The sequence below is a fragment of the Schistocerca americana genome, chromosome 1, assembly GCF_021461395.2.
Source record: "Schistocerca americana isolate TAMUIC-IGC-003095 chromosome 1, iqSchAmer2.1, whole genome shotgun sequence".
NCBI lineage: Eukaryota > Metazoa > Arthropoda > Insecta > Orthoptera > Acrididae > Schistocerca > Schistocerca americana.
The window spans coordinates 85,977,263-86,121,441 of record NC_060119.1 but is presented as its reverse complement, the minus strand read 5'-3'; the positions used below and the strand labels follow the sequence as shown (position 1 = coordinate 86,121,441).

Here is a 144,179-nt window from a genome sequence, read left to right as displayed (position 1 = left end):
GTCCCACAATCTAAACTTTTGAGAATGGTGTTTCTTTTAATAAGTCGTCATATTGCAACACCAAGTAGTATAAAACAGTTGTACATTTTTGTCTTTACTCCACTAACTAGAGACTTTTTTGATGAAAGAATGTAATGTCTGGTGAAACGAGAAATGCTTTGGGTTTTGGAACAAGATAACTGAAGACATTATACATTTATTTTTTACTGAGGATGTGCTTTTTCATAAGCTATTGACCTTACTTTTCCTCAGTTCACCACTTAATAAACTTAATAAATCACTGTTTCAGAATTCTCTCGCAATTGTGTCTGTACAACATGTCGGTGTGGTAACATTGTGTAAACTCTACTGTGTTCTGGAAAAAGAAGTAAGTTTTAGCATTGCAACAAGAAAAATATAGGTTTTACTCAAAATTTACCACTCATGACGTTTGTCTGAAAGTTACAAATGGTTAGCAAGCCAGACGAAAATAAATCGATGGTTTTGTTGCATTTTTAGTGGAATTCCTTTTAGATACTAACCTAAGCAAAGGTGGCAGTAGTTCTTTTTGAAGATCATCATGCAAGTGTGGACACGGAGGGGCTCCACTTGATATTTACAAAAAAGGCTTCAGTTTAGAACAGCACTTCCCGGCGGCATTTCTCCTACAGTGACTGCCTCCGACTTTCACCATTATTGTTCTCCCCATGCGTGCCCTACCGACTGCGCATCTACCGTCCACGTTGTTCTGCGTGCACTCTACACAAAGTGTAAAATTTGTAATCAAAAGTAAGAATAAAAAGGAGGGTTCTCTAATTCTATACTATGTATGTTAATTTTCTTTAGCAAATTCAATATAACACTTGGGCAACTGTGAAAGTGTGGCGCATCTGTGTGCAGTTCACATGTGTTGCACTCCAGAAAGTCGTACATGGGTGGCTCCTGCCATCAGCGACATTGGGGGCTACCTTGTAGGTGACACACACCCGTCATCTTCTCTGATATGCTCACTCCTGTCCTCATTCAATACGAGGCCACCAATAGTTTTGTTGTGGATTGGAGATCTTACATCTTACACGTTGGGTTCATGACAATGATATGACCGTAAGTTTGAACGGTCCGACATGTTGTTCCATTCCTCTTTTGAGTGAACGTTCTCTTGTGCTTAGCCAGTCAGCCATAATGGGGGTGGGGTGAGACTAAATTTAAGGTGGTTAGTGCCTATGAGATACTGGAGTATGGCAAAACTGGACTTCTTTTTCATCTTTCTGTGCAGTACTCTCCATAAATACCTCTGGGGTTTTAGAAGACTACTGCTCGAAAACTACAAGACATGCAGAAAAATGACACATATCAATGGTGAGAGCATCTCTCCAAGTTTCGATTCGTAATATGCACTGTGGTGTAGTTGCGGAACGCACCACAAAAGGGCAGTCGTGTCAGAACACGGTGTGTAATGGGGCGACGCGTGAGTTTTGTGTCCTTTATTTCGTTATATGTGAGTCAGTCGTGACTATGCAGCGATGACTTCATACCAATTATCAGATAAAAACACAAACTGACAAAAACAATGCATGCGTGGTACAACACAGTCCGTGAGACTGTGGTGGGAACGTATGCCACATTAGCATGGAAGGATTCACAAAGATGAAGAGAGATGCTAGAAAGAATTTTAATTGCTAAATCGTTGTTGGATTGATAATCTAACATCAGATCTCTCTCGCACGCGTGTGAGGGGACGCTCGACCCCGAGGTGGTCGGTTTCCATTACGTTGATGAATAACACTTTCTCCGCCAGTGTTTGGCCATATAGAGGAGAAGAAGTGGTGGCGTAAAATTTCCAATCACCACACTTCTCGCCAGTGACCTGCTTTACATTCCAAACCTCTCTCACAGAGTCTAATAGAGTGAGGGCATGTTGATGGTGATCCATCCTTCGGGTGGGTACATTTCCCTTGGTGCTGTTTGAGAACAGAAGGCTACGTGCCAGCACCAGGTTTCATCTTCCACTTCTCTCATCATTACACAACACAAATACAATGCTACGTTATATACCCATCCGCCACCTACACTGAACAGATACACTTAAGACAAGACTCTCACATACTGCGTAGGAAATAACCATTGTGCACGGGGGAAGACAAACCTTTCCAAGTAGGTGGCTGAAGCTATGCCCCCCCCCCTCCCCCCCCGGTGCCTTATACTCAACAATGCAATACAACTGGTGACTAGTGGCTGTTGCAATCTCAGATGAAATACGTTCGGACGGATAGAGGAATAATAAATGATACAGAACCTAAAACATTTGAAATACAGGGGTTTCCAGAAAGATGTACCAAATTTAATCTATTTGTGTTTCATGAATTATAAATTGTAAATATACAGTCTACATATCAATAAAAGGAGCCGCAAAATAGAATGGCACATAAGCTTTTGTCCATGATAAGGCACAGAATACGTTTACGTTTGCCGAGTGTATCTCATGCGGCAAAGTTTTATGGGGATTTTGCAGACCTCGTATATGAACTTGTGTTTATTCACTTTTCCACTAAGATGTAACGTAGCTTCATCGCTAGAAATTAAGCTCAGTAAAAACACGTCATCCTCCATCATTTATAGCATATCATCACAAAATTCAGTGCGCTGTTCTTTGTAGTTGTCAAGAAGAGCCTGCACTACTTGTAACCAGTAGGGATTGTAGAGCAAATTCCGTCTCAAAACTCGCCATACGGTTGGTTGAAGTATTCCTAGTTCCATACTAGTTCTACTGGGTGCTTTACGTAAACTGCAACCAAAACTGTCTTGTATTCGTCTGATATTATGCAGATAGTATATCATGGCAGTCGGCCACAACAGTAAACAATTGAGAACACGATGGAGAGGAGCGGTGCGAGGAAATAAGCCCCGCCTCTCTCTCGAAGGGCTGCCATCGTACTTCCGCGTTGTGTGTTTCCACGGAAGCAGAACTGACATGGTCATAGGGATCGCTTATTCCTTTTCTTGTGTGGAAAGCCTCATTGGAATCCCTTTATGCTCCAGCATTAGTCTCTTCTGTCATTTCAAAATTAGAAAAAAGGAAAACAAGCAATCCACAACGCAAAGCATTAGATAGTGGCTACAGCGCAACTGTTTGTTGCGGTTGGCTGTGGTTGTTCAGGCCAAACCTCTCCCGGTATCTTACGCAACCATAATTCAAAACACTCGGCATAGTATCGTCCTCCGACACACTCGCGGTCCGGGATTTTTCCTTCTCAGAAACGTCCAGTTTGTTGAAATTCCTAAAATCAGTGGCTTATGCTTTTTCTACTTGATGATTCAATGCAGAATCGGAGACGAAATTCCTGATGCAGCGTAACTGCCGACTAACTTCTTGCAAATTCAAGAATGCAGAAAATCTGCTTCATCTTAGACGTCTTACTCACAACTACCTATTGAATTGACTACCGTAGCGACAGTTTACGCAAATATCCCCTTCCTAACGACCGTTTACGCAACTGTTCTTGTTGTGGTCTTCAGTCCAGAGACTGGTTTGATGAAGCTCTCCATGCTACTCTATCCTGTGCAAGCTTCTTTATATCCCAGTACCTACTGCAACGTACATCTTTCTGAATCTGCTTAGTCTCCCTCTACGATTTTTACCCTCCACGCTGCCCTCCAGTACTAAATTGGTGATCCCTTGATGCCTCGGAACATGTCCTACCAACCGATCCACTCTAGTCAAGTTGTGCCACAAATTTCTCTTCTCCCAATTCTATTCGACACCTCCTCATGTGATCTACTGATCTAATCTTTAGCATTCTTCTGTAGCACCACATTTCGAAAGCTTCTATTCTCTTCTTGTCCAAACTATTTATCATCTGTATTTCACTTCCATACATGGCTACATTGCATACATTTACTTTCAAAAACGACTTCCTGACACTTCTATACTCGATGTTTATCAATTTCTCTTCTTCAGAAACGGTTTCCTTGCCATTGCCAGTCTACATTTTATATCCTCTCTACTTCGACCATTATTAGTTATTTTGCTCCCCAAATAACAAAACTCATTTACAACTTTAAGTGTGTCATTTCCTAATCTAATTCCCTCAGCATCACCCGACTTACTCCGACTACATTCCATTATCCTCGTGTTGCTTTTGTTGATATTCATCTTATATTCTTCTTTCAAGAAACCGTCCATTCCGTTCAACTGCTCTTCCAGGTCCTTTGCTGTCTCTGACAGAATTACAATGTCATCGGCGAACCTCAAAGTTTTTATTTCTTCTCCCTGGATTTTAATTCCCACTCCTCATTTTTCTTTTGTTTCCTTTACTGCTTGCTCAATATACAGATTGAATAACATCGGGGAGAGGCTACAACCCTATCACACTCCCTTCCCAACCACTGCTTCCCTTTCATGCCCTTCGGCTGTTATAACTGCCATCTGGTTTCTGTACAAATCGTAAATAGCCTTTCCCTCCCTGTATTTTACCCCTGCCACCTTTAGAATTTGAAAGAGAGGATTCCAGTCAACATTGTCAAAAGCTTTCTCTAAGCCTACAAATGCTAGAAACGTAGGTTTGCCTTTCCTTAATCTATCTTCTAAGGTGAATCGTAAGGTCAGTATTGCCTCACGTGTTCCAACATTTCTACGGAATCCAAACTGATCTTCCCCGAGGTCGGCTTCTACCAGTTTTTCCATTCGTTTGTAAACAATTCGTGTTAGTATTTTGCAGCCGTGACTGGTAGTTCGGTAATTTTCATATCTGTCAACACCTGCTTTCTTTGGGATTGGAATTATTATATTCTTCTTGAATTCTGAGGGTATTTCGCCTGTTTCATACACCTTCACGCAGTATCGTATCTCTCATTTCATCTTCATTTACACCCTCTTCCATTTGCATAATATTGTCCTCAGGTGCATCGCCCTTGTATAGACCCTCTATATACTCCTTCCACCTTTCTTTCTCTTCTTTGCTTAGAACTGGGTTTCCATCTGAGCTCTTGATATTCTTACAAATGATTCTCCTTTCTCCAAAGGTCTCTTTAATTTTCCTGTAGGCAATGTCTATCTTACCCCTAGTGAGATATGGCTCTACTCCTCATATTTGTATTCCTTTTTTGCCTGCTTCATTTACTGCATTTTTATATTTTCTCCTTTCATCGATTAAATTCAATATGTCTTCTGTTACCCAAGGATTTCTACTATATCTCGTCTTTTTACCTTGTTGATCCTCTGCTGCCTTCACTATTTCATACCTCAAAGCTACCCATTGTTCTTCTACCTCTTCTTGTCAATCGTTCCCTAATGCTCTCCCTGAAACTCTCTATTACATCTGGTTCTGTCAGTTTATCCAGATCCCATCTCCTTAAATTTCTACCTTTCTGCAGTTCCTTCAGTTCTGTAGTTCATAACCATTAGATTGTGGTCCACATCTGCCCCTGGAAATGTCTTACAATTTAAAACCTGGTTCCTAAATCTCTGTCTTACCATTATAAAATATATCTGAAACCTTCCAGTATCTCCAGGCCTCTTCCATGTATACAACCTTCTTTCATGATTCTTGAACTAACTGTTAGCTATGATTATGTTATGCTCTGTGCAAAATTCTACCAGGCGGCTTCCTCTTTCATTTCTTATTCGCATTCGATATTCACCTATTACGTTTCCTTCTCTTCCTTTTCCTACTATGGAATTCCAGTCTCCCGTAACCATTAAATTTTCGTCTCCCTTCACTATCTGAATAATTTCTTTTATCTCATCATACATTTCATGAATGTGTTCGTCATCCGCGTAGCTAGTTGGCCTACTCCTGCGTTTCCCCTATTTGATTTTGTATTTATAACTCTGTATTCACCTGACCAGAAGTCTTATTCCTCCTGCCACCGAACTTCACTAATTCCCACTATATCTACCTTTAACCTATCCATTTCCCTTTTTAAATTTTGTAACCTACCTGCCCCATTAAGGGATCTGACATTCTACGCTCCGATCCGTAGAACGCCAGTTTTCTTTCTCCTGATAACAACGTCCACCTGAGTAGTTCCCAGCCGGTGATCCGAATGGGGCACTATTTTACCTCCGGAGTATTTTACCCAAGAGGACGCCATCATCATTTAACCATACAGTAAAGCAAGTTGAAATAAGTAGTTCTCGTAACATGCAAAGATCAGCACATTCCTCAAACTGGGGAACTATCAAGAATGGGGTTCCACAAGGGTCAGTCTTGGGTCCTTTGTTGTTCTTATTATATATTAATGACTTGCCATTCTATATTCATGAAGAGGCAAAGTTAGTTCTCTTTGCTGATGATACAAGTATAGTAATCACACCTGAGAAACAAGAATTAACTGATGAAATTGTCAATACTGTCTTTCAGAAAATTACTAAGTGGTTCCTTGTAAACGGACTCTCACTGAATTTTGATAAGACACAGTACATACAGTTCCGTACAGTGAATGGTATGACGCCATTAATAAATATAGACCTCAATCAGAAGCATATAGCTAAGGTAGAATATTCCAAATTTTTAGGTATGTCCATTGATGAGAGATTAAATTGGAAGAAACACATTGATGATCTGCTGAAACGTTTGAGTTCAGCTACTTATGCAATAAGGGTCATTGCAAATTTTGGTGATAAACATCTTAGTAAATTAGCTTACTACGCGTATTTTCACTCATTGCTTTCATATGGCATCATATTTTGGGGTAATTCATCACTGAGGAATAAAGTATTTATTGCACAGAAGCGTGTAATCAGAATAATAGCTGGAGTCCACCCAAGATCATCCTGCAGACATTTATTTAAGGATCTAGGGATATTCACAGTAGCTTCTCAGTATATATACTCTCTTATGAAATTTGTTATTAACAACCAAACCCAATTCAAAAGTAATAGCAGTGTGCATAACTACAATACTAGGAGAAAGGACGATCTTCACTATTCAAGATTAAATCTAACTTTGGCACAGAAAGGGGTGAATTATACTGGCACTAAAGTCTTTGGTCACTTACCAAATAGTATCAAAAGTCTGACAGATAACCAACAAGTATTTAAGAAGAAATTAAAAGAATTTCTGAATGACAACTCCTTCTACTCCATAGAGGAATTTTTAGATATAAATTAAGAAAAAAAATATTAAAAAAATAAAAAAAAATAAAAAAATAAAAATAAAAAAAAACACAAAAAAAGTAGTTATATTAACTGAAGTATGTTGTTAAATTAACCTAATTATGTCATGTATTGGAAAACTCGACACGTTCCACATCATTACGAAATATCGTATTCATGATCCATGGAACTAGTATTAATCTAATCTAATCTAATCTAAATCTAATCGGGAAAAATTATGGCTGTAGTTTCCCCTTCCTTTCAGCCGTTCGCAGTAACAGCACAGCAAGGCCGTTTTGATTAGTATTACAACGCCAGATCAGTCGATCATCCAGACTGTTACCCCTACAACTACTGAAAGGGCTACTGCCCCTCTTCAGGAACCACACGTTTGTCTGGCCTCTCAACAGATACCCCTCCGTTGTGGTTGCACCTACGGTACGGCTATCTGTATCTTTGAGGCATGCAAGCCTCCCCACAAACAGCAAGGCCCGTGGTTCATGGGGGGTTACGCAACTAGTCGTTAAGAAATGGAGATGAACAGTCTACAGACAAAAGGAAAGAGGAAGGTCTGGAGTTTTGTTTTGTTTCGTATATAGTCGTTAACAAAACAAAACTCCAGACCTTCCTCTGTCCTCGTGTCTGTAGACTGTTCATGTGCATTTATATGTCGTGAAATGCAAATAAATTAATTAAATTGGGCCCGTCTTTTTGAATAACCGTGGAGTGAAGCTCACGTTAAATACAGATTTCACACCAGACGAAGTCGTTGCCTTACAATGGAAAAAAAATATCTCTTGCTGAGACATAATTCTGTTATACATGAATACATTTAATTTAACGTAACCCAGTGGAAAAAGGAAATTGTACTTGTTTATTTAACACTGTATTTCCACTTATCTTTTACGCTAGGGTGTGCAGCAATACCGGACGTCGGCTTTGAGGCGGGATGTAACGATCTTGTGGAGTGTGATGTCATAGTACAAAAACAGTTGTAGTACAGAACACGGACAATGTTTATTTTCGCTCCTGTATAAAGTTTTGGAGTACGGGTTAAGGTGACGCATTGATCTGCAGCGCAGAGTAAGGTCTAGGTTAAGTTGAAGGAAGGAAGATCAGAATTAAACGCCCTACCGACAGCGCGGCTATTAGAGACAGAGTACAGACCCGGATTAAGAAAGAATGGGGCAGGAGATCAGCGGCGCCCTTTCAGAGGAACCATCCTGGCATTTGCATGGAGAGATTTAGGAAAATCAGGAAAAACTTCTGTCTAGATGGCTGGACGTGGATTTGAACCGTCAACCGTCCGAATCCGAGTCCAGTGTGCTAGTCACTGTGCCACTTCGCTCGGTAAGTAAGACTGAATGATGATGGATTGGATATGGGGTGGCGTAGTTAATGAATGTGACGTCACGAGAAGAATTATAAATCTTGGTATGGCGCCCGTTTTATTCACGCTGGATGTTCATTAATGGTTTATAATCTCTAACTTGATGACGTCATTGGCCAAAGTTGAAGGATGGCATCGGCAGGTTCAATATTTCCCTTCGCATGGAAGGTTTTGCATTAAAAGATGTTAGACAAAGTTCGAATCTGTCTTTAGTAGTATGATCTATCCTTCAAAGAATTAATTTCTGTCTGTGCCGCGCGGTTAGAGGCACTATGTCACGAATTGCGCGGGCACTCCCGCCGGAGGTCCGAGTCATCCCTCGGGCATGGGTGTGTGTATTGTTCTTAGCATTGTTCAAATGGTTCAAATGGCTCTGAGCACTATGGGACTTAACATCTGTGGTCATCAGTCCCCTAGAACTTAGAACTACTTAAACCTAACTAACCTAAGGACATCACACACATCCATGCCCGAGGCAGGATTCGAACCTGCGGGCGTAGCAGTCCCGCGGTTTCGGGCTGAGCGGTTCTTAGCATGTTTAAGTAGTGTGTCAGCCTAGGGACTGATGACCTCAGCAATTTGGTAGCTTAGGAATTCACACATTATATTGCATTGCGATTAATGTGTAATAAAATGATTGAACTTTAATCTTCCCAAAACTAACTGTTTGGAGGTGGGACACATTACAATGACCACAGAAAGAAAACATTAAAAACATGGTCAATCAGAATTCTAACGTGGACTTGTATTAAGACTCCAATAGTGCCAAAAACAGCTCCATTACGTGCTGTATTCTAATTAATTAGAGTCAGGTATAGCGTCGTCATTGGGGAGTGGAAAAGCTTGGTGCCGGTGGACTGTGATAATGTGAATTGGTGGTGGTGAGGTCCCATACACCGAGGAGCGTAGGGAAATGCATATCCTCCTATTTCCATCTATTGTACTAGAATTTTTTTTCCTTCTTTTGTTACCTCAAGATATGACATTTCTGTCTCTTTATACACTCCTGGAAATTGAAATAAGAACACCGTGAATTCATTGTCCCAGGAAGGGGAAACTTTATTGACATATTCCTGGGGTCAGATACATCACATGATCACACTGACAGAACCACAGGCACATAGACACAGGCAACAGAGCATGCACAATGTCGGCACTAGTACAGTGTATATCCACCTTTCGCAGCAATGCAGGCTGCTATTCTCCCATGGAGACGATCGTAGAGATGCTGGATGTAGTCCTGTGGAACGGCTTGCCATGCCATTTCCACCTGGCGCCTCAGTTGGACCAGCGTTCGTGCTGGACGTGCAGACCGCGTGAGACGACGCTTCATCCAGTCCCAAACATGCTCAATGGGGGACAGATCCGGAGATCTTGCTGGCCAGGGTAGTTGACTCACACCTTCTAGAGCACGTTGGGTGGCACGGGATACATGCGGACGTGCATTGTCCTGTTGGAACAGCAAGTTCCCTTGCCGGTCTAGGAATGGTAGAACGATGGGTTCGATGACGGTTTGGATGTACCGTGCACTATTCAGTGTCCCCGAGACGATCACCAGTGGTGTACGGCCAGTGTAGGAGATCGCTCCCCACACCATGATGCCGGGTGTTGGCCCTGTGTGCCTCGGTCGTATGCAGTCCTGATTGTGGCGCTCACCTGCACGGCGCCAAACACGCATACGACCATCATTGGCACCAAGGCAGAAGCGACTCTCATCGCTGAAGACGACACGTCTCCATTCGTCCCTCCATTCACGCCTGTCGCGACACCACTGGAGGCGGGCTGCACGATGTTGGGGCGTGAGCGGAAGACGGCCTAACGGTGTGCGGGACCGTAGCCCAGCTTCATGGAGACGGTTGCGAATGGTCCTCGCCGATACCCCAGGAGCAACAGTGTCCCTAATTTGCTGGGAAGTGGCGGTGCGGTCCCCTACGGCACTGTGTAGGATCCTACGGTCTTGGCGTGCATCCGTGCGTCGCTGCGGTCCGGTCCCAGGTCGACGGGCACGTGCACCTTCCGCCGACCACTGGCGACAACATCGATGTACTGTGGAGACCTCACGCCCCACGTGTTGAGTAATTCGGCGGTACGTCCACCCGGCCTCCCGCATGCCCACTATACGCCCTCGCTCAAAGTCCGTCAACTGCACATACGGTTCACGTCCACGCTGTCGCGGCATGCTACCAGTGTTAAAGACTGCGATGGAGCTCCGTATGCCACGGCAAACTGGCTGACACTGACGGCGGCGGTGCACAAATGCTGCGCAGCTAGCGCCATTCGACGGCCAACACCGCGGTTCCTGGTGTGTCCGCTGTGCCGTGCGTGTGATCATTGCTTGTACAGCCCTCTCGCAGTGTCCGGAGCAAGTATGGTGGGTCTGACACACCGGTGTCAACGTGTTCTTTTTTCCATTTCCAGGAGTGTATATATATATATATTTATGCATTTATGTTGGTTTGTTTTGTGAATATTATTTGTATTTATACGCTGGGTCTGGCCTAGGGAAAAAACTGCTATCGAACGATTACATCGATAGGTCGTGTGAAGAATCAAAGTGTGTAGGATCTTTGGTACTGTTAACTCTGTCGCGTGGAGCGCGGGCAGAGCAGAGGGGGTCTGGCTGGGGTGGTGCAGTGGAGCAGGTGTGTTGTGTGAAGCTCCCGCGAGTTGCCGCGCTTTCGGGGTTTGGCAGCATGTAACTGCGCTCGACTTGCGATGATAGTTTCTGACATGGTGTCGCGGACGGGAAGCATTAGCTGGCGCACATCAAGAGCCCGTTTCGCCTGGTGACCGCGTCGAGAAGAAGGCGCGCCAACATCCAGCTTCTGCAACAGCGACGGCCGACAATGAGTGACTGTCGCCACCTCCTCGATCGACGGCTTCAAACCTTCAATCAGCCAACAAGGAAGACTGGAAGCACGTAAAGTTTTAGAACTGTATGCCAGACCTCAGCTTTTCAAACTTTTAAAATTGTTGCATCACAAAATTACAGCAACTTAGCATGAACGTTTGTTGCTCATTGTCCCAGTTGCATTACCAAGCAGGGTCCCTTCCTTTTCCGGAATGAACCCGAGTGTCCTTGAGATTCAAACGCCAGTTTCATTCGATTTCACTGCTTTAATTTCAAAGTTCAGTTAAGGTATTCATAGCTGGCTACAATATTCAGATTACACAAGCACAAATTAAGAGTGCGAGTTTTGTTACTGTATTTTAGCTTACCTGTGACTGCAGCTCAGCTTGGTACGTACTAAATTTTACTACTGTTAATTGTTCAGAATCATTTAATTCAAGTTCAAAGTTAAATCCCTTATTTCTAAATTGCGTAGATTCAAGTAGCTTTTGAAATGATTGTTGAGGTAGTCCAAGACTAACCGTATTTTACTGAATTTCGATGTGCTTCAGAAAGAAAGCTCACTATTAACTTCAGTCACTAAATTAACTTTCGATTTTCCTGTTTTATTAATTCTTTTGCTAAATTAAGTCAAAGTGTAGCAAAATTTATTACTTCTGACAAACTTTCAGTTTTCACACTGCACGTGTCAACCTTCAGTTGCCGCGCTTCTAGTGCTAATTATATGTGTAATAACCTTTCTTTTTCAGTTACTATAGTAATTGTCCTTAGGACTGGCGACCGTAATTTCCCCCAAATCTCAAATATCTAATTACCGCTAGTTAATTGTTAACGTAATGGCCGCACATTTACTTTCTTTATTAACTTCACCCCTTTTCAAAATTAATTTCCACCTGTTTCATTAGCATTTTTCCTTTCATTTAGATGTAACTCTTTGCTCCCTCTTTACCAACAGATTAACTTCGGTGACGATTGCTTTTCTCAAATTTTCATTAGGTACACGCGGTTTAATTTTTCAGTGTCATTAAGGTCGATTAGTGAGGGGGAGGTTACACGTGGTGACCGTGACAGGACAATGTTCAAATTTGAGGTTGTTCTGGACACGAATTTTGCATTGTGCTAATCTCGTAACAAAGTACTGGTTACGAAATGGTCGATACGTCAGCGAGAATATTAGTGTGAGGAATCCTAATTAGATTTGAGATTTGGCATTTATATTGAAAATTATTAAAATGAGTGAAGGCAACAATTACCAAAATTTCGTAGACTTGGATAAGGAACAATCGGTCGAACAGTGGGAAACGCGCACCGCGACGAATACGGGGGGACAATTAAAGAGGAAGTCGCTACGGAAGTAAAACCGGTAGTTTCCGGGAATTCAACTGATTTATTGAATGTTTTGATTAATGAAATCAAGAGTCAATCGGCAGAAATTAAAGCTCAGGCTGCCAAGCAAGAAGCTCAAGCTGAAAAAATTGAACGGAAGCGAGACAATCAGAACAAAGCTATTAATGTTGTTAACAACAATGTTGGAGTTGTTAACACAAAAGTTGATAAAATGAAAGAAGATATTGTTGTAATTAATACCGAAATCGGTAATCTTAAACAGGAAATGGTAAGCGTTCAGGCGGAAATTGCGAGCATAAATACTCGTTTTAATTCCGAAATTAGCAGAATCGAGAAAAGTGTAGGAGAAGCAGTTGCTCCGATCATCGAGAATAAGGTGACGGAACAAATTCAATTAGTGAAAAAAGAGGATCAACAGAAGGTGGAAACTTTAAAGGCTTTAGTGTCCGAGGTTGATGCTAAAGTGACGAAGCAGGCTAATACCTGCGAAGAGAAAAAAAGTGAAGTAGAAATGCTTGCGACAACCACTTGCCAAGTAATTACGAGAGTTTCGGAATTAGAAAAGAAACTTGACGAAAAACAGAGCTATGTGCCAATCTGTGCACATAGTTCGGAATTGTTGACGAAAGAGGAGCGGTTCGACCCCTTGAAAAAAGGCGGTATACACCCGACGGATTTCATTAAAAATTGTGAAAGAGTTTTACCCAGATCATGGACTAATGAGAGAAAAATTAATGCGGTTATTGATGTGTTGGCTGGTGATGCTAAGCGTTGGGGCTTAAACCTCAACATTGCGAACCTGACTTTTGACGAGTTTAAGAATTTGTTTCTGGCTGAATATTGGTCAGAGCAAAAACAGCAAAGTGTGTGGCGCGAATTTGTCGTATCGAGGTCTTTCGACGCGAATTCGCGCGGCTCGATGAAGGAGTTTTGTGAGGGCTGGATCCGCAAGTTGGAATATTTGCATGATCGCCGCACGGAATCCGAAATAGTCTGGGAACTCTACAAGAAGCTTCCAGATGATACAAAACGCTACGTAGGAAGCAATTACAGGACAATCAATGATTTCCTGGAAAGAGTTGAGGACGAGGATAATTGGCGCAATAATCGCGACAGTGGTAGAGGCCGTGGTAACAACAACGGGTACCACAGCAACCACAACAATGATAACTATGGGAATAATGCATACCGCAACCATGGCAGTAATAACAACAGTGGTTCGGGCCGTAATGACAATCGGTACAATGCAAATAATAACAGGAATGACGGAAACCGGTATCATACTAGCGTGATACGGGCTTCGCAGAATAGTAATAACGCCAGAGGGTGTGATTAGCCGCCTTAGCAGCATCCGGGGAGCGTATCTGCTGGGACGAGACAGGGAAACCATTAGCCGCGCCGGTGAGGGGCCGACCGGGCGTGGAGAAATTTTGGAGGCCCAATAACAAGAGAAAACCCAGGTGTCGTCGTTATGAAAATTCCGTATGGAATAATCAACGGCGGGAGAGTGTGCCAGTGTTAAGAGAAAGGAGTGCGCCCACAAGTAGTAGATCAGCTGTATACACGGCAGTAGAAAATACATTCACTGTCAGTGAGAACAATTTAAGTAGTGTTCCGGAAATCGATTATAAAATGGCAGCTGTAACACCCACAGTGGAAATGAAGATTGAGTTTAAGAATGATTCGCAATTGTTGAGAGAAGGTCAGATGTCGGATAACACGTCCGTCATTGACCGAGGGGATGCAGAGAGGGATGAGGTCTGGTTAAGGCAGTTCGGTCGCTTATACGACGAATTAAGAGATTACAGTGGCCTGTACGGGAGAAGTGTTTATGGGGAGCGCGGGCAGGATTTGCCGCGTCTCGTCCCACAGGAAGATGGTATTTGTGAAGTGATAGAAAGTTCTGGCCCTAACCGGCAGACTTTACTAGAAATAGTTGATGTTAATGGGGAGCACGAGCAAGATTCGTTGTGTATCGTCCCGCAAGAGTTGGATGTTGAAGTAGTAACGGAAAGTTCTGGCCCTGACCGGCAGACTTTACCGAAAGTTATAGTGGTAGAAGTAGCCGACCCATCCGACGCAAAACTCCAGTTAAAACATTGCGAAAGTATTAAGGAGAAAGAGTACGAGAATTTTAGTGATAGCCGGACACGATTGGTAGAAAAGCACGCAGATTACAGCGTGTATGAGGTTAGAGCTGACGTTATACGGTCAGACGGTAGCAGTGTGGGTTGCGCAGATCCAGAGGAAGTAATTGCAGATACTACTGGGCACATTCCTCCAGGTAGATTGGCAGATGAGATCAGTCTGACCAAAGTGGAATCAACGAAGGTGACAATTAGTAATGATAGCAAAGCAACACTCAATAGTTGACGAGTTACAGGAAAAGGTTTCGGTATTGGAGGCGAAGCTACAGACTAAGCCTCAGGACAAACGTGTTGAAATTAAAACTGTATGTGAACAGAGGCTGAAAAAGCCGCTAGATAAGCCGAATTTAGGATCAAAGCCGGATGGTTTTTTCTGGAATGACCTGGATATAGACGAGGATTTACTGTGGGAAAATAAAGAAACAGTCGAAGACAAGTGTAGACAGTTAGTAGTGTCTGTTAATATGCACGGCCTACAGCTAAACGTGTTGATTCACACCGGCGCAGAATTGAGTGCTGTATCTGGAAAAATATTTCAGTTACTGAAAGACAGACCTGGCATCGTAGTTATGCCAGTAACAGGAGTGAAAATTATCGGTGCTACTGGGCAGGCCAGTAAACCGGTCACAAAACAGATTTTTGTCCACTTCGAGATATGTGGGGCACGATTTGAACAAGAGTTTGTCGTCGTGCCAGACTTAACTACGGAAATAATTATCGGGTTGGATTGGCTATTAAAGTACCGTGCAGTGATTAACTGCGAAAGCAAAATTTTGACATGTATGTCACTAGATAAAACAATGGTAGTTGGTTTTGACGAGGCAGGAGACGGTGTGCATAGGCAATACCAGCCTATACACATTGTTAACTGGCCGGATGACATTGACGTAGGAATGAATTTGAACTACCGTAACGTGAGGAATTTCGGCATTGACAAAAGTGTAGAAAGTGAATTGGAAGAGATAATCAAATTCCCTCCACGAATTGACATTAGTATTGGTGTGAAAAAAGATCGTTTGCAAGAAGTAATGAAGCTAAAAGCCGATGCTCGCATACGTCGTCATGACGCTAAAGCGCGTTTTGCTAAGTTTGCAATTGGAGACTTAGTACTTGTAAAAGCTCATGAGAAATCGAGCGAGATAGACAATGAAATCTCTAAATTTAAGTTTGTTTATAATGGACCATATAAAGTCATTGGTATACCTCACACAAATACTTATTGCTTAGAGTATCCAAGCTCTGGAAAACTATTAGGTATACGGAACATTGTAGACTTGAAGTTGTACCAACCTAGGATTTATTAATACCACAGAATGGGTAATTTGTACAGTATGTAAATATAGAGTGTAAGATTTAAACGATTTGCTAGATTCCCATGCCTTTGCCTGACCAAGAGGACATTAAAGAAGTTGTAATTAATAAGTAATTAATTTTTACTAAATGATTTAAGAGAGAGTCATTATAAATCAATTGAAAAATCCAAGCTGCTAGTTTAAGTTTTCAGCTGAGTCACAGTAGATTAAGGAATGTAAATATGATTTTGTAACTAGCTGTAAGATTTAATGAATGTGTAATTTACTAGTCATTGCCGATGTACTTAGACGCTGTTTTGAGTTTCAGGATAGTACATGCCCGTGATGATGGACAGTGTCGAGTTATCCACTGTGATAGTGTTAATGGACTTCTTGAGATTACTCGGGAGTGAGTTTTTCCGAAAGAATTCAGTGAAACGGACGTTCTGGAAATGCCGTTAAAAGGGCGAGTGAGATCAAGCATGCCGCACAGGCGGGCGCAACAATACTGGCAAGGCGTAGCCGCTGTCGGCTCTTGTGTCGCTGTCGGCTCTTGTGCCGCTGTCGGCATTCCTTGTACTTGCGAGCACGGAAGGCGGAGTTGTTTTTCTTCCCGGACAGCTGATGTGAAAGAATTCTGTTGTCAATATTTATGGTTTTTTCGATCTACTGAATATTATTTTCTTGTTTAGCGTTAATTGGACTCTCATGACGAGAATATTAATTATGAAACGGTTACATAAAAATGTGTATACTATGTAATTAATTATTAATTTGCGTATTTTGATCTACCGGTTTTTATGACTATGCACTCTGATTAATTTTGTAAATAGTATTCTATTTCTTGATAGTGTTACGAATTTTGTCGATTTTGGAATAGCTAAACCATTTTCTATGTTTTCTATGAATTTTAATATGTTGTCACCCTGTTTTCTTTTGTGTAAGATGACAGAGTGGAATAAGATTAGGAGTGTCTCCACTCAATTATTATGCTCTAAAAATTGGTTTATGGTTAATCAGCCTAATGCTAAAATTTCTTGATGTTTTGAGCATATGCATTTCCGCTGTTTCTTTTTTGGGACATTTTGTGAGTCTGTTTACGTTACACGAACATCCTCAGACAATGTGGGGCACGTGTAACGCCGGAAATGCATATCCTCCTATTTCCGTCTATTGTACTATAATTTTTTTTCCTTCTTTTGTTACCTCAAGATATGACATTTCTGTCTCTTTATATATTGTAATTGTTTTACTGTTTGTATATATATTTATGCATTTATGTTGGTTTGTTTTGTGAATATTATTTGTATTTATACGCTGGGTCTGGCCTAGGGAAAAAACTGCTATCGAACGATTACATCGATAGGTCGTGTGAAGAATCAAAGTGTGTAGGATCTTTGGTACTGTTAACTCTGTCGCGTGGAGCGCGGGCAGAGCAGATGGGGTCTGGCTGGGGTGGTGCAGTGGAGCAGGTGTGTTGTGTGAAGCTCCCGCGAGTTGCCGCGCTTTCGGGGTTTGGCAGCATGTAACTGCGCTCGACTTGCGATGATAGTTTCTGACATGGTGTCGCGGACGGGAAGCATTAGCTGGCGCACATCAAGAGCCCGTTTCGCCTGGTGACCGTGTCGAGAAGAAGGCGCGCCAACATCCAGCTTCTGCAACAGCGACGGCCGACAATGAGTGACTGTCGCCACCTCCTCGATCGACGGCTTCAAACCTTCAATCAGCCAACAAGGAAGACTGGAAGCACGTAAAGTTTTAGAACTGTATGGCAGACCTCAGCTTTTCAGACTTTTAAAATTGTTGCATCACAAAATTACAGCAACTTAGCATGAACGTTTGTTGCTCATTGTCCCAGTTGCATTACCAAGCAGGGTCCCTTCCTTTTCCGGAATGAACCCGAGTGTCCTTGAGATTCAAACGCCAGTTTCATTCGATTTCACTGCTTTAATTTCAAAGTTCAGTTAAGGTATTCATAGCTGGCTACAATATTCAGATTACACAAGCACAAATTAAGAGTGCGAGTTTTGTTACCGTATTTTAGCTTACCTGTGACTGCAGCTCAGCTTGGTACGTACTAAATTTTACTACTGTTAATTGTTCAGAATCATTTAATTCAAGTTCAAAGTTAAATCCCTTATTTCTAAATTGCGTAGATTCAAGTAGCTTTTGAAATGATTGTTGAGGTAGTCCAAGACTAGCCGTATTTTACTGAATTTCGATGTGCTTCAGAAAGAAAGCTCACTACTAACTTCAGTCACTAAATTAACTTTCGATTTTCCTGTTTTATTAATTCTTTTGCTAAATTAAGTCAGAGTGTAGCGAAATTTATTACTTCTGACAAACTTTCAGTTTTCACACTGCACATGTCAACCTTCAGTTGCCACGCTTCTAGTGCTAATTATATGTGTAATAACCTTTCTTTTTCAGTTACTATAGTAATTGTCCTTAGGACTGGCGACCGTAATTTCCCCCATATCTCAAATATCTAATTACCGCTAGTTAATTGTTAACGTAACGGCCGCACATTTACTCTCTTTATTAACTTTACCCATTTTCAAAATTAATTTCCACCTGTTTCATTAGCATTTTTCCTTTCATTTAGATGTAACCCTTTCCTCCCTCTTTACCGACAGATTAACTTCGGTGACGATTGCTTTTCCCAAATTTCCATTAGGTACACGCGGTTTAATTTTTCAGTGTCATTAAGGTCGATTAGTGAGGGGGAGGCTACAAGGAGACCCCCACCACAGTACTAGGCAAGGTCTTAGCGGACGTGGTTTGCCATTGCCTTCCTCCGTCCGTAATGGGGATGAATGATGATGACGAAGACGACACAAGAACACCCAGTCATCTTGAGGCAGGAAAAATCCCGGGCCCCGTCGGGAATCGAACCCGGGACCCCGTGCGCGGGAAGCGAGAACGATACCACAAGACCACGAGCTGCGGACAATGTTTAGTATACTGCAACAAATTGTGGGATCCTTCCCAATCTTCTAATAGAGGGTGCCTAGGAAGCTGTTTTCTCGGATAACTAGACAAGTAAATCTTATTAATGCAGTTTATTACAGTAAACTGAATTGACAATACTTAACCTTGCCTTTTCACAAACAGGTGTCGCAAGCAATTGGCGATATGAAAATAATAAAAATCCTTCGGTGTATACAATTTCCGTGCAAGCAGATCACACAGGCTCATAAGTCACTGCTTTAGAGCTTATACCACAGCCCGTCTCCTAGTGCGACTTCTAGTGTGGCCGAGGCTACCTGGAGCGGCGCTTATATGCTCTTCGTGTAGAGGCCGCTCCTGTCGTGGTGTCGTCCTAGTCATCGTTATATTGGCTGACGTCATCTCACAGCCTTCTCTGCTCTTTCGTTCAGGCCGACGTGCCGGCGCTTGATGTTACGCTCGAATATACCTCACCACCCCAAAACGACGGACCGTCGTCGTGTAGGGAGTGCGACAACGGCAGGAGGGCAAGAGGGTGAACGCTGCGCTGGACCGGAACCTGTGGCTGCAGGGGACGTCAAGCTTCCGATCGTACCCTGCTATCCGGCTTACGCTCTGGCGGAAACGTGCTCTGGAAAACGACAAGAAGGGTACGCTTCCACCTCCGGAGGCCAATAACCAGATGTCGAAGGCGTCGACTGCTGCGGCGTGGTCGGGTCCAGCTCCATGGATAGGACGAGCCGAGTCGGAGGAGGGGAAGGCTCTGTCTCCATGGGGTGATCCCGCGGTGTCATAATGACACCCTCTGGCTGCTGCTGTGGTCGCGCTGTCCTAGGGAACCGTTAATCTGGGGGATGAGACACTGAAAGATCATCGTGCACATGACAGTGGCGAAGTTAATTTTGATGTCGGCGCTGCATGCCGTCTGATCCTGTAATGAGATAAATGCAAGCGCCAAGACGAGGTAAGCAACTCGCTACTGTCGGGTGAGGAGCGTCGCGCCGCTGCTGCAGCTGCTGTTATTAATTCCATTCTTGTCGCCAGTGTGGTCTGCAGACTAGTACACGTTTGGGATGTGGTGGTCAGTAGACAGGAATTTTCTTATTTCTCACTGCGTCAGTCTTTCCGGGATATTTCGAAAACACATCTTAGAATGTGGCTACGAAGGCTTTCCCGGCGTAATAATTGATAATATTCTTCTCGGGTATGCAGCCGGATCATAACGTCTTCATGACACAATATTTCCGCGGTCCATCTGGCCGCCATCTTCAGGTGAGAGTGCTGGTGCACGAACTCGCCGGAACTGACTTCCTAGCGCAAGCTGCGGCCCCTATATAGGCCAGCAGAAGACCCACAACGCGTGCGCGAGAAGGTGCCGTAACTGCCCTCTAGCGCAGTAAACATACCGCGCCACCAGTGGTGGAAATAGGCGAAATCGAGATATCGCTGTCAAAAATTAAAAAACTTTTTATTCCGACGATCGAAACACAGACCGTTGTTTTTTGATGTCAGATAACACCGGGTCCCAAGTCTTACTTAAAAGATAGCCCTTGTCACTATTAAGAAGATTGTCAGATAAACGAATCTCTATAGATTCTTTTAAAAGACAGTCCCAATAGCGAGAAGCAGGGGCAACCATTTGTGTCTTGTCATAGAACATTCTGTGTCCTTCGGTGAGACAGTGCTCCGCCACTGCAGACTTCTCAGGTTGAAGCAGCCGTGTGTGCCGCTGATGCTCAACACATCGGTCCTGAATGGTCCGGATTGTCTGCCCAATATAAGCCATCTCACAGTGGCAAGGGATCTTGTACACACCGGGCTTCCTCAAACCCAAGTCATCTTTTACAGAGCCAAGGAGCGCTCTAATCTTGGCTGGCGGACGAAAAATACTTTTGATGTGGTATCTTTTCAGAATTCTTCCTATCTTCGAGGAAATGCTCCCAGCAAAAGGCAAAAAGGCCACCGATTTGCAGGTATCTTCTGGTGGTTCAGGTCAAGGTCCATACCGGAAAGCACGACGGATCTGTTTATCTGTATAGCCATTCTGCTTGAACACAACCTTAAGATGGTCCAATTCTTGTGTCAAGCTTTCTCCATCTGAAATGGCATAAGCTCTTCCCGCCAACGTCCGCAGGACCCCCGTACGCTGGAACGATGGATGACAGCTAGAAGCATGCAGGTAACGGTCCGTGTGCGTAGGCTTACGATAAACACTGTGTCCCAGTGTCCCATCATCCTTTCTGTACACCAGAACGTCCAGAAACGGAAGCTTCCCATCACTTTCCACCTCCATGGTAAACTTGATGCTAGGATGCAGGGAATTAAAATGATCTAGGAGGCGGTCAAGAGCTTCTCTCCCATGAGGCCATACCATAAACGTATCGTCAACGTACCTCCAAAAACAAGTTGGTTTTAAGGACGCCGTCTTCAGCGCCATGTCCTCAAAATCTTCCATAAAAAGATTGGCGACTATTGGGGACAATGGGCTCCCCATAGCCACTCCGTCTGTCTGTTCAAAATATTTGTCATTAAATAAAAAGTACGTCGACGTCAGCACGTGGCGACAAAGCCTGGTTGTTTCCTCATCCAGTTTCTCACCAATTAATTGCAAGGATTCTTCCAGAGGAACCCGGGTAAAAAGCGACACGACATCAAAGCTCACAAGTAAATCCGAGGGACTAAGAGACAAGGACTTCAATCTCTGAATAAACACCATAGAATTGGAAATGTGATGTTCGCATTTACCGACGTGAGGGCCAAGAACAGATGCTAAATACTTGGCTAGATTGTAGCTAGGAGCACCCAAATTACTCACGATCGGACGAAGCGGGACCCCTTGCTTATGAATCTTGGGTAGACCGTATAATCTCGGTGGCACGGCAGCACCAGGACGAAGTTTTTTAAGAACGTCGTCAGGTAAAGAACTCTTCTTCAGCAGTGAAAGCGTCTTCCGTTTAATCCGTTCAGTTGGGTCGTCCTGCAATGTTCTGTATGCTGAGTCTTCAAGTAAGAGATCCATCTTTCCCAGATAGTCATCACGTGTTACAGTGTGGGGGTGTTTTTCATGGTTAGGGTGTGGCCGCATTATTCTGCTTAACAGAAAAAGGATGTGAACACATTTTACAGCATTGTCTATTGCGTATAGTAGAGGAACGATTTGGAGAGGATAATTGTTTGTATCAGCATGAGAATGCGCCCTGTCACAAAACAGCATCTGTCAGGCAATGGTTTGTGGACACTAACATTCTTAAAGGGACTGGCTTGCCTAGCGTCCCAACCTGAATCCAATGGAAGACCTTTGGGATGAATTAGAAAGTCGACTTCACTATAGACCCCAGCGTCCAAGATCAATACGTTCTCTGGTGTCGGTTTTTGAGGACCAACGGACTACCATTTCTCGACAGATATTCAGACAGCCTACTGAAAGTGTCCGCAGTAGAGCTCGTCGCGAAGACGAAGGGTGCTCACACCTCATATTAATATCCACTAATAGGTGTCCTGTTACTTTTGATTAGAAAGTGTATCTTCTGCTATTATAAAATGATGGGCTGTATTTGCTGCTTTCAACTTTTTGCGAGCACGAAATGCACGTTAATCATCACCAATAGCTATTTGATATCTGCTGCTGGATAAACCTCCCCTCTAGATGTTCCTGCAATTAAGGTCTTTAGTTCTACGCATGCGTGTTTCTCCTTGAATCCCATCTACCCGCCTTTCATTAGGTGGTAGTTACGGTCTGCTCTCATCACTTTGAATGCAGCACTGAATTTTATTGAACGGCGCATCATCTTTTCGCCTGACTATGTGTCTGCCCATATTCGTTTCATTTTCGTTACTAAGTTTGATCGTCATCCCCCTTCTGTTTGCCCATACATTTGTTTGACTTCCTGTCTATACTAGCAATTCGCAACATATGCCTCTACACTTCTGAACAACTCCCAGTTTCTAAACTGTTTTCTCATTAAAAGCCCATATCTCATTGCTGTAAGTAAAAAGTGGTGACATACATTTATTCAGACACATGGCAGCTCCATGACCCGTTCCTAAACGAAAAGAATTTAACAACACTCTGCCTCCAGCTCTTCACTGGTCATATAATTTGTTTGGTAGTTGCTTATCACTTTTGTCATTGTTATTTTCATGCTTAGTTGCTGCCTGATGTCTTAATGTTAGTCTAATAAGTGATCTAAAAAACCACATATCAATTGCTTGAACTCTTCGTTCCTCTCCTTTTCTTAAAATCCACTTTTGACTACCATAAATAAGGGCAGGTTTAGCCACCATGTTGTGTAGTCTTAATGTTATCTCTCTCCTCGTAGTTCTGCCTGTGTATCTCCTTATACAACCATATATAGTGTCATTTTATAAATTATAGAGCGCAGCAGTCAGTCGTCCTTTTTTGCAGGTGTTATTTGGAAATCCAGATTTCGGCTAGTGCTTAGCAATTATTAATACTAAAAAATACAAGAAGTACATGGTCAGCGGTACAATAAAAAGTTACAACTCGCTGCATAACCTATATTGACTTATACATTAGATTACATGCCACTATTTTCTAGTCTCAATGCATGTCAGTTCCCTGTTGTTCGGGCGTCAGTCACAGTTCTTTAACACAGGGAGGTACATGCTATATGTAACTATTCGAATTGATCTGATTTAAATGTTTTTATCTTTGTATTATTTTTCTCTTTATTTAAACATCATGACAGGTACGTTGCTCCTCTTATTTACTGAATAGTTCGTAGACCGCGCCAAATGTCAGCAAGATGGATGGTTCGTGTGACTTGGCATTCCGTTACAGATTCAGAGAGTACTGTTCAGGAAATAAGAGGAACAACATACCTTTCATGACATTTAAATAAAGAGAAAAAATAATATAGAGATAAAAACATTTAAATCACATTATTTCTATTAGTGACTCCTCGTGTCTTGTGAATATTTGAAGTGCTTTTACTTTCCTTTAAATGTTATATATTACGTAGTTCATATAGAGGGCGCCGTACAACCAATCGATGTGTTCTCCACACAGGCTACGTTCTTTATACAGTACTATTCAAAGAACTGTGACTGGTGCCCGAACAACAGGGAACTGACGTGCATCGAGACTACAAAATAGTAGTATATAATCTAATGTATAAGCCATATAAGTTATGCCATGAGTTGTAACTTTTTATTGTATCACCTGACCATGTACTTGTATTTTTTAGCATTGATAATGGCTAGGCACTAGCCGAAATCTGGATTAGCCAAATAAAATCTGAAAAAGGTCGGCTACTTTCTTAATGGAAGTTAACCTGATGAGTGTCATTTTTCTGTATATTTTGAACCACATCTGAATTATTTTTGTATATTGATATCTCTGTAAGGAGGTACGAGGGTGGTCCCATAAGTACCCGACCTGACCGAGAGATGGCAGTCGTTGTCGGAAAAAATCTCTGGATTAGAAAGAATACGATCTATGGATCATGTGTGTCAAGTTTGAAGACGTCACATTGTTTAGTATTTGTTCGGCAGCCATCAACAGTGAACGTTGTGGGTGAACTTGTGAAATTGAAGAAAATTGGTCATCGTTGTGTGATACAATATTTTTTTTGAGAGGACTCAGCGCAACCGATATTAAAGCTGAGCTGGATTCTGCATTGGGAGAGTCTGCTCCTTCGCTGACAACAGTAAAATATTGGGTAGATGAGTTTAAACGAGGCCGCACGAGCTGCCAAGACGAGCATCGCAGTGGTGACGGCCCCAGGAATTGTGAAGAAAATCCAAAAAGCGGTACTGGATGATCGCCGACTGAAAGTACAGACATAGTGGGCTTTTCAAACAGTGCGGCACATCGCATGTTATCTGAAAATTTGGATATAAGAAAACTGTGTGCAAGGTTTGTGCCACGTTTGCTCACACTCGAGCAAAAACAGTGTCGTGTAGATGTTTCAGTTGAGTGTTTAGCGATGTTTCGCAGCGACAAAGCTGAGTTTTTGCGCCATTTCAAAACCATGGATGAAACATGGGTCCACCACTACACTCCCGAAACAAAAGAACAACCAGATCTGTGGCCACATATTGGAGAACCGACTCCAAAGAAGGCGAAGACCGTTTAATCTGCAGGCAAGTTAATGGCTTCGGTTTTTTTAGGTGACTACCTTGAAAAAGGAAAAAACTATCAGCGACGAGTATAATGCGAACTTAGAGCAATGTTTGGGCGAAGAAATCGAGCAAAAACAGCCGCCTTCGGCCAAGAAGAAAGTGTTGTTTCTTCAGGACAATGCACCAGCTCACAAGTTCGTTGTTGCAATGGTCAAAATTAATGGATTAAAGTTCGAATTGCTACCTCATGTACCCTATTCGCCAGATTTAGCCCCCTCGGATTATTTTCTGCTCCCAAACTTGAAAAATTGGCTCGGTGGTCGAAAATTTGCAACAAATGAAGACCTGATGTCGGCAGTTGATAGCTATTTTGAGGACAGTTCTCATTATAAAAAGGGCGTCGAACTTATTGAAGATCGCTGGGAAAAGTATATGGAGCTCTAAGGAGATTATGTTGAAAAATAAATACACTTTTTTTCCAAAGCCGGCAGGGGTGGCCGAGCGGTTCTAGGTGCTACAGTCTGGAACCGCGCGACTGCTACGGTCACAAGTTCGAATCCTGCCTCGGGCATGGATGTGTGTGATGTCCTTAGGTTAGTTAGGTTTAAGTAGTTCTAAGTCTAGGGGACTGATGACCTCAGATGTTAAGTCCCATAGTGCTCAGAGCCATTTGAACAATTTTTTCCAAAATTTTGTGTTTTCTTTGTTGGGTCGGGTATTTATGGGACCACCCTCGTATGCAAACATGTTTACTTATTCTGTTATATTATTGTTTATCACTATTTTTGCTGTTCTTAGACGCTTTTCTTCCATTGCTAATTACATTTATTTTATTTACAGATATAACTATTTGATAACTTCATGAAACGATATTACATTTAAACACGTTTTCTTGTAAAACGCTTTCAGTGCCTGCTAGGAGAACTTGGTCGTCTGCAACCAAAGAAGTTAAAATAAATTTGTTCCTTTCCAGGTGTATATTCTTTGAGCTTTTAGAATTTCATTCTTCTATAACTTTGTTGGTATACCTTATATATCAAAAGGATTGGTAAGAGATCATACCCTTGTTTTAGCATCTGGATCACAATCAAAACCTCTTCTTGTTTTTTGTCAAAAACTGACATTTCGAGCCCGTGGCCGTGTACAAAATATAGGTTGATTCTTACCTAGAAGATTACAGCAACCAGCCACTTTTGCAATGCTATTTATTTATTTAAACAGTGCCATATACCATAATATTTGCGTAATAACACTGCAGCAGTACTTTACAACTGACTGCTTTATTTGTTTAGCTTAATTTTAATCAGTTCTCGTTCAGTGTAAATAGTAAGTAATGTAACACTAGCAATTTGTAAATTTCTACAGTCACATACAAATACATAATGAAATATCTCTGGGAGTGGAAGTCTTTGGCATTGTTATGGTTGCAATGTCGCCACCTTTGTATACGTACGTCCATGTGATGAAACTTCTTAGTGTGTGATTGGTGCTTTACATTATGTGCATACATGTACATATAAAAAAGTGCATTATACAGTTTTCGCTGCTCTAAGATCATAAGCAGTCTGCACTGGAACATAATGGAGCGGATTCTTCATCGTAAGTAACCAAAACATCTTCCCTATTAAATTTGCTTACATCACTTAAAATTGTTGTAGCATTTACAGTTAAAATACATTATATTGTTTGGATTGTAGGGCACCACCATCCCAAGGAAATTTCGTCAGTTGGGCAAACAAAAGGCGAAAGCTAATTTAAAACGTGAATTAGCCGTCTGAAGACGAACCTGTCGGTTCGAAACCGGTAACGGTGCTGTTTAAATAAATAAATAGCATTGCAAAAGGTGGCTGGCTGCTGTAATCTTCTATGTCAAAAACTCCTCGTTTTTGTTAATTTTACTGTTATCATATAGCAGTTTAGCGGCATTTACCAGATTTAGAGGTACATTGCAGTCAGTGAGTATTTCCCATAATTCCATTCTTCCTCCATTATCTCAGGTCTTCTCACAGCCTAGGCAGTGCATAAATAGTAGCTCGTTGACATTCTTATCTTTTCTACCGGTTATTTTAAAACAGATGTTGCATCTGCACAGCACCTCTTGTAAAACTGTGTCTGTTACAGGCTGAAGTTTCCTTTCATTGATAGACGCATAGAATTTATAGGCAGAATTTAAAATGAATACACCCCTGTATTAGAGTATTCTTTTTTATCTCCATCTATCTTACCGCTGCTATCTTGAGAATTTCAAAGAGAACATTCCAGTCAACAGGCCCAAACGTTTTCTGTAGGTCTACAGATGCTATAAACGTAGGTTTGCCTTTCCTTAACCTACCTTCTAAAAGAAGTCGTGGTGCCAGTATTACCTCAGGTGTTCCTACATTTCTCCAGAATCCAAACTGATATTTTCCGACGTTGGCTTCTACCAGTTTTTCCAGTCTCCTGTAAAGAATTCGTGTTAGTATTTTGCAACCATGAGTTATTAAACAGAAGGTTCGGTAATATTCACACCTATGAGCACCTGCTTTCTTTGGAATTGGAGTTATTATATTCTTCAAGTCTGAGGGTATTACGCCTGTCTCATGCATCTTGCACGCCAGATAGAAGAGTTTTGTCATGGCTGGCTCTCCCATGGCTATCAGTACTTCTGACGGAATGTCGACTACTCCCGGGGCCTTGTTTCGACGTAGGTCTTTCAGTGCTCTATCAAATTCTTCTCGCAGTGTCGTATCACCCGCCTCATCTTCCTCTACGTCCCCTTCCACTTCTATAACATTGCCCTCAAGTACATCGCCCTTGTATAGGCCCTCTATATACTCCTTCTACCCTTCAGCTTTCCAGGACTGGTTTTCCATCTAAGCTCTTGATACTCATACAACTGCGTCTCCTTTCTCCAAAGGTCTTCTTAATTTTCCTGTAAGAGGAATCTATCTTTCCCCTTGTGATATATGTTCCTAAACCTTTAGATTTGTCCTCTATTCATTTTGCACTTCCTGTTACTCTCATTTTTTGACGTTTGTATTCCCTTTCGCCTGCTTTACTTACTACATTTTTTTCTTTCATCAAATAACTTGAATATATTCTGTGTTATCAGAAGATTTATGCTAGGCTTTGTCTTTTAATCTATTAATCTATTTGAGCCTCTGCTGCCTTAACTATTTCAACTCTTATACCTACCCATTCGTCTTCTACTGTGTTCTTTCCCCTGTTCTATTCAGCCGTTGCCAAATGCTCCCTCTGAAACCCTCAGCAATCTCTGGTTCTTTTATCTTATCCAGGTCCCGTCTCCCTAACTTCCTGCATATTTGGAATTTCTTCAGTTTTAATCCATAGTTCACAACCAATAAATTGTGGTCAGAGTCTACTTCTGACTCTGGAAATGTCCTACAATTTAAAATCTGTTTCAGAAACCTCTGTCTTACCATTACATGTGCACGATCTTCTTCCATGATTCTTAAACTAAATTTGAGCGATGATTAAATTATGCTCTGTGGAAGATTCTACCAGGAGGCTTTCTCTCTCATTCCTTTCATCCAATCCATATCCACCTATTATTTTTCCTTCTCTTCCTTTTCCTACTATCGTATTCCAGTCCCCTACCACTGTTAAATTTTCGTCCCCCTTAACTATCCGAATCATTTGTTTTATCTCGTCATACATTTCTTCAATCTCTTCATCATCTGCTGATCTAGTTGGCACATAAACTTGTACTGCTGTGGTGGGTGTGGGCTTCTTGTCTATCTTGGCTACAACAATGTGTTCACTAAGCTGTTCATATTTTCTTATTCATTATTAAACCTGCTCCTGCATTACCCCTATTTGATTTTGTATGTATAACCCTGACAAGAAGTCCTGTTCTTCCTGCCACCGACCTTCACTAATTCCCACTGTATCTAACGGTAACATATCCTTTTTAAATTTTCTGATTTACCTGCCCGATTAAGGGATCCAAAATCCACGCTCCGATCCGTAGAACGCCAGAATGTTAACATACTTCTGAGTAGTCCCCGGCCAGAAACCCAAATGGTGGCTATTCTGCCTGTGGCATAGTTTATCCAAGAGGGTGCTAATTTAACCGTACAGTAGAATCTCGGGAAAAATTACGACAATTTCCCTTTGCTTTCTACTGTTCACTGTAACAGCACAGTAAGACAGTTTTTAGTTATGTTACAAGGCCAGATCAATTAATCATCCAGAGTGTTGTCCCTGGAACTGCTGAAAAGGCTGCTGCCCCCGTTCAGAAACCACACGTTTGCCTGACATCTTAACAGACACCGTTTGAAGTAGGTTTCGCTAATTTTAAAATTGTCTTCTTCAGAGGGTGTAATAGACCCTAAAAATTACATTAGTGGTTACAAAAATGTTTTAATGAGAACAAGGTTACAGCTGAAGCCAAATGATTCTATGATAAGGGTACTCACTTGTTCCATCTCATGCTGATTAAGTACAATGAATAAAACAGACGGGTCTTGTCATACAAGAACAGAAATAATCACAAGCCATAACTTACGACTGTAGAGCGGTATAGTATCACGTGTGTGCTCATCAAACGCCAAGTGTCGACATAATAGTTGACGCTCTTGTCGACATAATAGTTGACTTGTATACAACAGAACGCAATGATGGCATCTAGATTGCAGCGGTATTCATATGACAAATAACAGAAGACAGGCTCCAGCGCTAAGGAAAGCAAGCAGCAGAGGGTGCTAAATGTGTGTGAGTAATAAATGCGCCTCGACTGCACTAAGCAGATTATGTAATTACAATAAAGAAAAAAAATTGTGTCTTGTATAATGCCATGTTAATCAGAAATGATACAAAATCGAACAAACATTGAGACGCCCACTAAACCCACTGGGCAGAACAGGTGATTAGGTTTGTGGGAAGGGCCAAATAAGTCCGGGGTCAGTTTCACCTTACAATTGTAATTTATTGTAGTTTAATAACACATTTCCAACCAAAGTGGCACGTATCCGAACTTTTACAACTACAACTACTACTCCAAATCTTTCACAACTGAGGGCCTCCAAATAATAAATCTTAAAAATCAACAAGGTAAATTTTCAAGTGACTGAAAACACGCAGTTACAATTACAAATAAAATAATTAAAATATATGTCACAGCTAGGCCGAAAGCCTCAAAGCAATGGTGGATAGACAAACATGAACAAGATGCAATACAAACGGCTGACGGCCCACAGTAAAATTTTCAAGATTTTAAAATAAATTACCATAACCTTTCAAAGGCAGGAGGCAGCAATGTTTAAGCTTGAAGGGTAATTTTAAGAATAAGGTTCCAAGCCGCAATGTTTAAGCTTGAAAGGCAATTTTAAGAATAAGGTTCCAAGGCTGAAGGCCCACAATTAATTTTCCAAAATTTTAAAAAGCAGCTGAAACCAGACTAAATAAAAGGCAACACAACGGCAATAACCTTTCAGGAAATATCCACTTGCCGAAATTCAAGCTCACTTACACAAAAACAATAAAACCAAGAAACTTTTTATCACTGACTACGATAGATTATAAACAGACAATTAAACACCTGTGAGAAGACAGTAAAGACAACAGCACTCAGAAGCCTGCAGGGGGTCGGTCTGCCCTTGTTCACTTAGGCGAGACAGGTGGTGAGCCCAACTACACTTGATCCGTCGGAACCCAACCAAGGGACAGCCACGGACCGACCAACAAACAAGTTGCTTGCCACCAATCGGCACATGAGAATTCAAACACAAAATGTTGCGGGCATGATTATCCACAATCAAATATGTACCGTGGGGGCGAACACGTTAAACTTATGAAACGTAGTTGCTAAAATGGAGAAACTTCCGTTTAACATTAAAGAAATTTATAAAGAGTAGTTAATGACGGAGCAACATTGCAACGACATTTCACTGTGTATGTAGTAAATAGTGCTATTTAAAGCAATAATTTCTGTAAAGAAAAGGGGGAAAGGGGTATCATGAAATAAAATTCCTTATAAACTAATTGCTAAAATTAGGAAACTTTTGTTTAGCATTAGAAAAGTTTACAAACAGAGGTTATAACAGAGCAACATTGCAATCATATTTTATCGTGTACATAGTAAGTGCTATTATAAATAATAAATACTATAAGGAAGGAACTCAATTTTTTTGAAAGCTAATTGCAAAAATGGAGCAACTTCTGCCCAGAATTAGAGAAGTTAACAAATGTCAGATGAATTAGGTCAGCCAAACGGCTCTTGTCATTTGAGACATCCATCTTTAGAACACATATAATTATAAGCCATGACTTACGATTACAGTGATTAGAAGCTTCACAAACAGTAGCTTATAACGCAGCATCACAGCAACGACACTTCGCCGTGCACCTAGTAACCAATGCTATTAAAAGTAATACATATTGTAAAGAAGGGGGTACAACAAACTAGAATTTATGTCAAATGCTAATTGCTGAAATGGAGCAACTTTTGATTGGGATTAGAGAAGTTTACAAACGGCAGATGAAGCGGAACAACCAAGTTCCAAATTCAGATTAGGCTCAAAATACCGCAATAATGCATCGAAATGGCTCCAAGTAACGCTACGTGCATGTAAAAATTGTCATACATATGAAAATTTTATTACGTTACTGTAAAGTATTTTGACGAATATGACGCGTTCGTCGAAGGCAACGGAGACGGGTAAACACACACTACGTTATCGTGAGCAGCGCACTGAAGACGTCGATGAAGTTCTTACGTTCCTGCTGCAGCTGGTCATTCGAGATGTTACAGACTCTTTTAGCTAAATGCTTGAGTACTTCAAGTTCTTTTAATAAATCTAATTTCCAGCCTTTTCCCCCTTTGCGCGGCATTAGTGTTTCTTCCAGTTTTCTTGGGGAATGGCCAGAAATTAGCAAATGCTCCGCAAAAGAAGAATTATATGTATCGCAATCTTTCTTTCCCAGCAGGTGCTCTTTATACCTAACTTCAATAGCCCTTCCAGGACAACTATTACATATCATTTTGCCGGTCGGAGTGGCCGAGCGGTTCTAGGCGCCTCAGTCCGGAACTGCGCGACCGTTACGGTCGCAGGTTCGAATCCTGCCTCGGGCATGGGTGTGTGTGATGTCCTTAGATTAGTTAGGTTTAAGTAGTTCTAAGTTCTAGGGGACTGATGACCTCAGACGTTAAGTCCCATAGTGCTCAGAGCCATTTTGAACCATATCATTTTGTAGACGCTGTAGTTCGTAAAAGGATCCTATTCAGTTTTTAGCGCGTGTATAAAATTTTTCTTGAAACTGTTGTTGGTAGAGATAGTAACCTAACAGCCGTTTCTTTTATTCAACAGACAAATAATCCTGGAAGATATAGTACCTACAATTAGTACAGAAATGGACTTGACATTTTCCTTTTTTTGCGCTTCTGTTCGTTACTATCCAAAGTTGAAAATTTTTTCTTGCTTTTTTACTCAGAATCTGGCTTGGATACAGTTGTTACTTTGTGCTGTTTAAAACCACAGATGTATTTCTTAGGGCCCGTTACAACTTCCCAAGAAGACAGATTTGAAATTGTAGAAATCTAGGTCAAGGGTTCCAATAAATCTTTATTTGAAAGTGGTTGACTAATATTTATCAACCTCTCCAAGTTATGGAATAGTATTCCTTGGCGTTTGCAAAGGGTCGACGTACGGCTGTGTCCACAATTGTGACACCGTGTTCCAGGAACAGAATGAGCAGCGGGATGACGGACGGCATCGTTCTGTTGCAGGATGCCTGCCCACATGTTGCCAGATTGTTTCGATTACGCTGCAGAAGTGTCTCTGGGAAACCCTTCCACATCCTCCACACAGTGGCGCTCTCTACCCATCTACTCCAAAAATATGTTTTTGGAGCCCTGAAGAAAGACATTCACGGCCGTCGATTTGTCTCGTACGAAGATGTCCTCGCCTGGGTGTATTCAGGATTCCACTGGCAGCAGCAAACATTTTTTCATGAAGGCACTGACTGTCTTGTCTCAGAATGGGTTAAAGGTATTAAATGTTGTGGCGATTACTTTTGGAATAATAAACAGTTTACTTATTTTTTCCACCTGTTTGGTTTTTTTTTACTGCCCTTGTACAAAATAAGACAAACGAGTATTGCGCTCATCTTTCTGTATGCTCCAGTTCAAACAAAGAGAAACCGATTCCGTATGTTTCTACAAGCGAATGCAACAAATTTAGATATATGTGATACGAGTATATAATATTTTTGAAAGATACAATCCTAAGAAGACATACTTAAAACGAAAGATAACAAACGTTTAGAAACTGTAGAACGAAAAATCAGTCCAAGTTGCATATTTTTGCTTTTCATTCACTCGATGACTAGTTTCGGGCCGAGACCCATTTTCAAATCATCATAACAGAGTCGAAAATGGCATTTCCGAAGATGTCAAAAAAAGTGCAATAAACATTTACAGTGCGTACAGAGGTGACATTTTCGATTTTGTTATCATGATTCAAAAGTGGGTTTCGGGTCGAAACTAGTCATAGAATGAATAAAAAGTAAAAATTTGCAACTTGGACTGGTTTTTCGTTCTACTGATGAACAGAAGTTGCTGACACAAGCTACTGCAGCATGCTGTGAGTTAGTAAAGTTTAGAAACTATATCTAAAAAGACAACTTTGACCTTAAAAAGACTTACACAAATTTCCGTTAGAAGCGTGACAATACATATGAAAGAACAAACCAGGAACTAGTAAGAGACACCAGTACATAAGTGATAGGATGAAGCTTTTCCAGTCGTACAAGAAAAAGATATGTTTGCAAAAAGTAGCAAGTCAAAACAAACGGAAAAGCACAAGACGGCAGATTTCGTTCCTAGAAGAATAATCAACATTCGAAGTGGGGTAGAACCGGCTGAGATGGTAACGATCTATGAAATGACAAGAATCCAGCAGAGAAGCTGTAGGCAGAAGTGACAAAAATGAGGTGAATAATTAATGGTTTAGTCTTTAGAAACGGAAAAGTTTGTTAAAAAATGAGAGGGTTTTTGGAAAGAAACAATTGTGTCACTTTAATAGCAACTGCAATTTTTTTATTCCGGAAAATCCATTTTCTCCTGTTACTTTGCCTTTGGTAATTTTCCCTTCACGATGTCCTGACTGACCAATGTGTGGCAGTCTCCGCCTCGATAAACTGAAATGATCGGATATGTCTGTCGGAACTGCGGTGCACATTTTCCACGTAGATTCTTTATTACTTTAAACATAGCTGCGCTACAGCAACGGTTCCACGTAAATCAGACTAAGAGCAGCCGACCAGTTGCAAAGGATAAAGTAATCTTTACCTAGGTTTCAATAGATATAAATCTATCTTCTTCAGAAGACGGCCTGGGGACAATGAACATCGTAATATATATTAAGGTATGAAACATGAGTCAAGATTTTTTTTTTTTTTTTCCTTTATTGTAATTTTCAGCACCTCATACAAGGCGGGCTGGCAGCAGCTTAATACGCCGCTCTTCAGCCGTATTGGGTACAATAATATGAGATAGGTGACACAGAAAATACAAAAAATGGCGGGCAAAGAAAGTAGTTACAAAAAAACAAAAAAAACAAGAAGCCGTTCACGTTGGACGAAAAAACACTAACACTTGTTGACACGGCGCACAAAACACGGAGAGCTGCGACGGCACTTGTGAACAGTGGAGTTGTAACTGCACGAAACACAAAACGAAGCACACACACTAGACACTGACGGCGATGATCTCCGGCGCGCGAATGTTCACCATGCGTGTGCGAGTCCGGGGACCTGCCAAGAGAGGAGGAGGAGGAAGGGGAGTGGGAGAGGGAGAGGAGAGAGCGGAGATGCCACGGGCAGGGGAGAAAGGGGGGAGGGAGGAAGGGGGAGGGGAAGCCCGGGGGGGAAGAGTGGTGGAGGGAGGGGACGGGGGAAAAGGAAAGAGAAGGGAAGGGAAGAGAAGGGAGGGAGGGAGGGTGCCTAAAGGAAAGGACACCGGAAGTGGGTGGTGGGGCAGGGTCAAAGTTGATAGGAGGGGTAGATGGAGGGGAGGAGAACATCATCAGGGAGGGGGAGCTGGCGGAAGCCACCTTGGGAGAGAGTAAGGAGGGTGGAGAGATGGAGACCAGGCGGGACATGGGAATACAGGCGCGGCAGCGGGCGGGGATGGGAGAGGATTGGGGAGACGAGCGGGTGAGGAGGATCGAGTTTACGGGAGGTGTACAGGATCCGCATCCTTTCAAGGAAAAGGAGGAGGTGGGGGAAGGGGATGAGATCATACAGGATCCGCGTGGGGGAGGGGAGACGGATGCGATAGGCGAGGCGGAGAGCATGGCGTTCAAGGATTTGGAGGGATTTATAAAAGGTAGGGGGAGCGGAGATCCATGCTGGATGGCCATAACAAAGGATGGGGCGGATGAGGGATTTATAGGTGTGGAGGATGGTGGAGGGGTCCAGACCCCACGTACGGCCGGAAAGGAGCTTGAGGAGACGGAGGCGGGAACGTGCCTTGGCTTGGATTGTCTGGAGATGGGGAGTCCAGGAGAGGCGACGGTCGAGGGTGACGCCAAGGTACTTAAGGGTGGGAGTGAGGGCGATGGGACGGCCATAGACGGTGAGATAGAAATCAAGGAGGCGGAAGGAAGGGGTGGTTTTGCCTACAATGATCGCCTGGGTTTTGGAAGGATTGACCTTGAGCAACCACTGGTTGCACCAAGCGGTGAACCGGTCAAGATGGGATTGGAGAAGGCGTTGGGAGCGCTGTAGGGTGGGGGCAAGTGCAAGGAAGGCGGTGTCATCGGCAAACTGGAGAAGGTGGACGGGGGGTGACGGCGGCGGCATGTCCGCCGTGTACAACAGGTACAGAAGGGGGCAGAGGACGGAGCCTTGGGGCACACCGGCGGAGGGGAAAAAGGTGTAGGAATCGGTGTTATGGATGGTGACATAGGAAGGACGGCAGGAGAGAAAGGATCCGATCAGACGGACGTAGTTGATGGGAAGGGCGAAGGTTTGGAGCTTGAAGAGGAGACCGGAATGCCATACGCGGTCATATGCACGTTCGAGGTCCAGGGAGAGGAAGATTGCGGAGCGACGGGAATTAAGCTGTTCGGAAAGGAGATGAGTGAGGTGAAGGAGAAGGTCGTCGGAAGAGAAGGACGGCCGAAAGCCACACTGGGTGACGGGAAGGAGGCGGTGCTGGCGGAGATGCTGGTGGATGCGACGTGTGAGGATAGATTCCAGGACCTTGCTGAAGACCGAGGTAAGGCTGATGGGACGGTAGGAAGAGATGGCGGACGGCGGTTTGCCAGGTTTAAGGAACATGAGGATACGGGAGGTTTTCCACAGGTCGGGGTAGTAACCGGTTGACAGGACTACATTGTAGAGCCGGGCCAGGGTGGAGAGGAAAGAGACAGGAGCTTCACGAAGGTGACGGTAGGTGACACGATCGTGACCAGGAGCGGTGTTGCGTTTGGTGCGGAGTGTAACAATTAGATCCTGTGTAGTGATAGGGGCATTGAGTTCCGTGTGTGTAATGTTGTCCAAGTACTGGAAACCAGGAGCGAGGGGAGGGACAGAGGGGTCAGTTCGATCGCGGATATCCGGGAAGAGGGAGTAATCGAACTGTGGATCGTCGGGGATGGAGAAGACATCGGAGAGGTAGGAGGCAAAGTGATTGGCCTTACTAAGGGTGTCAGGGAAGGGGTGATCATCGTGGAGAAGAGGATAGTAGGGGGTGGGTTTAGTTCCGGTAAGGCGACGGAAGGCCGTCCAGAACTTGGACGAGTTGATTGGTAGGGTTGCATTTAAGCGGGTGCATGTCTGTCGCCAGTCCCGGCGTTTCTTAGCCGCGAGCAAATTACGAACGTGTCGCTGGTGTTGCCGGTGGCGTCGCAGTGTGTCCGGGTCACGCGTGCGGAGGAAGGCACGGTAGAGACGACGGGATTCACGGAGGAGGAGAACGGCCTGTGGGGGTAAGGTAGGACGGTGGGGGTGGATGGCGACAGTAGGAACGTGGGCCTCCACGGCCTCAGACAAGGTCCGCTGGAGAAAGGAGGCGGCATGGGTGACATCGTCAGGGTGGTGGTAGGTGAGAGGGTGGCTATCGACCTGGGTGGAAAGGGCATCCCGGTAGGCATTCCAGTCGGCTCGGGAATAGTCGTGGACATACTTAGGGGGAGGGTCAGTACGAGGGTCAGGGCGAGGGCGACGACCGTCTGAAACGGTGAGGAGGACAGGGAGATGGTCGCTACCAATAGGCTCCAGGACATCCACCGTTATGCGGCCAAGGAGGTTGGGGGAGGAGAGGATAACATCAGGAGTGGAGTTGGATTCAGGACGGGTATGCCGGGGGATGGGGACGAGGTCACCTTGAAGGGTGGAGAGGAACCGATGCCATCGCCGTAACTGGGCAGCGGAACGACTATGGATGTTGAGGTCGGCGGCGATCACGTAGGAGGAAAAGGTACGATCGACGTGGGAGAGGAAGTCGAAGGGAATAGGAGCGTTGGGGCGGACATAGATGGTGGCGCAGGTAACGGTAAGGCCGGGAAAGAAGAGACTAAGGATCAGGTGTCCGGTGGGGTCGGGAAGGTGAGGTTGGAGCCGAACGGGGATCTGGCGGTGGTGACCAATGGCAACTCCGCCACGCGCAATCGGGAGGGGATTATCGGAGCGGTGGAGGAGGTAGGGCAAAGTGTGAATGGTGTGGTGGGGTTGGAGGAAGGTTTCATTAAGGAGGAAGGCGTCCACGCGGTGGGTGGCAAGGGTGTGCAGGAACAGGTTTTTGTTGGCGGGAAGGGAGTGGATGTTGTTGAAAAGGATACGTTGCTGTCGCGCCATGACTGGGATTTAAACGAGGGTGTCAAGACGGGAGAAGGTGAAATGGGCCTGGTTGTTGGAGTAGGTGGCGTACATCTTGAGTTGGAAGATGGAACGGGCAGCAAGGGAGATCTGCTGGAGGGTGTGAGGGCGCTGAAAGGGATGAACATTCTGGAGGACGATGGTGAGGAACCTGATGATGTCCTCAGCGGTGGGTGGGGGACGAAGGGAATTGCCAGGAGGGGTGGGGGCGTCCAGAGGACGGACAGGTACGGTGAGTTCAGGAGTGGTTGGAGGGGGTCGGGCTTTACACTTTTGGGAGTAGGTGGGATGAGGGAGATTGCAGGTATTACAGGAGGGAGGGGATTGGAGGTTAGGGCACTGCCGGAGGAAGTGCGCCTGCCGACAATGCGGGCAGGTGGGGGCCTCGCGGCACTCAGCTGTGGGGTGCGCATTATAGCGCAGACACCTCTGGCAGTGCAGGGATTGAGGAGGGGAATGGGAAGGGTCGACCTTGTACTGCTGGTGGAAGAGGAGGGCACCCTCCTTCAGGAGACGGTCAATGGAGGGGGCGTGCTCAGAAAAAACCCGCATAAGGCGGGTGGGGCCGGCAGCGTTATGTATGCGGCGAACCGCACGCACCTCCAAATGGGGATGCGCCTGGAGCTCCGCCAACACCTCCTCCTCCGCGATCACTGGACTAAGCCGAGTGATCACGGCGGTGAGAGTTGGCGGGCGACGCGGAGGTTGGGGTTGGCGGGAGGGAGGTGGTGAAGGAGCAGGGGTGAGAGAGGCATGAGGGCCAAAGCGGGTGACAGGGATGCGGGAAAGGAGGTAGGTGTGGAGGGTTGGGCTGGGGGAGGAGATGAGGACCGAATCTTGGCGAGGAGTGAGGAGGGAGATGGGGGCACCAGGACAATGCTGGCGAAGGAAGAGGGTGAGGTTCCGGGCTTCAAGGAGAGAGGGATCAGGACGGGAGAGGAGGTAGCGGTAGGAGGAAGGGGGAGAGGAGGAGGATGAGGGGGCAGGGACGGGTGGGGAGACTTCCATGGCATCATGGGTGGGGGAAGGAGGACGAGGCGCAGCCTTTTTGGAAGCAGAGGAAGCAGGAGTGCCACCGGGGCGCTTGACGGCGGTGGAGGAGGTGTGGGGGATGGGAACAACGGGAATGTGGCGGGGAGGGGCAGGTCCCGGGGCCGGAGTCGGCGCCGGAGATGGTGACGGTGACGGTGATGGCGAAGGCGACGGCGACGATGACGATGACGGTGGCAGTGGCGGCGGTGATGGCGAAGGTGACGGGGAGAGCTGGGCGTGGGCAGTGGCCCGACGGGCCACCACCCGAGCCGGAGCTGCAAAGACAGGCTGGGGGAGTGGGGGGAAGGGATCAGAACGAGAGGAGCGGGAGGAAGAAGCGGGAGAGGGGGCGACAAAGATAGAGGGTGAAGGGAGAGTGAGGAGAGGTGGAATGGAAGGAGGGGGGTGGGACTGGGCACACCAAGTTATAGTGGTGGAGGCGGCGGAAGGGGAGGTATAGACAATGGCGGTGGTGGTAGTAGTGACAGTGGTGGTGGGGGCGGACATGACGGGAGAGAGAAACAAGAACGAACAGAACGAAGAGGAGAGGACAGAAACTTGGGACAGACAAAGACGAAGACGGATGAAGACGGCCGTAGACCAGGGTCAGGACGGCGGCGATGGCGGCGACCAGGTGGCACCGGATGGCGGCGGCGGAGGCGGCGGCGGCGGCGGCGGCGGGCACCGGCGGCGGCGGCGGCGAGCCCCGGCAGGCGGCGACGGCGGCGGCGGCGATCAGCAGGCGGCGGCGGCGTCGGCGGCGGCGGCGAGCACCGGCAGGCGGCGACCAGGCGGGGGCGGCGAGCCCCGGCAGGCGGCGGCGACGGCGGCGGCGGCGTCGGCGGCGGCGGCGAGGACCGGAAGGCGGCGACCAAGCGGCGGCGGCGGCGGCGGCGGCGGCGGCGGCAAGCAGACGACACGGCAGGGATCTTCCACGTCGAAGGCGCACCCTGAGAGTAGCCCAGGCAGTGAAACTCTTCGATGAAGAAGAGAGGGAATCCAACCCTCGAATGGATGAGTCAAGAATGAAGTTTAACATATATTAGGAAAATATTGTATTACAAGATGTGAGAAAGATTCTTGGTACTAACAGTATTATAACAACATGAAGTGATATGTCCTTATCGTTTAGGCAAACATCTGCATAGTTACATTAATTATATAAAATATAGCCCTGAAAACAGGGTTTGTCAGACAAATAAAATAGGTACATAGAAGTTGCAGAGCGCCTAAGCGACTGAGTAAAATCGGCCAGCGTAGTAGCACAGCGGCCAGGGCAGGTGGCGCTCATGTCGCGAACTATGTGCCGATAGGCGTACTGGAGTAACATTTGAAACATCAATATTAAATGCGTTCTTAAATAGAGTGATAATAAATAAAATGGCAAGCATTTAACTCCCGTTATGACATTGTGGGAGGTATAGGAACATTAACGTAGATACATACATCAAAAAGACAGGTGGCGCTTCCGCCGTGAGTTACATGCAGTGGTCTATATAGCCAAAATATAAAAGTTATATTACCATATTAGTGAAGCCCATAGAACGTATATAAGTCAAAACATCCAGAACAATCAGTAATGGCTTTTAAGAAAATTACGAGACCTGGTCTACAATCCAGTTACTACGTAATATAGAATAAGAGAAAATTACATGAGGGCCGCTGTAGTGGCAGCCATACATCGTGAGAAGAACACATTATATAAACGGTAGTAAACTGAAAGATTTGGAAGTGCATTATAGCTTCCTGAGGAAAATGCTAGTAACCTCAGTAGTCCTCATCAAGTCCCCATCCCCATCATTTCACACAGACCTCCTGCGAAAACTCCCACGAGTTATGTTTGGCCCCCACGCCTCTCTGACACCCTTCCTTTCCGCTTCCACTCCTCGTCAGCCCCAGCCTCCCCGTCGCCCCCCCACCTACACCGCTGTGATCACCAAGCTCAGCCCGGTGATCACAGAGGATGAAGTGTTGGTAGAATTGAACTCCCACCCGGACTTGGAAATCCGCTCTGCTCGCCGTATCCACAATGCCTCTGGTCCCACCTACCTCATGCGGGTATTCTCAGAGTCCGCCCCGTCCATAGACCATCTCCTCACCCAGGGTGCCCTGATATACCACCGTCGCCACCCTGTTGAATCCTCCAAATCCCCTCCCCAATCCTACCGTTGCCAACGGTGCCTGATGTACAATGACCACCTGACTCCCAACTGCAAAAACCCCCCCACCTGTCCCCATTGCAAGGCCTCCCACTTTCTCAAGAACTGCCCCAACCTCGCTGCTCCTCCTTCCTGTAATACCTGCAATGGCCCCCATCCCACATACTCCTACAAGTGTAAAGCTAAACCCCCTCCAGCCACCCCTGAACTTACAGTCCCAGTTCGTCCCGTCGATCCTCCTGTCCATCCTAACAATTCCCTCCGTCCACCCCCCACGGCCGAGGACATCATCCGGTTCATTACCGTTGTACTCCAAAACATTCACCCTTTTCAGCGCCCGCACACCTTCCAACAAATATCCCTTGCTGCTCGCTCTGTGTTCCACCTGAACACCTTCGCCACTTACTCCCACAACCAAGCCCACTTCACCTTCACCCGCCTCGACACCCTAGTTTAAGTCTCTTCCCTTCCCTCTCTTCCCCCCCTCCTTCCCGTCATGGCGCGGCACGAGTCTCGCATCCTCTTCCAGAACATTCGCTCCTTCCGCTCCAACAAATACCTCCTCATGCACACCCTCTCCCACCACCAGGTCGACACCTTCCTCCTGAATGAAACCTTTCTCCAGCCCCACCATTCTGTCCGCTCCTCCCCCTATATCCTCCACCGCACTGATGCTCCTGGTCCTCGTGCGCAGGGTGGAGTCGCGATTGGCCACCTTAAGCATATCCCCGTCCGGCCACAACCTCTCCTCAATGACCCCACTGAACACCTTATCCTTAGCGTCTTCTTCCCCTCCCTCACCATTACCTGTGCCACCATCTATGTCCGCTCCACTGCTCCTCTTCCTTATGACTTCATCTCACACATTGATCACACCTCCTCCACCTATGTGATTGCCGCCGACCTCAACGTCCATAGCCGCACTCCTGCTGCCCTTCGGCGGTGGCATCAGTTCCTCTCCACAATCCAGGGTGACCTTGTTCCCATTCCCCAGCACACCCGACCCGAAAGTAACACCACCCCCGATGTTGTCATTGCCTCCGCCAACCTCCTTGGGCGTATCACTGTCGCCGTCCTTGACCCCACAGGTAGCGATCACCTCCCTGTCCTTCTCACCATAACGTCTGCAAACCGCCCCCCTCCAGCTCCGCAACCTGCACCCCCTCCCAAGGTCGTCCATGACTATCGCCGTGCCAACTGGGCTGCCTACCGGGACTCCATCTCCACCCAGGTCGAAAGCCACCCTCTTACCTATCGCCATCCTGACGACATCATCCGCGCCTCGTCCTTCCTTCAGACGGTAATTACTGACGCCGTGGAGGCCCATGTTCCTACTAAAACCATCCACCCACACCGTCCCACTCTCCCTCCGCGGGCTGTCCTCCTCCTCCGTGAATCCCGCCGCCTCTATCGCTCCTTCCTCCGCACTCGTGACAGGGATACACTCCAACGCCACCGGCAAATACAGCGACACGTACGGAACCTTATTACAGCAACGAAACGCCGGGACTGGCGCCAGACCTGCACTCGACTCAATGCCACCCTCCCTATCAACTCCTCCAAGTACTGGTCTGCCTTCCATCGTCTTACTGGTTCCCTTTCCGCTCCCCACTACCCCCTTCTCCATAACGATCGCCCCCTTCCAGACAACCTCAGTAAGGCCAACCACTTCGCTTCCCACCTTTCCGAGGTCTTCTCCATCCCCGATGATCCCCACTTTGATTATTCTCTTTTCCCCACCGTCATGGAACGTGCTGATACCTCAGTCGCTCCACTTGCTCCTAGTCTCCAGTACTTGGGGCAGTTTCCCCCCTCGGACGTCAACACTCCCATCACAGCACAAGACATTAAACTTCTCCTCCAGTCCAAACGCAACACGGCCCCTGGTCACGACTGTGTCACCTACCGTCACCTTCGAGAAAGCCCCTATTCCTTCCTAACTGTCCTCGCCCATCTCTATAATGTCATCCTCTCTACTGGCTTCTACCCTGACCTGTGGAAGACCTCCCGCGTCCTCCTCTTCCTCAAACCCAACAAACCCCCTTCTGCCGCCTCTTCCTATCGTCCCATCTGCCTCACCTCCGTCTTCAGTAAGGTCCTTGAATCCATCCTCTCCCACCGTATCCATCGGCACCTTGCTCAACACCACCTCCTCCCCCTTACCCAGTGTGGCTTCCGACCCTCCTTCTCTGCTGATGACCAACTCCTCAACCTTGTTCACCTTCTGTCCCTCCAGCTCAACTCCCGTCGCTCCGCCATTTTTGTTTCCCTTGACCTCCAAAATGCCTATGACCGTGTATGGCATCCCGGTCTCCTCTTTAAACTCCAAACCTACGCCCTGCCTATCAATTTTGTCCGTCTCGTCGCTTCCTTCCTCTCGCACCGTCCTTCCTATGTCGCCCTCCACAACACCAACTCCCGTATCTTTTATCCCACGGCTGGCGTCCCCCAGGGTTCTGTCCTCTCCCCTCTCCTTTATCTCTTGTATACAGCTGATATGCCCAAGCCACCCCCACCAGTTCACCTTCTCCAATATGCTGATGACACCGCCTTCCTGGCTCTCTATCCTACCCTTCAAAGGTCTCAACGTACCCTCCAAACCCACCTTAACCAGTTCACCACTTGGTGTAACCAGTGGCTCCTCCGTCTCAACCCCTCCAAAACTCAGGCAATCATCATAGGCCGTACCACTCGCTCCTTTCGCCTCCAAGATTTCCACCTCACCCTTTATGGTCGTCCTATCCAACTCACCCCCACCCTGAAATACCTTGGCCTCACCCTTGACCGACACCTCACCTGGACCCCTCATCTCCTGACCATCCAGCAGAAAGCCCATTCCCGCCTCCGCCTGCTGAAACTCCTGTCCGGCCGGACATGGGGATTGCATCCTTCTACCATCCTCCACACCTACAAATCCCTCATCCGTCCTATCCTCTGTTATGCCAGCGTCGCCTGGATCTCCGCCCCCACCCGCTTTTACAAGGCTCTCCAAATCCTTGAACGCCATGCGCTCCGCCTTGCCTTCCGTATCCGCCTTCCTTCCCCCACACGGCTCCTGTATGAACTGATCCCCTTCCCCCACCTCCTCTTGTTCCTCCAACATCTCCGCATCCTTTACATTGTTCGCAGAGTTGATCCCCCCCACCCTCTGGTTTCCTCCTTCCTCTCCACCCCCCGCCCGTTGCCGCGCCTCTATCGCTGTATCCCTCCCTCTCTCCACCTCCACACCCTCCATCTCCTTCATCAGGGCAATTTCCAACGCCTCCCCCTCCCGGATGAAGAACTTCGCCGTGACATATACCCTTCCTTCCAACTATAACCCGGCCTTGTTCCCCCCCCCCCTCCCCAGGGCCCCCTTCTCCTCTTTCCTCCTTCTCCCAGAGCGGATTTTCCTCCATCCCCCCCTCCCCTGAGACCCTGCACCCCATACTTGCCTCTCTCCTTCCCACATCCCTCCCTACCTGGCCCTCTTCCGAGCGCCCCCCATTTCCCCTCCCCCATCTCTTCCCCTCCCTCCCTTCTTCAGGTCTCCCTCATCTCCTTGAACCTGGCAGATCCTCTGTTTTGATCAACATCAGTGTGCCACGTCAGTGTTGTGTTTCGTGCTTTTCTCGTGTGCGTCAAGAGGTGTGATTTTAATTGTGTGCTGCCTTGAGGTTCGCCGTCAGTGCTACGCTGTGTGCTATGCCAGCCGTCAACACCTTTATGCTCCAGTCATACTGTGCCTTGTGTTTCTTTTAATCGTCGCAGTGTGTGGCTTTTTGTGTGTGCTACTTTTAAACAGTTTTTTATCTCCATTTTACAGTCACCCCGTTTTTTGTATATTGCCTTCCATGATGTTCTCCCTTTTTATATCTATGTTCGCCTTCTTCTCTCCTTTGCTGTTTTTAAATGTCTTCTATTGTTTTGTTCTATGTCTTTCGGCTGAAGAGCAGCGCATATGCTGCTGCCAGCCCGCCCCGAAAGGGGAATTGAAATACAATAAAGAAAAAAAAAAAAAAAAAAAACTTGACTCATCCATTCGAGGGTTGGATTCCCTCTCTTCTTCATCGAAGAGTTTCACTGCCTGGGCTACTCTCAGGGTGCGCCTTCGACGTGGAAGATCCCTGCCGTGTCGTCTGCTTGCCGTCACCGTCACCGTCACCGCCGCCGCCGCTTGGTCGCCGCCTTCCGGACCTTGCAGCCGCCGCAGCCGTCGCCGCCTGCCGGGGCTCGCCGCCCCCGCCTGGTCGCCGCCTGCCGCCGCCGCCGCCGCCGCCGCCGCCGGTGCCCGCCGCCGCCGCCGCCGCCGCCGCCGCCGCCGCCGTCCGGTGCCCACCGCCGCCGCCGCCGCCGTCCGGTGCCCACCGCCGCCGTCCGGTGCCGCCGTCCTGACCCTGGTCTACGGCCGTCTTCGTCTTCATCCGTCTTCGTCTTTGTCTGTCCCCAGTTTCTGTCCTCTCCTCTTCGTTCTGTTCGTTCTTGTTTCTTTCTCCCGTCATGTCCACCCCCACCACCACTGTCACTACTACCACCACCGCCATTGTCTATACCTCCCCTTCTGCCGCCTCCACCACTATAACTTGGTGTGCCCAGTCCCACCCCCCTCCTCCCATTCCACCTCTCCTCACTCTCCCTTCACCCTCTATCTTTGTCGCCCCCTCTCCCGCTTCTTCCTCCCGCTCCTCCCGTTCTGATCCCTTCCCCCCACTCCCCCAGCCTGTCACTGCAGCTCCAGCTCGGGTGATGGCCCGTCGGGCCACTGCCCACGCCCAGCTCTCCCCGTCACCTTCGCCATCACCGCCGCCACTCCCACCGTCATCGTCATCGTCGTCGTCGCCGTCGCCTTCACCGTCACCATCTCCGGCGCCGACTCCGGCCCCGGGACCTGCCCCTCCCCGCCACATTCCCGTTGTTCCCATCCCCCACACCTCCTCCACCGCCGTCAAGCGCCCCGGTGGCACCCCTGCTTCCTCTGCTTCCAAAAAGGCTGCGCCTCGTCCTCCTTCCCCCACCCATGATGCCATGGAAGTCTCCCCGCCTGTCCCTGCCCCCTCCTCCTCCTCCTCTCCCCCTTCCTCCTACCGCTACCTCCTCTCCCGTCCTGATCCCTCTCTCCTTGAAGCCCGGAACCTCACCCTCTTCCTTCGCCAGCATTGTCCTGTTGCCCCCATCTCCCTCCTCACTCCTCGCCGAGATTCTGTTCTCATCTCCTCCCCCAGCCCAACCCTCCATACTGACATCCTCTCCCGTCTCCCCATCACCCGTTTTGGTCCCAACGCCTCCCTTACCCCTGCTCCTTCTCCATCTCCTACCCGCCAACCCCAACCCCCGTGTCGCCCGCCAACCCTCACCGCCGTGATCACGCGGCTCAGTCCGTCGATCACGGAGGAGGAGGTGTTGGCGGAGCTCCAGGCCCATCCCACGTTGGAGGTGCGTGCGGTCCGCCGCATTTTCAACTCGGCCGGCCCCACCCGCCTTATGCGGGTTTTCTCTGAGGACGCCCCCTCCATTGACCGTCTCCTGAAGGAGGGTGCCCTCCTCTTCCACCAGCGGTACAAGGTCGACCCTTCCCGTTCCCCTCCTCAATCCCTGCGCTGCCAGAGGTGTCTGCGCTATAATGCGCACCCCACAGCTGAGTGCCGCGAGGCCCCCACCTGCCCGCATTGTCGGCAGGCGCACTTCCTCCGGCAGTGCCCTAACCTCCAATCCCCTCCCTCCTGTAATACCTGCAATCTCCCTCATCCCACCTACTCCCAAAAGTGTAAAGCCCGACCCCCTCCAACCACTCCTGAACTCACCGTCCCTGTCCGTCCTCTGGACGCCCCCACCCCTCCTGGCAATTCCTTTCGTCCCCCACCCACCGCTGAGGACATCATCAGGTTCCTCACCATCGTCCTCCAGAATGTTCATCCCTTTCAGCGCCCTCACACCCTCCAGCAGATCTCCCTTGCTGCCCGTTCCATCTTCCAACTCAAGATGTACGCCACCTACTCCAACAACCAGGCCCATTTCACCTTCTCCCGTCTTGACACCCTCGTTTAAATCCCAGTCATGGCGCGACAGCAACGTATCCTTTTCAACAACATCCGCTCCCTTCCCGCCAACAAAAACCTGTTCCTGCACACCCTTGCCACCCACCGCGTGGATGCCTTCCTCCTCAATGAAACCTTCCTGCAACCCCACCACACCGTCCACACTTCGCCCTACCTCCTCCACCGCTCCGATAATCCCCTCCCGATTGCACGTGGCGGAGTTGCCATTGGTCACCACCGCCAGATCCCCGTTCGGCTCCAACCTCTCCTTCCCGACCCCACCGAACACCTGATCCTTAGTCTCTTCTTCCCCGGCCTTACCGTTACCTGCGCCACCATCTATGTCCGCCCCAACGCTCCTATTCCCTTCGACTTCCTCTCCCACGTCGATCGTACCTTTTCCTCCTACGTGATCGCCGCCGACCTCAACATCCATAGTCGTTCCGCTGCCCAGTTACGGCGATGGCATCGGTTCCTCTCCACCCTTCAAGGTGACCTCGTCCCCATCCCCCGGCATACCCGTCCTGAATCCAACTCCACTCCTGATGTTATCCTCTCCTCCCCTAACCTCCTTGGCCGCATAACGGTGGATGTCCTGGAGCCTATTGGTAGCGACCATCTCCCTGTCCTCCTCACCGTTTCAGACGGTCGCCGCCCTCGCCCCGACCCTCGTACTGACCCTCCCCCTAAGTATGTCCACGACTATTCCCGAGCCGACTGGAATGCCTACCGGGATACCCTTTCCACCCAGGTCGATAGCCACCCTCTCACCTACCACCACCCTGACGATGTCACCCATGCCGCCTCCTTTCTCCAGCGGACCTTGTCTGAGGCCGTGGAGGCCCACGTTCCTACTGTCGCCATCAACCCCCACCGTCCTACCTTACCCCCACAGGCCGTTCTCCTCCTCCGTGAATCCCGTCGTCTCTACCGTGCCTTCCTCCGCACGCGTGACCCGGACACACTACGACGCCACCGGCAACTCCAGCGACACGTTCGTAATTTGCTCGCGGCTAAGAAACGCCGGGACTGGCGACAGACATGCACCCGTTTAAATGCAACCCTACCAATCAACTCGTCCAAGTTCTGGTCGGCCTTCCGTCGCCTTACCGGAACTAAACCCTCCCCCTATTATCCTCTTCTCCATGATGATCACCCTTTCCCTGACTCCCTTAGTAAGGCCAATCACTTTGCCTCCTACCTCTCCGATGTATTTTCCGTCCCAGATGATCCCCAGTTCGATTACTCCCTCTTCCCAGATATCCGCGATCGAACTGACACCTCTTCCCCTCCCCACGCTCCTGGCTTCCAGTACTTGGACAACATTACACACACGGAACTCAATGCCCCTATCACTACACAGGATCTCATTGCTACACTCCGCACAAAACGCAACACCGCTCCTGGTCACGATCGTGCCACCTACCGTCACCTTCGTGAAGCTCCTGTCTCTTTCCTCTCCACCCTGGCCAGGCTCTACAATGTAGTCCTGTCCACCGGTTACTACCCCGACCTGTGGAAAACCTCCCGTATCCTCATGTTCCTTAAACGTGGCAAACCGCCGTCCGCCGTCTCCTCCTACCGTCCCATCAGCCTTACCTCGGTCTTCAGCAAGGTCCTGGAATCTATCCTCACCCGCCGCATCCACCAACATCTCCGCCAGCACCGCCTCCTTCCCGTCACCCAGTGTGGCTTTCGGCCATCCTTCTCTTCCGACGATCTTCTCCTTCACCTCACTCATCTCCTTTCCGAACAGCTTAATTCCCGTCGCTCCGCCATCTTCCTCTCCCTTGACCTCGAACGCGCTTATGACCGCGTCTGGCATTCCGGTCTCCTCTTCAAGCTCCAAACCTTTGCCCTTCCCATTAACTACGTCCGTCTGATCGGTTCCTTTCTCTCCCGCCGTCCTTCCTATGTCACCATCCATAACACCGATTCCTACACCTTTTTCCCCTCCGCCGGTGTGCCCCAAGGCTCCGTCCTCTCCCCCCTTCTGTACCTTTTGTACACGGCGGACATGCCGCCGCCGTCGCCCCCCGTCCACCTCCTCCAGTTTGCCGATGACACCGCCTTCCTCGCCCTTGCCCCCACCCTGCAACGCTCCCAACGCCTTCTCCAATCCCATCTTGACCGGTTCACCGCTTGGTGCAACCAGTGGTTGCTCAAGGTCAATCCCTCCAAAACCCAGGCGATCATTGTAGGCAAAACCACCCCTTCCTTCCGCCTCCTTGATTTCTATCTCACCGTCTATGGCCATCCTATCGCCCTCACTCCCACCCTTAAGTACCTTGGCGTCACCCTCGACCGTCGCCTCTCCTGGACTCCCCATCTCCAGACAATCCAAGCCAAGGCACGTTCCCGACTCCGTCTCCTCAAGCTCCTTTCCGGCCGCACGTGGGGTCTGGACCCCTCCACAATCCTCCACACCTATAAATCCCTGATCCGCCCTATCCTTTGTTACGCCCATCCAGCCTGGATCTCCGCCCCCCCTACCTTCTATAAATCCCTCCAAATCCTTGAACGCCATGCTCTCCGCCTTGCCTATCGCATCCGTCTCCCCTCCCCCACGCGGATCCTGTATGATCTCATCCCCTTCCCCCACCTCCTCCTTTTCCTTGAAAGGCTACGTATCCTGTACACCTCACGTAAACTTGATCCTCCTCACCCGCTCATTTCCCCAATCCTCTCCCACCCCCGCCCGCTGCCGCGCCTGTATTCTCACGTCCCACCCGGTCTCCATCTCTCCACCCTCCATACCCTCTCCCAAGGTGGCTTCCGCCAGCTCCCTCTCCCTGATGATGTCCTCGTCCCCTCCATCTACCCCTCCTATCAACTTTGACCCTGCCCCGCCCCCCACTTCCCGTGTCCTTTCCTTTCGGCACCCTCCCTCCCTTCTCTTCTCTTCCCTTCTTTTTCCGTCTCCCTGTCCCCTCCCTTCCCCCTCTTCCCCCGGGCTTCCTCTCCCCCTTCCTCCCTCCCCCCTATCTCCCCTGCCCGTGGCATCTCTGCTCTCCCCTCTCACTCTCCCACTCCCCTTCCTCCTCCTCCTCTCTTGGCAGGTCCCCGGACTCGCACACGTATAGTGAACATTCGCGCGCCGGAGATCGTCGCCTTTTGTGTCTCGTGTGTGTGACGTCGTATAGTGTTTTTGGTGTCCGCCGTCCCACTCCTACGTTCACTTGTGCCGTCGGACTCATCAGTGTTTTGTGCGCCGTGCCGACGTGTTTTCAGTGTTGTTATCATCACATGTGAACGACTCCGTGTTTTTTATGTCTCTGTGACCTCTCTCTTTTGCCCGTCACTTTGTTCATTGTCATTCACCATGTTTTATACTCTTGTAAAACGCTATGGCTGAAGAGCGGCGTAGTGTGCCGCTGCCAGCCTACCTGAGTTGTACAGGTTTTAAAATAACAATAAAGTAAAAAAAAAAAAAAATCTTGACTCATCCGAGACACATTCGAGGGTTGGACTCCCTCTCTTCTTCATCGAAGAGTTTCACTGCCTGGGCTACTCTCAGGGTGCACCTTCGACGTGGAAGATCCCTGCCGTGTCGTCTGCTTGCCGTCCGTACTGCCTGCCGGTGCTCGCCGCCGCCGCCGCCGCCGCCGCCGCCGCTTGGTCGCCGCCGCCGCCGCTTGGTCGCCGCCTTCCGGTCCTCGCAGCCGCCGCCGCCGTCGCCGCCTGCCGGTGCTCGCCGCCGCCGCCGCCGCCGCCTGCTGATCGCCGCCGACGCCGCCGCCGCCGTCGCCGCCTGCCAGGGCTCGCCGCCGCCGCCGCCGCCGCCGCCGCCGCCGCCGCCGCCATCCGGTGCCCGCCGCCGCCATCCGGTCGCCACCATCGCCGCCGTCCTGACCCTGGTCTACGGCCGTCTTCGTCTTCATCCGTCTTCGTCTTCATCCGTCTTCGTCTTTGTCTGTCCCCGGTTTCTGTCCTCTCCTCTTCGTTCTGTTCGTTCTTGTTTCTCTCTCCCGTCATGTCCGCCCCCACCACCACTGTCACTACTACCACCACCGCCATTGTCTATACCTCCCCTTCCGCCGCCTCCACCACTATAACTTGGTGTGCCCAGTCCCACCTCCCTCCTTCCATTCCACCTCTCCTCACTCTCCCTTCACCCTCTATCTTTGTCGCTCCCTCTCCCGCTTCTTCCTCCCGCTCCTCTCGTTCTGATCCCTTCCCCCCACTCCCCCAGCCTGTCACTGCAGCTCCAGCTCGGGTGGTGGCCCGTCGGGCCACTGCCCACGCCCAGCTCTCCCCGTCACCTTCGCCGTCACCGCCGCCACTGCCACCGTCATCGTCATCGTCGCCTTCACCGTCACCGTCACCATCTCCGGCGTCGACTCCGGCCCCGGGACCTGCCCCTCCCCGCCACATTCCCGTTGTTCCCATCCCCCACACCTCCTCCACCGCCGTCAAGCGCCCCGGTGGCACCCCTGCTTCCTCTGCTTCCAAAAAGGCTGCGCCTCGTCCTCCTTCCCCCACCCATGATGCCATGGAAGTCTCCCCGCCTGTCCCTGCCCCCTCATCCTCCTCCTCTCCCCCTTCCTCCTACCGCTACCTCCTCTCCCGTCCTGATCCCTCTCTCCTTGAAGCCCGGAACCTCACCCTCTTCCTTCGCCAGCATTGTCCTGTTGCCCCCATCTCCCTCCTCACTCCTCGCCGAGATTCTGTTCTCATCTCCTCCCCCAGCCCAACCCTCCATACTGACATCCTCTCCCGTCTCCCCATCACCCGTTTTGGTCCCAACGCCTCCCTTACCCCTGCTCCTTCTCCATCTCCTACCCGCCAACCCCAACCCCCGCGTCGCCCGCCGACCCTCACCGCTGTGATCACGCGGCTCAGTCCGTCGATCACGGAGGAGGAGGTGTTGGCGGAGCTCCAGGCCCATCCCACGCTGGAGGTGCGGGCGGTCCGCCGCATTTTCAACTCGGCCGGCCCCACCCGCCTTATGCGGGTTTTCAATGAGGACACCCCCTCCATTGACCGTCTCCTGAAGGAGGGTGCCCTCCTCTTCCACCAGCGGTACAAGGTCGACTCTTCCCGTTCCCCTCCTCAATCCCTGCGCTGCCAGAGGTGTCTGCGCTATAATGCGCACCCCACAGCTGAGTGCCGCGAGGCCCCCACCTGCCCGCATTGTCGGCAGGCGCAGTTCCTCCGGCAGTGCCCTAACCTCCAATCCCCTCCCTCCTGTAATACCTGCAATCTCCCTCATCCCACCTACTCCCAAAAGTGTAAAGCCCGACCCCCTCCAACCACTCCTGAACTCACCGTACCTGTCCGTCCTCTGGACGCCCCCACCCCTCCTGGCAATTCCCTTCGTCCCCCACCCACCGCTGAGGACATCATCAGGTTCCTCACCATCGTCCTCCAGAATGTTCATCCCTTTCAGCGCCCTCACACCCTCCAGCAGATCTCCCTTGCTGCCCGTTCCATCTTCCAACTCAAGATGTACGCCACCTACTCCAACAACCAGGCCCATATCACCTTCTCCCGTCTTGACACCCTCGTTTAAATCCCAGTCATGGCACGACAGCAACGTATCCTTTTCAACAACATACGCTCCCTTCCCGCCAACAAAAACCTGTTCCTGCACACCCTTGCCACCCACCGCGTGGATGCCTTCCTCCTCAATGAAACCTTCCTGCAACCCCAACACACAGTCCACACTTCGCCCTACCTCCTCCACCGCTCCGATAATCCCCTCCCGATTGCGCGTGGCGGAGTTGCCATTGGTCACCACCGCCAGATCCCCGTTCGGCTCCAACCTCTCCTTCCCGACCCCACCGAACACCTGATCCTTAGTCTCTTCTTCCCCGGCCTTACCGTTACCTGCGCCACCATCTATGTCCGCCCCAACGCTCCTATTCCCTTCGACTTCCTCTCCCACGTCGATCGTACCTTTTCCTCCTACGTGATCGCCGCCGACCTCAACATCCATAGTCGTTCCGCTGCCCAGTTACGGCGATGGCATCGGTTCCTCTCCACCCTTCAAGGTGACCTCGTCCCCATCCCCCGGCATACCCGTCCTGAATCCAACTCCACTCCTGATGTTATCCTCTCCTCCCCCAACCTCCTTGGCCGCGTCACGGTGGATGTCCTGGAGCCTATTGGTAGCGACCATCTTCCTGTCCTCCTCACCGTTTCAGACGGTCGTCGCCCTCGCCCCGACCCTCGTACTGACCCTCCCCCTAAGTATGTCCACGACTATTCCCGAGCCGACTGGAATGCCTACCGGGATACCCTTTCCACCCAGGTCGATAGCCACCCTCTCACCTACCACCACCCTGACGATGTCACCCATGCCGCCTCCTTTCTCCAGCGGACCTTGTCTGAGGCCGTGGAGGCCCACGTTCCTACTGTCGCCATCCACCCCCACCGTCCTACCTTACCCCCACAGGCCGTTCTCCTCCTCCGTGAATCCCGTCGTCTCTACCGTGCCTTCCTCTGCACGCGTGACCCGGACACACTACGACGCCACCGGCAACTCCAGCGACACGTTCGTAATTTGCTCGCGGCTAAGAAACGCCGGGACTGGCGACAGACATGCACCCGTTTAAATGCAACCCTACCAATCAACTCGTCCAAGTTCTGGTCGGCCTTCCGTCGCCTTACCGGAACTAAACCCTCCCCCTATTATCCTCTTCTCCATGATGATCACCCTTTCCCTGACTCCCTTAGTAGGGCCAATCACTTTGCCTCCTACCTCTCGGATGTATTTTCCGTCCCCGATGATCCCCAGTTCGATTACTCCCTCTTCCCAGATATCCGCGATCGAACTGACACCTCTTCCCCTCCCCTCGCTCCTGGCTTCCAGTACTTGGACAACATTACACACACGGAACTCAATGCCCCTGTCACTACACAGGATCTCATTGATACACTCCGCACAAAACGCAACACCGCTCCTGGTCACGATCGTGCCACCTACCGTCACCTTCGTGAAGCTCCTGTCTCTTTCCTCTCCACCCTGGCCAGGCTCTACAATGTAGTCCTGTCCACCGGTTACTACCCCGACCTGTGGAAAACCTCCCGTATCCTCGTGTTCCTTAAACCTGGCAAACCGCCGTCCGCCGTCTCCTCCTACCATCCCATCAGCCTTACCTCGGTCTTCAGCAAGGTCCTAGAATCTATCCTCACCCGCCGCATCCACCAGCATCTCCGCCAGCACCACCTCCTTCCCGTCACCCAGTGTGGCTTTCGGCCATCCTTCTCTTCCGACGATCTTCTCCTTCACCTCACTCATCTCCTTTCCGAACAGCTTAATTCCCGTCGCTCCGCCATCTTCCTCTCACTTGACCTCGAACGCGCTTATGACCGCGTCTGGCATTCCGGTCTCCTCTTCAAGCTCCAAACCTTTGCCCTTCCCATTAACTACGTCCGTCTGATCGGTTCCTTTCTCTCCCGCCGTCCTTCCTATGTCACCATCCATAACACCAATTCCTACACCTTTTTCCCCTCCGCCGGTGTGCCCCAAGGCTCCGTCCTCTCCCCCCTTCTGTACCTTTTGTACACGGCGGACATGCCGCCGCCGTCGCCCCCCGTCCACCTCCTCCAGTTTGCCGATGACACCGCCTTCCTCGCCCTTGCCCCCACCCTGCAACGCTCCCAACGCCTTCTCCAATCCCATCTTGACCGGTTCACTGCTTGGTGCAACCAGTGGTTGCTCAAGGTCAATCCCTCCAAAACCCAGGCGATCATTGTAGGCAAAACCACCCCTTCCTTCCGCCTCCTTGATTTCTATCTCACCGTCTATGGCCGTCCTATCGCCCTCACTCCCACCCTTAAGTACCTTGGCGTCACCCTCGACCGTCGCCTCTCCTGGACTCCCCATCTCCAGACAATCCAAGCCAAGGCACGTTCCCGACTCCGTCTCCTCAAGCTCCTTTCCGGCCGCACGTGGGGTCTGGACCCCTCCACAATCCTCCACACCTATAAATCCCTCATCCGCCCTATCCTTTGTTACGCCCATCCAGCCTGGCTCTCCGCCCCCCCTACCTTCTGTAAATCCCTCCAAATCCTTGAACGCCACGCTCTCCGCCTCGCCTATCACATCCGTCTCCCCTCCCCCACGCGGATCCTGTATGATCTCATCCCCTTCCCCCACCTCCTCCTTTTCCTTGAAAGGCTACGTATCCTGTACACCTCACGTAAACTTGATCCTCCTCACCCGCTCATTTCCCCAATCCTCTCCCACCCCCGCCCGCTGCCGCGCCTGTATTCCCACGTCCCACCCGGTCTCCATCTCTCCACCCTCCATACCCTCTCCCAAGGTGGCTTCCGCCAGCTCCCTCTCCCTGATGATGTCCTCGTCCCCTCCATCTACCCCTCCTATCAACTTTGACCCTGCCCCGCCCCCCACTTCCCGTGTCCTTTCCTTTCGGCACCCTCCCTCCCTTCTGTTATCTTCCCTTCTTTTTCCGTCTCCCTGTCCCCTCCCTTCCCCCTCTTCCCCCGGGCTTCCTCTCCCCCTTCCTCCCTCCCCCCTATCTCCCCTGCCCGTGGCATCTCTGCTCTCCCCTCTCGCTCTCCCACTCCCCTTCCTCCTCCTCCTCTCTTGGCAGGTCCCCGGACTCGCACACGTATAGTGAACATTCGCGCGCCGGAGATCATCGCCTTTTGTGTCTCGTGTGTGTGACGTCGTATAGTGTTTTTGGTGTCCGCCGTCCCACTCCTACGTTCACTTGTGCCGTCGGACTCATCAGTGTTTTGTGCGCCGTGCCGACGTGTTTTCCGTGTTGTTATCGTCACATGTGAACGACTCCGTGTTTTTTATGTCTCTGTGACCTCTCTCTTTTGCCCGTCACTTTGTTCTTTGTCATTCACCATGTTTTATACTCTTGTAAAACGCTATGGCTGAAGAGCGGCGTAGTGTGCCGCTGCCAGCCTACCTGAGTTGTACAGGTTTTAAAATAACAAGAAAGTAAAAAAAAAAAAAAAAAAAAAACTTGACTCATCAGTGGTTGCTCAAGGTCAATCCTTCGAAAACCCAGGCGATCATTGTAGGCAAAACCACCCCTTCCATCCGCCTCCTTGATTTCTATCTCACCGTCTATGGCCGTCCTATCGCCCTCACTCCCACCCTTAAGTACCTTGGCGTCACCCTCGACCGTCGCCTCTCCTGGACTCCCCATCTCCAGACAATCCAAGCCAAGGCACGTTCCCGACTCCGTCTCCTCAAGCTCCTTTCCGGCCGCACGTGGGGTCTGGACCCCTCCACAATCCTCCACACCTATAAATCCCTGATCCGCCCTATCCTTTGTTACGCCCATCCAGCCTGGCTCTCCGCCCCCCCTACCTTCTATAAATCCCTCCAAATCCTTGAACGCCATGCTCTCCGCCTTGCCTATCGCATCCGTCTCCCCTCCGCCACGCGGATCCTGTATGATCTCATCCCCTTCTCCCACCTCCTCCTTTTCCTTGAAAGGATACGTATCCTGTACACCTCACGTAAACTTGATCCTCCTCACCCGCTCATTTCCCCGATCCTCTGCCACCCCCGCCCGCTGCTGCGCCTGTATTCCCACGTCCCACCCGGTCTCCATCTCTCCACCCTCCATACCCTCTCCCAAGGTGGCTTCCGCCAGATCCCTCTCCCTGATGATGTCCTCGTCCCCTCCATCTACCCCTCCTATCAACTTTGACCCTGCCCCGCCCCCCACTTCCCGTGTCCTTTCCTTTCGGCACCCTCCCTCCCTTCTGTTCTCTTCCCTTCTTTTTCCATCTCCCTGTCCCCTCCCTTCCCCCTCTTCCCCCGGGCTTCCTCTCCCTCTTCCTCCCTCCCCCCTATCTCCCCTGCCCGTGGCATCTCTGCTCTCCCCTCTCGCTCTCCCACTCCCCTTCCTCCTCCTCCTCTCTTGGCAGGTCCCCGGACTCGCACACGTATAGTGAACATTCGCGCGCCGGAGATCGTCGCCTTTTGTGTCTTGTGTGTGTGACGTCGTATAGTGTTTTTGGTGTCCGCCGTCCCACTCCTACGTTCACTTGTGCCGTCGGACTCATCAGTGTTTTGTGCGCCGTGCCAACGTGTTTTCAGTGTTGTTATCGTCACATGTGAACGACTCCGTGTTTTTTATGTCTCTGTGACCTCTCTCTTTTGCCCGTCACTTTGTTCATTGTCATTCACCATGTTTTATACTCTTGTAAAACGCTATGGCTGAAGAACGGCGTAGTGTGCCGCTGCCAGCCTACCTGAGTTGTACAGGTTTTAAAATAACAATAAAGTAAAAAAAAAAAAAAAAATTGTCCCCAGGCCGTCTTCTGAAGAAGATAGATTTATATCTATTGAAACCTAGGTAAAGATTACTTTATCCTTTGCAACTGGTCGGCTGCTCTTAGTCTGATTTAGATTCTTTATAGTTCGCCAATGGGGACACTGCTAGACCCAGATACATAAATATCTGAAGGCTTCTAAACCTCGTGTTTGCGACTGATAACTGCGAGACCATAACAGAAACGATGCGGTCTTACCGCAAAGACCAGTGGATCTCGACTGGAAGAGTTTCGCGACCGTGTCTTGTTGCAGACCGTAGCACCTAAAGATTAGTTAGTTAGTTAGTTTCGTGTTCCATGGATCCTCTGAACGGTAGATCGTAATTTTTGGAACGAGTCATTTTGCATTCACATCGCAAATTAATTTGTTAATATGGCTGCATGCTACGTATTTATGTTTTTCAATATACATACGTGAGTTAGCAATTCCTACCCTCCACCTTTTATACGTTACAATAATGTTAATTCTCCCACAGAACAGAAGGAGTTACCAGTGAGAAACTTTTTCAATTTGTTTTCAGCTTTTACTTTGCTGTCTGTCAGATATTTTATATCATTGGGTAATTTAAAAAAAATTTAGTTGCAGCAATGTGCATCCCCTCTTTGTGATAAGGACAAACTTAATGCAAAGTAATGAATGTCATTTTTGCTTCTGGTACTGTAACCGATAGTATTCCTTTTGAACTACAGTGGATTGTTTACATCAATCTTCATAAGGAAATAAGTATACTGTGAAGCAGTAGTTTGAATGCCCTGCTCCTTGAACAGATGTCCGCGAGATGACTGTGGGTGAGCGCCACATATTACTCTTACATTACATTTCTGAACAATGAGGACTTTGGTTCCTAAAGTTGAGTTGCTCCACATACTATATTATTGACTGAAAATATGAAAATTACGTAAACTTATTTGTTTCTCCTCAAGGTTTCCAATGAGTCTAAGAGCAAAAGTGGCTGACTAAGTAGCCTTGGGCGTTCCAAAAATGTACTTTTTCCTATTTAAATTCTCCTTAGAATGAACACCTAAGAATTTTAAAGTTACCACCGCATTTATTATTTCCTCACCATGTGGTACACTTACCATGGGTGTAGTACTTCTAGAGATCTAGATTTGCAGAACTGAATATGTTGCGTCGTTTTAAAATCGAACGTGAAACCTTTCGCAAAAAACCAGCCAATGTTTCTTTTAAGAACATTGTTTACCATTTCTTCTATTTCTGCTTCAATGCTTGGACTGATTACAATACCAATGTCATCCGCAAAAAAATACTAATTCTTCCTGTATATATGAGGAACAGTAGTGGACCTACGATTGAGCCCTGGGGAACCCCTTTGATGACTTCTCCCCAGTCAAAATAATGTGATTGGACTACTTTGGTTGAATTACTAAGTACAACTTTCTGCATTATTTTGGCTAAATATGACGTTGCTCATTGGTTGGCTATAAAATCAATCTCATAAAACTTCAGTTTATCTAGGAGAATACTGTGATTCACACAGTCAGATGTGTTAGATTGGCCACAGAAAATACCAGCGGGCGCTATTTTATTATTTAATGCATGTAAGACTTGAATGAGATTTTCACTCTGCAGCGGAGTGTGCGCTGATATGAAACATCCTGGCAGATTAAAACTGTGTGCCGGACCGAGCCTTGAACTCGGGACCTTTGCCTTTCGCAGGCAAGTGATCTGCCAACTGAGCTACCCAAGAACGACTCACGCCCACTCCTCACAGCTTTACTTCTGCCAGTGCTGGAATGAGGCTTACTTTGTAGGGAGGACGCAGCATTTATCTTGGACGGAGAGTCATCGACAAATATAGAAGTAAATTCAGGCGTTCCCCAGGGTAGCGTGTTGGAACACTTTTTGTTCATATTGTATATTAATGGCCTAGTTAATAATATTAGCAGTAGCGTCAAACATTTTGCAGATGGTGTAGGTATCTGCACTAAAGTGTTATAATACATAAATATCCATTCAGACTTCGATAAAAATTCAAATTTATCTAAAGATTAGCAACTTCTTTTAAATGTTCAGAAATGTAGAACTGAGCACTGCACGAAAAGCAGTCTATGTCTACAACAATGATGATTCATAACATATTGGGAAAATGCCTCAGTCTTCAAAGGAGACTGCTTTGACATCACTTGTGCGTCGCTTCTTACAACATTACTCAAGTGTGATGGACTAACAGGTGATTCTGAACATGTACAGAAAACAATTGACATAAGAATTTCGACTCATATGAGTGCGTCTCGGAAATACTGAAAAACCTGACTTAGGGAGCGTTGGAAGGTAAACCCAATCATTTCGCAAAAGTTTGCTTAAAAGGAACTAGTATTAAATGAAGGATCTAAACATCAGTCTCATACGTGCAAATCCAGTAAGGGCAGTGAAGACAGCAGTTACCGCATGCACGGAGCCAAATTAGCTGCTATTCCTCGCGCTCTCCAATCACGATTTGAATGGGAAAATGGCTTAACAAGTGACACTATTCCAGATGTCCTGTGCTGTGTGTTTCATAAGGGTTTGTAGTGCACGTGCAGATAGGTACACTCCTATACATAAAACCTGGCCGCTGGCCTGCCGCCGCAGAGAATTAGCCCTAGTCGTTCACTAAGGACGCCAATAAAACTGACCGCCCTCAGAATCCTTGTGTCCCGTCATCTGCAGGATGTGGCAACATTGTAAGAAGCGGAGGTTTTGGAGGAAGTGTTATCACCTGATCGAGCTGTTATACTGCTTTACAAAACGCCAGTTTGAGCTCACTTCTTCCTTTACATTTTCAATCACATTTCAGCTGTCTGCTAATGGTGTCAGTCTGATGGAACCTCAAATATGATACACTTCATTTTATAACGCACCAACAGCATGAAAAACTTCCAGAAACAATTCTTCAAAAAAGCTCATGGCTGCGTCAAGGACAGAACAATTTCCTCGCGCAGCACTGACCACCAGCTAGTAAATCAAGTGAAAAAATTTTTAATTTGTGCTAAGGACTATGGGACCGAACTGCTGAGGTCATCGATTCCTAGGCTTACGCACTACTTAATCTAACTTAAACTAACTTATGCTAAGGACAACACACACACCCATGCCCGAGGGAGGACTCGAACCTGCGACGGCGGGAGCCGCACGGACCGTAACAAGACGCCCTAGACCGCACGGCTACCCCGCTCGGCAAACCTAGTGAGTACGGTGCAGTAACAGAACACGCATGGGTTGCTGTAAGTGTATTCATCAACTGTGATTTTCTTGTTTGAAGTTGTAGTGTTTGTCTTGCTGATATGTATTGCACTTTGCACACTTGAAACAAATGAACGTTGTTTAAACATTATAACGTAGAGTTGCAAGTGGAGAAAGGTCTGATATTTGCGACATATTGTATCCTTCGAGTTTAATAGAGAAGGAAAGGAGAAATTTGTACCGTGTGAAAGAGTATTGCATGTTCTAGTTTAAAGCAACAATATAAAGGGGGTGAATATGACGGTATTTTGCTTGAATGGCATCAGTTTGCCTGTTGAGCATTCCTATGCAGTGATGTTGCTGGTGACGATTTATGATGCCTTTATGTTAGATTCTTAAGAAGATATGAATGTTTGAGCCCTAGCACAACACATGTTCTCGAGCGAAGGACAGTGCGAACACAATATTTAGCATCTGATAGCTCAAAATGGATGCTGTGCATCACGAACTGCTTCATTTTTGCCAACAACTGAGACATCTTTCGGTCGCACCGTAAGAAAAACGACTGACAAATTGCATCTACTGTTGCTAGTACACTATACTACACTCCGCTGATTTCACAAACAGTAGGACATGTTTTTTATGAAACAGACCAGGAGACGGTCATCTCTGATCCAAACCGGTAGTCTGAGGACCAACAACTTTGTGGTCATAGATGCGAAATAAAAGAAATTTATTCTACATTTTTGGATCACTGTTCCATTCGCGACCGTGTTGCAGCTTCTCAAAGTACCGTAAGACTGGTTCAGGTAGTGTGAGGTAATACAAGGTGGTTCCGTGACGTTATTATAAACCACCAGGACTGATGGAGAGCCTACATGTATCAACATTTGGTGAGGGACCGAATCGAAAGTTATAAGCGAAAATCGTTCTGATACCTCGGACTGTAGAGCTGTTCTACTGCAAACTCCTTGCTTTCCGACGTGTGTTCCTTTGCACGCTATATGGGTCTTTAATGGCTGTAGCAGCAAGGAACAGACGCTGTTCATGAACAGAAAATTCACATATTAATTTATTCCTCATGTAATATCAAATAGTAAAAACAATACATAACTTTCTTCTGGTAAAGCTTCCGGGATGTAAGGTCGTGGTCCATGAAACTCTTCAGCTCCTAACGTTTCGTCCAGAGCTGCGCTGGACATCTTCAGAGGGGTGTTTTCCTCCGGTGAGTCTTGCCGACTCACCGGAGGAAAACACCCCTCTGAAGATGTCCAGCGCAGCTCTGGACGAAACGTTAGGAGCTGAAGAGTTTCATGGACCACGACCTTACATCCCGGAAGGTTTACCAGAAGATATGTCATCCGGTCGTGAAAGCCTTCATACTATGAATACATAACTTTGTTGCCGTGGTTGCAGCGTGAGTTGCTAACAGTAGATTTGGATGTAGAACTATATACAGATGTAAAAGACTTTCAACTCAGTCTTTACTGCAAGAAATACTCAATAGATCACGAGCCCTGGTGGCTATGAAAGTCCGTAAGTGTTATTCAACTGGCAAACACACAAAGTGGGGGTCACTACGTGAACGTTCGAACTTTACAGCCGCTGTTGGAGCTACGGAGAGGGGATGCTCGCATCTCATTGGCGTTCGTGGCAGCACCTTCGTGCCGCGGTGGCGGCTGTGAGAAACGTGGCAGCCCAACTGGCGGCTCGCACGTTTGAAAGTGCGGCCGACCTGATAACGGCTGATACCGCACTTTCCACATTGTGGGAGGTGGCAGTATGAAAAAAAAACAAGAAAAAATGGGCTACAAAGTGCATACCTTAGGAGTTATGAGCACTTGCTCAGTGGAAGCGATGTGTTTTACAGCAGCAAAGATGAACAAGTGTTCATAGCTCTTAAGGTACGCACTTTAGAGACCATATTTATTGGACATTTTTTCTTGTTTTGGTCCATACTACCTCCTTCCAATATATGGAAAGCAAAGAGCTTGCAGTACAAGATGTCCACTCTCAGAAGACTTGGTTGTTTCCAGACGAGCGTCCCTTACCTCACATTAATACTATAATTTCATTACCATGGGATCTGAAGCTGCGATGAATCTTTTAAATGATTTAGGGATGCCTTCAGCTGACATTCTGTGCACCTCATGTACACTTTCGGCTATAGGCCATTTTCAAGTATCATAAGTGATACTGATACATCTGATGTATAATGCTTCCGTTTTACTCGCTTGAGAATGGCCTAAGGTCGAAATTGTACAATCGTACATGAAATAAAGCGAATTTGAGTTGGAAGCATCACGAAATTATTTTAAAAATATCAAGCCGATACATTTACCAGTCTCCATCATCCCTGGAATTTCGTAACGTCATCACGGAATCACCCTGTATATTGTTGATGACTAATTTCTCTCTCATGTTTACCGTTGTGTTCAAGAAACTACTGAAAGAACGCTATAAAATATGCACTGTAATAATGCAAACCAATTCCAACGTACGACTATAGCCTTGCGATGAATGTCCGTTTTTATGAAACATTAAGTATCTGTAAGATGAGAGAATTTCGCAAAGTGTTGTGGCAGGTGACAGTGTGTGCCGCACGCAGACATGTGCAAAGATCTTCACTGTTGAAGGAGTGAAAAAAAAACTCAGTAGCTATGCATTCCCTCTTCAGAAAATTGTATGTTGTGTGTTAATTTCTGAGAAACTGCAGAAAAAGCTTTCGTTACACATTTACAATTTAGTAAATCTTGTAAATAAAAATAAATTAGTCCTGTGGTGCAGCTGCAAAACGGATTAACATTGCAGTTTAGTCAAGTGCATACTATCAGATCGCAGCTGCAGTTATTCACGAAATGAGAAATTTTTATAAATACTACTACTAAACAGAGCTTGCTTCACACATTATCTCGCCTGTTTTAGTATCGCTTTTGTACATGGGAAATGAGTCTTTATGTACCTTGATTTCTAAGTAATATTGTGAAATTTCAACCAGGTCGAAAAAAACGTCAGGAGACTGAAAATTTGTTTCATTTGCTACACAATTTTTTTTTTCATTACTTCATTTCATTTTTCTTCAAAATTATTATTTTTTCAGAAACATACGTGAAGTTGTTGGTCATCATGGAACATATTCATAAAAAAGTTGAGACAAAAAACATTTAAAACTGAAGGAGAAGTAGCATTTTTTATTGTAGCCATTTTGATTTATTCAAAGAAGTTGAAGTATAGCTAGTTTTCCATCACTAGACAGATATGTAGAGTGGAGAAATTTAATAGAAGCATTAATTTTATATGAATATTTCTGTATATGTGCATAAACTGAATGTATAGATGTAAATGTGTATGTATATGTACATCCAAAACAACGTGAATAAATTACTGTAGGTGTACTTTTCATTTTATTATTATTATTATTATTTTTTCAATTTCCAGAGTATGTTTGTGGCGGAAGTTGCGAACTGGAAAGCAAATATTTAGAAAGCTTTCTGGTCCAGAATGGTTGACAGCAGGGTGTGAGGTTCTTAGATCGTGTAGGTGATCAACATTCGAACACAGTTCAGTTAAGAAACTTCCTGGCAGATTAAAACTGTGTGCCCGACCGAGACTCGAACTCGGGACCTTTGCCTTTCGCGGGCAAGTGCTCTACCATCTGAGCTACCGAAGCACGACTCACGCCCGGTACTCACAGCTTTACTTCTGCCAGCGAAAGGCAAAGGTCCCGACTTCGAGTCTCGGTCGGGCACACAGTTTTAATCTGCCAGGAAGTTTCATATCAGCGCACACTCCGCTGCAGAGTGAAAATCTCATTCTGGAGACAGTTCAGTTAGTTTACATAACATTATTCGTACCACAATACATACATACACTCTCACAGTCAACATCTCTGTAAGTTTACCAACTCTAACGTGACACGGAAGCATGGCGATTGCCAACAGCATGACGCCTTGAGGCCAGAAAAGACCGACGTTTATTTTACGTGTGCTGTGGCCGCCCACTTCATACATGGTAGCGCCTACTGCATTGGCATCCCACTTCACGTCCAACCAATACGGGATGCTTGCATCACAAGGCGTATATTCACCAGGAAAACGTACGTCGTCTGTGTAGTCAACACAAATATTTACCGGTGGCCACAACACAACACCAGATCTCCACCAATGGATGTCAGGGATCGCTTCAAGTTCGCGGGGCCTGCAGAACAGCTTCGCGAGAGGTCGCAGCTAGCCGAGAATCTATTTTGATACGCCAGGCACGTGATAGCAAATAGTTCCGGCACATACATCCGCCAAACGGGCTTTATAGGGCGGCGCACTGCTGGCGAAAGGCAGTTCGACATATCGCTTGGAAGTATACAGAACTGCCACCCCGGCAGCCACTGCCACACGCCTCCTCTAGCTGGCCGATCTCTTGCAGATGGACTTCGTATATTCGACGAACATCTTGACATTGTAGAATTGTTTATTGTGATCGCTCCCCGTGAAGAGTCGGGTCTTTTCTATTAATATTTGTTGTTTTATATTTGTGTCTATCCGCAGTTGGGATCGAGTCTGTTGACCTTTTGGAGATTGTATTACTGTTTTGTTTTGGTGAGTCCAATAAATTGTTTTCTGACATGTGTTTTTCCGCATTTCTATTCTGCTAGCGCAGGTACTTAAACGTGGCCAGCTATGTGCGCGGCCCACGGCCCGACCGTGCGGACGCAGAGGAGACGGGAATGTGTGACGTAGTGAGTAAATAGAAAATAATGAATACAATTTTCAAACGTATGAACTCGTCTTACAGCTGTTTGTCCTTCATACTCGATCAGTCATTGAATAATGTCGTAGTGATTCTATTTTACGCTAAATTCTTGTCACATATTGTAAATATAGAATTTTTAAAGCTGATTTACACTTTTCGTATGTATATAGTTTTAAAAATGTAACTACACTTTAATTTATTTGAAGAAAAATCAATGCCCGAAAGGAAAAAAATATTACTCCTCTTTCAATTTTAAAAATTTTTGGCTCAATACATTTTTGTGAATACATTCCATTATAACCACCAACTCACCGAATGGATTTGAATAAGTACTGATTTTTACAACAATCTAAAATTAAAAAGTGATGGAAAAATTTTGTTTAGCAGATTGAATTTAGCCACTAAATTCAGTACGCCAAGACATATTAGGAAATAAATTTTCAGATCCCTGTGATTTTTTGGCGACCAAGTTGAAACTTCACTGGTACCTCGCATTATACATTTCTTATATTGCAGTTAAATAAAGGAGCGCTGTTTTGTAAAATAAACTTCAGAATCAATTTGAAAACGACATCTCTTGTGTTACTTTAAATAATATAACATAACGAGTATAGTCCTCAATTTGTGGGCTGCTTATGTTACAAAAATGACTACAGAGTTCATTTTCTGGTAATTGCATTACTTCATTACTTCTGCAGGTAATTGCATAACAAATATACTGATGAGCCAAAGAAACTAGTACGCCTGCCTAATATCGTGAAGGGCCCCCGCTGCCACACAGAAGTGCCGCAACACGACGTGGCATGGACTCAACTAATGTCTGAAGTATTGCTGGAGAGAACTGACTCCATGAATCCTGCAGGGCTGTCCACAAATACGTACAATGGGGTGGAGAGCTTTTCTGAACAGCACGTTGCAAGGCATCCCAGTTATGCTCAATAATGTTCATGTCTGGTGAGTTTGGTGGCCAGCGGAAGTGTTTTAAACTCAGAAGAGTGTTCCTGAAGCCATTCTGGACATGTGGGATGACGCATTGTCCTGCTGGAATTGCTCAAGTCGGTCGGAATGCACAATAGACATGCATAGATGCGGGTGATCAGACAGGATGCTTACGCACGTATCGCCTGTGACAATAGTATCTAGACATGTCAGAGGTCTCATATCACTCCAACTGCACATGCCCCATACCATTACAGAGCCGCCACCAGCTTGAACAGTCCCCTACCGACATACAGGGTCCATGAATTCATGAGACTGTCTCCATATCCGGACACGTCCATCAGCTCGATACAATTTGAAACGGGACTCGTTTCCAGCCATCAACAGTCCAATGTCAGTGTTGACGGGCGTAGGCGAGGCTTAAAGCTTTGTGTCGTGCCTTCGGCTCCGAAAGCCCGTATTGTGGACCGTAATATATTACACAAACTTCGACTTGGTATATCTAGCCGTTCCTGAGAAAAAAGGTTTTTAACAGTCGGATGGACAGACAGACGAATAGACGGACGAATAAGTGACCCTAGAAGTGTTCTTTTTTTTACCAACTGAGGTGCGGAACTCTAAAAACAAAAATAATTGTGACAGTTATTAATGTTTTATATGCATTCAGTGCATCTGAGTATTGTTAGTAACTACGCACTAGATCCTAAAGCTAATTACAGAAATGGGAATAAAATCCTTCGTCATACACTTCCGGTATTCCGGTCCACGGCGGCCGCGTCTTTAAGATCGAAGCTGTGCTCACTTCTTCAAGAACACATTGGCTTGCATACACGTCCTCCTGCTGGTAGTACAACTGAACTTGGTGGCAGCACAGAGTATATTTGGCAACTGTGTGATCGTCGAGTTACTTCTAGGATATCACAGGATTATCCTGAAAAAATCATTTGTTATTTTATCGTCATTTCCATTGAATAATCTGAATGATTTCAACATAAGATGCGACATGAGGTTATAAGTTCACGATTTTGAGTTCAGGAAGGTCATTCCATATGAAAACTGCAACCGATCTCGTTTTGTACGTTGCGATTGATTGGTCCTAGGGGCAATAAGGGAGAGATGAATGCCACAGCTTTTCGCTAGCTCTGAGGTAAAGGAGTCATCTGTAAAGCGATGGCTGCTTTGGTTCAGGGTTCCAGTCCTGCTGGGGGACAGAGTTTTTCCTGCTCTACACAGATGTATGAATGAGCATGCAGATAAAAAATCAATAAGGCAGGCTAATCTTAATATTTCTCCATCGAAAGTCATCTCTTTACCTCTAGTGTAAGGGTGATACGATACTGCACACTTGATAATGCCTCTTTCTGCTTCTGCTGAAGTAATTTTTGATTTTTGTGAAAACACAGTTTTATTTATGAAATGCCACATTTACTTGCGTATGACACAGGACAGCAAGTAAACACAGACCATTTCGAAGCCCAAAGTGAGTAGAACCTTACTAATTCATGCTGATGTGCTCAAGTTACAGACGCTTTATATTTAATTAAACTATACTTTCGTCAGAAGGTTTTAATTAATCTGTATTAATACAGTCCATATTTTTATAGTGTTTTCGCAGTAGTTTATTGAACACAATGTTTAACACAAGTGAGAAATTAATCATTAGCAATATTTCCTTTCACATTATCTAAAACAGTCCGACAACGTTCAGGTAGTTTACTAATCCCATACCTGCAGAGATCTACTCGTTCTGAGTTAAAGATGTCATCAAGCCAGGCCTGAAGTGTATTTGAGTCCAGAAAGGATTTCTCTTAACGGTTGTTAGATAAGGAGCAGGAAAGATAACATTTCAGGGCATATGAGCAGAAGAAAAGTGCCTGATAGATGACTTTCCTAACAAACTCCTGGATAGTTTTGTTTATGAACTCAGCAGAGTGCGTTATCCTATAATAGCAACACTTGATTTAGTTTTATCGGTCTTTTTCCTACACTAAAAACGGGAAACGTCTCAGTTGTTGGCAACAAGTATTAGCTGCGATGAACACACCTCTGGGGCGGTGTTCTTAGTACACAACATCCTTTTTGAGCCATCAAATAGTAAATATTATGTTCAATTGCCCTTTGCTCTAGTGCATCGCTTTCGCTAGGACTGAACCATTAATTTCTTCTTAAGAAGTTAACATAAAGGCATCATAAGTCATCACCATAACAATATTACTCAGGAATTCCCAACGAACGAACTGATGACGTTCAAGCAGTACTGCCGTAATAGTCACTTCTTTGGTTCTTGTACCATTGAATTAGAACATTCAGGACTCCTACGCTCAAGTTGTGAACCTTGCCTACTGTATGCAAATGTCAGACAAAGGTCAAATGGTTGCAGGTCCTCACATGTGTAAATTATCGAGACCTCCCGTATGTGGAACTCAAGTTACATCAGAACGATCTTTCTTGAAACAAGAAAGTCCGTTTATGATGTGAGTTTTCCAAAAGTACTCACCTCACACACCGTACAAAATTTTTAGGATTGCTACACTAGCTTCGCCTCTCTATTGAACTCAAAGCCAACAAGATGTCGCAAATGTTAGACCTATTTCCACTTGCGACTATGTTATAACGCTTAAACAGCGTTCACAGGTTTCAGATAAGCAAAATCCAATACAAAACTGCACGACAAACACTAGAACTTCAAATAAAGAAATGACACTTGATAAATACACTTCTTAGAACCTATGCGTGTTGTGTTACTGCACGGTGTTTACTGTGTTTATCGATGATTTTTCTCGCGGAAAATCAAGCTATAATGATAAACAATGTTATGCTTATCAATGCCACGGCGGAAAACTACTGAAGATGCGCCGTACCTTGTTCGCCTGGTCGGACGGCGCGTAACGTCGCGTGGTCGGTGACGTCTGGCCAGTAGCCGGTAGCTGGTGATCGCTGGAGGGCAAGGCAACACTCAAGCGTAAATTGTTCTGACGTTGAGGCATGCACGAATTGCTTTACGGAATTATTTATAGAGGTTTCTGCTTTTAAAGAGGTGTCAGAAAGTGAGGAGAATTCTCTTTGAGATTCCGTCAGACTAATACCGTTAGCAGACAGGCTCCAAGTCGTGCCTTTTTGTTTACATTGCGCGACATTTGCTACTTTTATTTATTTTCCCCTATTTCGTCATGTATTGTTTTGTTAAAAAAGTAACGATTTCGTCTTGTAAGAGAAGAAATGTTTTTCAGTCCTTTTCGTGCTAATCAAAGAAAATTTACCTTCTCCTTAGTAGTTGAAAACTTAACGATTCTAAAATGAACTAAACTAGAAGTCATTCATCTACTAGTAAAAAGTAAGCAAAACCTTACTTATACGTACAATTTGAAATTTCGTTAACGTCCTTCTATTGGCTGTTTTTAAAAAAGAAAAACTGGAAGTCTAGCATATATACGTTGCAACTTTTTCTGTTGCCTCTTCTTCTTAGAAAAAAACGAGTAAGAGAATAACAGCGGAAAAAATACTGTATCATAGTTCTTCACGAGGAGTTCGTTTCTGTCTAAAATCTGTAAAATCCTTGTTAATCTTCTTCTATCACAAGTTCTGAAACGTGTCACATTATGATTCTATGCAAGAAACATGCATAATTTTTTGTAGCCTTTTTTAGTTTTTCGTGTAAGTTAATTATGACGCTGAATCGTGAGACACACTCAGTAATCCTCTATTACTTATTTTCTTCCTTTAAGAATAATACATTGTGTGACCCTTTAACAAGTTGACAGCATTTCGTTTCGTTATTGGATAGGGTACTGCGTACGGATTCAGAAAATCTGTGGGTATGGGGACATAGGGCGAATTTTTGTTGATAATCGCTAAGTTCTGTTTGACCAGACGCCAAATGCCGTTTACGCCTCCAGACACAAACAAATCTTTGCTCTTCAGTATTAGTAAGGTTGCATGATGTGTACATAGGTGAATTTCCCAAATGCACAGCATGCACTTTTGAGAGTAGTCGGTTTTTTCCTGATAACTGCGTAATACCAAGTTTCTGTTACGTTGGAGGGTAAGTTCCTGTCGTGGATGTTTTACCAAACTGGCGGCCAGCCACGGTCGCGATATTTTTATTCGACGATATTTCTTTCGTGGGTTTTCCATCAGTGCCTTGTAGACGTCCTTCACAATCGTCATCTTCTGGTATTCACGAGGATGTGCAACTTTATTCAACTAAAGAGTTTCTGCAATGAAAAGGAGCATTAGACATATGTTCTACATCTATTGGTGGTTATGGGCTGACAGGGCCATTTGTTCAGCACGTGGGCCGTTAAGCTGCTTCGCAACTGTTTCCACAGCTTTATATTTTCACGTATAAAGCTCGCAACTTACAGTTTATATCAGTCAATTTCAACCCTCCTTTTCGTATAGGGAGTGACAGTGTGTCAAACTACATTTTCAAAATGTTATCTTGGCTCGCAAAGTGCCGTATCGCCGACATGATTCTTTTGACTATTCCGAAGGATATAGGCAAGGCTTGTGCAACATAGTTAAGTTTAGAGGTTATACAGCGTAGAGCGTGTGGGATGTATAAGCGCAGATAGTGTGATCATTCATGCCATAATATGCACCCACTTCAATGTGTTAGTAATTGCAATCTTCCCGCAATCACATCACATAATTTACTACCTGATGTTTTCCGCCCGGTCATATCTGTACCAGTTTGTTGGTTGATTTGGGGGGAGGGGCTGGGAGGGAGGGGGGGGGGAAACCAAACAGCAAGGTCATCGGTCCCATCGGATTAGGGAAGGATGGGGAAGGAAGTCGTCCGTGCCCTTTCAAAGGAACCATCCAGGCATTTGCCTGACGCGATTCAGGGAAATCACGGAAAACTTAAATCAGGATGGTCGAACGCGGGTTTGAACCGTCGCCCTCCCGAATATGAGTCCAGTGTGCTAACCACTGCACCACCTTGCTCGGTAACTGTATCAGTAGTATATGTGGACTATGCCTGTCAATGTAGATCAAATGTTTTGCGCCCATGCGTCCACACTTCAACGCCTGACCTGCTGCCCAGAGGAATGTAAGCATTAATGGCTTGCTCTTGCAACATGCACTTGGAGGTACTAACCAACCTAAATACAAACTACTCCTAATAGGTATAATTTTTAGTCTGCAAATGAAGTAAATACTGATATAATGTTGTTCAATACACTGTCCTCAGTCACCAATAAAAATATCTGCTCTTATCCCCTTAACACCCCCTGCATACACTAACAAGGATGGATTTCTGAAGCTCATCGAGACGCCTCAGATTGGTTGCCTCTACAGCTGCTCGTATACCAGTAAGCAGATTTTTATAGTTGAGAGCTATGGTCTATCAGATGTTGCTCCTAAATTCAATTTCCATACGTTTCGGTTCGCACTTTTACGTCAGTTGTTCCTGATGTCACGTCCATATTCATCCGCCTGCGTTCATGGTGCCGAATTTCCTTTCATTTAACTGAGCACCAGATGCAAGTTCTTATCTGTCGACAATCTGCAGAGCTTGTGCCATTTCGTTTCCATGCGTCACCAGGAAGCCAACGTCATCTGCATATGCGTTGCACACTATTTTCTTGCCATTTAAAAAATGGTTCAAATGGCTTTGAGCACTATGGGACTTAACTTGTGAGGTCATCAGTCCCCTAGAACTACTTAAACCTAACTAACCTAAGGACATCACACACATCCGTGCCCGAGGCAGGATTCGAGCCTGCGACCGTTGCTCTTGCCATTTATCTGCACTCTTTATAGTCATTGCGTGAATGTGGAGAGCAGAAGCTCTGTAGCAACTGCGAACAGGTCCACTGACATGGGATATTCTTTTCTTATGGATGTGTCTACAGCTATCTCTTTACTTTAGCTGCACATTTTTCACTAGCCGTGCTTTGTTGTTCCTTAATGTTGGTTGAGTTATCTACAGGAATCCCATTCCTTCCACGGTACTGAGAAGGTACTGATGGTGTTCTCTATCAAACGCCTTCACAAAGTCTAATGACACTATTGCACATTTTGCTCGACAACTTCTGCAATCGAATTTATATCCCCTCTATTCGTATATATTCTGAAGGTTATTTCTATCTTGGACTACAAGCCTGATCTAGGACGGGGGGGGGGGGGGGGAGGTGGACAAACCGGGGTGTCTGCCCCGCGAGACAATTTCAGGGGGGCACCAAATTCATTCTTGATGAAAAAAACATTGTTTCACAAAGCGCCTAGCATTCAGCGCACGTTGGTTATCAATTGTTCATATTATTTTGAAACACATCCCTTTTGCTTTTTGAATATTTTTGAACATACTCTGATATCTGAACGAATCATAAGTTGATTTTTGAATGCGTGCATAGTGTAGATGATGTCTCTGTCGGGGGAATCCCCGTCGCATCTAGAAATAAAAGACTACCGCAGACAAAAGTGGACGGGGCTATACAAGCTAAGCCGAATAAACCCGAACGGGCGGATGCCAATCGCTGATGTTTTATGTGGTTGATTGGGTGTGAGAATGATCATCGTTGTTATAATTATTAGCGAAACCCATGGATTCAGACTACCCGAGTGGAAATAAACGACTAACAGGAATAACAAATAAGAAAGATTACGTATTATCTTCTCGGCGTATTCAAGAAAATGAAATTTTGACGGAAAATTTTTATCAGATCGCTAGACTATCAGTTGTACAATCCCCGGTTAGCAGCAGCTTTAAATTCTGTTCTCGAGATAACTTGGAAAACACCGCGTTGCAGGAACACGTAGTAACGCCTAACCAGAGAATAAACGCGGGATAACTGAACCTGTGATTCTGGCAGAGTTAGCGAAGTTAACCGTAGAAAAAGTTTTCACAGTGGCAGGCACGGTTAGAGAATTAGTGATGACAAGATCGTTTGTTAGAACGAGGAAGGCGAAGAAATGGGGACATCCGACAAATTACATGGAAGACTATGACGATTCCAAATTTATATAAAAATTTCGTACTATTAATTTTCGATCTCATGATTGATGAACTGTAGCGTATGAATGAAATGTGAAACTATTTCCCAAGATAAAACTTATGCTTGTAGTAGGCCTAATAGGTTTGTGATATTAGTACTTCGTGAATTATATTGTGTCGTCTTCACAAAAAATACGGGCTGATAGGTCGCGATCGATGTACACAACTCTCCCCTGACGTTCCGTCTCTGACTGCGGGAGACATCCTCCGAGGTAAAGCGGCGAACTCCAAAGAGAACTCGAGGAAGCGCTGATTATATAGGCAGTACAGAGGGCACCACTGTCCATCACGTGGCGTCAGCTATGAGACTATCTCTGGTAATGCCAACATTCTCGATTGAAAGGAATCGATCGTCACGCTTCCGGTGCAACGCTGACATCCAAATTTTATCCAGTTTAACACCTTCGTCTTTCCTGTTAAAATTATTACGGTGTTTATCAATCTCAATAGTCTCTCTATACATGCGCGCATAACAATGCGAGGTTTTAGATATGACGCTTGTGGTGTCACCGCCAGACACCACACTTGCTAGGTGGTAGCCTTTAAATCGGCCGCGGTCCATTAGTATACGCCGGACCCGCGTGTCGCCACTGTCAGTAATTGCAGACCGAGCGCCACCACACGGCAGGTCTAGAGAGACGTACTAGCACTCGCCCCAGTTGTACAGCCGACGTTCATAGCAATGGTACACTGACAAATACGCTCTCATTTGCCGAGACGATAGTTAGCATAGCCTTCAGCTACGTTTGCTACGACCTAGCAAGGCGCCATAGCAGTTGATAATTAATATTATGAAGCATGTACCGTAACGAGAGATGTTCTACAATTGTGGATTAAAGTTAAGTATTCCAGCAGCTACGTACTTTTCTTTATAGCATTCATTACGTATCCTGTTTCAGACCTCACGCCAGTCAGCGTGTAATTAAACGCGTGCATTTCGGCCTCCTCTAGAAAAACAGTGTTGGCTCTTCTGCCAACACTACAACGCTCGTCTCGCTGAATTTTATTTCATGATTACCTTCCTGGTAAACATGTTCTGCTACGGCCGATTTATCCGTGTGACCCAGGCGGAAATTTCTCTAATGCTCAACAAGACCGGTGTTCACGCATCTCTTTGTGGTACCGATACACACATGTCCACAATTACAACGAATTTTATATACCCCCGGCGTAGCCAAAGGGTGTCGTGCATCTTTTGCAGATCTTAAATAGTCTTTTACTTTCCTGGTTGGTCTGAAAATAGTTTCCACCCCATCCTTGCTTAACACATTCCCAATGCGATCTGTGACCTTACTAAGAAACAGAAGAAAAACCTTGCCGTTGGGCGCCTGTTGTTCGTCGTTGCTCCTGATTCTCTGCCTAGAGCGAAGTGCTCGAACTATATCCTTGCTATAATAGCCATTCTTCACGAAAGCTGACCGTAGATGTTCAATCTCATCTTTTAAATAAACAGGTTCACAAATTTTGTGCGCCCTATCTACCAAAGTTTTTATTACATCCCTTTTTTGCACAGGATGAGGGTTTGAATCTTTATGCAGATAACTATCAGTATGTGTGGCCTTTCTATACACCTTATGGCCCAACGTTCCGTCCCGTCGTTTAATCACAGACACATCCAGGAAATTCAATTGCCCATTACGCTCTGTCTGCATAGTAAATTGGATTTTCGGATTAATGCTGTTTAGATGAGTCAGGGAGGCGTCCAACTCCTCTGCTCCGTGTGTCCACACTAAGAAAGTGTCATCGACATAGGGATACTTAGTCTTACTGGCACTCTACAACGCCCGTTGTTCAAAAGTCTCCATAAACAAGTTAGCCATAGCATGAAAGTCACTATTGTATTGGAAGTAAGTTGTAGTGAGGCAGTGTCGGAATAATGCCACAATATCGGTAGGAAAAATATCCGCTATGCATAATATAGCTTCGTTTGCCGGAATCATGGTAAATAACGACGCAATATCAGAACTGACGAGGATATCATCCGGGCCCACGCTGATTTCCTTTAACTTGTCAATGAAATGAGCTGAATTTTTAATATGACTGTCCGTCCTACCAACATAAGGTTGCAGCAATGAGACAAGGTGTCTAGCTAACTCACGGGTGTGTCCGCCTATAGCGCTGGCAATGGTCTCAACGAAACCTCAGGTTTATGCACTTTGGGTAATCCATAAAGTCTAGGTGGGTACGCTTCTGTTTTACAAAGTAGCTTCTTATCGTCGGAGGAGAATGAAAACGCTTTCACCAGTCGACTGGTCATTTTCAAAATCTTCACAGTCGGATCCTTCTGAAGATTTTTGTAATTGGTGGGAACCAAAATATCATTGAACTTTTTGCAATAGTCCACACTGTTCTATATGACGGTGGCATTGCCATTATCTGCATTAAGAACAATAATGTTTCTATCTGCATTTATATCCCTCAGCGCCTTCCTTTGTGCTTGTGACAAATTACGGTTAGGTGGCTTACATGTGGGCAAACTCCTAGCTGTTTCCATCCTAATTACATCAGCGGACTGCTGTGGAAGCCTAAGGATATCTGCCTCAATATTTGCTACAATATCCTCTGTGGGTACGTTTCGGGGCGTCACATATGTTTTGTCGTGTATTTATGTAAAGAAGGAACATAAGAATGATCATTTGTGTCAAAACAGTCTCGCTTATTAGGCGTATGTTACAATTGCTGCAATATTATAAAGGCCTATTTCGTTTTATTTAGCACGCAGTGACAAAATAGGCGTAATCGAATCGAGAAACCTCACCATTATTGTGCACTATTCGTATTAACAGCTTTTTTCAGTATTAGACAACGACATTTTGATTATTCAAGTGGCAAAACGTTTGGCGAACTTTGATGAGGTAATAGATTCTTTCCCAGAAAGGAAAGCACGCAGTGTAAAGCTGCAGCAAGATCAGAGAGAAAAAAATTCTGGGATCTAAGGATTGAAGAAATGTGTACTGTCTTGCTTGTCTCTTGGCTTGACTGGTTTTATGTTTCCCGCACTTAATTTTATGTCCCACAAAAGAGAAAGTTATTACCTAATAGGCAATAGATAATGCAAATCTTCAGAAGAGTTCTTATCCTCCCGGTCACAAAATTTCACCCAGTATCAATTGTGAGCATTTTTTTGAGGGGGATAGGTCATCAAAACGGCCTACTGGGAGCAGGAGAGGCCCCACAGGATATTTTAATTGCTACTGTTCTCAATATGGGTTTACTGGCTTCCATTACAAAATATAGACGTTTGAATTCCACAGAGTGAAATACAGTGACGTGCAATAGAAGAATGCTGTGTGAGGAGGCGTGGCATTGCACTTTGGCACACTTAAGACCGAATAAGGTACATACTGTACGTTTACATCAAACTCTTCAGAAAGATGTGCGGTACAAAATCAACATATGTTGAAAAATCAATTTTTTTTAAATTTTTGATGTCTTATCTCAAACGCTCGTAGGGGGGGGGGGGGGGCAGAAACATGTAATCACTCTTGAGTAGCGTGATTGGTCGAAAGTTTTTATTTCCTTTGCTTACTGAATTTTTAGACCTATTATCCCTTCTGGGAATTCTTTAGGAACGTCACCATTTCCGTTCATGACTTCGTTGTACATGCATAGTAACTTGCTTTTGTTTTGTGGCAGGAACACTTGGTAGGATTCTACAGAGGTGCCATCAGGTCCTGGCGATTTATTTTCAGGACTTCATGTTATTGCATCTTTCAGTTCGTTCTCCTCTATCTCCCCTGTGAGATCTTCTGTTTGCCCTGTGCTCAGTCTGCCTTGTACGTTCCTTGTGAACTCTTGCCGAGCGCTGTCTTCGGTATGTTGGCTGGAGAAGTATATGTGAACTGTTTCCTGCTTTCTTTCTGTTTCGTAAGAGTTGTTCCACTAGCTAGTTTAATTTTTGTCAATATTTTCCTGTTACCTCTCTTATTCTTACGCACGAAATGATACTTTTAAAGCCTTCTGTTGTTTCAGACCCAAAATTTTCCATTTGAATTTCTGAATCCTTGTGTAATTCTCTGTTACTCGCGCCCCCAAAGTATAGAAATCTCCAAGCCCATGAAAATAAAACTCGGTCGACTTTTTATTTCGCCATAAGCATTCAAGCCTCATTTTTCTTATCTTGGACTTTGCACACTATAGCCACAAAACTACAGTAGAAATGCGTAACGAGAGTCTGCTTACACATTCTTTCCATATGTTAGAACATGCCACCTAACTTTCCTCATCCTATAGATGTGTGGTATTCAGTTTCCAGATGTCCCCAACTTGGTAAGGTTCTTGGTTCTTCACATTAACTGAAGCAACGTACGAGCATAATTAAAGAAGCTAGTGGGCCTCATTTCAAACTGGAGGACTTGTTTAAAACGGCTGATGCGTAAATCCTGTCTAGCTTACCTGTTGAGTGACAGGTACAGCATGTAAAGTTGGGCGCTGCACTGTGGGTATGTTACCACGTGTCGGCCAATTGCACTTGGTGGATAACACCCTCCTGTTCTGTAGATTTATTGACATTCGGTAGCTAGTTTTCTGAGCTCAGGATAGAATTAAAGTCGCCAGCTATGATTATGTGATCTTGATGATTACTCCAAAGAGGAACGACCTCACTTTTAAAAAATTCAGCTCTAGCGTGCCTGTCATTATTGCCAGAGCGCGTAAACGTTGAGGAAGTGGGCGTTAGTAACAGCTGCTGTAGTTCCTCTACTATTTGGCAGTTCTTGTATTTCTGTGACATGAATTCGTTCTTTTCTGAGAGTGGCGGTTCCCAGCTCTGTACCATTACCAGGGTTGGTTATGACGTTGTGTTACATGTCTTCTCTAATCTAATACCTGTTACTTCTCGTAACAGCAGTATACCAACATTACCTACGTGTGGGATATCTTGCATAGTTTTTATATGCTTGTGTTCCATTCATATTGTCTTATTCGTTATCGCTTTTGATATTCCTCATAAAAGTGCTGTCTGAAATATATCCTTTTCCACATTTCTATCCTAGCAAAGTTTTCTTCATCGTTTTCCATTTTTACCTTCTTGTTGACCAGTGTTCTACTCCGTTCCTTCAATTTCAACCATTTCTTCACCTTAACTTGTTTCTTCCAATTCATCTGGATCGTTCCTCGTGTTGTTTGTTGCTGGTTTACTTTTCATTTTCTCGGAAAGTCAGTGCTACTAATTATTCAGAGTCCTTGTGAGCCAGTCCTATCTTTTTTATGCTTTCTTTTGAGTGTGTCTTGCTCCGGTTTCAGCTTTGTCTGTTGTTACATTTGTTTCTTGCGCACGGTCCTATCTTTTGGCAAGTGGAGCCTCTGGATCCTTATTGGCACCTGGGTTGTGCTGTCACTATCGAGTTGCTAATGTCCATTATTAATTAACTGTCACAAGCAGTCTCTTTCTGGTTAACTTCGGGGACAAGAGACATAGGGCTTTGTCCGGTGGGTGCTGTTGCAGAGATTAAAGGCAGCGCTGACATGGTCGGGGTTGCCACAGCTTCGCTGGCCGGCAGCTGCGCCACTCGACATTGTATGCACTGTGAACGAACATGGCCTGTAGCTTAGCACGAGCGCAGGTCTCGGTTGCCCATCATATGGGTACAGCACGATATCTGCAAACACTGATCTATGATGGTGCGTGCTTTTGAAAACCTACTCGCACTTGCCAAACTCCATTTAGCGGAGGGAACTTGAGATTGTGTGCGGGAGAACACACGTTGAGAGTCTATTGCCACTCGCTGCACCTAGAGTCGATACTCATAAAACGTTTCTGCATTTCGGTGCAGTTTTCTAGCGTCGCGATTTCTCTGTATGCAACAGCATCCTCCGCTAAAAGCCTCATGGGAATTCCGACGTTACATGCTAAGTCATTTATATGTATTGTGAAGAGTAATGGACCCATAACACTCCATTGGGGCACGCCCGAAGTTTCTTTTACGTCTAAAGACCTCTCACGATTCAGAATGACATGCTGTGTTCTGTTTCGTAGAAAATCTTGCGGAAAAGGTAAGGGAAGACCGGAAACCATTTCGAAGAGCCGGCTGGGGTGGGCGAGCGGTTCTAGGCGCTACAGCTTGGAACCACGCGACCGCCACGGTCGCAGGTACGAATCCTGCCTTGGGCATGGATGTGTGTGATGTCCTTAGGTTAGTTAGGTTTAAGTAGTTCTAAGTTATAGGGGACTGATGACCTCAGAAGTTAAGTCCCGTAGTGCTCAGAGCCATTTAAACCATTTGAACCATTTCGAAGAAATACAAAAATCCTGTGTCTGTTCTATATAAAGTGAAATTAGCTGTCGTTAAAATGGATATTCTAATGGAAAAGCTGCCTGAAATATTGCTGCAGCTTCTTGTAGACGACTATTACCTTTTGGATTTGGACATGAGGCAATATTTTGCCGGAATTTTTGACAAAATGGAGATGTCGCATCTGCCTAACGTCAAATCACGGCTTCTGCATGGAAGGAGACTGCTAGGGAAACAGCACTGTCATTGTAGACAAGAATGAGACAGATGGGATTCATTGTTTAACGTAGACGAGCTCCAATGGCAGAGTAAAGATATACGGGGTGTTCAAAAAGTTTCTCCGCAGTGTCGTATGATAGCCGCGCGTGACGTACGACGCAGTGAATATAGCGAAATAAAACTCAGTGAAATACAAGTTATTAATTTATTGAATATTCATTTTTACTCACAAATTTTCACATTAAATGTTGAAAGTATCCCCCCTGTTGTTGAATATACAATTCAATTCGTCTAATCATGTTTCCAAACACAATACGTAACATTTCTTCTGTAACAGAAGCAGTGAAAGTGGATATTGCAGTTTTCAATTCATCGATGGATTTTGGACGGTTTTTATAGACAGTTGCTTTCGCTGCACCCCAGAAGAAAACGTAAGGTGGTATTAGGTCAGGTGATCGTGGAGGCCAAAGTCCCTGTGAAATTATATGATCACCAAAAACATCAGCAAGCAGTGACATTGAAACGCGAGCTGTATGCGCGGTTGCACCGTCTTGTTGAGAATAACCGTTCAGTATTTCACTTAACACAAGTTGTGCTATGAATGGGTACAGAATATCACTGCAGTATCGTTGTGCGTTTCTTGTTTCGTTGAAAAATATGGGACCCACTATCCGACGTCTAGAAATTGCAATCCAAACTCCTATTTTCACAGAATGAAGTGGTTCCTCATGAATACACAGTGGATTTGCGGTACTCCACATTAGAGAATTTTGCGAGTTCATGTACTGGAATGAATGAAACCACGCCTCATCAGTGAAAAACGTTTCATTAAGAATATCCTTTCCATTTTGTTGAACAAAATTTTTGAACCATTGACATCTTGCCATGATCAGTATTTTTCAGTTCTTGCGCGGCTGTCACTTTGTATGGGAAAAGTTCTGTTTTCTTACTGAGTTGTTCGGACTCATGGACATTTTACCGGAAAAATCGAGTAGTTTATCCTGAGACAAAACGCTAGGGCGACCACTTCTCAGTGCATCTGTCACTGAACCCGTACTTCGAAATTTGTTAGTGAAATCTCGCACAGTACCGCGATGTGGGCGTGTTGTCTCCGGGAAAACGTAATTAAATGTTTGACGAACTGAAACTGTGTATTTACAGCCAGCTTTGAACACTTGTTCGACTAAAAACACCTGTTCTTCAATGGTTAGCATTTTAACAGTGACAAAAATGAAAAAAAGGAACAAAGGAACTAAAATTAAACGTTCACGTCAACACATAACTACAAACACCAACAATACTACTGACGCTGGCTGAGATAAACGAAACTGTGGAATGTTGCGAGAGTCCACTTGAAGGGAAGTAACCTAGGCAGGCGAAAAATCATAGGGCACGCGCGGCTAGCAATCATACGGCACTGCAGGGAGACTTTATGAAAACCCCGTATAACGAATTTATTTGGCAAAAAATAAGTCCAGGAGTGAACAAATTGTTGGCAAATATCTTATAGATTTTATAAAGTATCTAAACATGCGATCTTCTTTGTCTAAAGAACATGGTATCACCAGGATATAGAATGGATAGTGTGTTTGACAATGTGCAAGACTGTTTAATTTAAACACCAATAAACAGTACTTACGATGTGCTCCACTGTACATGATGCCAGTCATTTCCATGTGGTGTCAATTAACAAAAAAGTTATAGAACAGCTGTTGTGTGATGTTTGACAACGTTCTGCAATTAGCCGACTGGGATAATAAGAATACCAAAAAATTGAGTGTGGTACAAGTAAGTCTTCCAGTCACTCAAGACCGACAAAAGCTAATAAGCTATGTTCTGTCTGCATACAGTTTTAAATAACTACCTCTAAACCACCTGGAAATTCTTAACAATGACTCCAACGAAGACGATATAAGTATTATATTAAAGTTTGAGAAACATACTGTACTGTACAATACCGTCATATATAAATATTGCTGAATTAGACCTGGATCGTCGAAACAGTGCTATTCTACAAGTCTCAAGAAAGAGAACCAATGTGTCAAGTAGATTGAAACCATTCGCCATTGCCGGCCGGAGTGGCCGTGCGGTTCTAGGCGCTACAGTCTGGAACTGCGAGACCGCTACGGTCGCAGGTTCGAATCCTGCCTCGGGCATGGATGTATGTGATGTCCTTAAGTTAGTTAGGCTTAAGTAGTTCTAAGTTCTAGGGGACTGATGACCTCAGAAGCTGAGTCCCATAGTGCTCAGAGCCATTTGAACCATTCGCCATTAAGGAAATTACCCCCACAAGTACAGTTAATATGTCATTGGGAAATTGAGGTCATCGAAATCAAGCAACGTAAACTGAGGTATTCGATGAGGACAATTGGCATAAACTCCAATTGGAAAAGAAGCTATTGTAGATGTGCGATCAAGGTTTACTGACTGTCTTAAACACAGAGTATGGAGAAATCTGGCTACGGCAGGGGAATATAAAATATCTGTAATTATAGTAAACAGCAATGGAAATATTCGGCCTCCACATTGCTCAAGTGGAAATGGAAATGATCTTATGACGTCACTGGCCGGCAGTTCCCAGGCTCAGGTGAACGGCATATATCGAATACGATATATAAATAATAATAAAAAAAATTTTGTGACCAAGACAAGAATAAATTATTGAGCCAAGCAATGCCACAGACCCAATGAAGGGCTTTATAACCAAAGCAATGCAGTGGTGGGAATTAACAAAGTTCGGTGGCAGCAAAACGAAGGAAGGCAGTTTAGAGTTAACGTCCCGTCGACATCTATGTCATTAGGGATGGACCAAAAGCTCTGAGTGCTGCAGTGATATGGTAGGAAATCTGCCGGGTCCTTTGAAAACAACCACCCCGGCACTTACCTGGAGAGATTTAGGGAAATCACGGAAAACTATAGGTAGAGGGTCGGAGGCGGATTTGAATCGTCGTCCTCCGGAATGCGAGTCGAGTTTGCTAACCACTGCGTCACGCCGCTCGGACGATGGGAAGAAGAACATGACTTCTCATCAGGTGAGGACGGGTTTATAAAAACAAGTAGGGATATTGCAGGAGCGGGCCTAATGATGAGTAAGAAAATAGAAATTGGGTAAGCTACTATGAACAGCGTAGCAGTCGCTTCATCGGAGCGAAGTTGGACATGAAATCAACATCCATCACTGCAGAGTTAGTAGGCGCACAACCTTATATGTCAAAGAGCTCCACGGATGATACAACTGAAAGAATGTGTGATGACACAACACATATTATTAACTAAAAGTTATTTTTGTGGGCGGATGTGGGCTCTGACTGTTAATTATTAGTTGTGAACTGCAGATTAAAACTGAAGAAACTGCAAACAGATAGGAAAGTGAGAAGTTGCGATTGGGATAAACTGAAGGAAGGGCTGTTGAGAGATTCGGAAAAGCATTGGACAACGATTGACTGAAAGAAATACAACAGAAGACGAATGGGTAGCTCTGAAAGATGATATAGTGAAGTTAACGGAGCGCCAAATAGGTAAAAAGGTTAGCCCAGTGGAAATCCTGGGATAACACAGGAGATGCTGAATTTAATTGAGAAAACTAGAAAATATAAAAATACAGCAAATGAAGCAGGCAAAAGGGAATTCAGGCGCGTAAAATACGAGACTGACAAGAAGTACAAAATAGCTAAGCAGGTATGGCTAGAGGACGAATAAAAGGCTGTAGGAGCATGCATGGCTAGGGGAAAGGTAGATATTGCCCATATGAAAGTGAAAAAGTCCTTTGGAGAAAGATAAGCTGCTGCGTGAATGTGAAGAACTCAGATGGCAAGCCAGTACTATGCAAAGAAGGGAAAGCTGAAACGTTGAAGGAATACATCGAGGGTCTTTTTTAACGGAAACAAACTCGAGGAAAAAGTTATGAAAAGAGCAGAGGAAGAAGGTCAAGATGAGACGGGAGGCATGAAAATGCGAGAAAGACTTGACAGATCGCAGAAAAGCTTAAGTGGAAACCAGGCCACTGGAGCAGACGACATTCCCTCAAAATTAGTGAGATCCTTGGATGAGCATCCACGATGATGAACAGAAAACGGTGGGAGTGTGGTTGGAAGGCCGTAAAGGCGTAAATCTTTAACAAGTCTCAATTACATTTATGAACCAATTCAACAAATCCTAGCGCATGCATAAAGTGGAACATAAGTAAATTATCCAGCAGTCAAATTATACCTAGTACAATATGTAGGGTGACTTTTATTGAACCATATGAAATAAAATCCCCATAACTTCTGACCGGTTTGCGTTAGGACTTTCAAACTGCACGGTTGGCCGCGGGGCGTGATCGGAATTAGTATGAGCATGCATCGTTTTGTTTAGTGACCAAGCCCACTTTCATTTGGATAGGTTCGTCAATAAGCAAAACTGGCGTATGTTGGGGACTGAGAATCCGCATTTCGCGATCGGGAAGTCTGTTCACCCTCAACGGGTGACTCTGTGGCGCGCAGTGTCCAGTCACAGCGTAATCGTTGCGATATTGCTTGATGGTACGTTGCCTACCGAACTGTATGTGAAGGTTTTGGAAGATGATTTCATTCCCATTTTCCAGAGTGACCCCGATTTCGACAAGATGTGGTTCATGCAAGACGCAGCTCGACCCCATCGAAGCAGGAGAGTGTTTGATGTCCTAGAGGAGCACTTTGGGGACCGCACTCTGGCTCTGGGGTACCCAGAATCGACTGGCAGGGCCCTCGATTGGCCGTCACATTTTCGTGGGGCTATATTAAATACAAGGCATACAGCAATAGCCCCAAAACCATTGTTGAGCTGAAAACAGCTATTCAGGAGGTCATCGACAGCATCAATGTTCCGACAGTTCAGCAGGTCATACAGAATTTCGCTATTTGTCTGCGCCACATCATCGCCAATGATGGCAGGCATATCGAACGTGTCATAACCTAAATCCGAATATCTGTAGCGACGTTTATATATTGAACAGAGTGTGTACACGACGTAGTTTGTAACTAATTTACGTTTTTTTTCATTTACTTCAAGAATTGTCACCCTGTGCATACAATAAGGTAGGACACAGCATAAAAAGTTACGTAAGGTGTAACAGCATGATAAGAAAGACCCAGATTAATTCATAATAGACCTGGACGTAACATCAAAAAATGCCGCAGCAGAAGCCGACACCACAAAATAATACTACCTTAGAAGGTTGGAAGATAGGAGGTGAGGTGCTGGCGAAAGTAAGTCTGTGAGAGTGCGTTCAGAGTCGTATTTGGATAGCTCAGTCAGTGGACCACTTGCTGGTGTAAGGCAAAGGTTCATATTCGTGCCTCCGTCCGACGCACAGTTTTAATCAAAATGGTGCAAATGGCTCTGAGCACTATGGGACTTAACGTCTATGGTCATCAGTCCCCTAGAACTTAGAACTACTTAAACCTAACTAACCTAAGGACAGCACACAACACCCAGCCATCACGAGGCAGAGAAAATCCCTGACCCCGCCGGGAATCGAACCCGGGAACCCGGGCGTGGGAAGCGAGAACGCTACCGCACGACCACGAGATGCGGGCGGTTTTAATCTCGCAGGATGTTTTAAACCAGCCTGAAATAAACAAGAAGACAGTACAAGGGTGGTAAAACACACTGACCATGGTTACTTACTGCTACGCACAAGCTACAATAAGTGCCATGGTTACTTACTGCTACGCACAAGCTACAATAAGTGCTATTGCGCTTAAACACGCATATGCCAGGCTTATATAACAAAACGCACTGACCATGGTTACTTACTGCTACGCACAAGCTACAATAAGGACTATTGCGTTTAAACACGCATATGCCAGGCTTCTTCGTATTAGTGACACCCTATATATATATATGGTTACTCACTGCTACGCACAAGCTACAATAAGTGTTATTGCGTTTAAACACGCATATGCCAGGCTTCTTCGTATTAGTGACAACCTGTATATATATTTCTGCTTCAACATTCCTTGCATGCAGACACGTACACAAGTGAGAAGTCAGACATGCTGCTTTTATACGGCTATCGTGGCACGAGACGTATTGCTGAGGAATATTGGATCAGCCAGATGAATGTCATTCACATCTTGCGTCGACATAAATTTCACATCTGGCACTCGAAGGGTGTGGTTTTGACTCGTATAGGATTTTCGTGGTTTGCTATTCATCGCTTGGGAGACGACACCCCTTTTTACAACGTGTGCTCTTTACCGACGGAGTAACATTTACGAACAGCGGTAATGTAAATTTACACAACATGCATTTCTGGCAGCTGAAAACCAGCGTTGGCTTCGTCAGGTACAACAAAAACGAGTGTGAAGTGTAAACCTATGGTGCGGCACCATAGGAAATTCCATTGGGGGACCTTATTTCATCCCAATGACGTGAAATGGAAACACGCGTGTGCACGCTTACTTACGAACATTCAGTCTGTTCTTCCTGAGGATATACCGCTGGATAACGGAGAGTGCATGTGGTTCCAACTCAATATCTTCGTGTTGCAAAGCAAATACTGAATAAAAATTTCCAGGCCAAGTCTCTTGATCTGACTCCTCTTGATTTCTTTCTGTGGGGAGCACTAAAAGATGCCAAACTACGCCAAACGAAATGCGCAGTTCAATTCCGAGAGAATACAGCGACAAATTATCGAATGTACTTTCATCGGTTCCTCTAGCCCTCCAACGTCGATTGCAAATGGGCCTTGCAGTCAATGGTAAACAATTCGACACATACTTATGTAAAGTGTAAAACTGCGTTTCGTTAAGAAAAGTATTTATTTTGTGGGTGACATGTAGTCAGTCATTCTGAATTAGCTGTTTAGTTTACTTAAAGTGAATTCCGCCCAACTACAGTTTCGAGTAGTATTTAGAGACATATTTATCATATAGCAAGAAGTTTAGTTTAAGAAGCATCCAGGCGACACCAGCAAAGATAGGTAAGGTTGCTTTTTTTTCAAATATAGAAAGTTAATATCGTAGTTTTCTTTTTCGAATGAGAGCTGTTTATCATTATGAAGTATGAATCACCGACGTTTCTGTTTTGGCTTTGACAAGGAAACAGCAAAGGGCAAGCTTTAAAAGGAAAAGTGCTTGACGAAATTGTAGTTTACACAAAAAGCTGAACCGTACAAACATTTCAAATAATTTTCGTAAGCACCATCTGATGCGTCAGTAGCTAGCATACAGGTTCGTCGTAGTTCCACATACAAAACTCATAGCTGATAATGTACCTATGTCGTATAGGAAATGAGATTTTCTCTTCATACTGTAGGCCTGTCTTACTGCGTATGACAGAGCCTGGCAATAGCCAACTCTGGCCCCATTGCTTTCCAATTTTAGCATTTCTTGGATTATTCTGCAAATAATTTCTATCTCAACATTAACAAGCATTATACCACTTTACTCGTCTTTTCATGAGGTTTCGGATGCCGCTAAAAATTATATAGTCCTACTTAAAAAATCGTACTTGTTTCACTACACCGATCGATACAAGGGTTGAGACACTTTATCGATACCAACCTACATTCCCCTTAGCGCACTATCATTTACCGAAAACCTCGTTTCGATATCTGGAACCGTTCACGTGAAAAAAAGGTGTTACGTCTTACGTGACTCATCACGTGTATACAGGGAGTACATTAATAAAAGCGTCAAACCGCAGGGACGGATTTCTGACTGGAAATGGAGGAAAAAAGGCCCTATGAACATGTATCCAGGTAATGTATCGTTACCATGGTGAATGATGCTGAGGAATTAAGTTTCCTTTCACTACTTGCCGCGTGTTCCCTGTGTGTTGCAGGCTGTGTGACTGACGCAGAATGGTCAGGTATTCGTGTCGGGAACAAGCCGAGATGGTGTTTGTGTACTGCGAGCAGGTGCAAACGGTCGAGAGGCAGCACGGCTTCACCAAAACAAGTACCCTCACAGACACCAATCGCATCGCACATCATTTCAAGCCCTTTTTTGGGGGTTTATGTGATCATGGGTCCTTTCAGACAGACGAAAGCGCAGAGAGACGACGGACTGTGCGTACACCAGATTTGGAGGACCGGGTTCTAAAGGATATTGGGACGAACCCTAGTACAAGCATGTGGCCGCCAATGTGATGTAAGCCAAAGTAAGATCATCGTGTGTGCCAACTGCTACTATTCCCTCTCATCTGCAACGAGTGCAAGGATTATCAGTAGCGAATTTCCCTCTACGGGGAGGATTTTGTTCATGGTTTTTGCACCAGACCATCACAATTATGGGATTCTGTCGTCAGTTCTGTTTTCCGACGAAGAAACCTTTACGAGAACTGACATCATCATAATCGTCATGTATGAGCCACACGGCACGTTGTCAGAGAACTTTTATTCGTTAGCGCCATCTACTGTGTCAACGATGCATTTCCGGACACATGTTTTACGAACTTTTTTCTTCCATTTCAAGTCAGTAAACCCTCCCTGCAGTTCTACGTCTACATCTACATGGATACTCTGCAAATCACATTTCAGTGCCTGCCAGAGGATTCATCGAGCCACCTTCACAATTCTCTATTATTCCAATCTCATACAGCGCGAGGAAAGAGCAGACATCTATGTCTTTCCGTACGAGCTCTGATTTCCCTTATTTTATCGTGGTCATCGTTTCTCCGTATATAGGTCGGTGTCAATAAAATATTTTCGTATTCGGAGGAGAAAGTTGGTGATTGGAATGTCGTGAGAAGATTCCGTCGCAACGAAAAACTTCTTTCTTTTAATGAAGTCCAGCCCAAATCTTATATCATTTCGGTGACACTCTCTCCCATATTTCGCGATAATACAGACCGTGCTGCCCTTCTTTGAACATTTTCGATGCACTCCGTCAGTCCTATCTGGTCGGTTTTATTAATGTCCAGCCTCTATAGAGAACAAGAGCGGTTCTATCACATTTCCCTGAGGCACTCCTAACGTTACCTTTGTCTTTGCTGGACACTCGCCGTCCAAGAACTAGTATGATAAAAGAAAAAAAAAGTTAAATATATTTCAATTTTTTCAATTTTAATCTGGTAATTATGTATCTATTGTGTTTCATACTAGAATCTCGTGTTCCCACTTTGGCACAGCTTTGCCACAGGAAACACGAAAGCGGTCAAAGACGTCCGTCTTCTGGTCGGCTCCAGATCGTTGTCAGAAGGAGGCTAGTTTTCTGATTACGCGAAGGCTTCTATTATTTGGAAAAGAACAACCCGGATTCCTTTACATAATCAGTATGAATTTTATAATTGCCTAAGGGACCTTTAACAATGAACAAAAAAAATTGCATTTGCAAATGAAATTATTGTGGATTGGCAGGAGAGCCAACCCAGGAATCTAGAGGAAGCCGAAAGGCACGCGTTTTAGCTCACGCAGGCTGGCGTGAGGTCTGGAACAGGAAAGGGAAATTAGAATGTAGAAAAACGGACGTAGCTGGAGGAATACTTAACTTTAATCCATTAATGGTGAACATCGATCTTGCCGTTACATGATTCACAATATTAATAGCAACTGATAATGGCGCCTTGCTAGGTCGTAGCAAATGACGTAGCTGAAGGCTACGCTAACTATCGTCTCGGCAAATGAGAGCGTATTTTGTCAGTGAACCATCGCTAGCAAAGTCGGCTGTACAACTGGGGCGAGTGCTAGGAAGTGTCTCTAGACCTGCCGTGTGGCGGCGCTCGGTCTGCAATCACTGATAGTGGCGACACGCGGGTCCGACGTATACTAACGGACCGCGGCCGATTTAAAGGCTACCACCTAGCAAGTGTGGTGTCTGGCGGTGACACCACAGAAATCATCAATAAATGGGGCAGCTATGAGTTGTATTGAAGACAAGGAGCGGCCTTCTGTTTACGACCAGGATACCGCAGTATTCTCTGCTGTAGTAAAGGCTGTTTGACATTTATAAAAATAATATGACATGGAAGTAAAAAATAATAAAGGAAAAGAATAGAATAAGGAATCTGGTAAATACTAAATATATTCAAATAATTCTCACAAGCAATTAGGCCTTATTTATAAACAGTATAACTTAAAATAGTGAGTTTCTGATTGTATGGTGCGATCAGCTTGTCTTGTGCTAACTTCTTGGTTCACATTTTTGTCACAAAATACAGTCATTACTTTTCTCCCTCCTTCGAGACAATTCTTGCACCACTCAACACCTTCATAACAATAACTCGCCGACTTACAGTATCGAACATAAATTACTTGAATTTTATTAATCAATGACAGTTGTCCGCACGCTGGCAAGACCGTTCACTTTTATGACTTAAAGACGACTTTCTTTAGGCTTTCACATTACAAGCAGAAGTACGATAAAATCTGAAGATGTATATCGGTTTTTACCGTTACATTTTTTATTTAGATCGAAGCAGAACGCTCAGTTCAGCTTCTGTTAAAATGTTTCTTTGACTGCGCAATCGATGTAGTAGCGTTCGCGCTACATGCGTATCTTTACAGTTAGGTAAATTATGTAAAACAAATGTCTTTCAAAGAATAGGTCTCATCTCATAAGTTGATCATTTAATACGCAGCTAGGTGAATGCCTTCCCAAGGGTACCCACAGCTTTCATACGACGGAAACCCCAATAATATTACAAAGACGACGTTGTAGGTTCTGTTGCGTAAAAAGCCTATGATCCACTAATATATATTTGAGAACCTATTCCGTATGCTCGGACCACCATTAGCCTTCTGTCGTGGAGCCTTGTTTCAAACTAAAACTAAACTCCGCGACAGGGCAGTGAAAAACACGTGATGTTGATCGGCCGCCATGCCATCCTCTCCCTCGTGACATTATGCTGGTGCAGTATAGCAGACCACTCTCCCGGCCGTTGTCGACCTTCAGTTGTTAGGGCCCCTACTTCCTATCCAAGTAACGCCTCAGTTGGAATGTTGAGGCTGAGTAAAACCCGTTCCAGCCATCCCACCAACAAAAACTCCCTGGCAGCATCTAGAAGTGAACCTGGGTCCTCCACATGAGAGTCCGCCGCACTGACCAGATTTTTTCTTTTCGTATCTGTTTTTTTCATAGTTGTCCTTCTGCAGCTCTGTGCGGTTGTCACGTGATATCTCTCGAATTCCAACGATAACAGCGCAACTCATTATTATTGTTATTACAGAGTGTGGCTATACCTGGCGGCGACCACTCGGCTGCGTAGGTGGACCGCTGTTAAAAACGCTTTCCGGTAGTCTAGGAATACTGAATGTGCTTGTTGCTCTTTATCCATGCTCCGCAGTATATCTTGTGAGAAAAGGCAAACTAAGTTTCGCACGAGCATCACATTGAAAATCCGGGTTGATTTTTGGACAAAAGCTTTTCCCTCTCGAGGAAATTTATTATATTCGGTCCTAGAATATACTCACGAATTTTGCTGCAAACAGAAGTTAAAGATATTGGCTTGTAATTTTGCAGGTCCATTCTTTTATCCTTTTTACACTCCTGGAAATGGAAAAAAGAACACATTGACACCGGTGTGTCAGACCCACCATACTTGCTCCGGACACTGCGAGAGGGCTGTACAAGCAATGATCACACGCACGGCACAGCGGACACACCAGGAACCGCGGTGTTGGCCGTCGAATGGCGCTAGCTGCGCAGCATTTGTGCACCGCCGCCGTCAGTGTCAGGCAGTTTGCCGTGGCATACGGAGCTCCATCGCAGTCTTTAACACTGGTAGCATGCCGCGACAGCGTGGACGTGAACCGTATTTGCAGTTGACGGACTTTGAGCGAGGGCGTATAGTGGGCATGCGGGAGGCCGGGTGGACGTACCGCCGAATTGCTCAACACGTGGGGCGTGAGGTCTCCACAGTACATCGATGTTGTCGCCAGTGGTCGGTGGAAGGTGCACGTGCCCGTCGACCTGGGACCGGACCGCAGCGACGCACGGATGCACGCCAAGACCGTAGGATCCTACGCAGTGCCGTAGGGGACCGCACCGCCACTTCCCAGCAAATTAGGGACACTGTTGCTCCTGGGGTATCGGCGAGGACCATTCGCAACCGTCTCCATGAAGCTGGGCTACGGTCCCGCACACCGTTAGGCCGTCTTCCGCTCACGCCCCAACATCGTGCAGCCCGCCTCCAGTGGTGTCGCGACAGGCGTGAATGGAGGGACGAATGGAGACGTGTCGTCTTCAGCGATGAGAGTCGCTTCTGCCTTGGTGCCAATGATGGTCGTATGCGTGTTTGGCGCCGTGCAGGTGAGCGCCACAATCAGGACTGCATACGACCGAGGCACACAGGGCCAACACCCGGCATCATGGTGTGGGGAGCGATCTCCTACACTGGCCGTACACCACTGGTGATCGTCGAGGGGACACTGAATAGTGCACGGTACATCCAAACCGTCATCGAACCCATCGTTCTACCATTCCTAGACCGGCAAGGGAACTTGCTGTTCCAACAGGACAATGCACGTCCGCATGTATGCCGTGCCACGCAACGTGCTCTAGAAGGTGTAAGTCAACTACCCTGGCCAGCAAGATCTCCGGATCTGTCCCCCATTGAGCATGTTTGGGACTGGATGAAGCGTCGTCTCACGCGGTCTGCACGTCCAGCACGAACGCTGGTCCAACTGAGGCGCCAGGTGGAAATGGCATGGCAAGCCGTTCCACAGGACTACATCCAGCATCTCTACGATCGTCTCCATGGGAGAATAGCAGCCTGCATTGCTGCGAAAGGTGGATATACACTGTACTAGTGCCGACATTGTGCATGCTCTGTTGCCTGTGTCTATGTGCCTGTGGTTCTGTCAGTGTGATCATGTGATGTATCTGACCCCAGGAATGTGTCAATAAAGTTTCCCCTTCCTGGGACAATGAATTCACGGTGTTCTTATTTCAATTTCCAGGAGTGTATATACAAGTGTCGTCTGTTCCAGTCGTTGGGACTGTCCGCTGGGCGAGAGATTTGGGATAATAATGGGGCAAATTCGAAGAATACTCTCCATAAAATCAAACTGGGAATCCTACAAGACCAGGCAACATTTTTAAATACGACCGTTAATGTTTTGGCATTCTGTCTGCTGTCTTGACTTTGAGAACCAGAGTCACCGACGAAAGATTGTATGGAAGTTTTTAATGCGTCGGATAGGGAGGTACAGCTCTGTGGCCGTCCAAGGAGCTGTTCGAGAGGAATAGCCTCTGAACCGGGTTTCACGCTCTCCATTTTCTATCTCTCTCACTGTCATTAATAACACAAACGTGGTACAAAATCTCCACACACAGGCAGCGCGGTCATCTACATGTAAATTATACCGTATACCAATCAGGTTCCTATCAGAGTATGCAGACACATTAGCGCAATCATATAAAACCACTCACTTGACAAAAGGTCTGTTCCTAAAGACTGGAAAGTAGCACAGGTCACACCAATATTCAAGAAAGGAAATAGGAGTAATCCATTGAATTACAGACCCATATTTCTGACCTCAATTTGCAGCAGTATTTTGGAGCATATACTGTACTCGAACATTATGAATCACCTTGAATAAAGTTACTTATTGATACATAACCAACACGGATTTAGAAAATATCGTTCTTGTGCAACACAGCTAGCTCTTTATTCCCATGAAGTAATGAGTGCCGTCGACAAGGGATGTCAGATCGATTCCATATTGCTAGTTTCCAGAAAGCTTTTGATACTGTTCCTCACAATCGACTATTAATCAAATTGCGTGCATATGGAGTATCGTCTCAGTTGTTTGACTGGGTTCGTGATTTCCTTTCAGAGAGGTCACAGTTCGTAGCGATAGATGCTCAATTATCGAGTAAAACAGAAGTGATATCTGGTGTTCCGCAAGATAGTGTCATAGGTCCTCTGCTGTCCCTGATTTACATAAATGATCTAGGTGATAATCTGAGCAGCCCTCTTAGATTGTTTGCAGATGACGCTGTAATTTACTGTCTAGTAAAATCATCATACGATCAATTCCAATTACCAAATGATCTAGAGAGACTTTCTGTATGGTGCGAAACGGGGCAATTGGCACTAAACAAAGAAAAGTGCGAGATCATCCACATGGGTACTAAAAGAAATCCGATAAATTTTGGGTATACGATAAATCGCACAAATCTAAGGGCTGTCAATTCGACTAAATACCTAAGAATTACAATTACTAGCAACTTAAATTGTAAAGACCACATAGATAATATTGTGGGGAAGGCGAAACAAAGACTGCGCTTTGTTCTCACAACACTTAGAAGATGCGACAAACCCACTAAAGAGACAGCCTACATTACACTTGTCCATCCTTTGCTGGAATATTGCTGCGCGGTATGGGATCCTTACCGGGTAGGATTGATGGAGGACATCGATAAAGTGCAAAGAAGGGCAGCTCGTTTCGTGTTATCGCGCAATACGCGAGTTGGTGTGGCAATCACTGAAACAAAGGCGGTTTTCTTTGTGGCGAGATCTATTCACGAAATTTTCTGTTCCGAATGCGAAAAAATTTTGTTGACACCCACCTACTTAGGGAGAAATGATCATCATAATAAAATAAAAGAAATCAGAGCTCGAACGGAAAGATTTAGGAGTTCCTTTTTCCCACGCGCCATTCGAGAGTGGAATGGTAGAGAAGTAGTATGAAAATGGTTCGATGAACACTCTGCCAGGCACTTAAGTGTGAATCGCAGAGTAACCATGTAGATGTAGAAGACGCAACTGTGACATAGAAATATTAAAAAGAATAAGGCCCCGGGGTACCGACCGTCCGCCTTGTCATCCTCTCACTTAAGCGTGACCGGTTGCGGATACGGAGGGGCATGTGATCAGCACACCGCTCTCCCGGCCGTTGTCAGTATTCGTGACCGATGTCGCTACTTCTCAGTTAAATAGCTTGTCAATTGGCTCCCATCCAAGTTTTATCCAAGCCCGACAGCGCTTAACTTCAGTGATCTGAGGGGAACCTGTCTTATTACTGTGGCAAGGCCGCTGGCCAACTCTCACATTGAGATTTTCACTCTGCAGCGGAGTGTGCGCTGATATGAAACTTCCTGACAGATTAAAACTGTGTGCCGGACAGAGACTCGAAATCGGGACCTTTGCCTTTCTCGGGCAAGTGCGCTACCAACTGAGCTACCCAAGCACGATTCACGACCCGCCCTCACAGCTTTAATTCCGCCAGTACCTCGTCTCCTACCTTCCAAACTTCACAGAAGCTCCCTGCATAGGCAAAGGTCCCGAGTTCGAGTCTCGGTCTGGCACATAGTTTTAATCTGCCAGGAAGTTTCAACTGTCGCATTGCACGAAGGAAAAGTCCAACTGTATGCGAGGATCGAAAAACTTGTACAAACAGCTGGCTGACCCTACCCTTCCAAATCTCCAAGATACGGTGTCACGTGACTTTATTGAGCCGTGACGTTTTACTGGCGCGCCAGCGTATTTGCAAGTATCTCACCTTCGCGCTCTTATCCTTGCTTGTGACGCGTACTGAGTCTTGCCTGCCTTATCTTTGCCTGAGGAGTTAACTGGAGGCTCTCGCGAAGAAAGTGACTGTGGGCGTTCGATCTTACCTGGGGCCGGAGTGCGCTGGTAGTGGAGCGGGAACCGACCACGTGTATGGAGCAGCTTGTTGGGGAGCCTTTCCTGTCGCCTGTTAGGAGGCTTGTTACTGCCTTGGGTTGTGTGCTGCTGGTTCCGGACATGGCTGTCTAAGGTCGTCAGCTGCCTTATTGCCTGCTGTACCCAACGCAAGCCATATCGGACGTCCAGCGAAAAGTTAAGTGAATTTGTCCGTGATATGTGAGTGCAGATTTGTCAGCATTGCTGTAGTGCTTTAAATATATCGAACATTTTTATTTGGCTTATGCCATAATAAACTTCCTGTGGTGTGACTGCATTCTGTGAATCCACTATTGGGTGTATTGCTGAAACCTTGGGTGTATAAGATCTGAAGATGTTCAGAGTGCTATGCTATGTAACAAGCCTTGTATGTAGGTATCATTTATTTAGTGAGTTGTGTAATTCTTCTTTTACCATCAAATGTGTATGCTTCATTGTATTGCCACAATTAATCCAAGATTCAGTATTTTTTATTGAAAATAGATGCACATATTTGTTAAAACTGATTTTGCGCCATCATCTGTCAGCTAAGTGATAAGACCTGTTGTACAGTGTAATTATATTTGTAAGTTGATTAGCTGTGTCTGCATGGTCGTCAATCCGGAGGAGAAATGTTTATAAATTTAAATCGAAACATATGGTACTTGATCTTAAAGAACGCAGTGTGCCGTTTTATTAGTGAATAATTTAACCTGTTATTTAATATCTTTTGGTGGTTGTCCCTGCGCGCCTGTTCTGTGCGCTTGTTAAATGTTACAGCTGGCTGGCTGGTGTTTTAGAGTAAGCGCTACCTTACCACCTACGAGTACTGGGGCTGTGAAACCTCGGTAGCGGGAGGTGACTCCGGGTTGAAGATCGAGAAGTGGATCCTGTACGAACTGCCGGCTTCCGCCTTTTGCCGTGGCTTCTCCAAGTTAAGTTTTTGCTCCGCCTTCGAGCGACCTGGCGTCACTCCTCGCTAATTAATTCTGGTGCTAATTATGTTTACTCGGGTATTTAGTATATTTATTAAACTTTGTCTGAAGAGCAACACACAATTGTGAATTAATTTTAATAGAAGACATTGGTAGCAGATTAAGATATTGTTGTTTCAAAGAAATTTGTTTATATGATAGTTAAATAAAACGAGTGATAACAAAAGGGGTCCAGTCCTTCCTATTTGTTTCCCTGTTCCATAGGAGATCAACGTACCATTTATTTTTCCTTGTTATTATTGTTTTCAGTCGGTATCAAGGTCGTTGGATACTTGGGCAAGTAATCAGCCTTGTATTGTGGTGTGTGGTTTGTGGGTTAGTGGGGCTCAACGATGGAGTTATCAGCACCCACACGAAAATTAGCATACACTAATGTTAAAGAGAAAGATAAGCAATCTGACATAAAACTGCCCTCAAACACTCCCAATCTCATCCAGCATCATCACTAGCAATCATCATGTGAGACCTTTAAAACTGGGCAGATGTTCTAAAATTTTCAAGTAAAACACAAATAAGTCAAGAGAAAAACTGAAACAAATTTATAGGCGTATGTGTCTGACTGATCACTTACAAAAACACAGATGAGTCAGCCACGCTGATAACGCATTAAAAACACCGGCCAAAAATCTTAGTGAACAAGCCAGACATCGCACAAAATCTTAAAAGACGTACCACATTCGTGGCATTGTCATTTAAAGTAGAGGGCACATCTGACGACTAGTGAGCTGCTACCCTCTTGCCTACTAAAATGTGGCGCACCGTATTCAGCAAGCCACAAGCATCACATACAGGAGGGACATCTAGCCGCAGCAAGACTCAATGTGCCGTGTGTGAAGACGGGTGTGAAGGTCCTCAACCCATCTGCGTGGCTGGAAGGAAGTACCGGTATGTCATGGCCGAGTTGTTGCCTCTACGAGACCCAGTTTACTGTCTGAAACTTTCTGGCACTCTACTTCCCATCGACGCGTGACTCTGTATCTCAGCTATCAGGCGACAGCGTACACCGGGATGGCACACTGACCAAACTGTTGGTCGCGATAAGCCTCGTTGGCTAATTGTCCAGCGTTTCGTTCCCACTGTGTTGTTGACGTGCCTTACGCCAAACCGAAACGTGATCTATACAGCTTTTGCTGTCATTATGCCATTGACGTATGTAACCTCCCCAGAGAAATTTGAATGACAATATTTAAATGTTAACGGGAATAGAACCTAGTGTAACCTCCCAGCAAAAAAAACAAAATTTAATGATAATGAATGAGAACTAGCAATCTGAGCCATGTGTAAGCTGCCCACAAAATGTAAGACAATTCAACGATAAATAAAATCTCAGTGACAATGAAAACGCAAATAGACCGAAATGTCGATCTTAGGCCCTGTTCTTACCTCAGTAAAATTGCATCTGCTCTTATTTTTCACCATAGCTTGGAGGAAATGCATCGCAAAAATTCTTTAAATTTAAGTAATTTTTTTTAAGGGAATGCATGGGAAATTTTCTTTCAATAAAATGTTTGTTTTGTTAAAGTGCTTGGTTTGAAAACAAAATTATTATTGGGGCGATTCTTGAACAAATTAATTACACTTAAGATGCATTACATTATCAGATGAGCGCAATGCTGCTTCATTACCTTATTTAAAAAATATACCTCGTCCTGAATCTTGACCAGAAGCCATGTCGACGCCCGCCGACTCCTCACACACAACTCCGACTGTCTCTCGCGCGCTACTACATGCTCTCGTGACTCGCTACGTACAACAGAACTCTCTCGCAACTCGACCGCAACTGCTCCTGCCGACTCCCTACATGCAACTGAACTCTCTCACAACTGGACTGCAACTGCCCTGAACTCTCGCGCGGTCAAGTGCAGACTAGCAACGATAAATAACTCTCTGGTCAGAGATTCTGCCATGCCTCGCCATCGCTGTACTAAATACATACGCGTTTCATAACCCTCCACTGGGGGGGGCAAAAATTTGGCAGCGATGGTGAGTCATTTGGACTTGCCATGAGCAACAAATTTTTTCTTAATTAATTAACTTTTACAATTTACAGAATATTCAGATGTAGTACATGAATTAAATGTGGTGCACATGCACCGAGTACAAAACAGTTCAGACAATGACAATGAGTACAGAACATATGACATAAGTGCACAGTTACTGACGTTCAGCACAAAACATATTAACACACGACATAAGTGTACATGCACTGAAGAATTCTTCAACGTTTTCACAATGTAATAGCAAAAAATCATCAAATCACAAAACGTATATACAATGTAAATGACAAGAGTGCACATATACTGTACTTCAAAACAAATCAAAAGAAATGTACATAGAATAGGTAGAAATCATGTTACAAAAATGACAAAAGTGCACACGCACTGAAAAACTCTCTAGCATTTTCATAACAAATAAACGCAATGGTAAAAAATCATTTTGACAAGTGACATAAGTGCACATGCACTGCAGTTGAGAATATATCAGCAAATCACAAAATGTATTAATAAATGGCAAAAGTGCACGCACACTGTAGTACAGAGCATATCAGAAAACCACAAAATATAACGTAATGAGTACAAATGGCATAAAGTGCACACGCACTGAAAAACTCTCTAATATTTTTACGACAAATAAACCTAATGAGTACAAATCATATTGACAAATGACAAAAGTGCACACGCACTGTAGTATTCTCTAGTATTTTTCTACAACAAACAAACAAATCATGGAGTGTAATAAAGTGCACATGCACTATAGAAGTTTTTAGTAATTTCAGGATAACTGATCTTATTAACAAATGAAAGGAAGTGCACACGCACAGTATATGACTTTTTCATTTTACAAGAATTAGGAAAGGAATAGGAAGGATTGCGTCATGGTTGTAGCACTTAGGTTGCACGCAGCTGCACTGAAAGTCCATATCTTTCCACAGAAATACAACACCAAGTGAGACAATTTGCAGTTCTTTTCCCAGAAGTATTTATCAGCGTATCCAAGACACTGAAATGTCGTAGTAATATTCCCTGTTATCATTTTGGCAGTACATCAGGTACACCAAACAGTGGGACCATAATAACGTCTTCATCGCTCATGGTGGTGGACAGCATGTCGTGTCAACACCACGCTCTTACAAGGCACACCAACGTAGAATTAGTGCAAAAACCAAATATAGTGCTCCATGATCATGAGGATGGACAGGACAAATGGATATTGCAGTAATTCAGGGTAGTTAGCTCAGAAGGTGAAGGACATTAAGTCACATAGTAGTCTTCATTGAGAATAACAGTAGTAGTTTGCGGCATTCATAGCCCAGTTATTGAACATTTCTGTACCATGTATTTAGTATTACAGAATAATGTTCATAAAATTAACTGATTATAGCAATTATTGGCATCATGGGTAATCGTATTACAATAAACAGTGGCAATCCTTGGCCAGTTACAAAGCATATTTAGTATGACAGAATAATGTTCATAAAATTAACTGATTATATTGAACATTGGCACTTATTGGCCAATTATAAACCATCAGAAGTCATCATTGAAAAGGAGAGTCAATTATTGGCATAGCATTAACATAATTCATTGAGTTATACTAATTATTGGCACTCATTGGCCAGCAAGTATTGAATAGTACAACATTTTTAATTATTGGCAGTCATTGGCCTGTTACAAAACATCAAAAGTCATCATTGAAAACAGGAGCTAATGAATGGCATAGTATTAACATAATTCATTTACTTAAACTAATTTTTGGCACTCAGTGGCCAGTTACAAAACATCAAAAGTCATCATTGAAAACAGGAGCTAATGAATGGCATAGTATTAACATAATTCATTTAGTTAAACTAATTATTGGCACTCATTGGCCAGCTACAAAACATCAAAAGTCATCATTGAAAACAGGAGCTAATGAATGGTATAGTATTAACATAATTCATTTAGTTACACTAATTATTGGCACTCTTTGGCCAGTTACAAAACATCAAAAGTCATCATTGAAAACAGGAGCTAATGAATGGCATAGTATTAACATAATTCATTTAGTTATACTAATTATTGGCACTCAGTGGCCAGCAAGTATTGAATAGTACAAAACATTGTTCATCATTCAGTATTATTCAGAACTCTCTTAAATGGGTAGCATTGTTTGGAACTGGTGATACATTTTTTTTGTTAGCAATGCATTGCTTTGGGTAATTATAAGGGAAAGCAAGAAGAGAAAAAGAAAAAAAATTTGCTTCTGGGTTGTTCCTGTAAATGAAAAATGTGTAACGTCATTCGTCATGAGTCAGCTGTAGCAAGGTTGTGTCACAACTGGGTAAAAAAAATGCAAGTACTAGTATAGGTTTAATAAGTAACAAATTTAGTAAGTATCATGAAAGGCTTCTCCTGGAAAAAATACAAAATGGATTATTGAGCTGAAAGAAGAAACGCATACTATGCTGAAAAGCAGTGAACTTCGAATTAACAGGTAGTGAAATGTGTATAAAAAATGTGTTCCATAGCTGTCCTTTCCAAAACCTTCATTCATCATACCATACGATATAAAACATACTGTCAAAACAAACTGCAACAAATACTTAAATAACTACATAGCGTAAATACATAAACTTCAACATCATCCTCATCTGTAAAGAAAAAACTTCATTATCCATCACTTCATTATCCATATTATCATAACTTCATTATTATCATCACCTGTAAAGAAAAACTTCATTGTTCATAGTAGCATATTCTTCATCATTACTCTTCATCAGCATTCATTATCATCTGCAAAAAAAATCACTTCATTACTCATTACACAACTATTCCTTATCTCTAGCATATTTCATTACTAAAACTAAGATGTGCAGTTCTGTCTGACAGCCTGCATCAATCGCCTTGTATTCTGAAAGAAAAAATTAGTTAAGACTGCTATTCTACGATGTGTATAGTATATTCTTGTTAATGCTTGTTAATTCTGATCCATTTACTCTTCCTCATAAGGTTTTTGTATCTCCTTTCGTCTATTCCGTAGTTGAAATTCCCATTTCTGTTTAATTTATTTCCTTTACGCATCATTTCTTTCTGAAATTGATGAACAAAGATTAATGTCTTGCATTTACATCATATACCCACTAAATAATGACTGGTTTATGGTGACATAATTAAGCATACAGCATAACATGACAGAAAACGTAATATGTCAAAAGCATAGACAGTGTTCAAAGGCAAAAATGTACAGAGAATATCACAATGCAGCAGCAAAAAAAGAAAATGTAAAACAGTCACGATGTTGAGATATCATAGGGCAAAAAATTTCAAAGTCAACTGGTGTGTGTTATATCTTAACTATTTCACAGTGCATACAAACAAAACATGAAAACAATCGTACATACATAAAAAATGGAAAATGTGCACGGTCTGGTGTGTAACGACAAGAAAAGCGACCTGCTAACCTTACCTTGCCGGGCACTTGCCAAAAAAAATACGATAATCATCAGTAATTAGTCATGTGAATATAATTGCATAAGTGGTCATAAAATGTGTAAATGGCCTCATAGCATGTTACATCATAAAGTGGTTTCATTCAATAAAGGGTTTAATGTTTGACACATGATGGTTCCCCTTACTTTTCCTGGTTCTCAAAGTTTCGACGTGTACAACATTGGGGTGAGGAATGCTGCGAATCCGATACGGACCTGCGTATAGAAGTTCAAATTTACTGCACTTACCTTTTATTCTGCTGGATAAATGGTGTGTACGTACTAAAATCTTCTGTCCAATGTGAAAGTCACGGCGTGTGCAAACCTGTTTTTGCTGTCTTCTCCGGCGCTCTGTGGCACGTTTGATGTTGTTCAGCGCAATGTCAATTATCTCGTGGTGTTGTAATCGACGAGATGTAGGAAAATTTACTAATTCTGCAATTTTGTTTGGTGGTTCAACGTTTTTCAGTATAACAGACGGAGATAGCATAGTGGATTCATTTGGAATGGAATTAATTACATCTTGGAATGAGAATATGTGAGTGTCCCAATCAATATGTCTTTTGTGGCAGTATATTCTACACAGTTTACCAATTTCTTTCATTAATCGTTCACAAGGGTTCGAAGAAGCATGGTACCTAGATATATAGATCGGAGAAATGTTTCTAGCTCGTAACATTCGTGTCCATATAGCAGAACAAAATTGTGATCCATTGTCAGAAATTACTTTCATCACATGCCCTACATGAAATAGAAAATGTTTTACAAATGCTTTCGAAACAGTTTTAGCAGTAGCTTTGCGTAACAGAGTGAAAGTAACAAATTTTGAAGTGAGTTCAACAGCGACAAAGATGTAGCAAAAACCTCTGTTAGTTCTCGGAATTGCACCAAAAATGTCTACTGCGGCCATATGTCTTCATTTAACAGGTACAATGGGATATAATGGAGGAATATGTGAAGTGGTGTCTGACTTCGTTTTCTGGCAAATTTTACATGACGCTAAAACTCGTCGTATACGTTTCTCCATATTGGCAAAATAACAGTTCTGTCTCAGTATAAGAAAACATTTTCTGGCTCCGTAATGTGCATAACTTAAATGAGTATACCATATTAATTTGTTAACCAGTTCGTCAGGAATGCATAATAACCAATTGTTGCTGTCAGGATGAGAGCGGCGAAATAGAATGTCATTGCGTACAGTGTAGTGGTTTCTAATCGTAACATTATTCTTGTCTTGCCAAAGGTGTTTAATTTCTTTCCACACATTGTCTTTACTTTGCTCTTTTGCTATGTCCTGTAATGACGACGAAATAAAATTTTCAAATGCAACTTGCTGAATGTACATGACGCTGAAATTTGCTTTGCAGAAGTTGGTTGCGATGTCTTGCTGATTGTTGCTGAGAGAACGAGAAAGTGCGTCTGCTATAACATTTTGTGTGCCTGGAATGTGAACTATTGTAAAATTAAATTCCTGCAAGTAAAGTTTCCATCTGCTTAATCTGTCATGAGTAAACTTAGCCGAAAGTAAAAATTGTATCGCTCTGTGATCTGTGTAAACAGTGGTATGTCTTCCATAAAGAAAATGTCTAAATCTCGTGAAAGCCCAAACAACACTTAATGTTTCCAATTCTGTAACGGAATAATTTCGTTCAGCAGGTGACAGAATGCGACTTGCAAATGCGATGTTTTTAATTACTGTTGAGCCATCTTCTTCAATTTCCTGGAAAATATGTACGCCTAAAGCGGTGTTGGAACTGTCGGTGGCAATGGAAAAATTTCTGGTAAGATCTGGAGGCGATAAAAGTGGTGCATTCAACAAAGCATGTTTCAGGTTCATAAATTCAGAATGTGCTTGCTTATCCCATGACCAAATAGTGTTTTTACCTGTTAATTGGCATAATCTAGGTGTGTCTAAAGCAGAGTGATGAATAAATTTACGAAAAAAGTTAATTAAGCCCAAAAAACTGCGTAATTGCTTCTTCGTTGTAGGAACAGTAATGTCACGTAGAGCTTGAAGTTTTTCCGGATCAGGCGCAATGCCTTCTGCTGAAATTACGTGTCCAAGAAATTTTATAGAAGTTTTGCCAAAGTGCGATTTATTGAGGTTAACTGTGAGTCCTTGTGCATGAAAAGTTTGTAACAGTCGTTCTAGAATCAGATTGTGTTCAGTCCAGTTAGATCCTGCAATAAGAATGTCGTCTACGTGCGTCGTGATTCTGTCTTTCATGCAAATGTGTGCCGGATGGCGTCAAAATTAATAACATTTTCGTGAACAAGATTCTGATTGTCAAAATTATGGCTTACGTTACTGGAATGTGCAATCTGTGCTGTATTTTGTCAAATTCTATCTGACGTGTTACTATTTTCAGGACGATTTTGGGGCATTTCGACTATTTGAACAGTTCTATTATTTCTTCTAGACGTATTACGCTCTGGATGATACCTACTGTCTGGTTCATTCATCAGAATATGTTGTTGATGATCATTTTGCTGCTCGTAGGACCGACTGTTATTAAACGTATGCTGAAAATTGTCCTCATTATTTTTACATCTGTCGTAATAGTCATTCCTACACGGTGCATTGCGATAGGAATTGAAATGCTGTGTTTTCTGTACGTAGTTGTTTCTTTGCTGCCGTGCGTTACTATTTGTTGTACCAGGGACTATACTTCCACGCGGCGAAACATTAAAGCTTGGTTGACCTTGTAGACTGCATTGTTGGTTACGTATGCTAAGCGGCTGACTTTCATGTTGTTGTGGTGAAAAACGTCTATTGTTACTAAAATGCGTTCGCTGTTGCTGAAAATTTTGTACATACTGATAATTAAAATTTTATCTGATATTAAAATTACGGCGGTAGTTCTGCAGTGCCTAATGAAAATTGTCACTTTCGGTAAAAAATTGTCATATCCGGTTTTCATTACATTTTTCTTAATTCTAGGTAGAGCAATAGTTAAAGAGCTGTTTTGATAGATATAAAGGATAGTAGAAGAGAAGGCAGCAGTGCGAAAACTAAAGATGAAACAGCACTACTACAGCTCGGGGCCCTTTGCACGCTACGGCACATATTCATTAAAGCGTAATGAATCCCCTGAGGTCTATTACGTGCTGCAAATAATTTTTAGCTTTTGCGTTGCAGGCAATGGCGGTAAAAATCCAAACACAAATTGCTGTATTCCTGCTAATTCTAATTTCTGCATTATAGGCAATGCTGATGAAAATACAATAGCAAATTGTCGTATCAGGTTCAAAGCTAGTTCCTGCATTATAGGTAATAGCGGTGAAAGTACAAAAATAAATTGTCTTATACAGTGCAAATCGTGTATCTGTGCTCTGTCATTATTAAATTCCTTAGATTTTCTTACGGATAAAAATTGCTCGTAGTCAACATTCTCGTCACTGAATTTGAGAACACGTTCACGTTTGTGTGAGAATCTGTTTGTCTGTGTCATTTCGGATTTCAAATTGCGTAGCTTTTCAGATTTTAAGTCGCGTGGCTTTTCGGATTTTAAGTCGCATAGTCTCTGTAAATTTCTCACATTATACGCGCTGCGTGAGTCTGACAAATGTTCGCAAAGTGGCGTCTGTTGTAATGTGTTATTAACTGAAATATTTTTCATCTCTGTTACCTCTTGCTGTAAACTTGACAATTATCTACGTAACGTGTTATTAGATGAATCGATCTCATTAATTGTCTGCTGTAAATTTTGGAATTCAGGTGTTTGGTTAAACGAAATCGGTGCAGTATCGTCTGATTTATTGTCATTAGTACTTTCGATAACATCAATACGACTGGCCAGTTCATCATATTTTTCAGTCAGTATTTTTACCTGATCATCGTTTTTACTGTCAGAAGTATTAATCTGTTTTTGTAATTTACGCGTGGCTTCGTTCAATTTTTTAACATCAGCTTTGATGACATCGCAATCCTGTGTTAGTTCTAATTGTTCAAATCTGTCTGTCACTGTCTGAATATCTGCTGTGTGTGTATCTGTTTTTGATTTAAGATCGGAAATTTCATCACGTAATTCTGTGCTCAACTGTTTGATGGTATTAATTTCGTCGGACACTGTAGCAATATTGTTGTCTACGTATGTCTTTGCTTTCGCGAACAATTTACGTTTGTCTTCCTGTCTCTGTGCAGTGATTGTTTCCATGACTTGACGTTTTACTTTATTTTGATCCTGAATAAATTTGCGGAAACGCGTATCACTGTTTTGTATGTGGTGATTAAAACGTTCGTCAATCTGAGTGTTCTGTTGGTCGAATTTCGCGTCTATCTTTGCATCCATTGTCCGCGAAAGTTCTGCTGTCGTTGCTTTAAACTCGTCGCGTAATTGTATAGCTTTTTCAGAGCATTGTTTAGCGACTCCGCTAATTTCGTCTCTAAGTGTTTCTGTTGCAGCTGTTTGCATTTCCCTTAATTCCTGAGCAACTGACCTAATTTCTTCGCTACTTTTTCTAGAACAAGCCTCAATTTCCTCGCGCAACTGTTCCTTAGTATCATGACGTTGTGCGGCAACGGCTCTAATCTGTTCACTAAGCTGTTTGGAATTGTTGTCTAATTTTTCATTTAAGTGTTGTTTGAGATTTTCGTTATCTTGTTTGTTCTGTTCTCTAAGTTGTCTGAAATCTTCACTCTGTTGTTTGACCTGTTCATTAAGTTGTTTGAAATCTTCACTAAATTGTTGTTTGAGATCTTCTTTAAATTGTTTGTTTTCTTCACTATTTTGTTTGTTTGATTCAAGAATTTGTAGCAATAATGCCGTCGTTTGATCCAAGCCAAAATTAGCATTTCTATTCTCAGTGCTGTTTAATGGTGGATCTGGAATTGTCACGCTTTCTGTAACCATTTGGTTATTCTGTGATTTACAAAAAGGTTTGCCAGTCGAATGTACACTGTCAGTCACTATTTCGGAATTAAATAAATCCGTCGTACTTTCCGTACACTGTCCATTTTCATTAGAAAAATTTGTCTGTGCGTTACTTGAATTTTCCAAACCGGGTGTATTAAGCTGGGCAGCGTTCATTCCAACAGAACGCCCCGCGTGATCAATTGTCGTCAAATTAACAGAGGAGACAATTGAGTTCGTTTGTTCATCAGTAAGATAATAATCATCATTAGAGGTTGGAACGCACTGATTGTCGGTGAACGCAGGATTGTCATCATTACACTGCGTGTCACAATTACTATCGGTCACGTTGTTTAAGTCGGTAATTTCATTCATAATACCTCGCGATACACTATTCACAGTCTTTCGCGGCATTTTTACAATAGTCAAAATTATTCACAAAACAAATAAGCACAATGCAAAAACAACGCACAAATACAACAGAGCAACGAATTGCCGATGATCTAAGGAAAGAAAGTCATAAAATTAGTAAAAGCGTTGCGCCAAATGCTAATTATATTTAAGCAAATAAGAGCAGATATCTGACTGTTTCTTAGAAGATTCCCAAAGAAATACGATCCTGGCCGGATGTTGCCAAGTGTAACCTCCCCAGAGAAATTTGAATGACAATATTTAAATGTTAACGGGAATAGAACCTAGTGTAACCTCCCAGCAAAAAAAAAAAAAAAAAAAAAAAAAAAAAAAAAAAAAAAAAAAAAAAAAAAAAAAATAATTGATGACAATGAATGAGAACTAGCAATCTGAGCCATGTGTAAGCTGCCCACAAAGTGTAAGACAATTCAATGATAAATAAAATCTCAGTGACAATGAAAACGTAAATAAACCGAAATGTCGATCTTAGGCCCTGTTCTTACCTCAGTAAAATTGCATTTGCTCTTATTTTTCACCATAGCTTGGAGGAAATGCATCGCAAAAATTCTTTGAATTTAAGTAATTCTTTTTTTTTTTTTTTTTTTTCAAGGGAATGCATGGGAAATTTTCTTTCAATAAAATGTTTTGTTAAAGTGCTTGGTTTGAAAACAAAATTATTATTGGGGCGATTCTTGAACAAATTAATTACACTTCAGATGCATTACATTATCAGATGGGCGCAATGCTGCTTCATTACCTTATTTAAAAAATAAATTTGACCAGAAGCCATGTCGACGCCCGCCGACTCCTCACACACAACTCCGACTGTCTCTCGCGCGCTACTACATGCTCTCGTGACTCGCTACGTACAACAGAACTCTCTCGCAACTCGACCGCAACTGCTCCTGCCGACTCCCTACATACAACTGAACTCTCTCACAACTGGACTGCAACTGCCCTGAACTCTCGCGCGGTCAAGCGCAGACTAGCAACGATAAATAACTCTCTGGTCAGAGATTCTGTCATGCCTCGCCATCGCTGTACTAAATACATACGCGTTTCACGTATGCGCAACAATGTTAATGTGTTCGAAATTTTTTACGTGAAAGCACTTAAACCTAATGAAATAATATAGACGTTAATATGATACTACATCTTTATTCTTCGTGACTACGTATTTGTAGCCCTCTGTCGCAAGAGGCCTCCAATCGTAGCCTATAACATGGCGGTGTGTAAGGCCGGTATTACACTATCAAATTTCTTTGTCAAAGATTTGATCAAAGATGTGATCCAATATTCCGTCCAATATATTTGACAAAGATCTTTGACGTAGCGCTACAAGGGGTATTACACTGTCATCAAATTTTTCGTCAAAGTTCAAGATGGCTGACAACAACTTGTTATTAACCGCAGCAGTTCTACGTACTCCAATTGCATTGTGTGCACATGCGGAAAAGAAGTGGGGGAAAAATGGAACCATACATACGAGGTTGACAGTCTTAAAAGTCCTGGGATTACAACCTGATAATAAATTCAGTTGGGAGGAGCACACCACAGAACTGCAGAAACGCCTTAACAAATCTGTATTTGCAATTCGAGTGTTAGCAGACATAGGCAACATAAAAATGAAAAAGCTTGCCTACTTTCATTCCATAATGTCATATGGGATAATATTTTGGGGTAAATCTTGAAGTCAAACAAAAGGTTTCAAGGTCCAAAAGCGTGTAATACGTATTATTTGTGGAGTAAATTCACGGACCTCCTGCAGAAACCTCTTCAAAGAACTGGGTACTTCAGATTCTTGCATTGGTACTGGGGGAAAATAAGAACGAAAATGAAACTGTTGGCGGGCCAGAAGTACAGTGAGACTGTCGTTTGGACGTACGAGATTTGCAGGTTAGCTTTTTTTGTTTTGTATTTCATGCCTAGATACTTCCGTAGAGATATTGTTGCATGTGGATCATTATATGTAATGATTATTACAATACATGCAACGATATGTTTGTACAGTTATCTAGGCATGAGAAACAAACAAAAAAAACTATAACTCTCGTAGGCCCAAATGACAGAGTCTTTCTATACTTCCGGCTCGCAGGTTAACTACGGCCTCTCAGTATATTTACTTCTTAATAAAATTTGTCGTAAATAATATATATCTTTTTCCAACAAACAACTCAGTTCATACATACAATACCAGGAACAAAAATGATCTGCACAAGGACTTAAAAACACTTACTTTAGTTCAAAAAGGGGTCCACTACACAGGAACACTCATCTTCAATAATTTGCCAGGAAACATAAAAAATTTAGTTAGAAATAAAGATCAGTTTAAAAGGAGCCTGAAAGACTTACTACTGGCCAACTCCTTCTACTCCATTGGCGAAATTTTTAATAGAAACAAATGATGTATTGTATTTATTCATACTATTAGTATTTTTATTTCAGCTTAAAAAAAATCGACATGTTCCACATCCACGAGGATCTCCTCAGCACGGATCTATGGAACGAAAAACTAATCTAATCTGGGTGAAGCCGTGGGTTTTACGACGACACGATAAAAGCATTCAACAAAACTTGTTACGTGAGCTTACAGTGGAAGACGTCAAGTCGTACATCAATTACTTAAGAATGGATGAGCATACATTTCTGTATGTGCTCAATGAAGTGTATCCTCATATCACAAAGCACAATTTTCACTTAAGAACTGCTATATCTTCAGAAGACAGGCTCACTATAACACTCCGATTCCTTGCTACAGGAGAGGGTTATGTTATGTTAGGTTAGGTCAGGTTAGGTCTCCAATCTTCTTAATGTATTTTTGTATTCAGGGTGCCTGACGTTGTAAAGCGCCTCATAAGCTTCAGACATCTCTATTAATTCTGTAGTTGTCGGCACACACCAATTGTATTTACCGGCAATGGTTATAAAAACATTACAGACGACAGAACGCTGCAGCGATGCTAGCGCTCCGCGTGGTAACATATCGCATTGCAGTGAACAGAAGACAAGCGATTTCTTTGATCAAATATACGGCCTCGGCCCAGATTTGATCAAATATTGGACGACATTTGTCAAAGATCCCTATTACACTATCAAATATCTTTGACAAAGATATTGGACAAAGATATTGGACAAAGAAATTTGATAGTGTAATACCGGCCTAACGTAGCGACCTCGCTGCGTGAGAGAGAGCGTGCTGTAATCGACTTTCGAATATGAAGTGTTCGTCCACACATGGACCACCGTCTCTTTCATCGTGAGAATGCCAGACCAAACACAAGCGCTGCGACTCATGCAACAATCCGACGCCTTGGGTTCACTGTCATCCTACATACAGTGCCGACCTGGCCCCATCCGATTCCAAAACTTAAAGAACGCCTTCGAAGACGTCACTTTGATACTGATCATGAGTTACAAGCAGGGGTGAGGTTATGGCTACGTCAACAGGGTCAAACGTTCTCCAGGTCGGTCTCAAAAAACCGGTTTCTCGTTGCGAGAAATGTGTTAGGCGCCAGGGGAACTATGTTGAGAAATAGTATTAGGTTGGTGCCTAGGTTCGCAGCGTTTTTGTTTTACATCTTGGTATCCCAGTTGCTACGGGTTTCTTTATCGGTTACCAACTTTTGTATTTATATTTCACTGCTGCTATTTGAATTTACATGTTTTTATTTTGTCACTAGAAGATAGTGAGTGGAACTGTCGACGCAAGAAAATGGAATGCTGAGTGGAGAATAGACCCCGGGAGTGGACAACATTCCGTTAGAACTACTGATAGCGTTGGGAGAGCCATCCCTGACAAAACTCTACCCTCTGGTGAGCAACATGTATGAGACAGGCGAAATACCCTCAGACTTCAAGAAGAATACAATAATTCCAATCCCAAAGAAAACAGTTGTTGACAGAGGTGAAAATTACCGAACTATCAGTTTAATAAGTCACAGCTGCAAAATACTAACGCGAATTGTTTACAGACGAATGGAAAAACTGGTAGAAGCAGACCTCGGGGAAGATCAGTTTGGATTCCGTAGAAATGTTGGAACACATGAGACAATACTGACCCTACGACTTATCTTAGAAAATAGATTAAGGAAAGGCAAACCTACGTTTCTAGCATTTGTAGATTTAGAGAAAGCTTTTGACATTGTTGACTGGAATACTATCTTTCAAATTCTGAAGGTGGCAATGGTAAAATACAAGGAGCGAAAGGCTATTTACAATTTGTATAGAAACCAGATGAGTCGAGGGGCATGAAAGGGGAGCAGTGGTTGGGAAGGGAGTGAGACAGGGTTGTGGCCTATCCCCGATGTTATTCAGTCAGTATATAGAGCAAGCAGTAAAGGAAACAAAATAAAATTCTGAATACGAATCGAAATCCATGGAGAAGAAATAATAACTTTGAGGTTCACCAAAGGCACTGTAATTCTGTCAGAGACAGCAAAGGATCTGGAAGAACAGTTGAACGGAATGGACAGTGTCTTGAAAGGAGGATATAAGATGAACATCAACGAAAGCAAAACGAGGATAATGGAATATTTTCGAATTAAATCGGGTGATGCTGGGGGAATTAGATTAGGAAATGAGACACTTAAAGTAGTAAATGAGTTTTCCTTTTTTCTGGAGCAAAATAACTGATGATGGTCGAAGTAGAGTGGATATAAAATGTAGACTGGCAATAGCAAGGAAAAAGTTTCTGACGAAGAGAAGTTTATGAACATCGAGTATAGATTAAGCGTCAGGAAGTCGTTTCTGAAAGTATTTGTTTGGAGTGTAGCCATGTATGGAAGTGAAACATGGACGATAAATAGTTTAGACAAGAATAGAATAGAAGCTTTCGAAATGTGGTGCTACAGAAGAGTGCTGAAGATTAGACGGATAGATCACATAACTAATGATGAGGTATTGAATAGAATTGGGGAGAAGTGAAATTTGTGGCACAACTTGACTAGAAGAAGGGATCGCTTGGTAGGACATGTTCTAAGGCATCAAGGGATCACCAATTTAGCATTGGAGGGCAGTGTGGAGGGTAAAAATCGTAGCGTGAGACCAAGGGACGAATACAGTAAACAGATTCAGAAGGATGTAGGTTGCAGTAGGTACTGGAAGAATCTTGCACAGGATAGAGTAGCATGGAGAGCTGCATCAAACCAGTCTCTGGACTGAAGACCACAACAACAACAAGTGGAGAAATCGGAACATTTCCTCCATATTCTTCTGTTTGAGGTGAACAAAGGTGTGACAGCAGCGAAGGCAGCCAGAAACATTTGCGCCGCGTATGAGGATAGTGACATTCGGCAGACCACGGCAACAAAATGGTTTTCTCATTTTAAGGAGGATCGTTTTGACATTCGTGACACTCCACGTTCAGAAAGACGTTCGGGATTTGATGAAGACTGCTTAGACGCATTAATACACAATAATACACTTCAGTGTACTCGAGAACTGGCGAACGTGATTAACTGTGATCATTCCGCCATTGTGTGACACTTGCACGAAGAGGGGAAGGTTTAAAAATTGGGTGTATTGGTACCGCATGCTCTAAGCCAGGGGTCTCCAAACTACGGCCCGCGGGCCGAAACCGGCCCGCGTTAGCTGGCCGGACATCCCCGGTATCCGGCCCGCCCATTATTTGAGGTGTTACCTATACTGCCAACAATTGGGTTTCGAGGCCTATCGCGACCAATAAACCGCGAGATTGTCGGAGCTCTATCTTTACAAAGCATAAGATCACGGTTAAACTTGTGGCTATCCACAATAAACAGACAGACCACTCTCCGTGCAATAGTGAAAAAAAAATCGGTTAACAGACAAGTTTGGCTTCTCCGAGGTGTAACCGTCACTGCTGACATTCATCGTCAACAATTGAGACTCCTTGCAGAGGCAGTCCAGGATCAGCGACCAGGTAGACTGCGAGAAGTGACGCTACTTCACGATAACGCCGGCTCGCATTCTGCTAGACTGACAAAAAACACCATACATGAGTTGGATTGGGAAGTCATTCCGCACCCACGTTACTCACATGATCTTATGCCCTCAGATTTTCAGCTTTTCCGCTCTCTAGCAAACAACCTTCCGTATGGAAATGCGCTTCGAACACGGCTCGACCAGTTCTTCGCCTCAGAATCGCATGATGTCTACAGCCACGGAATCGAAAAGTTACCCAGCGTTGGCAGACTTGTAAATACGAGGTGCATTCAAGTTCTAAGGCCTCCGATTTTTTTTCTCTGGGCTGGAAAGAGGTAGAAACATGCGCATTGTTTTAAAATGAGGCCGTGTTCATTGTCAATACGTCCCAGAGATGGCAGCACCGTAAGGCAGATGGAATTTTACCGCCAGCGGCGAGAATGAGAACTGTTTTAAATACTTAAAATGGCGACGTTTTCCTTACTTGAACAGCGTGCAATCATTCGTTTTCAAAATTTGCATGGTGTGAAACCAATTGAAATTCATCGACAGTTGAGGGAGACATGTGGTGATGAAGTTATGGATGTGTCGAAAGTGCGTTCGTGGGTGCGACAGTTTAATGAAGGCAGAACATCGTGTGACAACAACCTCGGGCTCGCACAAGCCGGTCTGACGACATGATCCAGAAAGTGGAGAGAATTGTTTTGGGGGATCGCCGAATGACTGTTGAACAGATCGCCTCCAGAGTTGGCATTTCTGTGGGTTCTGTGCACACAATCCTGCATGATGACCTGAAAATGCGAAAAGTGTCATCCAGGTGGGTGCCACGAATGCTAACGGACGACCACATGGCTGCCCGTGTGGCATGTTGCCAAGCAATGTTGACGCACAACGACAGCACGAATGGGACTTTCTTTTCATCGGTTGTGACAATGGATGAGACGTGGATGCCATTTTTCAATCCAGAAATAAAGCGCCAGTCAGCTCAATGGAAGCACACAGATTCACCGCCACCAAAAAAATTTCGGGTAACCGCCAGTGCTGAAAAAATGATGGTGTCCATGTTCTGGGACAGCGAGGGCGTAATCCTTACCCATTGCGTTCCAGAGGGTGCTACGGTAACAGGTGCATCCTACGAAAATGTTTTGAAGAACAAATTCCTTCCTGCACTGCAACAAAAACGTCCGGGAAGGGCTGCGCGTGTGCTGTTTCACCAAGACAACGCACCCGCACATCGAGCTAACGTTACGCAACAGTTTCTTCGTGATAACAACTTTGAAATGATTCCTCATGCTCCCTACTCACCTGACCTGGCTCCTAGTGACTTTTGGCTTTTTCCAACAATGAAAGACACTCTCCGTGGCCGCACATTCACCAGCTGTGCTGCTATTGCGTCAGCGATTTTCCAGTGGTCAAAACAGACTCCTAAAGAAGCCTTCGCCGCTGCCATGGAATCATGGCGTCAGCGTTGTGAAAAACGTGTACGTCTGCAGGGCGATTACGTCGAGAAGTAACGCCAGTTTCATCGATTTCGGGTGAGTAGTTAATTAGAAAAAAAATCGGAGGCCTTAGAACTTGAATGCACCTCGTAGTAAAGGAGTATATACTGTATTATTGATGACAGACGTCTCTGTTATGTGGATCTATTGTGTGTATTAAACTTACGGAAAACACTACGAACTTATGCACCAACCTAATATGTAGACATGAAGAAACAAGACGTAGAATGTTAATAACCTTTGTTCTATTTAAAGTGTTAATAACGTTTGCTCTATTGAAAAAGCCTTACGAGTTTTGACACAAAATATTCGGAGGCATTACTTTTCTTCGTGCTAGTTCTCAATCTCGAGGTTAGCTATTCAACTGACTTCAGTACACGGATTATCACAAGTTATCACTTGGCGCTACCGAACTTAACCTACATCTGTAATAATAAAACAACTATGCTTTGCAATAAAAATTATGTGTAGATAAACCTTAGATTCATCGGAACAAGGGTGAAAACGGGAAATGTTAGTATCCCTCCATTCGTCACATCACTAGTTGTTCGATCTATACTTGTTATCTTCAGCATTCATCTAAAGCACCCCATCTGGAGTACTTCTGCGCTTTTTATGTCTCTTCCGTTTCAGTAAATTTTCACAGAAAACACTTCTTAGCTGTTAAATTTATATTAAACGATAACATATCACTCGTTTCTAAGAAAGCTTTGCTACTGCAAGTCTGCATTTTACATCCTCTTCACTTCTGCCACCATCAGTTATTTTACTCCTAAAAAAAGCTAAACTCGTGTACTACTCTCCATATCTCGTTTCTTAATTTAATTGTTTCAGCGTTACTTGATTTAATTTGGCCACATTTTATGTCTTGTTTTACTTTTATTTATTTTTATAAATATTTCAGCTTTTATTCCAATTCCTTTGCCTTCTCTGATAAAATCTTAAAATTTTAATTTCGTCTCCCGCAACTTTATTTGCTTTTGGAACTTCTCCTCGCATTCCTTTAATGTTTGCTTCAGCTGAAGTTCGATTTTCTATAGGTACTGGCTAGTTTTCTTGAAAGTCGAAGATAACCTATCGCTCTTGGTATTCATTCCTTCAGAATTTACAACAGTCAAAGTTATCAAAAGTTTCTTGTAAATTAACATGTGTTAGAAATGTAGGTTTGTCTTTTCCAAGGTATTGCCTAGTTTTTCACATCGGTGTTTCGGCAGACATAGTATATCGGCATTCATTTTATTTGTACTTTCTTCGCTTCCATTGTCACATTTATTCCCCAAATTCGTTCACCAAAGGAGATGATGACTCTTAACCTATCACGGATTCAGAAAATATCGATCTTGTGAAAAATGCTGGCTCTGTATCCATGCGAAGTAATGAGTGCTATCGACATGGGATCTCGAGTTCGTTCCCTTTTTCTTGATTTCCAGAAGGCATTTGACACCATACCACACAAGCGGCTTCTAATCGAATTGTACGCCTCTAGAATATCCTCTCAGCTGTGTGACTGGATTCGTGATTTATTATCAGATGTGTCACAGTCTTAGTAACTGACAGTAAGTCATCTAGTTAAACAGAAGTAATTTGTGGGGTTCTCTAAGAAGGTGTTATGGGCCCCTCTGCTGTTCTTAATCTACGTGAATACAGACGATTTAAGAGCAATCTGAGCAGTCTTCACAGATTATTTACGGATGATGCTGTCGTTTATCGTGGAGTAAAATTTTCAGAAGGTCAAAACGACGTACAAAATTTTATGGGCAAGATATCTATTTGGTACAAAAAGTGACAATTGACCTTAAACAATAAAAAGTGTGACGTCCAGCACTGGACTAAAGAATCTTTTAAATTATGGTTACACGATAGGTGACACGAATTTATAGGTTGTCGACTCAACTAACTCCCTAGGGATTACAATTATGAACAAAGTACATCGGATCTACTACGTAAGAGATGTGTGGAAGGCGGACCAGAGAGTGTGTTTCACTGGCAGAACACTTAGAAGATGCAATAAATCTAGTGAATGCTTACGCTACGCTGTTCTTTCCTCATATAGAAATTTCTACACGGTATGGGGTCATTACCAGATAGGATCGACAGAGGGCATCGGAAAAATTCGAAACACGTCAGCTTGTGTTATGTTACCGCGAAGTAGAGAAGAGTGTGTCATGGATTTGGTAACCGAATTAGTCAGCAGTCATTAAAACAAAAACGTTTTTCGTTGCGACGAGATATTTTCATGACGTTGCAATCATCAATTTCCTTCTCCGAATGCGAAAATATTTTGTTGATTCCTATTTATACAGGGAAAAATAACCATCGTAATAAAACAAGAGAAACCACATCTCGCAAGGAAAAATTTAGGTGTTCATTCTTCTTACGTGCTATTCGAAAATGGAAACTTCGAGGAACCATGAATCTTCCATGAAACAGATCAATCTGCAGAATTATAGAATAGATGTAGATGTAGATAAAGGCTATTACAGGTGCTTCATGTCAGCAGTTGGTCGCTTGCAGAGTACAGTTGAATTTTGGTGTCACACGCCATTCTAGAGGCATTGTACTGTCGGCTGATAATAGTCGGGAGCAATATGTTATCAAGGAAGAACTGTAAATGATATAAGGCACATACTTTATCTATTCGCTTTGTATAGGAGCCGTACTGATATACAGGGTTTTACAAAAAGGTACGGCCAAACTTTCAGGAAACATTCCTCACACACAAAGAAAGAAAATGTGTTACGTGGACATGTGTCCGGAAACGCTTATTTTCCGTGTTAGAGCTCATTTTATTACTTCTCTTCAAATCACATTAGTAATGGAATGGAAACACACAGCAACAGAACGTACCAGCGAGACTTCAAACACTTTGTTACAGGAAATGCTCAAAATATCCTCCGTTAGCGAGGATACATGCATCCACCCTCCGTCGCATGGAATCCCTGATGTGCTGATGCAGCCCTGGAGAATGGCGTATTGTATCACAACCGTCCACAATACGAGCACGAAGAGTCTCTACATTTGGTACCGGGGTTGCGTAGACAAGAGCTTTCAAATGCCCCCATAAATGAAAGTCAAGAGGGTTGAGGTGAGGAGAGCGTGGAGGCCATGGAATTGGTCCGCCTCTACCAATCCATCGGTCACCGAATCTGTTGTTGAGAAGCGTACGAACACTTCGACTGAAATGTGCAGGAGCTCCATCGTGCATGAACCACATGTTGTGTCGTACTTGTAAAGGCACATGTTCTAGCAGCACAGGTAGAGTATCCCGTATGAAATCATAATAACGTGCTCCATTGAGCGTAGGTGGAAGAACATGGGGCCCAATCAAGACATCACCAACAATGCCTGCCCAAACGTTCACAGAAAATCTGTGTTGATGACGTGATTGCACAATTGCGTGCGGATTCTCGTCAGCCCACACATGATTGTGAAAATTTACAATTTGATCACGTTGGAATGAAGCCTCATCCGTGAAGAGAACATTGGCACTGAAATGAGGATTGACACATTGTTGGATGAACCATTCGCAGAAGTGTACCCGTGGAGGCCAATCAGCTGCTGATAGTGCCTGCACACGCTGTACATGGTACGGAAACAACTGGTTCTCCCGTAGCACTCTCCATACAGTGACGTGGTCAACGTTACCTTGTACAGCAGCAACTTCTCTGACGCTGACATTAGGGTTATCGTCAACTGCACGAAGAATTGCCTCGTCCGTTGCAGGTGTCCTCGTCGTTCTAGGTCTTCCCCAGTCGCGAGTCATAGGCTGGAATGTTCCGTGCTCCCTAAGACGCCGATCAATTGCTTCGAACGTCTTCCTGTCGGGACACCTTCGTTCTGGAAATCTGTCTCGATACAAACGTACCGCGCCACGGCTATTGCCCCGTGCTAATCCATACATCAAATGGGCATCTGCCAACTCCGCATTTGTAAACATTGCACTGACTGCAAAACCACGTTCGTGATGGACACTAACCTGTTGCTGCTACGTACTGATGTGCTTGATGCTAGTACTGTAGAGCAATGAGTCGCATGCCAACACAAGCACCGAAGTCAACATTACCTTCCTTCAATTGGGCCAACTGGCGGTGAATCGAGGAAGTACAGTACATACTGACGAAACTAAAATGAGCTCTAACATGGAAATTAAGCGTTTCCGGACACATATCCACATAACATCTTTTCTTTATTTGTGTGTGAGGAATGTTTCCTGAAAGTTTGGCCGTACCTTTTTGTAACACCCTGTATAGCATTCATCGCTCCATGTCCCACTGTTCTCCACAGGGCAAACGGGGATCTATCGTCCGCAGGTTTGCCGTGCAAAGCTGTGCAGTTTCTGAATGGCGCTGTTAACCCGTAGCTTTTGCGCGTGCTTTCCGCAACAGGAAAAGCAGCTTTCCAGCAACGTTATCGACGCAGCAGATGTTTGCACGCTACACACGTCAGCGCCATTACATATTCGAGCGTTGCGTTACTGCTCGATGGGTAAACATTTTGCACGTATGCTCTGTGACTTCTTGGACATCAGTAGCGGAATTTCTCTTGGTGTAGGTCGTACACGATGGTGCAGTAAATCCTTAACAGCAGCCGAATAACATCATTGTACGAAATATACTCAAGAATGCGAAACCGACAACTATATAGTAATGGGTAAAAGCGTGAATGTATCGACAGGGAGATACGCTTGTCTTTCTGCTGATCGGCGGGACTAGATACGATTATCATGTGGTGCAGAACTCGTAATAAGTTTATCGGTGACCTGTAGCTCAAAAGCGTGGTGCCTGCTCTGTTTCTTTACTAAAACATGCTGTGTATTCTGCAAAAAGTAAGTGCAAGATACTGACATGGTAAATAACCTATCGAGATTAGAATTGAGCAAGAAGTTGCTGGAAACTGTGTGTCTAGTTGTAACGGAATCCCGTATTTGCATTATTTTGTCATAGTGTGACCATTGTGTACTATATATAAACTTTCTGTTCATGATAACTAGTCCAGTAGTGACGCCAGATTTGTTATTTATGACCAGTTTATGTAAGGCTATTGGAATTTTTAGGTATGCATGAATGTTTATTTTTATTTCTATTTTGCCAGCTACAGTCAGTGCAGCAGTAACTCCATGGCTGCAAACAAGCGACTGTGCAACAGTTTTTGGAAATCAGTGTCGCCACTGTGTAAGCTCCACTCCCCCTCCCCTTCCCCAGCTATTATCCTCTCCCTGGATATGAAATTCTTGATGCTGATGACATGCAGGCTGCATAGGAACCGAGCTCGCAAACTTTTTTTATAGGATATCGTATAGCGAAAGTCTAGAAAGATCTTTGGCAGCCACAGTTTATGATGTGTATTGCCTGCAGAACGGTGTGGCCGGTATTTGCTCGTACCATATTTACTCTATGGCTCGTACGGCAGGGCACAAATGGCAAATGCCGTAGTGGTGGGGGTTATGGGCAGGCGCCGTGGGAGAAATGACGGGCGCTCGAGGGGATGTGCCGTTATAAACTGCAGCCTCGTCTCACATTTTCTGTAGATATTAAATGGGGGTCATGCACATCCACCCTTACATGGTGGCCATTCAAGAAGCACTTTCGCCTTGGCTTTGGTTAGTATCTAAAAACTATTTTGTTAAAAATGCAGCGATTTACATTCGCCTGTCATGTTAACCGTTTGTAACTTTTAGAGAAGCATTATGAATGGTGAATTTTGAGTAAAACCTACACATTTCTCTTATTGCCACATTAAAATTTAGGTTTGGAAGGTAGGGCGGCGGCACGGTAGCTCAGCGAGTTCAGTCAGAGGGTTAGCTTTTCTCTGTAATATAAAAACTGAGTGAACGCATCAAGGAACAAACTAAACGGCTGCCATCGGACGTCGGCAACGAACAAATCAACGAACAATGTGGGTCAAAAACGAGGTTAAAAAAAAAAAGATGGTATAGCACTTGGCCGCGAAAGGTAAAGTCCCGAGTTCGAGTCTCGGTCCGACACACAGTTTTAATCTACCAATAAGTTTCAAGTTAAAATTTGCTTCTTTTGCCAAACACAGGAGACCTTACACAGTCTTACCTCACTAACATGTTGCAAAAGAATTCTGAAAAAGTGGTTTATTAAGTTTATTAAGTGAGGAACCAAGGAAAAGTGAGGTCAGTAACTTAAGAAGAAGCACATTTTCGGTACAAAATAAACATGTACTATCTTCACATACGTTGGTCCAAAACCTAAAGCATTTCTCGATTCACCAGCTATCGAAGACTTAATTTCATCCCGTCATCGAAAAAGTCTGTGGTTAGAGGAATAACATGGTAGATATGAAGTTTTACATAATAACCGTATGGCAAAAAATCTCCTATTTGCGTGCTATCATTTGTCAAAATTTCATTTCTATATCTCAAACCGTTTATGAAATATGAGGAACGTTGTGAATATGTCATTCTGGTTTTATCGAAGGCATGGTCCGATCAAAAATGAGTGTGCTACATCAGATCAATTTTCTCGATATTAGTAACAGATAGAGACCTCACCTAAGTCTACAGAAAAATTCAATATGTTAACTAAATTTCATGTGCTGCAACATATTATGTAATATACACCAAACGCAAAATCATAGCGATCTCTATTTTTCATTGCAAACTTTTCGAATTTCGCTCTGTCTCTTACTTCCACGCAAATATTACAATAACTATTACCATTAACGAAATGATGGGAATGTCATCATGAACCTGACATATAAAGCTATAAGCAAATGGAATTTTTTGTATCAAATAGTTTCTGTAAAATCGCTTGAGAAAGACTGCCTCGATTCTGTCATCACCGACCGGCCGAAAGGTTTCAAACACTGTCGGCCTCTCCTTTGGAAGAAACTAATGCACTCAGCCATTGCTTTGGACCAAAATTGGTCACTACGCATCGACACGGTATCCGGCGCGGGCTTTTCACAAGTCAACCAGTGTGGAATGAAGACTACGTTTATATTATCGGTTTTCGCAAAATATTTGACGTGACAGTTATTAAATTTTTTTTAGACCACTTGCTGCTAATGTACAGGTCACCGTGCACGTTAAATATAAAGCATACTACGCAACAAACGCGGCACACTACTGCGGCATGCTAGACACACTCCCATTACGACGACCTCCCCTCACGCATACTACCGCATAACAGTCGCAGCACGCTAAACCGAGCCCATTGTTGAGACCAGATACAACAAGGTGTCGTGGACTTTCCGGCGGTGGACTTAGCGACCCGTGACATCAACGTAGTGTTCCGATGACAAATATGTTAGCCGTAGATTTTCCGGTGGTTGCAAACACGAAAATGCAAAAGTGGTTGATGTTAGGCGTAATTTTTCGGGCCATTTTGTACTAACAACATCCCTTCACATTTTACCCAATTAGAAAACGAGAGGTTTCTTTTATTATTCCTTGTCACAAATATTTGGTAGTTCATTTCCGAATACGTAGCGAATTCTGAGTGTTGTCTAGGCGGGAACCTAAGAGCACAACTTCAATCGGTGCGACTGAAATGACAAGCAGTGTCGGTACACCTCCTTGTTGTTGCATCAAAGAAAGCCGCAACGTGGGTGGCAGGAGGGGGAGGGGGAGCTGGCGGCTGTGGTCGGAAATACCACACAGCGCAAAGCAAGTTTGTCGGAAGTGACAAGAAACCCACGGCACTTACAAAGGTCGAAAATGCCACGGTCCGGGAATTCACGGAGTCCAAACAAAGAGCAGTATACTCTCACATTTACGCAAAGTAACGGACAACCAGCTTACACATGTACATCATTCAATAGATTGTCACAAAATTGGAGCACCTGAGGTACACATACGTCTCACAGCTGACAAAGAAAATTCAGGGAAGGCACGCATCCCTAGTAACTCCAACAACCGCTCTTAAGTTGCTCGTAAATAATAAATCTGCCACCACTATAGCACTAAATAGAACGAACAAAGAGTTTAGACATAATATCCAATTCTTTTCTCCTCAGAGAAAAGCTGCGATCCCGTGGGTTCCTTTACAACAAAAAGGACACAGTTGCAGTAACTTCTTCCTCCATTATGAGCCAGCTGGATTAGCTACCATGTCAGTATTCTGCGATGCACTGGAGAAAGTGTTGAAGAACCATAGTATGAGTGGAATAAGGAATTTACGTATTAACCGAATGATGTAAATAGATTCTACATTGGCACAGTGGACTAGAGCGTGATTATTCAGTTTTGAAATTCAATGCAGCTGCTATGCTGACATGGATGTGAAAGGTCCCTAACAGGTTTCCGGAGGTAGGTCTATGTGGAACCAGGCACACGTTTGACAGTTCCTCAAAATTCCAGATCGATGGTTACGTGAGAGAGGAGCTGGACTCGGTTTTGTCCCTTATGTGCTGCGTCGGGTTCAGATCTGGCGGATTTGCTAGCCAGCACGTCAACATGAGTTCACTATCAAGCTCCTCAAACCACTATAGTATGGTCTTGTGATAAGGACAGTTACCCTGCTGAAAAATAGAGTCTCCGTCGCATCAAGCATGAAGGGATGTCGGTTCAAAATGGTTCAAATGGCTCTGAGCACAATAGGACTTAACTTCTGAGGTCATCAGTCCCCTAGAACTAGAACTACTTAAACCTACCTAACCTAAGAACATCACACACATCCATGCCCGAGGCAGGATTCGAACCTGCGATCATCGCGGTCGCGCAGTTCCAGACGGTAGCGCCTAGAACCGCTCGGCCACTCTGGCCAGCAAGGGATGCAGGTGGTCCACAGCTGTCAGCTACGATCACGAACATTTGATCACGGTTTTAAGTGAGGTTTAAAGGAGATTTAGTTTAAAGGGGATTTAGTCGCAACAAATTTTTCAAGCAAGAAAATATATTTTGTGTGTTGGAATCTGCGAGAGGTGTCTGTTTCAAGAGTGCCGCGTGCATTCAGCATGAATTATGGAAAAGTACTGCCATGAAACAGGACACTGTGCATTGCTGTCGACAATTGAGGGACACTGGTCGCCTCTGTAAACTGAGAAGTACGGGTCGACTATGTGTGCCAGACGCAACTGTGGAGACGGTTAGGGAAATGTTTCGTACGAAGTCCAAAAAAAAATAAATAAATAAACGCTTCGCGCAGACCGCAAACTTTGAATACCGCAGCAAATCACGTGGACGCTTTTGTGACTGCGTTTGCATTTCAAACCGTACGGTCTGCAGCTCGTGCAACAGCTAAAACCGGTTGATTATAGTCAGCGTCTTCAATTTTGCATTACAATGCAAGAAGTAATTGAGGATGAACATTTCGTCTCCAAGCTGATGAAGTCTTCCGTTTATCTTGAAAGGTTAACCGCTACAATGCAAAAGTGCGGGGCACTCAAAATGCTAATGAAAATGTGGCACATCAACGAGATTCACCTAAGCGTAATGTTTTCTGAGCAATGTCACAGACGGAGCTGTACGGCAGTCTTCTACGTTGAGAAAACTGTGGCAGGTACCTTTTACGTTGATATGTAGCAGCTGTGGTTGTTACACAACTCGCCACTGATTCCCAGAATTTCATCTGCAAAAAATGGCTCTGAGCACTATGGGACTCAACTGCTGAGGTCATTAGTCCCCTAGAACTTAGAACTAGTTAAACCTAACTAACCTAAGGACATCACAAACATCCATGCCCGAGGCAGGATTCGAACCTGCGACCGTAGCGGTCTTGCGGTTCCAGACTGCAGCGCCTTTAACCGCACGGCCACTTCGGCCGGCCATTTCATCTGCAACAAGACGTGGTGCTCCTCAGTGAAGCATCGACTTCGTCGCTAACTCCCGTATTGCTGGACCGGGTGCATTTGTGAAGATGATAGGACTCTGTTCCCTTGCCCCTCCCCCCTTCCCTCGTCACCGCCCCTTCTTGTCGCCTGACCTAACGCCGTGTGCGTTTTCCTTTAGGGGGTACGTAGAGGACCCTGTTTACGTACCCCTACCGTCGAGAACAGAGGAACAACCAAGCGAACGCATCAATGATGCTGTGACGCCCACAGTCAGGATTTTGCTACGTAAAATGTTGAACGAACTTGATTACCGCTTGATCGTGTAGCCGGAGTGGCACTCACTGAACATTTGTAGAGTGCAAATGCAATAGTGAGTTTACGTTCTATACCTGCATCAATAATATTTCTGCATATAATAATTCGGAAAATATATAGCTCTGAATACGAATGAATCATTTGTAGCATCCCTGTCTATATTGTGCTGCATAAAAAAAAAAGTTCTAAATTAAAAACGTAACACTTTGTATCTAAGTATCCGAGGTTTTCCAGTCGACGGTGGTTGCTTGACCATCGATATTTCACAATGAAGATGACACTGATCGGTTGCTCCGTTAAAGAGCTCGTAAAAGCGGATAATTTTAACTTGATGGTTGCCAGTGAGTTATCTCATAATTTTGTACCTTTTTCTCGGCGTAGTTAAGTCACTGGAGTCGCATTTGGCTGCAAATGTTCAGCATTCTGTGACACAATGCCTCACTGATGACTCTTGTGAATCTGCTGATCGTAATTGCCTGATTCACTGTATTGTTTGTTCGGCGACATGCACTTCTGTTTGTTGTCTTTAGGTCTGTTAAACTTCAAAGACTGATTGAACATAATTGCATTGGTTTACATGTTACCGACCGTGATGGAATATAGAACAGACAGGTCTCTGCTTACGCATGTATGGATTTCACTACATGTAATATACAGGAAGTCCAACAAAGGACACCTTGATTTTAAAATTAAATCACACGGAGAGAAAGCAGAATTCAGCAAACGATTTGTTTACTGCGAAAGCTGTAAGAATTTTATTCAGAAGTTCCGAAATAAGCAGCCAATAACTGGCGCTGCACGCTGTACAGTACGAATCAGCATAAATAAACAAAATCGTCCCTTATGAGCATTCTTTAGAATCAAACTACAATCTTTTCAACATGTTCACCGCTCGCAGTATAAGTATAGCACAAATGAAAAATAAAACTGTTGTAAACTGAAGTGTCTCAACGAAAATGTATTCAGTTGGCTCACAAATCGACGATTCGGGGTCGACCAGTGTGGTGGGATGGTTTTGATGGACAGTGCCTTTCAATATGCCCCACGAAAAGTAGTCACAATTAGTCAAGTCGGGTGGATGTGGAGGTCAATCTGCGACTACGCCAGTAAATGAGATAATTTAAAGCAGTGGCTCTATTCCCGAAGTATTTATCAAGAAACTCAAATACCTGTTAGCGGTGCGTGGTCTCACCACATGCTGTATGAACCACTAGGTGCCTTGTCGATCCCCCAACGCTTCTTGTGTGGCGACAATTTGTTCCAAAATTGCAAAATGACCTTCAGTAGTTATCGATTCTTATATGAAGAAAGGGCCAATAATGCCTCTGCTAGCAGCTCAGACAGTAAGTCTGGGAGAGTGCAATGTTTTCGCTCCACACAAATGGGGAATTTAAGAACCTTAAAACCGCCAGTTTTCTTTATCAACATTTCCATTCGGGTGGATGTGTGCTCGATGTGCAAACTAGATACAGCCAACATTATGTCCTTCATTATCAGTCGTTGTCAGACTCTAGTTCGCAAGCGCGCAGCGGATACGGAAATGACTTGTTGACTTTGGGTTTTGAATGGAAACATGAGCACTTATTCTGTGTCTCAGTATTGTCTAATGGTCGGTCCAATGAAATTAAGACAGGTAGAAAGTAAGCGCACTGTTTATTATTTCAAACATAATCGTTATAACTGCTAATAGATTCATCCAACTGTGAGAGAATACCGCCAGTGCCTTCATGGCAAAATGTTTGCATTTGCCTGTGGGAATATGATTGTAAACAGCCTACACCTCCTCGTCCGAAGCCATTCTACGGCCACTAATGCCTTTCTTCTGGGCTCCAAAAATATGGAAATCGTTTGGGGAGGCATCAGGACTGCCTGAGGCATGTATGAGAACTTCCCAAAGAAGCTCGTGCAGTGTACTCGAAGAAGCCTTGGCATCTTGCAGGCGGGCGGGAGGATGTGTCAGGGCGTTCTAGTGAAACTTCGACAGTGTAGTAGAAACGACCTTGGTACATATGTATGTTGGAACGTTTCATACCAGTCTCACCTACTATTTTTTACGGATTTCCTCAGAGGCTGCTGAATAAGTGCAAAAACTTTGGCGACATACTCAGGGGTAACGGCAGTTTTCCTGGGGCTAACATTTCCGACTAGATCATAAGCTACGCTGTATGTCTGTTCTAATTCAGCTAAGAGTTTGATAATGGTTTTCCGAGTCGGGTCATTTCGGAACTTCCCAAAGAAACTCGTGCTGTGTACTCGAAGAAGCCTTGGCGTCTTGCAGGCGGGCGGGAGGATGTGTCAGGGCGTTCTAGTGAAACTTCGACAGTGTAGTAGAAACGACCTTGGTACATATGTATGTTGGAAAGTTTCATACGAGTCTCACCTACTATTTTCTACGGATTTCCTCAGAGGCTGCTGAATAAGTGCAAAAACTTTGGCGACATGCTCAGGGGTAACGGCAGTTTTTCTGTGGCTAACATTCCCGATTAGATCATAAGGTACTCTGTATGTTCGAATTCGGCTAAGAGTTTGATAATGGTTTTCCGCGTCGGGTCATTTCGGAACTTCAAACCGTGTTTGAACGCTGTGCATTGTTGCTGCAATACTGTGTTCTTGGCTATGATATTCCAGTATCGGAAACACACATTGTTAAATGGATTACATCATTTCAGCCTTTTCCTTCGGTACGTTAACATACTTTCATGTTTCAACGGTGGAACCGATTGCTCTGGGCTTCGGAGATGTTTTATAAGCACTATGTAGCGCTACTTTAGCGCCATCTATTAGCAGATTTTGTAACTGCTTCGCAATTTCTGTATAAAATCATTACATCCTTCACGATAAAGATAACTGTTTTATATCGGCCTTTCTTTCCATGTTAACTTTAAAATCAGAGAGTCGTTTATTGGACATCCTGTATGTGGCACATACACCGAACCGCATGGAGTTGTACAGGCTGAAATTATGAGCGAAATGTCAAAAATGTGTGTTAAATGTTATGGGACTTAACTGCGAAGGTCACCAGTCCCTAAGCTTACACACTACTTAACCTAAATTATCCTAAGATCAAACATACACATCCATGCCCGAGGGAGGACTCGAACCTCCGCTGGGACCAGCCGCCCAGTCCATGACTGCAGCGCCTTACAGCGAAATGTCGGGCGGAACTAAACTAAATCAGCGCTGTGAAACGCGTCCCCCAGTTCCTTGGCAGCGACACGCAGGTGTTTGTTCGACGGGGTCTTCAGTTCTCTTCCCCCGCGGCTTACCCCTCCTGTCGGCAGCATCTGAGGTGCAGTACATCAGCCGGAATGAGGTATCTTGCACGTAACCGCGAGAAAGTTTTCGAAGTTTCTGCAGGCAGCGGGTCGGGGTGGAGTGGAGAGTTATGGAGAGGAGTGAACAGTCGCTCGTATTGCGGGGCTGTTGCAGGGGGCGCGGGGTGAACGAACCCTGGCTATGGCTCCTGCAATAAAAATCGCGGCGCCTGCCGTGAATTCTTTATGCCGACTTTCGGCGGTCTGCCCTGCGACGCAACATCCCAAATTCTCCCGCGGCGCGTTCGCCGGGCAGGATCCGCTCGCCGCCAGTGGGTGCAGACGTAACGGAAGGCGCGGCCGCATGCAAAGATTACGGACGGGAATTACGCCGGGGTCGCCCGTGTCGGAGGCATTCGGCAGCCAAGTTTCCCTCCAGTTAGCGGCACGTGCAACGGGTGGGAATGACGTCGGGGGAATATCTTTTCAGATCCCCGATTTAGTCCCTTCCTTGACTGGTACTGTCTGACAACGGCGCACCACATCAAGGAGGGAAAAAAAGAGAGAGAACTACACTGTTGGCCGAAAAACTGCAACACCAAGAGGGATAGCAAATAACAAACTTTTATTTTCTCAGTGCATACAATATAGTAGGAAGAATACGTTGCACGGAGTCTTTTCTAAGTACGAGGTTTATATCATAAAATTTTGGATTTCCAAGAAGAACTACATTCCACATTACTCCCTAATTCTATCAGTTTCTCTTTTAATCCTGTAGGTTGCCAAACAAGACATCCTGTGCTGACATCTTCCTACTGAAACCCAGTGAAGTATGCTACAATCTTCAGTCATCTTCAGCCATCAAGATACAACTCTCATGTACCAAGGCAAAAATCTAGAAACATAAATCTCATACCACATAAGACATGTGTGGAAGATATAACATTCTACATCTGCACACATACTCGGTAATCCAAAGTACGGTGCTTGGAGGAGTGTAGCCTGTACCACTACTAGTCCTTTCCTTTCCACTCGCACATAGAACGAGGGAAAACGACTGTTTATTTGCCTCCATATGAGCTTTAATTTCTCTTATCTTCCTGGTCCTTACGCCAAATGAATGTTGGCTGCAGTACGATCATCTTGAAGTCTGCTTTAAATTTTCTCATTAGTATCCCCCGAAAAGAAGGTCGCCTTTCCCCCACGTATTCCCATTTATTCATTCAAATAAGCCTAATATACATACTAAAGCAGATGAAATTTTAAATGGAATTGTTATTGAGAGTGATTTTAAATTACATATGGATATAAAAGATGATATTGGAAGTATCTTTGGCTCTGGTGGTTAAACTATTGAAGCTAATGAAAAAGCTGTTCCTGATAATGTTCCTAAATTTATTCCATTTGAATTAATCGACATAAATTTTAATCTAGCTGATCGAATGTTTGTGAAATGTACTGATCATTAATACTATTGCTTAATTCAAGCTCAATACCGAATTTAGTGAAACGGTCATTCACGAACCACATTATCCATTAGATATTCCGATATTTAATACTATATGGGAATTAGAAATTAATTTGATTAACTCCAGTGGAGCTTGTGTGACGGTTGTTTTGGAAATTCCTTAATAAATTTTTGTCTATAATAAGTAATTTGGGCAACGGCCTTGCCGCAGTGGATACAACGGTTCCCATCTGATCACCGAAGTTAAGCGCTGTCGGACGTGGCCGGCACTTGGATGGGTGACCATCCGGGCCGCCATGTGCTGTTGCCATTTTTCGGGGTGCACTCAGCCTCGTGATGCCAATTGAGGAGCTACTCGACGGAATAGTAGCGGCTCCGGTCAAAGAAAACCATCGTAACGACCGGGAGAGCGGTGTGCTGACCACACGTCCCTCCTATCCGCGTCCTCAGCTGAGGATGGGCCACTTGTGGCCTGATGACGGAGTGCTTTAACACGTTCACTGCCACTGTAATTGGCCTTGCTTTGCCACGTAACCAATATTTTTCTTAATAGAATCTGAAAATATATTGCTAAAAGTAATATAACATGTATTTATTTTATAAGTACACAATCAAATTTACTCTCGTGAATCAAAGTTGTTTTGGGGCGCACTAAGGCGTCAGTGGCATATCAGGCCATATTCTGTAGCGGGTGGCCGTGGACGCGCCAATGCGTCTAGTGTATTGTTCCTGGTTAGTGTGACAGTTTAGGTTACTACAATTTCATTTCATATTCATAAATGAAACGAAACATCCTACTGACAAACGACATATTTATTGGACAAAAAATATAGTAGAAACATTCAAATACAAACACAAGATCTCGAAGAAACTTCTGAAATAAAATGTATGTCAAATCTAAGAAAAATACAATCTAGAGCTTTATCCATTACTCTCAAACAAATAAAATAAATACAAAGTTTAAGAATAGTACCGACACATAACTGTCGAAAAATAAATGAGCAACGAAAGTGCTATCTGCCTTTAGAGGTGGTGAATAACACAACAATTCAAACAATATCCTGCTTTATTTGGGCAATCTAGGCACTCGTAAATCGTGTCTGTTCGTTGTCCACGGCTGGCGCATGATCTGCACTTTTTTCGCGGTGTTTTTGATTTTCCATTTGATTCTCGTTTTACCACAACATGTTGGGGATTTCTGACTGGCCGTTCTACCTGCTTTCGTGGCAATAGTGCTCTTATAATACTGAGTCTAAATTCTTGGAGGGGCATTTTTGTGCCACAATATTTATTGTGTAGGGCATGTGCGTTTGTCAGTATCATTTCCACAACGTGGATAAAAAGTTTCTTGTACCAGCGTATGGTTTTGCGTTCCGAGAGGTAATATGATAACATCTGATCGTGCCGATCAACTCCCGCCATAAATTTATTGTAGTTTACAATGGCCAAGGGCTTAGATTTCTTCTCCTTTCTTTTGGTTTCAACCTCAACCATTTCATTTGTAAATGCATTAGAAATGTAGCAAACCTCCCTCTTATCACGCCACTTACCTATCATAACTCCTTCCGCAAATCTGGCAACGGCTTCACCTTTTCGTAGTTTTGCTTCCTGTATTTCCTTGGGTGTATCCTTCCTATTCGCCCTCAGAGTTCCCGTGCAGTGGGTCTTCTTATCCAGGAGCAGCTTTGCCAATGCGAAGCTGTTATAGTAATTGTCCATGTACACATGGTGACCAGCATTCAACTTTTCATCTAGTAAATGAAGAACAATTTTTTGCGCATGGCCTCTTCCTCCTAAATCGTCCAGCATGCCAGTGTATACCGCGAATTTTAGGACCATTCCAGTGGGAGTTGTCAAAATATATAGCTTTATGCCATATTTGTGCTTTTTGTTTTTGATGTATTGGCGGAAAAGTAATCGTCCACGCCAAAGGATCATTGATTCGTCCAGAGACAGTTCCCGTCCAGGGTAGTAAACTTGGCACATCCTTTCATTGAAAAAATTGATAACGGGACGTATTTTATACAACCTGTCGGATGGTGTTGGTTTGCCCTGTTTTGGATTTTCAGAAAAGTGTAATGCACGTAGTATTAGCAGAAAACGATTTCGTGAAATACTATCGGCAATTCCTTTCACGTTGAATAAAGCGTCCTTTTTCCAATAGTCCTGCAAATTCCTCATCTTTACATTTCCCATGTGCAGGAAAACTCCCAAGAACACTAACAATTCGCCAACAGTCACATCTTTCCAACAGTTTATTCGTGATTGTCCTTTGGTTCCCGCAGAAAGGAATAATTCAATCGCGTTTCGATTTGTTTCTTCTACAACTGTCAATAGAAATTCGTCCGTCAGCAAAAGACGAAAATAATCTAAGGGAGTGTTTTCCGTCGGTTGAATAAGCAGTCCCTCATTGTTTATAAATGGGCAATTTATCATTCCAACTGGCTCTCTTTCCCACGCAACAGTTGTATCAGCTGCGTTATCTCTTGTTACCACTCCTTCTGCCATTTCCCTGTCGCTAGGATTCACAGCCATTTCTACAGTCTCATCTAAAACAAACTCGGCTCCGTCAGACTCTTCACTGGATTCCACGCCGTCCTCCTCACTGGCCAGTTCCGTTTCCGAATCGCTTTCTTCTAATATTCGTAATAATTCCGCATCCGTTAGTTTTTGTACGTTTCTTGTGTCCTGTGTTTTACGTTTCTTAGGTTCTGAAGGGCCCGCCGTGTCACGATTGTCTTCCATTTTCAGTCCCACAACAGAGAAAAACTGTAGGGAAAACACACGAACCGCACCCGCAAAAATTGAAAACAATACGTTCTTAGAGTGCCTGCGCAATGAACCACACCGAATGGCTGTGCCCGACTAAACTGTGGCGCTGAGAAACAGCTGAGTGTCTCGCCGCGCAGGCGCGTCGACGGCATATGCACTAGTATCGGCCGGACGCGCTGGTGCGCCGATGGCAGTGAACGTGTTAATTAGTAATTAACAGAATAGAGAGCTATCAGTTCTATTCATTCCATGTGAATGAGAAATCAAAAAGTAATCTAAATATCCCTAACAAACAAACAGAAATTAACATAAATATAGGAGATGGATGGCTTCATCCCAATCATGCTCAACTGTACATGAGATTCAGTATTATTGGAGTTGATGATACAGATTACTCAATTTATGATGGAAAAATCTAATAAAAATCAATTGATAATTATGTGCCAAAGCTATTTGCTTTTATAACCATAAAGAAGGAAAATAATTTTATGTCTAGAATAGAGCATCCTTTTATTTCACAATCAGTTTTGTTGTATTTGACTTCATCTATTAATGATAAAATAAGTATGGAAGGACGTTGCGGTGTAACGACGTATTAGGTTTTTCGTTTGATATATGTATGACCATGTGCAGACTTCGTCACCTACGTCAGTTACACTCACTTCAAAAATGATTTATATTCTTTTTAAATTGTCATAGAATGGTTCTTGAACGAAACTGTAAAACATCAGTTGAGTCGTGTGCAGAGAATTACATCACTTGGGCCAATTGGTTTTCGTAACTTTTTCGAATTTAAAGTTCGTTTGTTTCTCCTCAGAAAATTATATCGACACACGTTATCTTGATCTAATCGATATTAGAATCACACATTAAATAAACTTTTTAGATTCAAAGTTTCGGCCAACGCTGTCTGAATCAATAATCTTGTCAAATATATTATTAATCCGTTCACATAACTCTTCATAAATAAATCTTCACGACACGTGTTTCAATTTTAATAGCATACACTATTTTATTAGCTTCCTACACATACAGATGTGAACTTGAGCGTTGACAGACAGTGACTAACTTTTCAATAAGGTTAAGATCATTATGACGTCATTGTTGTACAAAAGAGTATAAAAATTCATTTTTAATTTTTTAGAAACACGACGCAACAACTCGGTTCCAGGATCTTCTGTTGCTCCTTGGCTGTCGACCCGCGACGTATAGCGGCCAGCAATTTCCTCTCTGGTCGCGGCAACGAAGATGCTGTCCCCGTTCGTTGCGCCGATCTCTCCGTACATGAAACACATAAAAAAAATACAAAACTTTTAGATAATTCACATTTATTACAAATAATAAGAAAACACATAAACAAAAACTAAATTAAACTTATAGTCACCTGCAAACTGGGCTGACTTGATGGATGGGTGACGTTTAATTTCGTCCCACTACATACCCCACCCACAAGCTCAGTTTGTCAGGTTTTAACCGGAATTAAAACTGTTCAATATACAATATTTAACTGTTAATACATTTTCCTCACATTTTACGTAACCTCAAGTCCTTGCTATTAGATAGATTTAATCCTTTTAACACGATACCGTTGTGACTATTTGTCATTTACTCTTAATTGTGCTCTTATGGTAATTCGTAACCGAATATAGGGAGATTGCTCCTCTTCAGTTAATAGTTGCTAATAAATACTAATTTAGTACGTTCTTTAACGTTGTACATTAGGACAGAGCGTTCAAATTGTGATAGATTAATTTCAGTTTCATTTATTTACTAGAGTTATTCTTTTCAAGAATGTATATTACTAATAAGTTTCTCACAATAACTAATAGTACTATTTACTTTACGTCATTCTCTTCCCTAAGGCCTTATTTATGCCTGAGGTCAAGAAGAAATCAAGCAAAACTTTCTTTAGAATCTCGGCACGGCTTTCTTTACCTTCGGACACCTTGTTGGGTAATGGCCATTTATTTAGGAGAAACAAGCGAGAGAGCCCCGTTTGGTGTGTTCTATATTAACACTATTGCAAACCTCTATTAAAGGCACTCTGCTATGTTCTCGTGAGCCATATAGCTCTGGACGCCCATGGTCCCTAAAACTATTAACCATCCCCTTTGGTTCCTACTATCCGAGTAAATTTGAAATATGCAAAATTCCTTTTGACCTAAGAGCAAAATTTCCTCCATATAAATCCCCCTTTTGGTTATCTTTCTCTTTTTGAAGTACCAGTAGATTATTGTAGAACACATGTTTAAGCTTTCTGTCATTTATTTAAAATAACACGTAACTATCACGAAAAACTTCACATGAATAAACTATGAACGCTCTTCCGTGTGTAACATATACTAAATATTAACTTATTTAGGAATGAAGAGTTTCATTTGATCAACACTATATAATCCTTTAATTACACCTGATGAAGGTTCCATAAGAAGTAATGCTTTGGGATGTACAATCTTATGTACAACATATGGACCTTCAAAGATAAAGAAGAATTTTCTACATTCCTTATCGATCTTAGAACTTTTAGGATGAGATCGTACTAACACAAGATCTCCTACCTGAAATGAGGGTTCTACAGCCTGTTGATTATAACTTTTAATTCTCCGTTCGGCATTTTTTACAATCTGTTTGCAAACTTTTTCGTCTGGAATATCTTGTTGTATCTCATTTACTGGTGGCCAAGGTAAAGCAGCTGGTAAAGGCTCACCTATAATTCGTTTGCCTAAAATTTCTATAGGTGATAATCCCGTCGTTAGGTGAGGCAATTCATTTAATATCTTTTCGAATTCAGGCATTAGTTTGGCCCACCGAGTATGTTTATGTGCACAATAAGTTCTACATAATCGTCCTAATTCTTTCATGACTCTTTCTACTAAATTACTTTGAGGGTGATATTTCGAAATTAAGATATGTTTGATTCCATATTGTCTTATAATATCTTGAAATCTTTGACTAATAAAGGCACTACCGTTGTCAGACATAAGTCGTTTAGGAATGCCCCAGTTAACAAAGTAATTTCGGGTGAGGCAGCGTATAACGCTTGCTGTATTCGCTCGTTTCAATGTATACAGTTTCACATGTTTGGACCAACATTCCATTACAACAAACACATATGTTAATCCTCCTGAACTCCGAGGCAGAGGGCCGAAAAAATCTAATGACAGTAGATCCCACAAACCTCGAGGAATTACAGCATATAATTTATAACGCTTGGATTTGTTATTAACTTTAACCTTTTGACAGGTTTCACAAGCCCTAATAATACTTCTCACAATACGTGACATATTTTTGAAATAATAATACTTCATTAGATGTTTAATACATTTATGAATTCCGAAATGCCCGTAACCTTCATGAATATAAGTAATTAACTCGTCCACAACAGTTTCCGGAATGCAGATTTTCCATCTCTGGTGTTCCCTCTGTGCTTTCCAATACAACAAGTCGTTAAAATATAGCCACACACCCCGGGTGTTAACTGTTTCGTCCCCATTATTAAGGTTTTGTATAATTCGTAGAATAACATTTTTCTTTCCTTTATGTAATACGGTAACCTACTACTTAGGACTCGTATTAGATGACTTTCAGTTAATTTAGCACGGTTTAAATTCCATTCAAAATAATTCCTATAACCTCTCCACCGTTTAGAATATGGAGGAGAGGCTAACAACTCTAAAGTTAAGTGTTGTTGTTTTCGTCTTGACCAATAATTTTGTTTAAACTGCTTAACAAAATCATCCCAATCCCTGAATTCAGTCCTATGCAGTACTGCCCACTCCGCAGCTTCTGCTTCTAAATGTCCTATTACAAATTGAATGCGTTTTTCACTACTCCATTTAGAAGATAATGATGTTTCAAAAGCTTTTATAAAGATTATAGGGTGCAGTTCGCCTCCTGGTTTGAATACAGGAAATCGACTTGCTACATTCGAATTTGTCGTTATGTCATCCAGACATTCTGCGAGAGAAATAGTCGGATTTTGTTTAGCTTGCAGAGACGGAGTTGCATCGGATTGGCTTGCCGTGATTGCCTTATTCATATTGTTGTCGTCCGTGCTAGCAAATTCGATGCGACTGTTGTCTCTGATTATGTTATTACCTCTGCTACCTGAAATGTTCTCGTTATTATCTAATTCCGATAACCGTTTCGTAATTTCCTGTATCCGCATTTCTGTATTGGATACGCGATTAGCTAATATCGATTCTTCACTGTGTTCACGATGTGAACGCTCTGTACCTTCGTCAATATTATTATCTTTGGCAGTCTCGAGATTACTGCATATTTCAGTAATTAAAAATTTCATGTTTTCTATTTCGGTATGGTCCTTTTCTACTTGATGAGTTAATGTCTCTAATTCTACATTATCTATTGAAGAAATCTCTCCAGGTTTGGTAGAGACCTCTTTAATAGATTCCAATAATTCTCTGCGAACAGTTTCTGTTTGCATAGAAAATTCATCTCGTAACATATCGTTATTTTTCTGTATTTCATTTACAACTAAGATATTGACACTATCTAGTCTCTCGGTTAAGTCAGTGATATCGTTTCGCATGCGAGCTTTTTCCTCGCGCGATTCCTGGATATGTTCTTCTAACCTTTTACAATTATCGGCAATCTTATTACTAAGTCCTACTAATTTTTCTTGCATTTCAACTTTAGAAGACTCTATTTTATCACTTAATTCTCGACTGGTTTCATTAAGATATTCCTGCAACCTGTCTGTTGATTTTGTTAGCTCCCCTTTAAGTCTAGCAGTAGATTCCTCGTTAGACTGTTTTAATTCCTGTTTTAGTTCCTGTTTCAATCTAGCAGTAGATTCCTCATTAGACTGTTTTAATCTAGCCATAGATTCTTCGTTAGACTGTTTTAATCTAGCAGTAGATTCTTCGTTAGACTGTTTTAATTCCTGTTTTAGTTCCTCTTTTAATCTAACAGTAGATTCCTCGTTAGACTGTTTTAATCTAGCCATAGATTCTTCGTTATACTGTTTTAATTCCTCTTTTAATCTAGCAGTAGCTTCTTCGTTAGACTGTTTTAATTTAGCGATCGCCCTAAAAAGGGATCTCATGCTCCTATCGGACATAGATTGCTCTTCGTCTGACATTTCACTTCCCGACATTATTATAAGATATTAACTATTTACACACGCAGATTTGTAATCAACAATCCTGTAAAAGCACACTTCCTATGTACAACACTCCACTTCCAACTTGAAACAAACTCACCGGACACTAATATTGTAATTTGTAGTTCTCGATGATTAGTGTGCTGCTATGGGCTGCAGATGTAACAGCCGTCGATGCAGCCGCTGAGATGCTGCGACCCCGCTTCCGCAACCGGCAGGACGCTGAGTCGAACACCGGAAACGTCGCTAGCTGCAACCACGCCCGGCACCGCCGTAGACAGGCGAAGCCCTCAGCAACACCTCTAATACCAGCCGGAGGAACGCCCCGCAGCTGACGTACTGGGCCTATTACTTTAGGGAGAAAAAAGGTTGTCGGGGTTTGCAGCGTTCAGCTGCTGCCCAACAGATGCGCCTTCTCGTGGAACAACTGCGTGACCGTACTGCTTGGCTGCGGCTCCGTCAGATGCCCACACCCACGAAGTCGCCGCTGGCTGGTGAAGGCTCCACGAAAACTCGCGTTGACTTCCGAAGGACTCTTGATTTCTTGTTTCGTACCTGTGTGCCTTAGTTGCACACAAGTCCTGTTTCTAAGGTCGCCACGGTGCGGTGTAACGACGTATTAGGTTTTTCGTTTGATATATGTATGACCATGTGCAGACTTCGTCACCTACGTCAGTTACACTCACTTCAAAAATGATTTATATTCTTTTTAAATTGTCATAGAATGGTTCTTGAACGAAACTGTAAAACATCAGTTGAGTCGTGTGCAGAGAATTACATCACTTGGGCCAATTGGTTTTCGTAACTTTTTCGAATTTAAAGTTCGTTTGTTTCTCCTCAGAAAATTATATCGACACACGTTATCTTGATCTAATCGATATTAGAATCACACATTAAATAAACTTTTTAGATTCAAAGTTTCGGCCAACGCTGTCTGAATCAATAATCTTGTCAAATATATTATTAATCCGTTCACATAACTCTTCATAAATAAATCTTCACGACACGTGTTTCAATTTTAATAGCATACACTATTTTATTAGCTTCCTACACATACAGATGTGAACTTGAGCGTTGACAGACAGTGACTAACTTTTCAATAAGGTTAAGATCATTATGACGTCATTGTTGTACAAAAGAGTATAAAAATTCATTTTTAATTTTTTAGAAACACGACGCAACAACTCGGTTCCAGGATCTTCTGTTGCTCCTTGGCTGTCGACCCGCGACGTATAGCGGCCAGCAATTTCCTCTCTGGTCGCGGCAACGAAGATGCTGTCCCCGTTCGTTGCGCCGATCTCTCCGTACATGAAACACATAAAAAAAATACAAAACTTTTAGATAATTCACATTTATTACAAATAATAAGAAAACACATAAACAAAAACTAAATTAAACTTATAGTCACCTGCAAACTGGGCTGACTTGATGGATGGGTGACGTTTAATTTCGTCCCACTACAACGTATACTCAATAATGGTAAAATGAAGAATAAGAAAAACGAAGTGCTTTATCCACCGAATATGCTAGGTAGTTTCTTTTGGGACCATGAAGAAATTTTATGGGAAGGGGTCTTAAGCTAATTTACATAGTCCCCATGCTCCCCACAAAAAATTTTCAAATTGTTTTGGGCAGTGCCCAATACTGATTTGAAAAGTTTTTATTATTATTATTATTATTCTGGATTTACAATGTGAGTACATTTTTCCAGCACCTATTCTAGATTACAGTAAGTCACTAATTATTGTTCTCCACTCTTCTCTATTTGTCCATAAATCTTCAGGAATGTTGTTCTTCCTCATTGCTGACTGAACTCCCTGTATCCATGTATCAGGTGGTCGTCCCTTTTTTCTTCTTCCAATTGGTACCCAGTCGATTATGCATTTTGGTAGCCTTTCGTGTTCCATTCGTCTGATGTGTCCATACCATTTAAGTTGTTTGTGCTCGATGAAATCAATAATTGAATTCTTACATTTCATCTTGTCTCTGATTACTTCATTTCTTATTCTTTCTCGTCTTGATATTCTTGCTGAACGTCTCCAGAAATCCATTTCTGTGACTAATAATTTTGATTTCAGTTGCCATTTTGTTGTCCACACTTCTGAACCATATGTAATAATGCTCCTAACTATTGTTTTAGAAATCCTTATTTTGTTATCAGTTGTTATGTGTTTGTCCCAGAGAATTCCATTCAATAAAGAGATTGTCGTCTTTCCAGAATTTATTCTTGATCTAATTTCTTTGTCCTGTTTCCCATCATTTGTAATTTTCACACCTAAATATTTATATTCCTCAGTAGCTGTTATTGTTCCCATCCCTTCTTCTAATATTAAGTCTCCATTCACTCCACCAATTACCATGTACTTTGTTTTATTCATGTTTACATTTAGACCTGATTTTTTATATTCTTGAATCAATTTTCTGGTCATATACTCTATGTCTTCATAGTCTTGGGCTATAATCAGTTGGTCATCTGCAAATTGTAATGAGTATATTGTTCTATCATTTATTGGTATTCCCATAGCGTGACATTTTTTCTTCCAATTCTGTAAAGTTACTTCTGTATATATTTTATACAATGTAGGTGAGATGCTACATCCTTGACGTAATCCTTTTGTGACTTGGAATCCATGTGATAGATATTTACCAATTTTTATTTTTGAAATAGAATTTTTATATAAATTTTGAATTGCTTTAATTATTCTTGGATTTATTCCTATTGATATTAAAGCTTTCCAGAAACTGGATAAAGGCACACTATCATAGGCTTTTTCTATATCTATGAATACTAAATGTATAGATTGTGCCCAAACCATTTATTTTCAATAATTTGTTGTAGGCAAAAGATATGATCAATTGTTGATCTTCCAGCTCTAAAACCTGCTTGTTCTTCAGCCTCCTTTTGTTTGTATTCTTGTTCTAACAAATATTTAATAATTCTTCCATATAATCTACTGAAGGTATTGGTCACTGTTATTCCCCTATAATTTTTACACTCATCTTTCGCTCCTTTTTTATGTATCACTGAAATATATCCTACTTTCAAATCATTTGGGACATCTTCCCCATTTAAACATCTTTCGAAAAGGTTTCTTAACAATTCCATTAATTTCTTTGTTCCTAATTTTAATAATTCTGCAGGAATACCTCCAATGCCTGTAGCCCTTCCATTCTTTAAAGATTTTATTGCAGTTTTTACTGTCTCTATTTCCAAACGGATGTAATTCTCTGCTTGTAGATCTATCATTTCATTATATTCATGGTTTCCCAAGTATTCTTCCCTGTTTTCTGTTAATAAACTTTTAAAATATTTTTCCCAAGAGTCATGAGTAATATATTTAATATGTGTTGTTTCTTTGGAATTCCTTCTTAAATTTTTTATAGTTTTCCATGCTTCTGTGTTTCTTTTTCCACCAATATAGGATTCAATTTTTTGACATGACTGTTCCCAAACTTTGTTTTTTGCTTCTGCAACCTTTTCCCAGATTTTCGCTTGTTGTGCATTAAGCTCTATTTTATCTTGAAGATTTCTGGTATTTAACCATTTTAAATATTTTTCTTTCTTTAATTTCACTTCCTTTTTAATTTCTTCATTCCAGTAGTATAATGGATGGTTTGTACGTGTTTCTTCTGTTTCTCCTAAAGCTTCCTTGGCGGCTTCATGTAGTTTATTTACAATATAATGATATTGATCTTCTGTATTATCAAACTCTGTTTCTACCAGTTTTTCATCTAATCTCTTTTGATATAAAAATATTGTGCTTTCATTCTCAAAACTATTCAAATTATATTTAGGAATTTTGATTTCTGTTTGTATATTTTCTATAGGACAATTTCGATTTTCTTCAGTGCTTTTTCCTCTAAAGGGGAATAAAAATTTTGAATTTACCAAATAATGATCGCTAAGAGTTACCCCTCTATATACTCTTATGTCATGTATTTTTATCCTCGTTTTTCATAATTATAATAACAAAGATATCAAATGCTCACACTTGTTGATACACTGTTGGTCAAAAGCAAAAATTGTCCACTGTTCATAAAGACAGTCCTCATCATTCATCACAGTAGCAATTACATTGCACTAAGTCTGATGAGTAAAAGAAAATGCACACGGAAGTAGTGGATTTCCATGCAGTCTTGAAGAAGTAGTGTTGTCCTTCCAACGGGAAGACAGTGCTAACTCTTGACATGCAGACAGGTAATGGGCCACAACATAGCAAATCCACAGCAGAGTCAGTCGAATATGTAAGTGGGCCGTTTAGGTTTTTATGTTGGTAACACCACGTAGCGCTCTGTATGAAAATCACTAACTGTGCTGTGTGCAGTCTGTGGCTGGTTGGCATTGTTGGAATATTCGCTGTTGTAGTTTTGGGCAGTTGGATGTGAACAGCGCGCAGCGTTGTGCAGTTAGAGGTGAGCCGCCAGCAGTGGTGGATGTGGGGAGAGAGATGGCAGAGTTTTGAGAGCTGACGATCTGGACGTGTGTCCGTCAGAAAAAGGAAATTTGTAAGACTGGATGTCATGAACATTTGAACGCTATTAAAATAAATACATTGTTTGTTCTCTATCAAAATCTTTCATTTGCTAACTATGCCTATCAGTAAGTTAGTGCCTTCAGTAGTTAGAATCTTTTATTTAGCTGGCACTATTGTCGCGAGCTGTATTGCAGTAGTTCGAGTAACGAAGATTTTTGTGAGGTAAGTGATTCATGAAAGGTAAAGGTTATTTATTGTTAGTCAGGGCCATTCCTTTGTGGGGATTATTGAAAGTCAGACTGCGTTGCGCTAAAAGTATTGTGTGTCAGTTTAGTGATGTTCAGAATAAGTAAAGCGAGAAATGTCTGAGTACGTTCAGTTTTACTCAGCTGTCTTTGTATCAAATAACGTAGAAGTTTACCAGCACAGTAATTCATAATTTTTCTAAGGGAACGTTTCATATGTCGATCCTTAGCCGAGGGTACCTCACAGGAATCTTCTGATTTTTCTTGTAGTTTGTTTAATTAGTGATTGTTTATTGCTAGCGCGTAATTGTAGAGAGAATCTCCTTTGTAGTTGTAGTTTTTCGTTGTTGTACTGTAAAACAGTTGTGACATGCATGTAGATTTGATGTGTTTTCTTATTTTGCTCTTCAAATTGTGCTTTTCTGTGTTATCGTGTGAAATATTGTGACAATTATGGCTGTGAAAAAGGTAATACTAGGCTCCAAAGTAAACTGAGAAATCACAGTGAAGACGAGAATAGTGTGTTAGCGCCACCGTGTAATGAATTAACTGATATTCAACATAGTAATTTGGTAATTGTGCTTAGGGAAATGGACCAGGCTCTAAATAATCGTGTAGACAGTGAAACAGCTAGGGAACAGGGTAGTATTGTCGATCGATCGGTCTACATCAGCTCGCCCCAGGAACCCGAAATGACAGGACACTATCTTGGAAATACCGTAGATTCAGGTTTTACGTCCTCACCTTTCTCAGTTAACTCAAGACACATTTTCTGCTTTCAAAATACGAATGCTGCCGGTGCAAATGCACTTCCGATAGGCACAAAAGAACATGTTCCAGACACTAATACAGTATTATTGCAATTAATGCAACAAATGAAACAAAATCAGAGACAAACACAGCAACAGCTTCAAAAGTTAGACGCAATGGAACAAAATAAAAAACAGTCACAGCAACAAATGGAAGAAAATCAGAAACAAATTAAAGAAACTCTTCAACAAACACGTGAAGATGTAACTACTGAGTTACATAAAATCGAATCGAAATGTCAGAAGTCTGTAATGACGTAAAAACACAAATTTGTGAGCATTTTCAACCTATTTTATCGCGGCATGAAAATGCATTACAGAATCTCGAAGCAGCCATAAAAGAACAACAAACTATTGTTCATGAAAATCACGACACCTTGCGTGCTAAAATTGACTCAGTTGTATCTACCGATTCGGTTACGCGACTTGTAAAACCTCAGGAAAACTTAAAGGACACAGTAGATACTCTGAAACTTGGTTCAGAAAGACACACGGAGGAAATGTTCATTATCAGAGAAAGTAGTCGAACTTTCGGATCAGCTAAATAATTTATCTACGAAGGTATAGTCTGAATGACACAAGACCGGTAGTCATTACTGGCACAGAAGAGTACGAACCAATTAGTAAATTCAAACAAAATCAGAATCAAATTAATACGCAACACAAAAGAGAAATCCGGGAAGTACAAGATCAGTTGGCACAAGTAATACAAGAATTACATATTTCAGAGGACATTCGCGCTCCAATACGGGAAGAGGGACTTAGAAATACGGAAAAGCCACAAAATAATAACACAGCGCATTTCGGAAATTATGAAAGAAATTGGCAAGGTGCACCGAATTTTGAGATGGTACCGCCGACACGACGTAACAATGACCGATATGCGGCTCGCCGCCATGATGATTTTGACTAAAAGCTGTTTATTACTACACATAAATCCAAAACATTTAAGAATTCCGGCAACGGCATTCACCCACAACCATGGCTTCATCAATTCTCTCATTGTTTTCCTCGCAACTGGTTATTAGAGCATACTAATACATAATTTTTCTAAGGGGACGTTACATGTTCACAGACGAGTCCAGGTATAGTCTGAACAGTGAGTCTCGCCGGGTTTTCATCTGGCGTGAACCAGGAACCAGATACCAACCCCTTAATGTCCTTGAAAGGGTCCTGTTATGGAGTTCGTGGATTGATAGCGTGAGGTGAGATTATGATTGTTGCACGTACACCCCTGCATGTATTTGACAGAGGAACTGTAACAGGTCAAGTGTATCGGGACGTCATTTTGCACCAATATGTTCGCCTTTTCGGGGGTGCAGTGGGTCCTACCTTCTTCCTGCTGGATGATAGCGCACGGCCCCACCGAGCTGCCATCGTGGAGGAGTACCTTGAAACAGAAGATATGAGGCGAATGGAGAGGCCTGCCTGTTCTACAGACCTAAACCCCATCGAGCATGTCTGGGATGCTCTTTTCGGCATATCGCTGCACGTCTTCAAACCCCTACGGCACTTCAGGAGCTCAGACAGGCACTGGTGCAAGAA

General features: G+C 43.9%; 1 pseudogene; it reads left to right on the top strand.

Moving 5' to 3' along the window:
• Positions 1-129,400: 129,400 nt before the first annotated feature.
• On the top strand, positions 129,401-129,518 carry LOC124557724 (annotated as a pseudogene).
• The last annotated feature ends 14,661 nt before the right edge of the window (positions 129,519-144,179 follow it).